Source organism: Bos javanicus, chromosome 12, assembly GCF_032452875.1.
Source record: "Bos javanicus breed banteng chromosome 12, ARS-OSU_banteng_1.0, whole genome shotgun sequence".
Lineage (NCBI taxonomy): Eukaryota > Metazoa > Chordata > Mammalia > Artiodactyla > Bovidae > Bos > Bos javanicus.
In genome coordinates this window covers 7289851-7434029 of record NC_083879.1, presented here as the reverse complement: position 1 = coordinate 7434029, position 144179 = coordinate 7289851, and positions in this window count along the sequence as shown.

Below are 144179 nucleotides of genomic sequence, written 5' to 3'. Positions count from 1 at the left end.
ACTTTACCTTTAATATAACAAGGATTTTTTATTAAACAATGACTCAAAAATGTTTGTTCCCTGACAGTTATGTCTCGGCATGCATCTTAGTATTGAAAATATGAAGATAATTAAGACAAATACTTTTTCTGAAATTCTTATCATCTAAGAAGATATAATAAAAAGGTAAATAAGAGTTCTTAGTTTTGAGATAAAGATGTGCTCAGGTTACAATGGCAACATAGCACAAGACACTAGCTCAACCAAGGATTTTAAGCAAAGCTTCTACTGGTAAAGCACATCAACATGAGATTGAGAAATTGATAATAGTCTAAGCAGAATTCTAAAACAAGTGATGATAACTTGAACACAAGCAAATCGAAAAGGAGACTATAAACAGTTTGATAATATGACAGAATTAAATACAAAGAAAAGAATGCCAGGAAATGACTGAATAAATATAGTATCAGGTCCCTGAAAATATGATGAGTTCTTAATAAGTAACTTTAGCTTTATTTAGGTGATGGTTAGAAAATGAATGAGTATTGAAAACCTTCCAAAGTAATGTCTACTTCTCCCGATTATAAAACCATCTCAATAACAGATGGCTAAGTCTTCTAGAATGCTTCAACTCTAAGTGTATAGAAGCACTTGATTGAAAAAAAAAAATTGTCTTAAGGGACATATGAGGAGGAATGAACAGCTTCATATTGCCTAAACAAGTGTGATCTCAAAGTGAACATCCCTTGAAATCTCACCAAAAGTGGGATCTGCCAGTGCCTTGACCTTGTACTCCCCAGCCTTCAGAACTGCGAAAAATCAATTTTTGTTTGTAAGTCATCTAGTCTGTGGTATTCTGCTATAGCAATTCAACTAAGGCAAAAATGAGCACTGATGAAGTGAGACACTGCTGTAGTTAATATCTAAAATTGTGGAAACAGTTTGTCTTTACATAATAGGAAGATGCTGGAAGATTTTGGAAGTGCATGCTAGAAAAAAAACCTACATTGCCTTGAACACATTAAAAGTAAACCTGATGAAAGGCTGGAATACCTGCTCAGCTGGCTGCCCCTCATCCTGTCTCACCCAGCAGCCTAGCCAATGGAGAGAGACTCTTGCTGTGCTGATTAAAAATAAAATAAAAGGAACTATTTATTGCTAAGGGCCATTCTAATGAGATCTCATATGGAAATGAGGAATATGTTATTGGAAACAAAAAGACAAGTAATTTTTGCAATAAAGTTGGCAAAGAAGTTGGCTGAATTGTGTTCATGTTCTAGTATTTCGTGGGAGATAAAACTTGCTAGTGATGAAATTGGATGTTTAGTTGAAGAGACAACTAGTCACATTGCTCAAAATGTTGCTTGGCTCATCCTGGCTGATTACTAGTAAAGTGAGAAAACAGAGAATCGTTTTCTCTTATGGTTAAACCTCTGTACATACTTGTGCTTGTGCTTAGTTGCTCAGTTGTGTCTAACTCTTTACAACTCCACAGACTGTAACCCACCAGGCTCCACTGTCCATGGGGTTTTATAGACAAGAATACTGAAATGGTTTACCATTTCCTTCTCCAGTGAATCTTCCTGACTCAGGGACAGGACCTGCATCTCCTGTGTCTCCTGTACTGGGGCTGATCTATCCAGAAGCCCTCAAATGTTACTGAACAATAATAACTCTGATCCAATTTTTAACTGTGATTCAATTTCACAGAGCCTTTAAGACCTTTAAAGAAACATTGAAGAACCCACCTGCCCTTGGGCATTGTATCATATTTCCCTTATCTTTTTTTTTGTATATAAAAAGGACAGAAATGTCATTGGGGTACTTACCTAAAAACAGGGATTGCTTTTGACCCAGGGAGTATTATAGCCAACTTCTAGACCCTGTGGAACAGGGTCACTAACCATTTGATTTAGGGCTACCAAGAACTTTATTGCAGAAGCCCCTTTAGCCACTTTTGTATCTCATGCAGGGGAAGTGCTCTTGAATTCTCATCACATTCATATCTCTCAGCCAGCTACCTCACCTCCTGTAACTCCTCATGGATCACTGATGGGTCTTACTTAAAAGGCAACAATGACAAATAGTACTGAGCATGCTACTGAAATTCCTTTTGTTGTTATCAATGCACCGTCTTTACCTACTGTTACTTCAGCTCAACAAGCTGGACAGTCTTACATGGGCCTATACTGACCAAGGACAAAACTTCCAACAATTACACTGATAGTGAATATGCTTTCTGAGTAGCTTATGAATTTGAAATTCTGTGGAAGCAACTTGACTTTCTCATTTCCGGTGGAAATACAATTTTATCTATTTTATTTTTTAATGTATTTTTAATTGGAGGATAACTGCTTTACAATATTGTTCTGACTTCTTCTCTGGGTCAGGACGATCCTCTGGAGAAGGGAATGGCAACCCACTTCAATATTCTTGCCTGGAGAATTCCATGGGCAGAGGAACCAGGAAGGTTAAAGTTCATGGGATTGCAAAGAGTCAGAAATGACTTAGCGACTAACACTTATATTTTGAATATACATTAATGAGAAATACTGTAAAAAGAAGTCATATAATCATTGGCTACATGAGTGATATACATTTTTTACTATCTGTTTAACTAGGATAGGCTTAAAAATACAATTGCTATGACAAAAATTTATGCTAGAATTTAAATATTTTAATTTAGCTTTATAGATGCTATTTTTGTGATTTAGATAGTAATAATTTCTAAATGTTTGACAAACCAAGGATGTGTTATTATATGGTCAGTTGTCAGCTAACAACTCATTTGATAAATTGCACTCCATTGAAATAAGTAATATTCCAGTGATTAGAAGTTAACCAGGGCTTAAAGTTTTACCATGCATATCATAGTTGTATTTTTTGGGGGGGGAGTTATTATTTATTTTTTTAATATAAATTTATTTATTTTAATTGTGGGCTAATTACTTTACAATATTGTTTTGGTTTTGTCATACATCACCATGAATCTGCCATGGGTGTACATCCTGAACCCCCCTCCCACTTCCCTCCCTATACCATCCCTCTGGGTCATCCCAGTGCACCAGCCCCAAGCATCCTGTATCCTGCATCGAACCTGGACTGGCAATTTGTATTTTTTTTTAATTTTTATTATTATCATTATTTTTACTTTACAATATTGTATTGGTTTTGGCACACATCAACATACATCTGCCACGGGTGAACACGTGTTCCCCATCCTGAACCCCCCCTCCCGCCTCCCTCCCCATACCATCCCTCTGGGTCATCCCAGTGCACCAGCCCCAAGCTTCCTGTATCCTGCATTGAGCCTGGACTGGTGATTCATTTCTTATATGATATTATACATGTTTCAGTGCCATTCTCCCAAATCATCCCCCCACCACAGAGTCCAAAAGACTGTTCTATACACCTGTGTCTCTTTTGCTGTCTTGCATACAGGGTTGTCGTTATTATCTTTCTAAATTCCATATATATGCATTAATATACTGTATTGGTGTTTTTCTTTCTGGCTTACTTCAGTCTGTATAATAGGCTCCAGTTTCATCCACCTCATTAGAACTGATTCAAATATATTCTTTTTAATGGCTGAGTAATACTCCATTGTGTATATGTACCACTGCTTTCTTATCCATTCATCTGCTGATGGACATCTAGGTTGCTTCCATGTCCTGGCTATTATAAACAGTGCTGTGATGAACACTGGAGTACACGTGTCTCTTTCAATTCTGGTTTCCTCAGTGTGTATGCCCAGCAGTGGTATTGCTAGGTCATAAGGCAGTTCTATTTCCAGTTTTTTAAGGAATCTTCACACTATTTTTTTTTTTTATTTTACCTTACTATTATTTAAATCACAAAGTCCAAGTAGTCTTAAATATGCTTTAAGGAAAAAGACAAAAAAGATACGTAGCATACTTCGATCACTAATATTTTACTGTTGACATTTTAAGGGTTGTATCCCATTATAAACTTAACATATACTTATGTTGTCATATAATTGTAGTGAAAATATCTTAAAGAAACAGAACTACTTTGGTGGTGGGTGAATAAAATGTTTGACACTACATCTCATAATTTCTCTTTATCACTATCACCGGAGGTTGTGAAGTTATTAGTATCATTGTTGTACATTCACTGAGTCCTGTCCAAATCTTTTTGACCCCGTGGATTGCAGCACACAGGGCTTCCATGTCCTTCAACATGTCCCAGAGCTTGCTCAAACTCAGGTACGTTTAATCAGTGACGCCATCCAACCATCTCGTCTTCTGTCATCCCCTTCTACTCTTGCCTTCAATCTTTCCCAGCATCATCATGTTTTCTAATGGGTCAGTTCTTTGCATCAGGTGGCCAAAATACTGAAGATTCAGCTTCAACATTAGTCATTCTTATGAATATTCAGGACTGATTTACTTTAGATTGACTGGTTTGATCTTGCAATCCAAGGGACTCTCAAGAGTCTTCTCCAACACCACAGTTCAAAAGCATCAATTCTTCAGTGCTCAACCTTCTTTATTGTCCACCTCTCACTTCTATACATGACTACTGGAAAAACCATAGTTTTAACTGGACAGACCTTTGTCCACAAAATAATATCTCTGCTTTTTAATATATTGTCTAAGTTTTTCATAGCTTTCCTTTCGAAGAGCAGGCGTCTTTTAATTTGGTGGCTGTAGTCATCATCCACAGTGATTTTGGAGCCCAAAAAGAAAGTCTGCCACTGCTTCCACTTTTTCCCCTTCTATTTGTCATGAAGTGATGGGAGCAGTTGCCATGATATTAGTTTTCTGAATTTAGAGTTTTAAGTCAGCTTTTTCACTCTCCTTTTTCATCTTCATCAAGAAGCTCTTAGTTCCTCATTGCTTTCTACCATAAGGAGGGTGTTGTCTGCTATATCTGAGGTTATTGATATTTCTCCCAGCAATCTTGATTCTAGTTTGTGCTTCATCCAGCCTAGCATTTCACATGATGTACTCTGCAAATTGGTTAAATAAACAGAGTGACAATATTCAGCCTTAATGTACTCCTTTCCCAATTTGGAGCTAGTCCATTGTTCCATGTTTGATTCTAACTGTTTCTTCTTGACTTGCATACAGATTACTCAGGAGGCAGGTAAGGTAATCTGGTATTCCCATCTCTTTAAGAATTTTTCACAGTTAGTTATGATCCACACAGTCAATGGTTTTAGCATAGTCAATGAAGCAGAAGTGGATGTTCTTCTGGAGTTCTTTTGCTTTTCCTATGATCTTTTGGATGTTGGCAATTTGATCTCTGGTTCCTCTGCCTTTTATAAATTCAGCTTGAACATAAGAAAGTTCTTGGTTCACCTATTGTTGAAGCCTCAAATTTGAGCATTACTTTGCTAGCGTGTGAGATGAGTGCAATTGTGTGGTAGTTTGAACATTCTTCAGCATTGCTTTTCTTTGGGATTGAAATAAAAACTGACCTTTTCCAGTCCTGTGGCATCTTTTGAACTTTCCAAATTTATTAGCGTATTGAGTGCATCACTTTAACAGCATAATATTTTAAGACTTGAAATAGCTTAGTTGGAATTCCATCATCTCCACTAGCTTTGTTTGTAGTGATGCTTCCTAAAGCCCATTTGACTTCACACTCCAAGATGTCTGGCTCTAGGTGGGTGATCACACCATCTTGGTTATCTCAGTCATTAAGATCTTTTTTTATATTATATTACAAATCATTATTAATGTTTTATTTAAAACATTAGTTAATCACTAACTGATATTCATATTATGTGTTTATTTTTTTATTTTGTTATTTTCTTTCCTTTTCTTTATTCTTTATGTTACTTTCTTTAGATTAAATTCTTTTTTTGGTTAACTGGTTGCCATATATATGTACATCATTAATGTTCATATTTTTTTTCTAATACTTGTTTTCCAGACTATAGTTTCCTATCTTAGCACTGTTTGTTTTTTGCAAACACTAGAATAATTATAGAAATAAAAAAAGACTTAAAATGATTTACGTTTCTCTATAAAATATTTACATGTGGCAGTAACCTAGGAGCAATAGTAATTATTATGTATCTAAATCCAGTGACAGAACAGATATCATCCCTAGTTGGACTTGAGCAACACTTTTGGTGTTTCTTATTTTTTTCCCTACCACTAGGGTTTGGTGGATTATGGTCCCTCTGGCAGGCTAAAGATTCTTGCAATTTTTGCCCTCATAGTTTCATGAAGTATGGACAGTCTTCCTTAATATCTCGGATCTTGGCTGACTCTTAATAAGCAAATCACTCTAAGGAAAAAGCACTCCAAACTCTAGAGTCTTTACTCTGTGTTTTCTTTTTATTCAGATGATTGACTTATAAGTGCCCTGAAAATTCTGTCTTAACCTATTGTTATAAAAAAAAAAAAAAGTCCCTTTGTGCTATTTTAACAACTTTAGCTTTAAGTAAAAGACTATGAGAGAGCAATAGATCTATATTTTATATAACATGCTTTCAGTTACATCTTGAAAAATGCATAGTAAACTCTTTGCTGTCATGGTTTGCTATAGAGTTTTCAATTATTATCTTAAAAAATGTTATTTTCTTTGTATGATTTGTTGATTTTTTGCATGTATTCATTTAAAGTTTTTAATATAAAGTATTAAAAGAGAATTGATTGGAAAACAAGGAGATCAAACCAGTCAATCCTAAGGGAAATCATTCCTGAATATTCAGTGGAAGGACTAGTTCTGAAGCTAAAGCTCCAATCATTTGGCCACCTGATGTGAAGAGCTGACTCATTGGAAAAAACTCTGATTCTGGGAAAGATTGAGGGCAGGAGGAGGAGGGGACGACAGAGGATGAGATTGTTGAATGGTATCCCTGACTCAGTGGACATGAGTCTGAGCAAACTCTGGGAGATGATGAAGGACAGGGAAGCCTGGCATGCTGCAGTCCATGGGGTCACAAAGTCATGACTGAGAAAATGAACAAAAGAACTAGTAAAGAAACATGATGCAGCACCAAGAAACTTAAACTGCTCAGTGAATCTTAAATTTCAAAGGTTTTAAAAATGTAACCCAAAATCCATAATTAATTTGCAAGATATCTCTTTACTAAAAGCAACATTTTAAAATTTACAAATTTGATTTATGGTAAAGTATTTTTAGAGCCAACTTATTCAATAACTTTTTTTTTCAAAGTCCGAGAAGAAAGTATATTCATTCATATAGGGATTTTCTTTGTGAAGAATTTTCAGCAAGCATGAATTTACTATATGCTAAATATTTCAAAATACTTTTGATAATATTTAAGCAGATAAATATTCTCCTTATGAAATGTTTTCAACTTTTTTTATTGTGATCATATGCAAGTAATTTTTTACATGTATTTTCCTTTATTAGTGCATTTGTTCATTGAGCTTTAACACATTGTGTTATTCACCACAAAGAATTTAGTTTGTCTCAGTCTTATCAAAAGTTGGAGAGTCCTAGGATACCTGCTTTATTGTGTAGCTTTTTAGATCTCATTAACTTCTTCTAATTGACACTGGTACACAATGTATACTTTTTGTGTTGCTATGGCCACAAAACAAATTATTCTACCCCTCAGGACTGCTCTGCTACTTCCCACAAACACTCAGGCTAGTTTCCTCTTTTTTAATTGATATTAATTTATCCTGAAATAGTCTTCATCTGGTGCACTAAAGCTGCAGTTTTAATTAGAGCACTGCTAAATCTCCATACTTCTATAATTTAGAATATCATCAGAGACTTTGATATGAAGAAATTACCAAGCTAAGTCAGGTCTTTAATAGCAGATGGCTATATGATTCGACACTTTTCATATTTTTTAATGTTGCAGTAGTCAGCCTTAAATAAAATCAGGATCCATACCTACTTTTGTTAATGTATTTCTCAATATGAAATTGTCCATAGAAATCTCATATGTGAAACATCATTCTGCCCCTTACTTTGTTTTGTTTTGTAACTTTTCAGTATAGTGTAATGATCATTATAAAGCAGTATGTGAAAAGGTGTTTCCCTTTTGGGAAGAGGGAGTTGCAAGTGTTATATCACTTGTTAGATCACAAGTTACGTAACTAGTTCCTATAAATTGATATCAAAATGGTTTTAATGTTTCAGAGAATATTTTGGAACTGTGCAGAATGGCCTATCTGAAATCAATTTTTGAAATTAAAGTTGTTATTTTAAAATTTTACCTTAAAATCTCCACTGTCTAGCAATTTATGCTCTCAATATTACATTTGCTCCTGTGCAATAAGTTCATTGATTTGGTTTTATACTGTTTTTCTTCCTTGTATTTTGAAAGAACTGTACACAAGATCATATCCAAAGAATATAGCAATATGAAAAATGTGTACAGTTGTAAAATATTTTTAATTGTGAGAAACTTTAAATATTCAGAAAGCTCAAAAGCAATGTAAGAAATAAGTGCTCCCCATCCCCTGCTCTCTCTCTGTCTCTCTCCTCTGTTAATGGGGACAGTTATGAACTGCTAGGCCACTTATGAATAAATCCCCCCTTCTTTCTCCTTCTCACACTTGTAACTATTGTTCTGAAGTGTGTTCTTCTTGTAATTAGTTTCTGTGATCTTTTTAATGTGAAATTTACTGCACATACTATGCATTACTATTTACGGTGTTCTAAACTTTACAAAATTTCTATTCTATTCTATCATATTGTATAGCAATTTTACAAATGTCATTCATTACTCAATATTATTATTATGAAATGTAATTCATGTTAATACTCATAAATGTGTTTCACTGTCACCACACAAAAGTGTTACATTGCTAATGCTATGCTAAGTCACTTCAGTCGTATCCGACTCTGTGCGACCTTAGACGGCAGCCCACCAGGCTCCACTGTCCCTGGGATTCTCCAGGCAAGAACACTGGAGTGGGATGCCATTTCCTTCTCCCATGCATGAAAGTGAAAAGTGAAAGTGAAGTCGCTCAATCGTGTCCAACTCTTAGCGACCCCATGGATTGCAGCCTAACAGGCTCCTCCGTCCATGGGATTTTCCAAGCAAGAGTACTAGAGTGGGGTGCCATTGCCTTATCCGAGTATTACATTAATACTGACTATATTCCCCATGCTGAACGTTTCATCCCCTTGATTTATTTATTTTGTAATTGGGAGCTAATTACACTCTTAGTTTCCCTAACCTATTACACTCAACCTTCCAACCCTTCCTCTCTGGCAACCATTTGTTTGTTGTCTGTATTTATGATCCTATTATGGTTTTGTTATGTTTGCTCATTTATTTTTTATTAAATTCCACATATAAGTGAAATCATACTTTTGTCCTTTTCTGTCTGAATAATTTCCTTAGCATAATACCTCTCAGTTCATCCATGTCACAAATGGCAAGATTTCATTATTTTCTATGCTGATTCACCTATCAACAGACACCTACATTGTTTTCATATCTTGGTTATAGTGAAAAATACTGAAATACACATAAGGGTACATACATCTTTTCAAGTTAGTGTTTTAGTTTTCTTTGGAAAAATATGCTAAAGTGAATTTGCTGCATTTTGTGGTAGTTCTGTTTTTAATTTTCCGAAGAACCTCCATACTATTTTCTATAGTGACTATACCAAAATTTACATTTCCACCAATAGAACAGGATGGCTCCCTTTTCTCCACATTCTTGCCAACACTTATTTGTTGCCTTTTTGATAATAGGTATTATGACGTTTGAGGTGATAGCTCATTGTGGTTTCCATTTTTATTTCCATGATGATTAGAGATGCTAAGCATCTTCTCTTGTCTGTGTTGATCATCTGTATGTATGTGTTCTTTGGAAAGACATCTATCCAGATGATTTGCCCACTTTTAAATCATTTTTTTAACGTTCAGTTGTATAAATTCTTTACGTATTTTAGATATTAACCCTTAATTAGATATATCATTTGTAAATCTCTTTCCCCAGTCAGTAGGTAACATTTTCCTTTAGTTGATAGTTTTCTTCTCTGTACAAAAGATTGGTAGTTTGACATAGTCCTATTAGTTTATTTTTCTTCAGTTTCCCTTGAATGAAGAGACAGATCCAAAAAAAAAAAAAAAAAGAAAAACATTGGGAAGACAGATGTCAAAGAATCAAAGAACATATATATATTTTAAGGAGTTTTATGACTTCAGGTTTTACATTTAAATCTTTAATCAATTTTGAGTTCATTTTTTGTATATATTATGAGAGAGTAGTCCAATTTGATTCATTTGCAAATAGCAGCCAGTTTTTGAAATACTATTTATAAAGAGGCTGCTTTTCCCAGCATTATATTTATGACTCATTTATCAGATTGACTATATTATTTATGGGCTTCTTATTCTGTTCATTGATCTATATGTCTGCTTTTATGCCAGTACCATATTACTTTGATTATTTTGTCATAGTTGTTTCAAATCTGGGAGTGTGATAACTCCAGCTTATTTTTTTCCCCTCAAGATTGCTATGGTGTTTGTTGGTCTGTTATGGCTCCATACAAATTTTAGAAAGATTTGTTCCAGTTCTGTGAAAAATGCTATTGGTATTTTGATAGGAATTTCATTAAACCTGTAGATTGCCTTAGGGAGTATTGTCATTTTAACAATATCCAATTCTTTCAGTTCATGAACATGATGTACCTTTCCGCATGTATGTGTCATCTTCAATTCTTCTGTATAGTATCATTCTATCTGAAAACAGTGACCTGTTTTACTTCCCTTCCAATTTGGATTCTTTCAGCTTATTTTTCTCTTCTAATTTCCATGGCTAGGACTTCAAATAGTATATTGAACAACAGTGATGTAGAGTAGGCATACCTGTCTTACTCCTGATCTTAAAGTGTTTGGAGCTTTCCACTATTGAGCATACTGTTGACTGTAGATTTGTCATATGTGCCTTTTATTATGTTGAGGTATGCTTTCTCTGCAACCACTTTGTTGAGAGTTTTTATAATAAATGGATGCTGAAATTTATCAATAGCTTTTTCTGCCTCTCCAGTGATGATCATATAATTTTTGTTCAATTTGTTAAGGTAGTGTATCACATTGATTAATTTTTGAATATTAACCCATCTTTGCATCAGTGGGTTAATCCCCATATTATCAAGGTGTATAATCCTTTCAATATATTATTGATTTGGTTTGCTAATACTTTGTTGAAGATTTTGCATCTATGTTCATTAGTGATACTGGCTTGTGTCCTTTTCTGGTTTTGGTATCAGGATGATGCTGGCCTAAGGAATGAGTTTGAAAATGTTCCCTCTCTAATTTTGGAGAACAATTTGAGAAGAATAGACATTAATATATTTTAAATATTTGGAATTCATCTGAAATTTTTGTTCTTGTACTTTTGATTTTTAATTTTTTTAAAACTGATTCAGATTTGTTCCCGGTGATTATCTGTTTGATCTGTTCACATTGTCTTAGGAAATTGTATGCTTCCAGAAGTTTATCCATTTTTTTCTAGCTTGTTCATTTTACTGGAGAATAAAAATGTTTAGTAATCTCCTATGATTCATTGTATTTCTGTGGGGTCCATTGTAACTTCTTTTCTTTCAGTTCCAGTTTTATTCATTTGAGCTGTCTCTTTTTTTCCTAATGAATCTGACTAAATGTTTATCAATTTTCTGTATCTTTCCAAATAGGCAGCTTTGAAGTTTCATTGATGATTTCTATTTTTTTTTTTTTAGTCTCTATTTAAATTGCTTTTGCTCTAATCTTTTCTTCAACTAACTTAGGCCTTTGATTTGTTCTTTTCCTAGTTCCTTACATAAAAAATGGGCTATTTACTTGAAATTTCATTAAGGATTTATTTTTGTTTACCCCATCCTGAACATGTGCAATGTTATTCATTTGAGAAACTAATCTGACAATACTAGAGAGTGCTTGGCCAATTCCTTCTTAATTGCAGGATTTCCTCACCATCTCAAGCCTTTCCTCATGATATTTGTTTTACATATATACAACTGTCTTCTCTTTCACACTGACATTTTTTCCCTTCTGTATGAAATTTTGCATACTTTTTACCTTAGATATTTTTTTTAATTTAATGATTTCTCTATAAGTATCTTACTTATCAACTCCACGTTTCTATGTCTACACAGTACATTTGAAATTATTTTATACATGGAAACAAATATAATCATCTTTCAACATTTCAGTTAAATAGATAGATACATATCAGTTCAGTTCACTTCAGTTCAGTCGCTCAGTCGTGTCCGACTCTTTGTGACCCCATGAATAGCAGCACGCCAGGCCTCCCTGTCCATCACTAACTCCCAGAGTTCACCCAAACTCATGTGCATCCAGTTACTGATGCCATCAAGCCATCTCATCCTCTGTCATCCCCTCTCCTCCTGCCCCTAGTCCCTCCCAGCATCACAGTCTTTTCCAATGAGTCAACTCTTTGCATGAGGTGGCCAAAGTATTGGAGTTTCAGCTTTAGCATTATTCCTTCCAATGAACACCCAGGACTGATCTCCTTTAGAATGGACTGGTTGGATCTCCTTGCAGTCCAGATTCTCAAGAGTCTTCTCTAACACCACAGTTCAAAAGCATGAATTCTTCGGTGCTCACCTTTCTTCACAGTCCAACTTTCACATTCATACATGACCACAGGAAAAACCATAACCTTGACTAGATGGACCTTTGTTGGAAAAGTAATGTCTCTGCTTTTGAAAATGCTATCTGGTTTGGTCATAACTTTCCTTCCAAGGAGTAAGCGTCTTTTAATTTCATGGCTGCAGTCACCATCTGCAGTGCTTTTGGAGCCCCCCAAAATAATTTTGATACTGTTTCCAGTTTCCCCATCTATTTGCCATGAAGTGATGGAACCAGATGCCACGATCTTAGTTTTCTGAATGTTGGGCTTTAAGTCAACTTTTTCACTCTCCTCTTTCACTTTCATCAAGAGGACTTTTAGTTCCTCTTCACTTTCTGCCATAAGGATGATGTCATCTGCATATCTGAGGTTATTGATATTTCTACTTTAAGTATGTAGTAAAAGGCTGAAAAAATATTTCCAGCCCATGTTGAAACATAATGTATCTAGATTAATGGAGCTACAAAGTCATATGATTTTGAATTATTTTTTTACTTGTGGTTAATTAAAATTCCATTAGAATTTTTATTTCCTTTTAAAGATCTAGTATGTGTTGGAAAGTGTTCTAAGTGTGCTTCATGAGGGGAAAAAATGTTATTCAACATCCAGAATCTAAAATGTATTTTGCCATCTATTTAAAACTGTCTTAATCAATTTAAATTTGAGTCAATACAAATTAAACATTTTCAACTCATACATGGAAACATATATAATCATCTGCCAACATCTCAGTTAAATAGATAGATACATATACTTTAAGTGCCAACTGAAGTCTTATACATAAACACATTAAAAGAGATAATTTTTTAAAAAGTATTTCACTGAGGTAAGGAGAGTATTTTTACTTTGAGTAAAAATAGATTCAAGCTTGTAGCTATTGTTTCTTAGTTTCCTGGATTTGTCTTCTCTTCATATTTATATTTACTTAATATAATATCATAAATTGTCTTTTCCTATTAATAGAGATTATTCATTGTTAATATTATATATATGATCACAAATGGAGTTAAGAAAATTATGCTTATTTTATTATGCTAAATATCTATTTATTTTGAGAATATTAGTTCACAATGAAATGTTTTTAATGAATGTTACATTAAGAAATGAAACACATGTACACCCAAGGAGGATTCATGTTGATGTATGGCAAAACCAACACAATATTGTAAAGTAATTACCATCCAATTAAAATAAATAAATTTATATTAAAAAAATAAGGAATGAAGAACCTTTACAGAGTGAAAGAAGAGATTGGAAGGTTTTGAATCCATAAGGTTGGTATATAGTAACAGATAATATATTTAAAACAAAGTCTAAAATTTATTTTCAGAATTTTGAAACAAAAGTATTCAAGAGAAAATTAGAAAAGATTAAGTTAATACTGGTGTATGCATTTGAAAATGAAATTCCCTAATACATTTGTATTAATTTAAAAACACTTGCTATACCCATATTAGAATGCTTAAAATTGCATTATGAAATACAGGTTTTTGTTAAGGAGCTTATTATTCTAGTTTTAGTTATATTTTATTTGCTGAAAAATAATGAAAAATAGTCATCTTGATTTCATAGAAATATTGATTTTTTGAATTCCCCTTTTTGTCAGTTTGTAAAAATGCTTACAAAACATTTTATTTTAATAAATATGTGAATATTATCTTAATTGTTACTGGAAGAATTAACACTGAAAATAGAATTTCTGGGAATAATGTCAAAATTTAGATTAATCACCATAAGCTGATACAATGATATCATTACTTAGAACATCACTCTTTGAAATGGGACAGTTTTAAAAGAGAATAAATTAGTAAGAGTTCAACATGTATTCATTTAATATATCTATCAAAATGTGATCAACAAAATGAACAAGGCTAAACACTGGAGTCCTTTAAAAGATACTAGAAATATTTCATATTTACTTCCTCTTAGTGTCACATTTTAATTTTTCAATCAAATGGATATTCTATTCATGACTGCATTTTATTTTTCTGTGGGTGGTTAATTGAAGTGCCTATGTGTGTGTGTGTGTGTGTATGTGCCCTCAGTTACTTCAGTTGTGTCCAAGTTGTTGTTCCTCTGTCCATGGGATTCTCCAGGCAAGAATACTAGAGTGAGTTGCCATGTGTTCCTCCAGGGCATCTTCCTGACCTAGGGATTGAACCCACATCTCATGCATCTACTGCATTGAGAGCCAGGTTCTTTACCACTAGTGCCACCTTGGAAGCTTATATATATATATGTGTGTGCATTTTATATATATAAGATATATATATATATCTTGGACAACAGTTTATTATATGAGTGTAACACAATATATTTCTGATTTAATATAGTTTCCTAGAATTTTCACCATGAACATATAAGGTTTCTTCCAAACTTTGCAAGAATAGTAAGCTTTGGTGACATCATTTTTCTGAACTCGTAGTAAAGAACATTTAATTTTTTCATTAACAAATAAATGTTGATATTGGGAATTAATATAATATTTTTATAAATGATTTTATTACAGATTTATATTGAAAAACATATTTAAAGAGCAACTCAATCATTTTGTCATGATTCTAATGCATTTCTTCCTTATGTGTCAGATATATGCAATAAAATATATACTGAATAAAATTTTATATATATACATTAACTTTTCAAGCTTTATTTAATCAATCTTTTGTTTTCATGAATGTCTGGATCCTTACCTTAATCCAAAAGAGTTTGTATTCCTGCAAGATTTACATAGATTTTCTGCCAAGAGGGACTGAACCACTGGCCACAGGAGGGAAACCTAAATGACTATGTATCCTCAAGGTAAATCTCCTACTCTTTGACTTGCCTGGAGCTAGTATAATTCTAGGGTCTCAGTGGTGAAAAATACCTGTATTTCATTTCCAGGTCTCTGAACCACTACAGGAAGGAAAAGACTTCCTTTAAGGCTGCTTACAAAAGAGGGAAGTTCATATAGAGATAACTGATTTTTTAAACAAAGAAAAAAGCAGCTCAGTACTTTGGACTGTAAATATTTGTTCTCATCTGGGAATCATATGGGGCTGGATTTCAAAAATATATATATATTTTTAAAACAATTGTAACTGCTATTCAATATATACAATTAAAGTTATCCAATAATATATATAATATAAAAGAGTCAAAAATAAAAATAAATAAAAGTTTCATTAAGATTTTAGGGACTTCTTTTATTGCCTGACTGCCAAGCTTAAACTGTCAAACAAATTTGTTCATTTCTAAATGTCTATGCTTAGGTTCTATGCATAAATTAAATTTTATGTGGAAGATATGAATTATAGAGCAAATTATTAGATGGTTTGACCATTTGTTTTCTAAACTCAAAATTCAAGGAAAAGAATGAAGCCAAATTTAGGGTTAAAGGCCAGGGATAATTTCCCTTTGTTTTACAAAATTGAAAAGTGTTCAAGAATTATTTAAGACTTTAATATGACATAATCTTTTCCATTATTTTTAGATTTAAATGAAAAGCATAAAGGTCACTCTTTTTTACTGGTCTATTCAGAATAATGAATTCTTTAGGTGTCTTATATTGAGTATGTTATGAGAGAGTTTTGCAGGTGGCTCAATGAAGGTGTAAAAATTCCTGAACATACTTGGGCAACACTAGAACGAATTCAACATCCAAAGCCCTTGCATTGGTGATGAGACTAAGCTCTTTTACTTTCACTCCAATTTCAGCCTCACCGTTCTGATATTGCCTTATAAAAGCAGTAATGATCTGGGAAGTTTTCCAGATTCATTTATAAGAAAGCAGAAAAGCTCAATTTGAGCTCCATTTTGTAGGGCTCTTCATTCTTTCATTATAACCTGAATCTCTTGTACAGGACTCTCTTTATCCTTTGTGGAGTAAAGGAACCTTCATTGTGTGCATTCTTTTTTCAGGTGAAATGCATTATTTTACACTGGGTATGCAGGAAACAATACAAGTCCTTCACTGAAGATTTACTCTGTGGAAATGCAAGATAGTAACTCAATTTGAGAACAGTATGGCTTGCCTTCTTTCAAATGGAGCCAGTGGGCTTTCAAGTTTCCAAACTTAAAAGGTTTCCCTGACATTTCTAAAATTTGCATTGTGAAGTACACAACAAACATAGTAGGGAATTGGAAATGCTTATATGTTCATTTCAGATTACAAATATCGCAACAGCTCAGTTTAATTGCAATTGTCATAGACAATTTGGGGCACTACTGTGGCCACTATGCTTTTGTAACCAGGAGTTGCATTTCAAGGTGCTTCGGGTTGTTCAAAAAAATATTTTCTTCAGTCTTTCACTGTAACTGGATCAATGTTTTGTTTGTCAACTCGGATATTAATCTTATCTAGCTTTTTTCCTGGTTTGAAGACAACATGTCCTGACACATACCCTCAACTATAGTTTTCCACTTATTTAATCTTTTATCACTGTTCTACTAACATTTCCCATGTCTAAGACCAGAGCAGAAGTGTAGTAACAGGTAAGTGTGTTTTTCAATAAGCATAATCATATCCATAAAATACTTCATAAATAATGTTTCAAATAGGTAAGAGCAAAATGACTAACGTTTGTAGGCAAACATCTTTTGCTCTTTCTACCATTTATTCATTTCTTTTTTCAAAATGAAGTTTTCATTCTGTAATATTAGGATGCTTGTGCTACATGATCTATTTTTATTTCACTGAATTTTCTCAGAAACAGTTTACAGATGACTATAAAAATTAAATACATTTTGAAAACATTTTAACCATAATGGAATTTGATTCTGTACAATACACATTTCAAAAGTTGTTATGTCTATGGTCCTATTAATAGCATTTAAAAACAACTGATATATGTAACTTTTATTATTCAATAGGTAATATCTTAAGTTATGAGGATTCTTTTCTAAATTTCCTATTTATTACACTGAAGACCTCTTCTTAAGTAAAATCTGTGCAATATTATTTAGTAACATATATTAATGATTTGAATAACAATCTAATACAAATAATTATCTAATTAATTTGTTATCCTTAGAAATCATTTAGCTATTCTGTATATGTCATGTTTATGATCCAGAATATTATTTGCAATAGTTTCACCTGAGACCCCTGTGGGAATTTTCTTCCCTGGGACTTGGAAACAGCTAACCTGAAAGAACAACGGTCGAACAGTCTCTGCAAGGACTGACAACTTTATTTCTGCAGTCAAGCCTTTTTATAGGAGCAAGGAACAAAGAGCTTAGAGCATATGGCCAGCAGAGCATATACAAGGCTAAGATACAATCAGTAAAAGATACTTCAAGGACCAGCGTGTTCTTAACGACCCATGTGTTTATCCATGACCCATTTTCTCAAGCAACGTCTTTAATGTTTAATCACTAAATTTTGGCACCAAGCATAGCCAAAGGCAGGAAATGGTTTTCAGCTATCAGTACACAATGCCTGGGTACTTTGGGCCCTTCGCCATTTTCCCAAGGACCTTCTCCTTCAAGGCTATTTTGCACAGTGCCTCCCAACATATCCTCCTTTTGTTTTTAGTTTAAGCATGGCAGCTGCTAGTTGGACTCCACTGTGGGAGGCCTGGAGTCTTGAGTAGAGACATCTGTATCCTACAAACAATGACAGAAAAAGCAGAGCAATTAATACATACATAAAAAAGTTGCCTCCTGAAAACCAAGTTCTGGGATCCAGAGAGGATAATGTTTTGGTTAAAATATCATAAAATTGGGTGATATATAATTCCTTAGGTATTTTAACTTGAAAATTAGCAATTTGTTGTTTTAGAAGGTTGATGTCCAAACTTGAGTTATCCATGAGATCCTGAAAATGCACTTTAACTTTGTCCCAAGGATACTCAGTGCCATTATAGGGCATGTTAGTCAGACAGAAAGAAGTAAAATTCCAGTGACAACATATATGTGTTAGGAAAGTAAGTTGCTGTACTTGATCTCCTTGATATTAATTACCACTGTTTGTAATTCATTAATTCGTGTTTGCAATTGCTGATCTATTTGAGCTTGTTGAGTCCAGAGATTATGGGAATCTTTGTGCCAAGCAGTTATAAAATCATGATTCTGTATAGAATTGTGTAGTGCCATACCAAATAGGGTTCCTACTGTAACAATAGATATTAGACTAAGGATGCCAGCAATAATCCATCCTATTATGCACTTTGACCTCCTTAAGCCATATTTGAGCAAAACTGAGAGAAATACAGAGTCGGTCCATGGTTGTTAGGTTAACAGGAAGCCACAATTCAGATCTTTGCTTGACTATTGCAATGTTGACATTATGATATGAAATAGTATGGTTTAAACACGTATACAAGGCACATGCTGTACTGTTAACAATTTTAGCAGAAAGATCCATATCAAAGTTACCCACAATAAACATGTATGGGAGGTGCACACAAGATTGGATATAACCTGTACTATTGTATAAAAAGGTATAGTTTTGAGGTTTTAAGGCTTTCACAGTCCCATACACACTGGCAAAGCGCTCCAGTGCAGCAGGAATCTTCCACACATGCCATTGCTCAGGTCCCACAGTAGGGACTATGATTCTGGGTCAAGGTGGAGACAATCCTCCATTATACCAATTTAACAGTATGTCTTTATCAGTCCAAAAGCTAGTATTGGTCTTATGAAATCCCCACACATTGGACTTATTATACCAGGAACAGTTATGGTTCTTTTCCTGTTCCTCAGAGCAGTTCACAATCTGTGGGGCCCCCAGTCAATGAATTTAAATATAAATTGATTCTGCTGAATGATAGAGATTTTCCCAAACTGTCCCTGACAATCTGACCAATATAGAGATTGAATTGATTGCTTCCTTATCCATGATACAACATCACATATTGGTTCTTCAGGCTGGAAGAGTGAATTAGTATAGTTAACTATTTGTCCAGGATAATGCCTCTCAGAGCCATTTAGCAGGAAGGATGTGGTTGCAAACATTCCTATACGATAGGCAGAACCATTGTGTGCTGAGTAAGCCCACCACTGGGGGAATATAGTTATGCATAAAGGGTGAAATCCGAAACATATGGGTAAGGTTTTGAATCCAATAGAAATATTTATTTTTCTTCCTTCATCTTCTTCATGAATTGGTCTTTGTGTTGACCATGAAGCTGGGAAGTGCAGGCTGTCATTGGTGAATACCACAGGAGCCTTGTTGACCCAATCCAGTATGGACAACAAGGGTGGATTAGGTAGGTATGCCCAGTAAAGATATTCCACACTTACCCCAGAGGAGCAAGAGAGAACAGCTAGCATTGCCAGAAACAGCTTATCTGGAGTCATGGGAGTTCCAGTAACCCTCAGTGTTTGTTCAGCCTGAGGGGTCGTTTTTTACCTGAGCCCATGTCAGGTAGGGGTTCAGATGTTGACGTTTTCTCTTTGGCTCCTCTATGGTCATTGACGAGACCCTTCACATCAGCTATGTCACCTGTCGGGGGAGTCCACTCTTGGGGTCCTTCTCAGTAACAGACATGGCGAAGTGGAACCCAGATTTCTTCTCCATCTGCAACTACAAGACTGTAACCTCTGCCTAGGAGTCATAAGATTCCTGGCAACCACTGATTAAACTGTTCATACCATATTGGTGTGTTGACTTCTAACAGTTTCTTACTGTTTTCCTCTGCAAAATGTCTGTCTGCACGAGTATCAGAACTATCTTTTATTACATTTAAAAAATTTAAGGAATAAAGAGTTAAAGATAATAACAATTGAGGGTTCATAGAATAAGAAGTGTATCTTCTCTTCCATATTCCCCCTTTCTGTTTTAATAAATGAGTTTTAAGAGTACGATGGGCTATTTCGATAATTGCTTGACCCTGGGGATTATAGGGTATCCCCGTGATGTGCGTTATATTCCATTGCATTGGAAATGAACGGAACGAGTGAGAGGTAAACGCAGGCCCATTATCTGTTTTTAAGACCAAAGGTATCCCCATAACAGGGAAGGTGAGTAAAAGCATGGAAATGGTGTGTTTGCTGGATTCTGAAGAGACAGGCACTGCCTATATAAAACCTGAAAATGTATCAACTGAGACAAAAAGCAAAGAGAACTTTCCTAAGGAGCAATGAGTGAAGTCAGATTGCCAAAGGGAGTTAGGTTGTTGCCCATGAGGATTAACTCCCGAAACTGTGGTACATAAGGGCAGAGGAGCGCAGACGTCACAGGATTTAATGATATGTCTTGCTTCAGTGAAGGGAATATGGTATTTAGAGTGCAATCTTTTAGCATTGGTATGAAGATTAGCGTGTTCGTCAATAGCAGACGTAAGACAGGAGCTATGAACCTATCAACAGCATCATTTCCTGCTGCCAGGGGGCCAGGTAAACCTGAATGAGCACGTATATGTGCAGTGAAGAAAGGTTCCATACGTGATCAAATTAAGGCTTGAGTCCTTGAAAAGAGAATATGTAATTCTTCATCTAGGTTGTATAAAAAGGCAGTAACAAAATCGGGGAAAAGGGAAGCAAGGTATTTGGAATCAGTATATACATTGAAAGATAATGGTTGAAGAGACAAAAGAGCATATACAGCATACAATTCAACTCTTTGTACTGAAGAATAGGTAGTGGGTAATTTCTCTTTGATATCAGGGCCGACGATCCCAGCTATGCCTTTCTTGTTGCCATCAATGAAATAGGTAGGTGCATTTGAAATAGGCTGGGAGGCAATGATATTAGTTACTACAAATTTAGTAAATTGTAGGAAGTCCCACAATTTTCCTTTCGGCAAATGGAATGAGATAACGTTCTGAAAATCACTTAACTCTATTTGCATGGTCGTGTTATACTGTAAGGCAATGTGTAATTCCTTTTTTGTCAAGGGGACATGTATTGCATATGAATCAAATCCAGTTAAGGTTTGTACACGGCTCCTTCCTGATACAATTAACTGCCCTATTTTCTCAATGTATGATAAGATTTTTTTTAACTGTTTAGTCTGTAGATATACCCATTCTATCAGGCTGTATTGAGCTATGATTGCAGTAGGTGAATGTTTGGTGGGGAATATATATATATAAACAGACCGGTTGGGTATGATCCAGCTGAGTTGTGAAAGCTTGTTGAATGCGTTTTTCAACAAATTTTAATTCTTCTTCCACTTCTTTTGTTAGCTGTCTAGGACTATTAGGGTCAGGAGGTCCCTCTAAAATTTTAAATAAATTTTGTAATGTATAGGTGGGAATGCCAATAGACGGCCAAAGCCAATTAATATCTCCTATCAACTTTTGAAAATCATTTAACGTGCGTAGAGAATGTACAGAGATTTGAGTTTTTTGAGGTTTTATCTTAGATTCTTCCATAACATGTCCTAAGTAATTAAAGGGTGCTTTCAATTGAATCTTATCTGGCGCAACAAGCAGGCCATGATTTTGAAGAGTGGTAGTGACTTCATCATATAATTGCTGTAAACAGAGTTCAGATTCCATGGAGAGGAGTATATCATCCATACAATGAATTATGAAGGCAGTAGGATATTTATTTCTACTGGGTTGTAATAAAACAGATATGAGATATTGGCAAATGGTAGGAGAGTTCATCATTCCCTGAGGTAAAACCTTCCATTGAAATCTTTTAACAGGAGCCATGTGATTTATAGAAAGAACTGAAAAAGCAAAATGTTTTCTATCTTTAGGATGCAAAGGTATAGTAAAAAAAAAAAAAAAAAAAGCAGTCTTGTAAATAAATAATAATTACAGACCATCCTTTTGGCACCATGGAAGGGGAGGGCAATCCATGTTGTAAGTGCCCCATAGGAGTTATAGTATTATTAACATTTCTTAAATCTATCAACATTTGCCATTTTCCTGATTTCTTTTTTATTACAAAAACGGGAGAGTTCCATGGGGAAAATGAAGGCTCTATATGATTTTTCTGTAGTTGTTCATTTGCTAATTGTGTGAGAGTTGCCAACTTTTCTTTAGTTAGGGGCTATTGAGGTGTCCATACTGGGGCATCAGATTCCCAATCGAGAGGCAGTAGTGTTAACAATGGCCCCCACTAAATAGGCTCATTTAGAGAGATTGCAGCTTTTGTTTGTTCAAGCAAATCCCTTCCCCACACATTAATAGGGATACTGGTAATATACGGTTTGATGTAAGCTACAATTTGATCAGGACCATAAGCTTGTAAATAGGATGCACTGACAAAAGTTTGTGTAGCATCAGCCTCACCTATCCCTAACAGTCTGGAAGGAGCCACAGTCTTACCCCATTCAAGGGGCCATTCTTCAATTCTAATAATGGAAATGTCAGCTCCTGTATCCAACATACCTGTGAAATTTTTCCCCATATCTTTAGAGTAAGCATAGGCTTTTGATGTTCCTTTAATAAGGTAGATAGTGCGGCAGTAAGATTGGTGCTACCAAAACCCCCCTGCCTAATTTTAGCAAACACCCTCAATGGTCTGACGTTTGGCAAAAGTAATAATTGTGCAAAGCGTTCCCCTTTTTGTAGATACACATTTCCTAATTTTACGACATTCACCATGACATGTATCTCTCCTTCATAATCTTCATCCACAACTCCAGTCAGCACTACTAAAACTTTCATTGTACAGCTGCTATGTCCCAAAATTAGTCCAACTGTTCCGGGTGGGATCGGACCGTAATATCCAGTAGGGATTTTATGAGGATTGTATAGTTCTATTAACTCCATGTCATAAGGACTAGGTATATCAATGCAAGCACTCTTAGATGTAGCTGCTTGTAGTGTCATGATGTGAGGTCCTCCTTTTGTAGCGGGGCTGAGGATAGCCCCTTTATTAGTTTCCCTGTTGTTTTTGTTGTGCCTCTGTAGTTAATGCATTTCCAACCTTATTGAATTTGGAACAACATTCATTCAACCAATGGAATCCCTTTTTACATTTTGGGCAAATTCCTGGGGGTCTTTTTTTATTAGAAGTAGTATTATTTTTAGCTGTTTGTACTGGCATGTGGCATTGTTTTTTCATATGGCCAGCCTTCCTGCAGTTAAAACATTTAGCACTGGCAGCCTTTTGCACATTAAAAGTTTCTAGTGCTGCTAATTTTGCTCTATGGGACATAGATCCAATATCTTTACAAGCTTTCAAATATTCCATAAGAGAACCGGTTTCTCGAATTGGTCTAAGCATGGATCGACATTCCTCATTATCATTTTCAAAGGCAAGTTGTTTTAAAATAATATTTTGTAAGGTTTCATCTTTGATAGATTTTTTGACGGCATCCTTTAATTTTCCTATAAATTGGGCATATTCCTCCTCATGTCCCTTGGTAATCTTGACAAATGAACCATCAGAGTTAACACTATCAACCTTTGCCCATGCTCTGCAAGAAATTTCTCTAACGAAATACAACATCTGAGGGGTAATATTAGCTAATTGCACAGTCATATCGGCCATGGCTTCCATTCCAGTGAGTATATCATAGGTTAAATTGGCGGGGTTACCATGAGATTGCTGGTCAATCATCAATTGTCAGGCTTCATCACCAACCCACATTTGCCACTGAAGTAATTGTTGAGGATTTAGAACCATCTTTGCTACTTGAAAAAAAATCGTATGGCATCCAATGATCAGCTCAACCTCTGAGGAATTCTACACAGTAAGGAGAAGTAGGTCCATACAGAGTGCATGCTTTCTTAAAGCTAGACAACATACCAAAATCTAAACCAGCCCAAGCATTCTGGCCTTGGGCAGGTTGATCAAACTGTATTGGGAAAGCAAAAGCGCAAGCAGGCATCTCCCGAGGAGGAGTGAAATGGTTAGTACGAGAAAAGTTAGCAACTGCTGTTACCGGCGGAGCAGAAGGGAAAACCTCAGATTTGGGCTGTCTGTTAAATGAAATGACCTCCGCTCTAAGTGGTTTCGGCTTCGACACATCCTGTATACATACGTCTCCGAGCTGTTTTTCCAGGGATTGTGTCTGATTGAGCATAACATTCTTATATTTCAAAGCACCTTGCGTATCTTGTTCCTCAAGCTCATATTCATGTAAAGATTTAACAGTCTCCACTTCCAGATCAACATTATGCCCTTCAATTTGTTCTATGACAGCCCATATGTGTGACCATGTAACCCACCATTGAGGGGGAATACGGACTCCTTGCCGATATGCTCACAAAACATTATTCTTAACCCTTTTCTTTTCCATATGTCTAGATCGAGTGTCCCCTCCTCTGGGAACCACGGATTATGTTCCAGTAAAATACAATAGCACTTGTTCAACTGATCTCTTGAAACATTAACACCATTTTGTTTCAAAAAGTGATGCATTATAGAAATGAAAGGAATCTTACTGCTATGTTGTCCCATCCTGCTTATCTCTTTCTGCAGGGCTCGCCCCTTTGTTCAGTCTTCCTTCAAGTCCCTGTTCAGGCACCACCTGTGGGAATTTTCTTCCCCGGGACTTGGAAATGGAGAACCTGAAAGAACAATGCTCGGACAGTCTCTGCAAGGACTGACAACTTTATTTCTGCAGTCAAGCCTTTTTATAGGAGCAAGGAACAAAGAGCTTAGAGCATATGGCCAGCAGAGCATGTACAAGGCTAAGATACAATCAGTAAATGATACTTCAAGGACCAGCGTGTTCTTAATGACCCATGTGTTTATCCATGACCCATTTTCTCAAGCAACGTCTTTAATGTTTAATCACTAAAATTTGGCACCAAGCATAGCCAAAGGCAGGAAATGGTTTTCAGCTATCAGTAAACAATGCCTGGGTACTTCAGGCCCTTTGCCATTTTCCCAAGGACCTTCTCCTTCAAGGCTATTTTGCACTGTGCCTCCCAACAACCCCAACTTCCAATAACAAATAAAGGGCAAAAAAAAGTCTTCATGTAATATTAATCCCTGTGTTATTTGTAATAATTTTTTCATAATTTTTAAAAATTTTTTGCTTTATTCTGAAGTCTTCTATGTCTGAAATTAATGCAGCTACTCCAGCATCTTTTGGTTAGCATTACCATGGTACATGTATTACAATAATTGCAAAAAAAAAAACAACAAAAAAAAAAACACACAAAAAAACCATGCAGATACATGTCCACAAAATATTTCCAAGATTTGTATGGGGAAGATTTAAAAGAAAGAGCTCTGATGAAAGAAATTAAAGATCATCTAAGTAAGTGGAGAGTAATTTTGTGTCCGTAAATAGACAATATATTAAAGATGACAATTACTAATAACTTTATTTATAAATCTAAGGCCATTTCATTGAAAATCCAAGCAAGTTGCTTTGCAGCTACCAACAAATAATTAAAAAATTTATATGAAAAAGCAGGAGCTCAGAAATTATCAACAAAATACTGGAAAAGAATAAAATTTGAGGACTGACACTATTCTAATTCTGGACTTATAACAACTCTTTTGTAATTAGACACAATGGTATCAGTGAAAGAATAGACAAATAGATTAATGGAACAAAAAGCAAGCCTGTAGTGTATTTTCAGTCACTCAGTTGTGTCCAACTCTTTGCAGTCATCTGGAATATAGCTCGCCAGGCTCCTCTGTGTATGGGATTTTTCAGGAAAAAATACTGGAGTGAGTTGTCACTTCCACTTCTAGGGGATCTTCCCAACCCAGGGATCAAACTTGCATCTCCAGAGTCTCTTGCATTGGCAAGAGGATTCCTTACTACTGAGCCACCTGGGAAGCCTGTCATGGAATCACATAAATATAGTAAGTTAATTTTTGACAGGAGTAAAGAAAATTTAATGTATGAATGACAGTTTTCTCAACAAATGGTTCTTAAAAATGCCAAAAATTTAACCTAGAGGCAGATGATAGATCACATATCTTTCATGAAAATTAACCCAAAGTGGATCTTAAAATTAAATTTAAAAAATAATAATACTATAACATTTACAGGAAAAAATTCTAGGCAAAAACTGATGTGATTTTTGGTTTGATTATGTGTTTTAGATACAAAATCCAAAATTACAATCTATAAAACAATTGATTTGAGTGTTTATTGAAATGAAAAACCTCTGCTCTGCTGTAGACACTGTTAAGAAAATGTAAGGAGTAGTCACTGACTGGGAGAAATAAAATTGCAAATCATATATAAAAAATCAGTAGATTAGGGACAAGGAGGTGGGGGAGGAAGGAGAGGTGGGATACATGGAGAGAGTAACATGGAAACTTACATTACTATATATAAAATGAATAGCTAATGGAAGTTTGCTGTATGACTCAGGGAACTCAACCAGGGGTCCGTAACAACTTAGAGGGGTGGGAAGGGCAGGAGAAGGGAGGGAGATTCAAGAGGGAAGGGGCGTGTGTATGCCTATGGCTGATTCACATTGATGTTTGGCAGAAACTAACACAATTCTGTACAGCAACTAGTCTTCAATTAAAAAAAAAAATAAATATAAAACCTAAAAAAAAAAAAAAAGGAAAGAAAAAAAATTAGTAGAAAAAATGTACAATATAAACTTACACTTAGGAGTGAAAGTAAATGACACAATTAAAAATGTGGAAATGATTTGGACACTTCATGAAATAGATGTACCAGCAACAGATTAGTATATGAAGAGGTAGTCAATATTATATGCTGTTATGGACACATAGAATCAATATAGTGAAAATGAGTATACTACCCAAAGCAATTTATAGATTCAATGCAATCCCTATCAAGCTACCAACAGTATTCTTTACAGAGCTAGAACAAATAATTTCACAATTTGTATGGAAATACAAAAAACCTCGAATAGCCAAAGCGATCTTGAGAAAGAAGAATGGAACTGGAGGAATCAACCTACCTGACTTCAGGCTCTACTACAAAGCCACAGTCATCAAGACAGTGTGGTACTGGCACAAAGACAGAAATATAGATCAATGGAACAAAATAGAAAGCCCAGAGATAAATCCATGCACATATGGACACCTTATCTTTGACAAAGGAGGCAAGAATATACAATAGATTAAAGACAATCTCTTTAACAAGTGGTGCTGGGAAATCTGGTCAACCACTTGTAAAAGAATGAAACTAGAACACTTTCTAACACCATACACAAAAATAAACTCAAAATGGATTAAAGATCTAAATGTAAGACCAGAAACTATAAAACTCCTAGAGGAGAACATAAGCAAAACACTCTCTGATATACATCACAGCAGGATCCTCTATGACCCACCTCCCAGAATATTGGAAATAAAAGCAAAAATAAACAAATGGGACCTAATTAACCTTAAAAGCTTCTGCACATCAAAGGAAACTATTAGCAAGGTGAAAAGACAGCCTTCAGAATGGGAGAAAATAATAGCAAATGAAGCAACTGACAAACAACTAATCTCAAAAATATACAAGCAACTCCTACAGCTCAACTCCAGAAAAATAAATGGCCCAATCAAAAAATGGGCCAAAGAACTAAATAGACATTTCTCCAACGAAGACATACAGAGGGCTAACAAACACATGAAAAGATGCTCAACATCACTCATTATCAAAGAAATGCAAATCAAAACCACTATGAGGTACCATTTCACACCAGTCAGAATGGCTGTGATCCAAAAGTCTACAAATAATAACTGCTGGAGAGGCTGTGAAATGCAAACTACACTGTTGGTGTAGTGGTGTAGTTACACTGTTGGTGTAGTTGGTGTAGTTACACTGTTGGTGGGAATGCAAACTAGTACAGCCACTATGGAGAACAGTGTGGAGATTCCTTAAAAAACTGGAAATAGAACTGCCTTATGATCCAGCAATCCCACTGCTGGGCATACACACTGAGGAAACCAGAAGGGAAAGAGACACGTGTACCCCAATGTTCATCGCAGCACTGTTTATAATAGCCAGGACATGGAAGCAACCTAGATGTCCATCAGCAGATGAATGGATAAGAAAGCAGTGGTACATATACACAATGGAGTATTACTCAGCCATTAAAAAGAATACATTTGAATCAGTTCTAATGAGGTGGATGAAACTGGAGCCTATTATACAGAGTGAAGTAAGCCAGAAGGGAAAACACCACTACAGTATACTAACGCATATATATGGAATTTAGAAAGATGGTAACAATAACCCTGTGTACGAGACAGCAAAAGAGAAGCAGATGTATAGAACAGTCTTATGGACTCTGTGGGAGAGGGAGAGGGTGGGAAGATTTGGGAGAATGGCATTGAAACATGTAAAATATCATGTATGAAACGAGATGCCAGTCCAGGATCGATGCATGATACTGGATGCTTGGGGCTAGAGCACTGGGATGACCCGGAGGGATGGTATGGGGAGGGAGGAGGGAGGAGGGTTCAGGAATGGAAACACATGTATACCTGTGGCGGATTCATTTTGATATTTGGCAAAACTAATACAATTATGTAAAGTTTAAAAATTAAAAAAAAAAAAAAAACTACAAAGAGACAGCACAACACACCAATTAAACTGGCTAAAATCCAAAAATGTGACAATACTAAATACCAGCATGAAATCAGAAATAAGACCTCTCCTTCATTCCTGCTGTGAATGAAAAATGGTACAGAGACTTTGGAATACAGCCTTCCAGCATTTTACAAAGCTAAACATAGTTTTAGCGTATGATCTTGTAATTGTTCTCCTAGATATTTGCCAAATTGATTTCAAAACTTATGACCAAACAAAAGTCGGTGCAAAAATGTTTTTTAAAACTTTATCATCACCAAAAACTGAAAACAAGATGTCCTTCAATAGACGGATAAACTATGATATTTCTCTTCAGTGGAATATCTTTCAGTTATAAAAATGAATCAGCAACCAAGCCACATTGAAAGGCAACCCACTCCAGTACTCTTGCCTGGAAAAGCCCATGGATGGAGGAGTCTGGTAGGCTGCAGTCCATGAGGCCGCTAAGAGTTGGACATGACTGAAGCGACTTAGCAACAGCAGCAGTAACCAAGCCACAAAAATATTGAGGAAACATAATAAAGGCCAAATATTACAAAACCACAGCTAACATTATGATGAAAAGCTAAACTCAATGGTGAAAAGTTAAAAGTTTTTCCTCTAATTTTAGGAAGAAAACAAGGATATGCACTCTTGGAACTTTTGTTCAACACAGTATTAGATGTTTCAGCTACAGAAATCATACATGAAAAGAAGGCAACTAAACTGAAAGAGAAGTGAAACTATCACTATTAACAGATGACATGATACTATATAGAGAAAACGCTAAAACTCCACCAGTAAAATGATTAAGATTAATAGTTTAATAAACTTACAAGATAAAACATCAATATACAGAATCTTTTTGCATTTCTATACACTACATACAAACTATGAGAAAAATTCAGAAAACAATCCCATTTAAAATTGCATCAGAAAGAATAAAATACCTAGGAATAGATCTGGTCAACCTGAGGTAAAAGACTTATACCCAGAAAACTATAAGACACTAGTGAAAGACATTGACTACATCACAAATAAATGGGGAGATAGATAAGGAAACAATGGAAACAGTGAGAAACTTTATTATCTTGGGCTCAAACTCACTGCAGAATGTGACTGCAGCCATGAAATTAAGACATTGGCTCCTTGGAAGAAAAGCTATGACCAGCCTAGACAGCATATTAAAAAGAAGAGACATTACTTTGCCAAAAAAAGGTCAAGGCTATGGTTTTTCCAGTAGTCATGTATGGGTGTAAGAGTTGGACTATAAAGAAAGCTGAATGCCAAAGAATTGATGCTTTTGAACTATGGTGTTGGAGAAGACACTTGAACTCCCTTGGACTGCAAGGAGATCCAACCAGTCCATCCTAAAGGAAATCAGTCCTGAACATTCACTGGAAGGATTGAGTCTGAGGCTGAAACTCTAATACTTTGGCAACCTGATGTGAAGAACACTCATTTGAAAAAAATCCTGATGCTGGGAAAGACTGAAGGCAGGAGGAGAAGGGGACAACAGAGGATGAGATGATTGGATGGCACTGACTTGATGGACATCAGTTTGAGTAAGCTTTGGGAGTTGGTGATGGACAGGGAAGTCTGGCATGCTGCAGTCCATGAGGTCACAAAGAGTCAGACATGACTGAGCAACTGAAATGACTGATACCGTACTAATGGACCAGAACATTAATATTATTAAAATGTCCATATTACCATAAAGCAAACTACAGATTCAATGCAACTCCTATCGAAATAGCAACAGCATTTTGTTTTCCACAGAACTACACAAAATAATTGAAAAATTCACACTGAACAAACAATAAGATACCCTGAATAATTAAATAATATTAAAAAAGAACAGTGCTGGGTATCACAGTCCATGATTTCAAACTTTGAAACAAAGTTATATTAATCAAAGTAGTATGGAACTGGCACAAAAGATAGACATATGTCTCAATGGAAAAAATAGAGAACCCAGAAATAAACCCATAATTACATGGCTACTTAATTTAGGACAATGAAGTAATAAATACAAAGTGAGGAAAATACAATTTCTTCTAAATATTGCAATATATAAAAGAAACAAAGGGGACAATTTTTTTTAACCATATACAAAAATAAAATCAAAATGATGTAAAGATTTAAATGTGAAACCTCAAATGATAAACCTCTGGCTGAAAACACAGGCAGGATACTGATTAACATTGGTCTTAGTAATATTTTTGGATCTACCCTAAGGCAAGGGCAGCAAAATAAAAAATAAACAAATTAGATTATATCAAACTAAAAATAAAACACAAGTAAGGAAACTATCAGTGAAAAAAAAAAGCAACATACTGAATGGGAGAAGGTATTGATTATATTTTTTGCAGTCAAAGATGGAGCTCTATACAGTCAGCAAAAACAAGACTGGGAGTTGACTGTGGCTCATATCATGAACTCCTTATTGCCAAATTCAGACTTAAATTGAAGAAAGTAAGGAAAACCACTAGACCATTCAGGTATGACCTAAATCAAATCCCTTATGACTATACAGTGGAAGTGACAAATAGATTCAAGGGACTAGATCTGATAGACAGAATGCCTGAAGAACTATGGACAGAGGTTTGCGGCATTGTACAGGAGACAGTGATAAAGACCATCCACAAGAAAAAGAAATGAAAAAAGGGAAAATGGTTGTCTGAGGAGGCCTTACAAATAGCTGGGAAAAGAAGAGAAGCTAAAGGCAAAGGAGAAAGGGAAAGATATACCCATTTGAATGCAGAGTTCCAAAGAATAGCAAGGAGAGATAAGAAAGCCTTCCTCAGTGATCAACGTAAAGAAATAGAAGACTAGAGATCTTTTCAAGAAAATTAGAGATACTAAGGGAACATTTCATGCAAAGATGGGCATAATGAAGAACAGAAATTATATGGAGCTAACAGAAGCAAAATATATTAAGAGGTGGTAAAAATACACAGAAGATCTATACAAAAACATCTTCATGACCCAGATAACCATGATGGTGTGTTCACTCACCTAGAGAAAGATATCTTGGAGTGTGAAGTCAAATGGGCCTTAGGAAGCATCACTATGAACAAAGCTAGTAGAGGTGATGGAATACCGGTTCAGCTACTTCAAATCTTAAAAGATGATACAGTGAAAGTGCTGCATTCAATTTGCCAGCAAATTTGGAAAGCTCAGCAGATGCCACAGGACTGGAAAAGATCAACTTCATTCCAATCCCAAAGAAAGGCAATGCCAAAGAATGTTCAAACTACTGCACAATTGCACTCATCTCACATGCTAACAAAATAATGCTCAAAATTCCCCAAGTGAGTCTTCAACAGTATGTGAACCATGAGCTTCCAGATGTTCAACCTGGATTTAGAAAAGGAAGAGGAACCAGGGATCAAATTGCGACATCCATTGGATCATAGAAAAAGCAAGAGAGTTCCAGAAAAACATCTATTTCTGCTTTCATGAATATGCCAAAGTCTTTGACTGTGTAGATCACAACAAACTGTTGAAAATTCTTCAAGATATGGGAATACCTGACCACCTTACCTGTCTCCTGAGAAATCTATATGCAGGTCAAGAAGCAACAGTCAGAACCAGACATAAAACAACAGACTGGATCCAAATTGGGACAGAACAAGGTGATATTTTGTATTAAATAAGGCCTTAAATAAGTCCTGCTTATTTAACTTATATGTAGAGTACATCATGAGAAATACCAGGCTGGATGAAGCACAAACTGGAATTAAGATTGCTGGGAGAAATATCAATAACCTCAGATACACAGATGACACCACCCTTATAGCAAAAAGTGAAGAGGAACTAAAGATCCTCTTGATTAAAGTGAAAGAGGAGTGGGGAAAAGTTGGCTTAAAACAGAGCATTCGAAAAACTAAGATCATGCCATTCAGTTCCATCACTTCATGGCAAATAAATGAGGAAACAATGGAAACAGTAGCAGACTTTATTTTGGGGGTCTCCGAAAATCACTGCAGATGGTGACTGTAACCATGAAATTAAAAGACGCTTGATCCTTGGAAGAAAAGCTATGACCAAACTAGGCAGCATATTAAAAAGCAGAGACATTACTTTGCCAACAAAAGTCCATCTAGTTAAAGCTATGGTTTTTCCAGTAGTCATGTATGGGTGTGAGAGTTGGACTATAAAGAAAGTTGAGTGCTGATGAATTGGTGATTTTGAACTGTAGTGTTGGAGAAGACTCTTGAGAATCCCTTGGACTGCAAGGAGATCAAACCACTCAATCCTAAAGGAAATCGGTACTGAATATCCTTTGGAAGGACTTATTTTGAAGCTGAAACTCCAATACTTTGGCCACCTGATGTGAAGAATTTACTCATTGGAAAAGTCCCTGATGCTGGGAAATATTGAAGGCAGAGGAGGAGAAGGGGATGACAGAGAATGAGATGTTGGATAGCATCACCGATTCAGTGTACATGAGATTGAGCAAGCTCCAGTGGTTGGTGATGTACAGGGAAGCCTGGTGTGCTGCAGCCCATGGGGTTGCAAAGAGTCGGACACGACTGAGTGACTGAACTGAACTGATGGTCACTGCAGCATTATTCATAATAGTCAAGATTTGGAAATAATCTAAGTGTCCATCAACAGATGATGGCCTCTTGATTTCAAATTCAGTTCTCCTTTCCTCCATTTGTACTCTCCTCTTATCACAGTTGCTAGTATTGATATCATATGTATGTGATTTCCTCCATTTGTACTCTCCTCTTATCACAGTTGCTAGTATTGATATCATATGTATGTGGTTGACTTCCTCTTTTTACTGTATCTTTGCCTTGACTAGTGAGCTTTCTCATTTGCGATTTTGTTGTTTCTAATCATATCCTCTTAAATATGACTGAGAGCCTTGTTGAGTAGAGTATTCTTGATTGTAGCTTTCATTCTTTCATCACTTTAAACATTTCCTGCCACTTACCTCTGGCCTGAAGAATTGCTGCTGAATACTCAGCTGGCAACATTATGGAAAATCCCTTGAATGTTGTTTGCCATTTTCCCAAATAACTTTTAATATTTTTCCATGTATTTAAATTCTGTTAGTTTGACTAATGTGTGTCTTGATGTATTTCTCCATGGGTTTATCCTATGTGGGACAGTTTTAGCTTCCTGGACTTTGGTGACTGTTTCCTTTCCCATGTTAGGGAAATTTTTTACTATATTCTCTTCAAATATCTTCTCAAGACCCCCATTTTTTTTTCTTTTTCTGTGCCGTCTATAATTCAAATGTTTGTGTATTTAATGTTATCCCAGCAGTCTCTGAGACTGTCCTGATTTGTTTCAATCATTTTTCTTTATTCTTCTCCACAGTGGTGATTTCCACCATTACATCTTCCTGTTCATTCATCCATTCTTCTTCCTTACATATTCTGCCATTGATTCCTTGTAAGTGTGATCTTCATTTCAGTTATTATATTGTTCATCTATGTTTGTTTGTTTGTTTAGTTCTTCTATGTCTTTGTTAAACATTTCTTATATTTTCCCAATCTATTTTTCCATTGTAAAGACTACAATGAGACAAGAAAGACTACTAAATAAGAATTAAGGGATCAATCCAAGAAGTGATATACTAATTGTAAATACATATGCACCCAACACAGGAGCACATCAGTATATAAGAAAACAAACAATGGAGGGATATGTCATGTTCTTAGATTGGAAAAATCAATATTATCAAAATCACTATACCACCAAATGCAATATACAAATTCAGTAAAATCCTTATCAACATACCAATGGAATTTTTCACAGAATTAGAACAAAAAAGTTTATAATTTATATAAAAACACACAAAAAAAATTATAAACAGTCAAAGCAATCTTGAGAAAGAAAAAAAAAGAGCTGGAGGAATCAGGATCCCTAACTTCAGACTATACTACAAAGCCACAGTAATCAAAATCTAAGGTATTGAGATAAGTACAGAAATATAAATCAACAGAACAGGATAGACAGTAGAGAGATAAACCCCCACACTTATGGTCATCTAATCTGTGACACAGGAGGCAAGAATATACAATGGAGAAAAGACAACTTGTGCTGGGAAAACTGGATAGCTCTATGTAAAAGAATGAAATTAGAATACTCCCTAACATCATACATATAAAAAGAAACTCTACATGGATTAAAGATCTAAATGTAACACTGGATACTACAAAAAACTCTTAAAGGAAAACATAGGCAGGACACTTTTTGACATAATTTGCAGCAAGATATGTTTCCATCCACATCCTAGAGTAATGAAAATAAAAACAAAAATAAACAAATGCGACTTGTGAAACCTACATTTTTGCACAGCAAAGGAAACCAAACACAAAACAAAAAGACAGCCCTAGGAATGGGAAAAAATATTTTCAAATGAAGCAAACTACAAGGTATTAATCTTCAAAATACGCAAACAGTATAGCACAGTATCAAACAAAACAAAGCAAAATTATCCAATCAAAAAATGAACAGATTTAAATAGACATTTCTCCAAGAATACATAAAGATGACTAAAAATTGCAAGACAAGATGCACAGCATCACTAATTATTAGAGAAACAAAATCTCATACTTGTCTGAATGACCATTATCAAAAAATCTATAAATAATAAATGCTGGAAAGGGTGTGGAAGAAAGGGAAACCTCCTACCCTATGGATGAAAATGTAAATTGGTAGAGTTAAAATCTAAAAATAGAGTTACCATATGATTCAGGCAAATATAGGCAGAAATACCACCATTGTGAGTAAAAAAAGGAGAGAGGAAGAGAGTAAAAGAGGGAGAAATGTGAGAGAAAGAGAAACAGACTGGTGGAAAGGGGGACCAGTATCAACTTCCCAGGCAAAAATTTACATTGAAGCCTTTAAAGCAATTATAGTAAATAAATACATAAGGATGTCATTCCATGTTGCTCCTATACTCTACTAGTACTATGAATTTTCTATTGCCTAGTAGTCAAATCTATTTCGATGAAGTTGTGTAAAAACATAATTTTGGCAAAATTTGAATTTATATACTGTAAGAAGTAGAACTTGAAGTGGTTCCTTTCCAGGGCAAAGTAGCTGGCCTTGAGTGGAAAATCAGTAACAACATTTTCCCACTCAGAGTTAACTAATTTTGTCTTGGAAAATTACTGGCTAGCTAGTCTTGCCTAACGTCTTACACCTGAAGAGACCCTATGCTAACAGGATGTTTGCTGCTGCTACTGCTGCTAAGTCGCTTCAGTCGTGTCTGACTCTGTGCGACCCGATAGACGGCAGCCCACCAGGTTCCCCCGTCCCTGGGATTCTCCAGGCAAGAACACTGGAGTGGGTTGCCATTTCCTTCTCCAATGCATGAAAGTCAAAAGTGAAAGTGAAGTCGCTCAGTTGTGTCCGACTCTTAGCGACCTCATGGACTGCAGCCTACCAGGCTCCTCTGTCCATGGGATTTCCCAGGCAAGAGTACTGGAGTGGGGTGCCATTGCCTTCTCTGATTGGGCTCCTAAGTTATTGCTGAGACCCAGGCATAGCTAATTACTTTTTGTTGGGCTGCTTTCAGTCCTGCCTTCACACAGATTAGAAAATGATCTCTTTCCCAGATGTGCTCAGGGTCATTATAATTTCAATTAGGATCGGAGGAGGGGACTGCAGTTTCCCCTACTGGGTATCTATCACTGGACATGTGAAGCCCTGTTGCATACCTCCGGGCTTCCTTTAAGACCCTAGTATGTTCAGGGTCAGATAAAGTTTGACTAAATATGACCATTATGTCTTTTCACATCAAGTCAAAGGCCAAGGTAATATGTTAGAATATATCTATATATTTGCCTGGGTCATCTGTATAGCTTCCCAGGTCTTGTTTGATCTGTCTTAGTTCTAAGAGGGAGAAGGGCTTATGGACCCAGGTTGGTCTGAATTCTCCTCCAGTTTCAACTAAGGGACATACTCGAGCTGGCTTTTGTGGATGTTTAGGCTTTCTCAACTAAAGCCCTTGCTGAGAAATGTGGACTTAAAGAACTCACTCCTTAAAAATGACTTTCAATTTCATCCTGAATGTGTGCATCTTTTATTTCTGGGGGAAAAAAAAGGGGTTGTATATAGAGTGAATTTTCAACAGGTGATACATTTTATATGAAATATTTTAAAATAAAAATGTAGAATGATTGGAAAAAAGTTTATCAGATACTTATTATAGCTAAAGGATTCCATTTGTAAAAAGTAAACAAGTGTAATGAGAAACACACAGTATCATTACATTAATTTAACCTAAATTATCCACAGTGGTTTTGGATCATACATTTTTATAAAAATGAAGTTAACTGAGCATATCAAAATTAAAGTATAGCAAATGATTCTTCAAATAAAGCTTTGATAAAAATAATTGTTATTTCTTTAATAGTTTTGAAAATATTAAAATTTGGGACCTAAATAAATACAAGTCATTAATTAATGACCTTAGTTACTGATAAACCAAAGAGGAGAAGTGGTCATTTTTGCTACCTCTAGGCACTTACTTCAGTGGCATCTGAATTACCAAAACTGTTAAAATTATTTGATTGAAAATGAAGTTGCAATTAAAAGGAAGACATTCAGTAGCTGGATGATAATATAGCATTCAAAATACATTTATAAATATTATATTTTATTATTATTGTTTATCTCTTAACATGCTTCTCCATGATATTAGGTATCCACTGGATTTCTTGCATTATCTTCTCCACAGATAAGGGTGGACTTTACATATATTTAAAAATGCAGAGGGAGGAGCCAAGATGGCGGAGGAGTAGGACAGGGAGAACACTTTCTCCCCCACAAATTCATCAAAAGAGCATTTAAACGTCGAGTAAATTCCACAAAACAACTTCTGAATGCCGGCAGAGGACATCAGGCACCCAGAAAAGCAACCCAACTCTTTGAAAGGAGGTAGGAAAAAATATTAAAAACAAAAAAAAGAGACAAAAGAGGGAGGGACGGAGTTCTGTCCCAGGAAGGGAATCTTAAAAAGAGAGAAGTTTCCAAACACCAGGAAACCTTCTCACTGCCGAATCTGTGCCAAGCTTTGGAAGCACAGAGGGCAACATAACAGGGAGAAAAAATAAATAAACAATTAAAACTCGCAGATTGCGAGCCCTACGGTAACTCCCCCAGCAGAGAAGCAGCGCAGACGCCTGCATCCGCCATTAGCAAGCCGTGGCTGGGCAGGGAGGCGCGGCGTGGGCTACATCGCTGAGAGTAAGAATCTGGCCTGAATACCCTGAGCGCTATCTGAGCGAAATAATTTGGGCTAGCAAACCAGACTGTGGGATATCTACCACGCGAAAAGCCAGCCCTAACCTAAGACCGCCAGGCCCGCGCACGGAACAAAGGACTGAACAGAGATAGCCGGCTGCAGATCTTCCCCCTCCAGTCACAGGCAGCCAGAGCCGGAAGGGGGCAATCGCAGCCCCAGAGAGACATTATATATAAAATTGTAAGCAGGCTTCTCTGCTACCTAAACTTCTTGGGGGTCTGGACGGTCAACATCTGCCTGAGAAGGTGCGCCGGTTTTACACCCAGATAACCGAGTGGCGGGGAGGCAATAAGTCGCAGCATTGGCGCTCGCCAAACACCTCATCACCTGAGCTGCTCGGACCTGGGAAGAGCACAAAACGCAGGCCCAACTGAGTCTGCGCCTCTGAGGACTACCCGAGTGCCTGAACCTGAGCGGCTTGGACCTGGGAGGTACATGCAACCCAGGGCCAGCCTCGGACTGTTCCCGGCGGAACAACCTAGAGCCCGAGCAGTGTGGGCAGGGAGGCTACACGCGCCGTGAGCGGGGGCAGACCCAGGGTGGCTGAGGCACTGCGAGCCCACGCCAGTGTTATTTGTTTGCAGCATCCCTCCCTCCCTCCCCACAGCACGACTGAACAAGTAAGCCTAAAAAAAAAAAAAAAGTGTCCTCCACCGTGCCCTTTGTGTCAGGGTGGAAACCAGATACTGAAGAGACTAGCAAACAGAAGAAGATATAACAGAGGGAAACGCCTTGGAAGCTACAGGCAATAGATCAAAACCCTGTGGTTACTACGGACTACATAGGAAGGGGCCTATAGATCTTGAGAAATATAAATCTGACCAAGGAACTAGCCAAAAATGAACTGAACCCACAACACCCACAAAAAACAAACAAAAAAGTCCTAGATATATTTTTATTATTTTTACGATCATTCTTTCTTACTTTTTTTAATTAAAAAAATTTTTTTAAGTCCTCCATTGTTCCTTTAATTTTCACTTTTATAACCTATTACTTTGCAAAAAAAAGACCCTATTTTTTTCTTCTTTAGCAAACTTCATATATATATATATTTTATAATTTTTTGACCTTGTTTTTTTTTGTTTGTTTTTATTTTTGTTTTTTTCTTCTTTTCTTTAACATTGTATTTTTGAAATTCCAAACTCTACTCTAGATTTTTAATTTTTGCTTTTTGGTATATGTTATCAATTTTGTACCTATAGTTTTTTTTTTATATATAATTTCTGTGACTTTTTTTTTTTTCTTCTTCTCTGTTTCTTTCTCTTCTTTTATATAACATTGTATATCTGAAATTCCAAACTTTACTCTAGATTTTTAATTTATGCTTTTTGGTATTTGATATCAATTTTGTACCTGTATTTTCTTTATAATTTTTGTGACATGTTCGTATTTGTTTGTTTGTTTTCTCTCTTTATTTTTCTTCTTCTTCTTTTTTTTTTTTTAACATTGTATTTTTGAAATTCCAAACTCTACTCTAGATTTTTAATTTTTGCTTTCTGGTATTAGTTATCAATTTTGTACCTGTACTTTCTTTATAATTTTCGCGACCTTGTTTGTTTTTGTTTGTTCGTTTTTTCTCTCTTTCTTTTCCTTGTTCTTTTCTTTAACATCGTATTTTTGAAATTCCAAACTCTACTCTAGATTTTTAATTTTTGCTTATATGTATTTGTTACCAATTTTGTACCTTTAAGGACCCAATCTTCAGGACCCATTTTTCACTAGGGAGTGAGATTACTGGCTTGACTGCTCTCTCTCCCTTTGAACTCTCCTTTTTCTCCACCAGGTCGCCTGTGTCTCCTCCCTAACCCCTCTCTACTCTACCCAACTCTGTGAATTTCTGTGTGTTCCAGACGGTGGAGAACACTTAGGGAACTGATTACTGGCTGGATCTGTCTCCCTCCTTTTCATTCCCCCTTTTATCCTTCTGGCCACCTCTGTTACCTCCCTCCTTCTTCTCTTCTCTGTATAACCCCGTGAACATCTCTGAGTGGTCCAGTTGTGGAGTGCACATAAGGAAGTGACTACTGGCTAGCCCACTCTCTCCACTATTGATTCACCTCATCTCATTTGGGTCACCTCTAACACCCTCCTCCCTCTTCTCTTCTCCATGTAACCCTGTGAACCTCTCTGAGTGACCCTCACTGTAGAGAAACTTTTCATCTTTAATGTAGATATTTTAGCAATGGTGCTGTATAGAAGGAGAAGTTTTGAAACTACTGTAAAAATAAGACCGATAACCGGAAGCAGGAGACTTAAGTCCAAACCGTGACTCCAGGGAACTCCTGACTCCAAGGAACATTCATTCACAGGAGCTCATCAAATGCCTCCATACTGACACTGAAACCAAGCACCACACAAGGGCCAATAAGTTCCAGGGCAAGACATACCAAGCAAATTCTCCAGCAACAAAGGAACACAGCCCTGAGCTTCAAGATACAGGCTGCCCAAAGTCACCCCAAAACTATAGACATCTCATAACTCATTACTGGACATTTCATTGCACTCCAGAGAGAAGAAATACAGCTCCACCCACCAGAACACCGACACAAGCTTCCCTAACCAGGAAACCTTGACAAGCCACCTGTACAAACCCACACACAGTGAGGAAACGCCACAATAAAGAGAACTCCACAAACTGCCAGAATACAGAAAGGACACCCCAAACTCAGCAATTTAAACAAGATGAAGAGACAGAGGAATACTCAGCAGATAAAGGAACAGGATAAATACCCACCAAACCAAACAAAAGAGGAAGAGATAGGGAATCTACCTGATAAAGAATTCCGAATAATGATAGTGAAATTGATCCAAAATCTTGAAACTAAAATGGAATCACAGATAAATAGCCTGGAGACAAGGATTGAGAAGATGCAAGAAAGGTTTAACAAGGACCTAGAAGAAATAAAAAAGAGTCAATATATAATGAATAATGCAATAAGTGAAATTAAAAACACTCTGGAGGCAACAAATAGTAGAATAACAGAGGCGGAAGACAGAATTAGTGAATTAGAAGATAGAATGGTAGAAATAAATGAATCAGAGAGGATAAAAGAAAAACGAATTAAAAGAAATGAGGACAATCTCAGAGACCTCCAGGACAATATTAAACGCTACAACATTCGAATCATAGGGGTTCCAGAAGAAGAAGACAAAAAGAAAGACCATGAGAAAATACTTGAGATAATAGTGGAAAACTTCCCTAAAATGGGGAAGGAAATAATCACCCAAGTACAAGAAACCCAGAGAGTCCCAAACAGGATAAACCCAAGGAGAAACACCCCAAGACACATATTAATCAAATTAACAAAGATCAAACACAAAGAACAAATATTAAAAGCAGCAAGGGAAAAACAACAAATAACACACAAGGGAATTCCCATAAGGATAACAGCTGATCTTTCAATAGAAACTCTTCAAGCCAGGAGGGAATGGCAAGACATACTTAAAATGATGAAAGAAAATAACCTACAGCCCAGATTATTGTACCCAGCAAGGATCTCATTCAAGTATGAAGGAGAAATCAAAAGCTTTTCAGACAAGCAAAAGCTGAGAGAATTCTGCACCACCAAACCAGCTCTCCAACAAATACTAAAGGATATTCTCTAGACAGGAAACACAAAAACGGTGTATAAACTCGAATCCAAAACAATAAAGTAAATGGCAACGGGATCATACTTATCAGTAATTACCTTAAATGTAAATGGGTTGAATGCCCCAACCAAAAGACAAAGACTGGCTGAATGGATACAAAAACAAGACCCCTACATATGTTGTCTACAAGAGACCCACCTCAAAACAGGGGACACATACGGACTGAAAGTGAAGGGCTGGAAAAAGATTTTTCATGCAGATAGGGACCAAAAGAAAGCAGGAGTAGCAATACTCATATCAGATAAAATAGACTTTAAAACAAAGGCTGTGAAAAGAGACAAAGAAGGTCACTACATAATGATCAAAGGATCAATCCAAGAAGAAGATATAACAATTATAAATATATATGCACCCAACACGGTAGCACCACAGTACGTAAGACAAATGCTAACAAGTATGAAAGGAGAAATTAACAATAACACAATAATAGTGGGAGACTTTAATACCCCACTCACACCTATGGATAGATCAACTAAACAGAAAATTAACAAGGAAACACAAACTTTAAACGATACAATAGACCAGTTAGACCTAATTGATATCTATAGGACCTTCCATCCCAAAAAATGAATTTCACCTTTTTCTCAAGCGCACATGGAACCTTCTCCAGGATAGATCACATCCTGGGCCATAAAGCTAGCTTTGGTAAATTCAAAAAAATAGAAGTCATTCCAAGCATTTTTTCTGACCACAATGCAGTAAGATTAGATCTCAATTACAGGAGAAAAACTATTAAAAATTCCAACATATGGAGGCTGAACAACACACTGCTGAATAACCAACAAATCACAGAAGAAATCAAAAAAGAAATCAAAATTTGCATAGAAACGAATGAAAATGAAAACACAACAACCCAAAACCTGTGGGACACGGTAAAAGCAGTCCTAAGGGGAAAGTTCATAGCAATACAGGCACACCTCAAGAAACAAGAAAAAAGTCAAATAAATAACCTAACTCTACACCTAAAGCAACTAGAAAAGGAAGAAATGAAGAACCCCAGGGTTAGTAGAAGGAAAGAAATCTTAAAAATTAGAGCAGAAATAAATGCAAAAGAAACAAAAGAGACCATAGCAAAAATCAACAAAACCAAAAGTTGGTTCTTTGAAAGGATAAATAAAATTGACAAACCATTAGTCAGACTCATCAAGAAACAAAGGGAGAAAAATCAAATCAACAAAATTAGAAACGAAAATGGAGAGATCACAAGAGACAACACAGAAATACAAAGGATCATAAGAGACTACTATCAACAATTATATGCCAATAAAATGGACAACGTGGAAGAAATGGACAAATTCTTAGAAAAGTACAACTTTCCAAAACTGGACCAGGAAGAAATAGAAAATCTTAACAGACCCATCACAAGCACGGAAATTGAAACTGTAATCAAAAATCTTCCAACAAACAAAAGCCCCGGTCCAGACGGCTTCACAGCTGAATTCTACCAAAAATTTAGAGAAGAGCTAACACCTATCCTGCTCAAACTCTTCCAGAAAATTGCAGAGGAAGGTAAACTTCCAAACTCATTCTATGAGGCCACCATCACCCTAATACCAAAACCTGACAAAGATGCCACAAAAAAATAAAACTACAGGCCAATATCACTGATGAACATAGATGCAAAAACCCTTAACAAAATTCTAGCAATCAGAATCCAACAACACATTAAAAAGATCATACACCATGACCAAGTGGGCTTTATCCCAGGGATGCAAGGATTCTTCAATATCCACAAATCAATCAATGTAATACACCACATTAACAAATTGAAAAATAAAAACCATATGATTATCTCAATAGATGCAGAGAAAGCCTTTGACAAAATTCAACATCCATTTATGATAAGAACTCTCCAGAAAGCAGGAATAGAAGGAATATACCTCAACATAATAAAAGCTATATATGACAAACCCACAGCAAACATTATCCTCAATGGTGAAAAATTGAAAGCATTTCCCCTAAAGTCAGGAACAAGACAAGGGTGCCCACTTTCACCATTACTATTCAACATAGTTTTGGAAATTTTGGCCACAGCAATCAGAGCAGAAAAAGAAATAAAAAGGAATCCAAATTGGAAAAGAAGAAGTAAAACTCGCACTATTTGCAGATGACATGATCCTCTACATAGAAAACCCTAAAGATTCCACCAGAAAATTACTAGAAATAATCAATGACTATAGTAAAGTTGCAGGATATAAAATCAACACACAGAAATCCCTTGCATTCCTATACACTAATAATGAGAAAACAGAAAGAGAAATTAAGGAAACAATTCCATTCACCATTGCAACGGAAAGAATAAAATACTTAGGAATATATCTACCTAAAGAAACTAAAGACCTATATATAGAAAACTATAAAACACTGGTGAAAGAAATCAAAGAGGACACTAATAGATGGAGAAATATACCATGTTCATGGATTGGAAGAATCAATATAGTGAAAATGAGTATACTACCCAAAGCAATTTATAGATTCAACGCAATCCCTATCAAGCTACCAACAGTATTCTTCACAGAGCTAGAACAAATAATTTCACAATTTGTATGGAAATACAAAAAACCTCGAATAGCCAAAGCTATCTTGAGAAAGAAGAATGGAACTGGAGGAATCAGCCTACCTGACTTCAGGCTCTACTACAAAGCCACAGTTATCAAGACAGTATGGTACTGGCACAAAGACAGAAATATTGATCAATGGAATAAAATAGAAAGCCTAGAGATAAATCCACTCACATATGGACACCTTATCTTTGACAAAGGAGGCAAGAATATACAATGGATTAAAGACAATCTCTTTAACAAGTGGTGCTGGGAAATCTGGTCAACCACTTGTAAAAGAATGAAACTGGACCACTTTCTAACACCATACACAAAAATAAACTCAAAATGGATTAAAGATCTAAACGTAAGACCAGAAACTATAAAACTCCTAGAGGAGAACATAAGCAAAACACTCTCTGACATACATCACAGCAGGATCCTCTATGACCCACCTCCCAGAATATTGGAAATAAAAGCAAAAATAAACAAATGGGACCTAATTAACCTTAAAAGCTTCTGCACATCAAAGGAAACTATTAGCAAGGTGAAAAGACAGCCTTCAGAATAGGAGAAAATAATAGCAAATGAAGCAACCGACAAACAACTAATCTCAAAAATATACAAGCAACTCCTACAGCTCAACTCCAGAAAAATAAACGACCCAATCAAAAAATGGGCCAAAGAACTAAATAGACCTTTCTCCGAAGAAGACATACAGATGGCTAACAAACACATGAAAAGATGCTCAACATCACTCATTATCAGAGAAATGCAAATGAAAACCACTATGAGGTACCATTTCACACCAGTCAGAATGGCTGCGATCCAAAAGTCTACAAATAATAACTGCTGGAGAGGGTGTGGAGAAAAGGGAACTCTCTTACACTGTTGGTGGGAATGCAAACTAGTACAGCCACTATGGAGAACAGTGTGGAGATTCCTTAAAAAACTGGAAATAGAACTGCCTTATGATCCAGCAATCCCACTGCTGGGCATACACACTGAGGAAACCAGAAGGGAAAGAGACACGTGTACCCCAATGTTCATCGCAGCACTGTTTATAATAGCCAGGACATGGAAGCAACCTAGATGTCCATCAGCAGATGAATGGATAAGAAAGCAGTGGTACATATACACAATGGAGTATTACTCAGCCATTAAAAAGAATACCTTTGAATCAGTTCTAATGAGGTGGATGAAACTGGAGCCTATTATACAGAGTGAAGTAAGCCAGAAGGAAAAACATAAATACAGTATACTAACGCATATATATGGAATTTAGAAAGATGGTAACAATAACCCGGCGTACGAGACAGCAAAAGAGACACTGATGTATAGAACAGTCTTATGGACTCTGTGAGAGAGGGAGAGGGTGGGAAGATTTGGGAGAATGTCAATGAAACATGTAAAATATCATGTAGGAAACGAGTTGCCAGTCCAGGTTCGATGCATGATGCTGGATGCTTGGGGCTGGTGCACTGGGACGGCCCAGAGGGATGGTATGGGTAGGGAGGAGGGAGGAGGGTTCGGGATGGGGAACACATGTATACCTGTGGCGGATTCATTTTGATATGTGGCAAAACTAATACAAGTATGTAAAGTTTAAAAATAAAATAAAATTAGAAAAAAAATAAATATAAAATAAAAATAAAAATGCATGTGAAAGAATATTACTTTGTGTTAAAAACATTTCATAGCAAAAAAAGTATTGTGCATATGATTTATAATTAAATAACAAACTGTACAAAAAATTTTTGAACCATCTTTCCATTCAAATGTGAAGCTACTTTGATTTGAAAAAAATTAAGACACACGAAAAGTTAGCCAATTTATGGGTGTACTCTTTCCACATCAAAATCTGGTTCAAAGCTTCTCAAAAGATGGTTTTTAGAAATTTGCTTATCCATAAGACCATTCTTGGAGGTGTGTGGTGCCCAATATTTTTATTCTAATAATAAAATGCCTTTTTCAGTGTGTTGTAAACTATAGGCAAAATTGCAGGTGACTTAGCACAAATAAAATCTGTGGAAATAAACTACAATAAGTCTCACTTGTAGTATTCTGTATTAGTATGCACTCATTATAAGAAAAATGTGTTTTACATAAGGTGTCTTCGAGGTGAAATAAAAATTATTAATTTTATTAATACTGACCCTTTCATATTCATCTTGTTAATAGTCTATGAAATAAACTGAAAAGTGTACACATCATTTATACTAAATTATTTAAATGGAATTGTTCTGTTGAGGAAAAGTATTTGTGAGCTTAATTAAACACTAAACTAAGTGATTTTTTTTTCAAATATGATTTTTATGTGAAAATTTTAACTGTCTTAAACATTTCTTAAGAAAATTAATGCTTTCAAAGGTAAGCTTTCCAGATTACTATTACTTGAATTTTCTACTGGGATTGGTGATGATATTAATCTTTCATTTTTTAATATTATATGATAAAATGTGTCAAAATTTGAAGAATTTGTGTCACTCTGTAAGTCAACATTTCCCAAATAAGCAATATATATTTGACAAAACCATAATAGCTAAAACTAGAAATTCAGGCTATTCTAATTTTTTTTTCCTTATTTTAGCATTGGTAATTTGTCAGTTTAAAGCAATTTGTTTATTTAATCTGTGGTGTCAAGCTTACTAGCATAAATTTATTAACAACATTTCATGATTATCTGTTTAATATCTATAGAATTCAGTGATTCGCCCAATTCCTGATATTGATAATTTATGTTTTTTCCCTACATCAAACTAGATAGGTTTTATCAATGTTACTGATCTTAGAAACAAATTTTTTTTCTTGTTTTCTATGTTGATATTTACTGCTATAAGTTTTCTTCTGTGTACTGCACTAGCTGTATTGGCCAAGGTTTTAGTGTGCTATGTTTTCATTTTCTTTTTCAGAATACTTCTAATTTCCCTTTTGACTTCTTTTTTGAGTCATGCGTGTGTTTTTGTATGTGGTGTTTTGGGGTCTCTTTCTATAGACTGATTTTTTCCTCATTAAGACACATATTTTCTGTTTATTTGCGTATCTTCTGAGCTTTAATAAAATGCCAGGTGTTATAATTTATTACTTTTTGGGTATTGGTTACTTTTATATTCCTTTACATTTTCTTGAGATTGTGTGGGATGCAATTTAGTAAATTAGTAACTGTTTAATCTTTTCAAGATTTGCCTTTACTTTTTCTTAGCTTGGACCAGATCATCTTTTACTGTAGGGCCAATTTTCTTTCATTCCTAAAGCAATAGCATGCTGAATAGTTTAACCAGTGACCCCTGTATTATGATATGTTCCACTTTGACTGCTGGCGGAGAGACAATTCTGTACCTTGTGTGGCTTCATGAGATTGTTCTGCAAGCAGGCTCAAGGATTATCCTCACATTGATTATCTGATCTGTGCTCTGTAAGGATTTCCGAGAACCCTCAGCAGATGTCCGGTACTCTTTCCCTGTGTAGCTTTCTCTTCTTCGGTACTCTATTTTGTTAATTCTGGCCACCTTGGCCTTTGGCAGTTCTGAAACTTCTTTCCTTAACTGAAGACAACCAGCAGGCTCCCCTTTCCTTGGCTGGGATCTGACAAGTCTCCTCAGAGAGTGAACTTATGCAGGTATTGTCGAGTCCTGCTCCAAGGCCACAGGGTCAAGACCTTGTACCAAGAAGACAGAAGCAGAGCCCAGAACCAAGGTCACCTCCAAAGCTGAGGCCCTTTGTATCTATTGCCAAAAGCCCCCTTTATCAGCACCAGCAGGCTTCCTGAACCCAAATTAGGACAGAACGTCCACACTGATATTCACCCTATATTAGCACCCTAACCATTATTTAAATTGTCTTTGTCTTAAGGCTATAAAAATTGGCTACTCAACCACAAAAACTATTGATTCTCCCTGGTTGTCAGGAGGTAGTCCCAGTGTGCTTGTCGTGCCCACATTATTGCTGCTCTTTGTTCTTAATAAACTCACTCCTTTCTGAAATGTTTTGGGTCTGGAACATCTTCCAATCCACCATCAGACTGCCCCAACAGATATTGGGTTGCCTTATTTGTGTCCATTCATTCAAAGGTTGCTCTCTTCTGCTGTCTCTTTTCAAATGTGCATAAACTGGTTTCATACTGAAAAAGATTTTAGTAATACAGAGTGATACATTGTATTTTGCAACCAATCTTAAAATAAATAAATAAAAACAAAAGTTGCTTGTCTATTTTCAGTGTGTTAGCGAGGAAAAATATCACCCCACTTCTCCACCTGGATGTACTAACAAAGAATATTCACAATTGCTAAAAAGTCTATTGATATACTGCTGCCCTTTCTGTAAAAGACTACAAGTCCCCCCCATACTTCAACCAAAACAACAAACTTCAACAGATTGACTCCAAAGGCAGGAAGAAAAATTCAGATATCTCCCATCAAGCCAGATATCATTTAAAAGGGAAGAATGTAAAACAATTTCACTCTTATAACTATTTTTTTGGGGAGTACATTTCAATATACCAATTTTGTCAATCTAGTGGGCTTCATATTTTTTAATAAGTTCAAAATCATAAGATTTTATATATATATAAATTTTAAAAAGTTACATATTCCTAGAGTCAATATTTTGAGAATAACTGATCTATTTTATTTTCTTAGACATAATTATCATTTTTACCTACTGGAAGCAAACTCATTACAGTAATTTTCTGTATTTTTTTTTTGTCCTCAATGTAAATGTGTTAAACATTTGTTGTTATTCAGTTGTTAAGTTGTGTTCAATTTTTGCAACCCCATGGACTGCAGCATGTCAGGCTTTCCTGTCCTTCACTGTTTCCAAGTTTGCTCAAACTAATGTCCCTTGAGTTGGTGATGTCATCCAACCATCTCATCCTCTGTCATCCCTTTCTCTTTCTGCCTTCAGTCTTTCCCAGAATCATGGTATTTTCCAATGAGCTGGCTCTTCACATCAGGTTGGCAAAGTATTGGAGCTTCTGCATCAGTCCTTCCAATAAATAATCACGGTTGATTTCCTTTAGGATGGACTGGTTGGATCTCCTTGCAGTCCAAGGGACTTTCAAGAGTCTTCTCCAACACCACAGTTGGAAAGCTTCAATTCTTCAGCCCCCAGTCTTTTTTTATGGTCCAACTCCCACATATGTACATGACTACTGAAAAAAAAACATAGCTTTGCCTACATGGACATTTTTTTGGTCTTAAGCATTAGGTTAAGCAGAAAAAAAAATTATATGGAATTGTGTTAACCCCAACATTTGAAGATATCTGTCCATTCTTTAAGTGATTGAGCAAAAGGCTAAAAATTATGTGAAACAGAAACATGTGTGCAATTCCTTTCTTGGGCTACTGAAATGGGTTCTTGCCAGTTAGATTGTTTGTGGGAGGTATGAGTGTGAAGGCAATCCCACTCATTCATACCTGTCCTGAAAAACTCAAGATTCTGCTTCGGTTTGAGCTGCCAGATAGAGGCATCTATACATGACACGCACTTATAACTCTGTCTCTTTCTGAGATTTATATGCAAGCATCATAAAGGGGAAATCCATTCACAGACAAATGCTCAGGGGCTTGCACAAATCCTTATACCTCTTAAAAGACCTGGTGATAGAATACAGAACAAGGACTCTATTCTTATTCCCAAGAGCACTGCAATTTATCACTCCCCTATCTGTACTTCTTCAGGGAAGAAATATAGAAATTTCACCTTGGAGGAATTAGCTGAGCTGCTTTTTGTGCATCTGAATATGTGTATGCATTCTGACTCTACAATTTTATTAGTGTGATTCATGAGCAGTCAGTTCTTTACTTTATTTCTTAGTCTTCTGTATCTTCCACTCAAAAAAAGACCTTTAAAAGTCACCTAAAACACCCTGTGGGTCCCTTGAGATCAGTAAATCTCTACTTTTTATCTGATTTGTTACAAAGTTAAAATCTTTCCCTGACAAGTCTAATGCTCTATATAAGAAAATTTTGTCCTTTTTTAAAGGTCTTCCATCAGGATGAGGATCTTGGTTGTATTAATTTAAAATATATCAACATTTGATGCCATCAAAAAGAAAAATTGATTAGCTTTATAGAATTTCTATAATGTAATTGTATATAATAAAACATTTATACCTCTGTATCTTTGGTAAAAATTGTCCTAATTTATTAGTTTTACAAAACAAATCTAGCTACTCTATTGTTGCTTAATTTCCTGGTATCACAATCTTAGAAATTCACACAAAAATGCCATTTTCTAAATGTAAAATGAATGAAAAATATTCTTGTAATGAGAAATGTAAATCAACTTAAGCAGTATTTTTAATCAGTATTTTTAATTTTTACATATAAATTGGGCTTCCTTGGTGGCCCAGACAGTAAAGAATCTGCCTGCAATGAGGTATACCTGGGTTCAATCCTTGGGTTGGAAAGATCCCCTGGAGGAAGGTATGGCAACCCACTCCAGTATTCTTGCCTGGAGAATCCCCATGGACAGAGAAGCCTGGCAGGCAACAGTATTTGGGTTTGCAAAGAGTTGGACATGACTGAGTGACTAAGCACACAAGTATAAATTAATATATCTACAGTAAGTAGCATAGAAGACAAGTTTAAAATATATTACTAGCACATTTTATCTTTAGTTTTATGGAGGCAACATATACAAATTTCTTTGTGTGTTTGTATGTGCATGTGTGTGTGTGTGTGTGTGTGTGTGTGTGTTTAGATAGATAGTTTGGTATATATTCAGTCAACTCAATTCACCTAATCATAACTTCATGAGAAAAGAGAGATTAAGTATTACAACACTGTATCCTTTATATCACCAAGAAAAGTACACTGTAAATAGTAGATAGATGACTTTTGATTAATTATAAGACAAATAAACCCATTAAACCTATTAATATATCTTAATTTTATTCCAACTTTCTAACTATATGATTGAAAATTTCATACATGGATAAAGCAGAACAATTTTCACTTCCAGAATTTTAGAATTTTTATACATTTAGAATGCTTAAGTTTATTTTACCAGGAAAAAAAGCAAGAAATATAAAACTATTAAACATAGCAAAATACTTGTCTGAGAAAAAATACTTTCCCATCTAATAATTTATCTAAACATAATAAAATTTTGCACAGAGTCTGCAAAAGTGACAGCCTAGATGACATAAAACTTCTCCTAAGACATGTGTCTAAAAAGATACAATAAACATCTGTTTCAATGCACAGATGTGAATAGATACATTTCCAAGAACCATTAACAAAGAAAGTAGTGAAAACTAGAGCAGGAACATATGTGCAATCACATCTAATATGATTTCCATAAAACAAAGATGAAAAAGGCAATGTGCAAATGATAATGTCTATAAATTTTTCAGAATTGATGAAAAAAAAAGAATCCTTAGATATTGAAATACAATGCACCTAAGCAGGGTAAATATAACTCACATGCAAACATTATAATACACATGCTAAAAAGAGGACTTATAAAGAGACACCAATTAAACTGATATATATATATATATATATTTCACATTGATCAAATTTTCAACAAAAAATTAGACTTGCAGATGATTACATGTTAGCAAAAAAGACATCACAAAATAATTGGGTATCATTTAATGCTGAGAAAAAATTGTGTGTGTACCTGAATGAAATATTACATTTATAACTAAATCCAGATAAACTTACTTCCTCCTCCTTTCTTATCCAGAAGAAATTATTCTAACGTTAATTACCATGTTTGCAAAGTGTATATATGTGCTGTATTTTGTATGCATTTACCCATGAAATGTCCATTGCTTCATCCATATATCCTTTTGCATTATTCATTACTTACTTTTAAAATCTATCCCACGTACATATACAGGATGTAATATTTATTTAATGTTTATATTTTTATATAGTATTGATACAGGGCAAACAATCAGAGGAAGCATCTTTTAATGCCAGTCATGGCTGGTTTTATCAGTTCAAGGCTAGAATCAAACTTCACAATGTAAAAGTGGAGAGGTAGGGAGTGTAGTGTAGTAACTGCCCAGGAATTTCTTCAAATACTTCGAGAAATTAATGATGAATGTGTGTATTTAGTCAAACAGGTTTTTAATGTGGGATGAGGCAGGACTGTACTGGAAGGGGATGCCAGACTGAAGTTCCAGCAATAAGGAGGGAAAACCGATGCCAGGCTACAGGCAGCAACTGACAGATTGCTCTGTGGTTTGGTGGCAGTGCTTTCAGTGATATGAAGCTGAAATTTCTCTTAGTTTACTATTCAGAAAATCCAAAATCCCTTAAAAAGATAGCCAACGGCTCTCTTCCTCTTGTATGGAAGAGTAACTCCAAAGCCTGGGTTACACAGGCCATCTTTCAGGACTATATTTTTCTTTCTTTCTTTCTTTTTTTTTTTTTTTTCACCACTTTATTCCAGAGGCAGAGAAATATTGCTTGGGGAAAGAAGTCCTATTAAACACTCTTGCTGCAGAGCAACGTTCTGTGTCACCCCTATTCTTGGATGACTTTCATCCCAATGTCAAATTAGTGCAGTTCAGTTCAATTGCTCAGTTGAGTGCTGACTCTTTGCCACCCCATAGACTGCAGCACACCAAACCTCCCTGTCCATCACCAACTCCCAGAGCTTACTCAAACTCATGTCCATTGAGTTGGTGATGTCATCCTACCATCTCAGCCTCTGTTCCCCCTTCTCCTCCTGCCTTTAATCTTTCCCATCATCAGGATCGCTTGCAATGAGTCAGTTCTTTGCATCAGGTGGCCAAATATTGGAGTTTCAGCTTCAGCATCAGTCCTTCCAATGAATATTCAGGACTGATTTTCTTTAAGATTGACTCGGATTTCCTTGCAGTCCAAGGGACTCTCAAGAGTTTTCTCCAACACCACAGTTCAAAAGCATCAGTTCTTCAGTGCTCAGCTCTCTTTATGGTGAAACTGTAACATCCATACATGACTGCTGGAAAAACCATAGCTTTGACTAGACAGACCTTTGTCGGCAAAGTAATGTCTCTGCTTTTTAATATGTTGTCTAGGTCAGTCATAGCTTTTCTTCCAAGGAGCAGGTGTCTTTTAATTTCATGGCTGCAGTCACCTTCTACAGCGATTTTGGAGCCCAAGAAAATAAAGTCTGTCACTATTTCCATTGTTTCCCCATCATCTGCCACTCATCATCTGTTACTCATCCAATCTATGAACCAGGAATTATAAAGATTTTCAATAAGTATGATTTATGTCACACTTTCATCAGACAGTAAAGACAAGTGATGAATCAGGAAAAACATTGCAACCATTTTAGAAGGGCCAGACCATCTACAAGGCCATAGAAAACAGTGACTTTGCTTGGCTTCAAGTTACAGTCATCACCAAAATTGGGGTTCAGAAGATACTTTGCCCATGGCTTGTTTACAACAGTTTTAGATTTGAGAAGCTATATAAGGAGTCCAGAGAGGTCTTCAACAACTTAATGACTCTCAGTGAGAAGCTGGACTTAGGTCTACAAGACAATAACTTCACTGAACTCCTTGCTGTGCAACCCAAGGAACTTACCTGATGGAACTGGCAGTTCAGAGAAAGGACAATGAGGGCCAAGAGGAAGAATTATCTGAAGAACTGAAGAGATTCATGATTCAGGAAATAGTGAGGAGATGCTCTTCATTTGAGGAGGCACTGTTAGTTTTTGAGCCAGATGACCTGGACTTAGAAAGGCACATGGAGTTTTCAGTAGATGTTCAGAATGCCATCCAGTGCTACTGTGTCATCTACAATGAGAGAAAAAGAGCAACTACCAGACATCACCAGATCATTTTTTCAAGAGGGTCGGATTTTTGATTTCATCAAGGAACCAAAACCTGTGCCGTCAATGTCAAGCATGAGTGAAATTGCAGCTTGCCCTCTGACCCTTGTTGCTGACAGTTCTTCAGTTCTACCATCCCCCACGTCCTCTCCCTCCTCTATTCAGTTGCCTGTTCACTCACTGCTATTGCCTGTATGCCAGCTGTTGAACTGTACTACTGTACTTTTCAGGTTAATACTGTAAGTTTAAAAATGCTATATTTTTAATGGTTATTTTTAACGTATCATTTGTGTGAATATTATAAAACTTACAGTCAAGCACTATATAGCCAATTGTGTTAGTTGGATACCTAGGCTAACTTTTTTGGACTTATGAACAGATTATACTTATGAACACTCTGAGAATGGAATTTATTCATGTGTAGGAGTCTTACTACAGCGTTCATTTCTTCCTTTTTTTTTTTAATCCTGATACAGTTTATTATTTTCTTTCTAATTTGCCTCATTAGAATTTTCCCAATTAAATTAAAATGAAAAGCATGTTTCATTTTTCTTATTTCAAATAAGATGATTCTACATTCCTTAACTAATATTTACAGAATATTTTTGGTAGACGTACTTTCAGGTTGAAGGAGATCTCCTCTATTACTGGGCTGGTAAGAAATGTTATTATGAATAGACAAATTTTATAAAATTCACTTTTAGCATTAGTTGAAATAATTTTAAGCTCTTCCTATTTTAATCTTTGAATGTTATAAACTACTTTGATAAATACTTTTATTGATAAATCTTATGCTTCTGGGATAAACATAGTTTGTTCATGAAATAGAATTTTAGATTTTATTGCTTAAAATTTTACTTTAATAGCCACCCACTTTTTTTGTTTTAACCTGTGCTATTCTCATTTAATTTGTGAAAAAGTAATTCTAATTTCATAAGCTAATTTAGAAAATCTTTATCCTTTCTAAAATGATGGAAATTATCTTTCTGGAGTTTTCTTAGAATCCTCATTTAAAACAATCTGAATTGTCTGTGTGCGTACTATTTGCACAATTTTTTTGTTTTGGAGTTGAAAGATATATTTTTCTCTTTAAATAGCAAAAAAAAAAAAAAAAACCCTGTAAATAATTAATGTACACAACATGACCAGTTTAGAAATAAGTATACACTTATGAAGGTATCATAACAAATTATGCCATAGACCTATCCATCACTTCCAAAAGATTCTTCTGTTCACCTTACACCTAACACCTAAGTTCTAATGTCACTTTAAGTACATTATATCTTCTTGAAATGCTTCTTCTATTACATATATTTTTTCTATAAAAATTATCCATTACCTTTTTTCACATTTGTCATGTCACATAACTGTCAGTAATAGTCTTCATTTATATTTTTATTGTTTTTGTTTTTAAAATATTATTTTGAAATTTACATCTGGTATCTGAACAAGATCATTGTGGTGCATTGGCAATGGTTTCTCTTGTTGTGGAGCACAGGCTCTAGGCACATGAGCTTCAGTGGCATGTGGACTCAGTAGTGTGACACAGGCCTTAGAGCTCAGGCTCAGTAGCTGTGGCTCACTGACTTAGTTGCCCTGCCACAGGTGTAATCTTCCCAGACAAGGGATTGAACCCATGTCCCCTGCATTGTCAGAAGGATTCTTATTCCCTGTGCTACCTAGGAAGTGCTTCATGCATATTTTTAAACTGCATTTTTTTCTCTGTAATTCTAATTTTACTTGGATATTCTCCTTTTGAGGAGGAGGGGGAGGATATTTCCAATTTTATTTTAAACATTCTTGCTTTAGGTTATGCAAATTTATTGAATTGCTGGTTTAACATTTAGTTCACTAATTTATTAATCAGTAATTTGGGGAGATACTTTTTGCAACTATTTCCAGGTACAGGCACTTAGTTAATGTTTTTCAAGACCAGTGGTAATAAATTAAAAATCAGTTATATAAATAACTCTGAAAAACCCTGAAATATTTGGAAACGGAATAAGTCAGTGCATGATTGAGGCCACTTCTTATCCGGCTACCCTCCTTCACTTGCTCTCCTGACCTGAGCTTCATTGTCCAGAATAAGGCATTCTTGGGCTGCTCCTTGAAAAGAGTAGCAACTGGTGACTATCGTTTTTTTCTTCCCTCCATTAACTAGATTTAGAGAAAGAACACTCTCTCATTATATTATGTTCTTCCTGAAAGGACCCTATAAAGAGCTTCTGTGGTAACTTAGTTAGATGTGTCCTGCTTTTCCCTTTTCCATTTAATAATACCCATCTCTACTATTTTTGGCTTGGTATCATTATAACATTAATATCAAGTGATATATGCTCCTCTTTGGTGCTTAAATATTTAGAATTTTGCATTTTAATCAACTTTCCTCAACATTTGCATACATATTTAAGTGCTGTTATACAGATGGTAACAGTCTGGTGCACATGAAATGGTAAACTATGGATGACTTTTAGATGAGAGATTCAAAGACTTAATAACACTACACTTTACCTTTCTGCACCTGACTTCTTTCATTCACATATATTTTTGCATCTCTTTGTGGTAAGCCATTTACTATTTTCAGTCTTTCATTCTGAATAAGTCTCTGGCACTTCCTGAAATTGTCTCTAGCAATTCTTTTGGGTATAGGTTCTACTATGCTAAAATACCCCAACATATGAGATCTCACCTTTTCTGAATGAGTCTTACTCAAAACAAGATTGTGACCTCTGATATAGGCAGGCATATCCATGGAGTCACAGAGTTGGACATGACTGAGTGACTGAACTGAACTGAACTGCATAGTAATTCATAAACCATTCTCTTGCCTGCAAGATAAAAATAAATAGAAATCTTGGGACATATGCATTTCTAAGAGTTTATAGAATATTGATGATACTTTCTGTATGAAAGGTAAAGGTTTAAAATGCAGTCTCAATCAGAAAATGATTTCCAATATTTACCTCTGAATATGAGGTAATGTTGAAAAAATGATATCAAGTATCAATACCCTTTACTATTTCTTTAAAAATAGACATGGTGAAGATTCACACATGACTGTCTCAATTATTTAGATAATCATGGAAGATTCATACATGACTGCCTTAATTACTTAGATAATAATTGGTTCAAGATACACACTGCTGCCTGTAAACTCAGAATCATTTCAAATCTACCCCTCAAAAGTAATTCAGAATGGTATTTCTGATTACTCTTATCTTTTTTATTTTTTATTTTTTTTAGTCTTGTTTAGAATTTTTTTTAATTTTATTTTTAAACTTTACAATATTGTATTGGTTTTGCCAAATATCGAAATGAATGCGCCACAGGTATACATGTGTTCCCCATCCTGAACCCTCCTCCCTCCTCACTCCCCATTCCATCCCTCTGGGTCGTCCCAGTGCACCAGCCCCAAGCATCCAGTATCCTGCGTCGAACCTGGACTGGCGACTCGTTTCATACATGATATTATACATGTTTCAATGCCATTCTCCCAAATCTTCCCACCCTCTCCCTCTCCCACAGAGTCCATAAGACTGTTCTATACATCAGCGTTTCTTTTGCTGTCTCGTACACAGGGTTATTGTTACCATCTTTCTAAATTCCATATATATGCGTTAGTATAATATATTGGTGTTTTTCTTTCTGGCTTACTTCACTCTGTATAATAGGCTCCAGTTTCATCTAACTCATTAGAACTGATTCAAATTTATTCTTTTTAATGGTTGAGTAATACTCCATTGTGTATATGTATCACAGCTTTCTTATCCCTTCATCTGCTGATGGACATCTAGGTTGCTTCCATGTCCTGGCTATTATAAACAGCCGCGATGTTCAGCTGCAATGAACACTGGGGTACACGTGTCTCTTTCCCATCTGGTTTCCTCAGTGTGTATGCCCAGCAGTGGGATTGCTGGATCATAAGGCAGTTCTATTTCCAGTTTTTTAAGGAATCTCCACACTGTTCTCCATAGTGGCTGTACTAGTTTGCATTCCCACCAACAGTGTAAGAGGGTTCCCTTTTCTCCACACCCTCTCCAGCATTTATTGCTTGTAGACTTTTGGATTGCAGCCATTCTGACTGGCGTGAAATGGTACCTCATAGTTGGAAATACAAAAAACCTCGAATAGCCAAAGCTATCTTGAGAAAGAAGAATCAAACTTGAGGAATCAACCTACCTGACTTCAGGCTCTACTACAAAGCCACAGTTATCAAGACAGTATGGTACTGGCACAAAGACAGAAATATAGATCAATGGAACAAAATAGAAAGCCCAGAGATAAATCCACGCACATATGGACACCTTATCTTTGACAAAGGGGGCAAGAATATACAATGCAGAAAAGACAATCTCTTTAACAAGTGGTGCTGGGAAAACTGGTCAACCACTTATAAAAGAATAAAACTAGAACACTTTCTAACACCATACACAAAAATAAGCTCAAAATGGATTAAAGATCTAAACGTAAGACCAGTAACTATAAAACTCATAGAGGAGAACATAGGCAAAATACTCTTATCTTTGATGAGAAAAATGTCTCGACTCCCTTATTATACAATGCGCTGAAGCTTGGTGCTTTTCCCACGATCACTGCACATTCTAGGGTAGACAAGGGAGAATATTTGAAACAAAGTTTAATATATTTCATTCCAGGAGAGGGACAAGAGAGATGAATATAGAACAGTTTATATGTAATCTTTTTCTCCAATGTCCCTTTCTCTATGAGTTTCAACATATGATTTTGTAGTGTTTCTTAGAATGAAGGAGTTATTTCCCCCACCATTTGCATCTGGAATTAACACCTGAATTTGCTTTCACCAGTAAAGTAATGAAGAGATGGAAGTAATTATATGTCAGTTTCATAACTGTGCCTCAAGAATTATTGCATGCTTCGTCTTCCTCTCTTGCATTTTTGCCATCCTGAAGAATATGTTCAAAAGTGCTCACTGATTCAGGAGAAGGATGAAAAATACCTGCTGCACTCAATATGCCAGCAAATTTGGAAAACTCAGCAATGGCCACAGGACTGGAAAAGGTCAGTTTTCATTCCAATCCCAAAGAAAGGCAATGCCAAAGAATGCTCAAACTACCACAGAATTACACTCATCTCACACGCTAGTAAAGTAATGCTTAAAATTTTCCAAGCCAGGCTTCAGCAATATGTGAACTGTGAACTTCCAGATGTTCAAGCTGGTTTTAGAAAAAGAAGAGGAGCCAGAGACCAAATTGCCAACATCTGCTGGCTCATGGAAAAAGCAAGAGAGTTCCAGAAAAACATCTATTTCTGCTTTACTGACTATGCCAAAGCCTTTGACTGTGTGGATCACAATAAACTGTGGAAAATTCTGAAAGAGATGGGAATACCAGACCACCTGACCTGCCTCTTGACAAACCTATATGCAGGTCAGGAAGTAACAGTTAGAACTGTACATGAAACAACAGACTGGTTCCAAACAGGCAAAGAAGTACGTCAAGGCTGTATATTGTCACCCTCCTTATTTTACTATGCAGAGCACATCATGAGAAACTGTGGGCTGGAAGAAGCACAAGCTGAAGTCAAGATTGCAGGGAGAAATATCAATAACCTCAGATATGCAGATGACACCACCCTTATGACAGAAAGTGAAGAGGAACTAAAAAGCCTCTTGATGACAGTGAAAGAGGAGAGTGAAAAAGTTGGCTTAAAGCTCAACATTCAGACAACGAAGATCATGGCATTTGGTTCCATCACTTCATGGGAAATAGATGGGGAAACAGTGGAAACAGTGTCAGACTTTATTTTTTTGGGCTCCAAAATCACTGCAGATGGTGATTGCAGCCATGAAATTAAAAGACGCTTACTCTATGGAAGGAAAGTTATGACCGATCTTGTGAGCATATTAAAAAGCAGAGACATCACTTTGCCAACAAAGGTCCATCTAGTTAAGGCTATGGTTTTTCCAGTGGTCAAGTATGGGTGTGAGAGTTGGACTGTGAAGAAAGCTGAGTGCAAAGAATTGATGCTTTTGAACTGTGGTGTTGGAGAAGACTGTTGAGAGTCCCTTGGACTGCAAGGAGATCCAACCAGTCCATTCTAAAGGAGATCAGTCCTGTGTGTTCATTGTAAGGACTGATACTAAAGCTGAAACTCCAATACTTTGGCCACCTCATGAGAAGAGTTGACCCATTGGAAAAGACCGTGATTTTGGGAAAGATTGAGGGCAGGAGAAGAAGGGGACAACAGAGGATGAGATGGCTGGATTGCATCATCTACTCAATGGACATGAGTTTTAGTAAACTCCGGGAGTTGGTGACGGACAGGAGGCCTGGTTTACTGCGATCCATGGGCTCTCAAAGAGTCGGACACGACTGAGCAACTGAATTGAACTGAATTGAAGATTCTACTGCTGCTTTTAATTGAAAATTTTTGGCAACACTTACTTGAATTAATTAAACTAACTACTCAAGACTAGTGAAGAAATACAGCCGCTTTTCATTGACTTTTCTGACACAACACTCATAAAAAGCATTTATGTGTACATATTACATTTTAGTAAAGGTTTTAGGGCAATATGCTTCATGTATACATGGTCTTCAGCATCAAAATCCTTAAAGCTGGAACTATTTTGTAGTCTTTCACTCATTTTGAAAATGGAAAATTTTCATAACCAGTTTACCTAGAGTTTCACCTTCTTATGTGACTTTGCCATTTAATAAAAGATTAATTTGCCTCGACATTCTCCGACCTCAGTGATACCAGTTCCTCTCTTTATTTCATCACATAGATGGATTAAAACCCCCTCCTACTCCTCAGCTCTAGGTTTATTTTTGTATATAGAAAAAGATGTTTAATGGGATTTTCTGAGCAGGAACATTTAATCAGTATTGCATCAGTTCATATGTAAAAGAACTAGCTAAGTTTGGAAACACAATTTTTTCTTTCTCCCGTCCCAGTTTCTTATAGAAGAAAGTGAGCAAAAAACTATTTATCTTCCCTCTGATATAAAGCTATGTATCATTTTTAGAAGGTAGAAGTGTCTTTAATAATTTTTATTGTAATGTAATAATAATTTTCACCCTGTTGTATTAATTTGTATAACTCTTATGGTTATATGAATATTATACATACACACACACCTTCAAAGAAGTAATGTGCATTTGCCAATTTATTATTGAAAAGCTATTGAGATAAAATGAATATTGTGTCAAAACTTAAAGGAAAATCTGCTAAAAAATATTTTATTTTAAATTCACATTAAGTTTGAAATGCCAAATTGATATTTAAAAGTTGAAAAATATTAGATATAGAGTGTATGCCACTGGTACTTGAAAAGCAACTATGCTAAAGTATTAATGTGATCATAATTAGTATATGATGTAATTTAAAGAAGGTAGAATGATGTGTTATCTGATCAAAAAATTTATTTATTTGGCAGCATGGAGTCTTAGTAGCAACATGCAGAATCTTTCATTGCAGTATACAGACTCTAGTAGAGGTGCTGGGGCTCAGTAGGTGCATCGCACACCTTAGGTTTTCTGTGCTATGTGGGATGTTAGCTCCCTGACCAGGGAGCAAACCCACATCCCCGGCATTGCAAGGCACATTCTTAGCCACTAGATTAACAGTGATCCCAGTCAAATTTTATTTAAAAAAAAATTTGTTTTAGTAGCAACATGAAGACTAATTTGGTGGGAATAAGAATACTCAAGCTTCCTACGTGGAGCTAATGGTAAAGAAGCCGCTTGTCAATTCAGTCTAGGCAAGAGATGGGGTTCCAATCCCTGGGTCAGGAGGATCCACTGGAGGAGGGAATGGCAACCCACTCCAGTATTCTTGCCTGGAGAATCCCATTGACTTAGGAGCCTGGCGAATTACAGTCCATAGGGTCACAAAGAGTCAGAAATGACTGAAGCAACTCAGCATGCACCCATAGGAAGCCTCATTGGATGTCTACTATATTTACCTAAAAAATAGGATGGCTGATGCAGTGAATATAGATGAGTTACATTTCCCCCTTATCCCTCACCTCTGGGATTAATTGAAACTATATTATATTAGGTTTATATAATATATATATATAGGTTTATATTATAACATATTATATAAGCTATACTATAAGTTTATAATATATTATATAAGCTATAATATATTATATTATATATATTATTATATATAATATTGTGTATAATATATTATATTATTATACATTATTATATATAATATATTATATATATAGGTTTATATTATATATATTATATATATAGGTTTATATTATATATATATATAGCTTATATAATATAAGCTAATTAGGAAGAATTTTAGAAAGCAAAATTAATTGATCTTAGATATGGTTTTGATGTTACTTGTGAGGAAGAAATACTAGAAGATTGCTCATGGTTCACACTTAAATATGAACCAATTGGTAGATTGTGATAATTTCTATGTTTCCCATAGATTGAAAACACAATCAATGCTTTTTCACTCAATTGTTTCTGATGGAAATATCAGACACTACAACCCACCTGTATTCATTTTAAGGAAGTATTTCTAACTACCAAATAGAATCCTGGAGACATTGTTTTCTTCTTTTTTTCTGATGTTTTTTATAATGATTTCTGAAACTACAGATTCATGTGTGTAAGTGGGTAGTGTGGTTAGCATATTAGGTCACTTATTCCTGAGAGGGAAAATATAGTAGTTCCACTTCAGATGGGTAATATTCTCGACAAAAAGTGGGACATCCTGGAAGTACTAAATTTCATGCCCTGAAGCATTACCAAATAAGATGAGCAAATCAATGGTGTGCTAACATAAATTTCATCTTCCAGATGATGATTCATATCAGTTATCTGAGTGCCTTTCTTACGGAAATTTTATTTTAAATTAAACTACAGCTGAGACCAAAAGGTATTTTATCCATCTCTGCTAAACTGAAATTTACACCTCAAGAGTTTTCAGTAAAATCCTGTTGATATTAAAACCAACATCCAGCCAGACTCCAGGCAAGAACACTGGAGTGAGTTGCCATTTCCTTCTCCAGTGCATGAAAGTGAAAAGTGAAAGGGAAGTCCCTGAGTCGTGTCCGACTCCTAGTGACCCCATGGACTGCAGCCTACCAGGCTCCTCCGTCCATGGGATTTTCCAGGCAAGAGTACTGGAGTGGGGTGCCATTGCCTTCTCCAAATATCTTCTAGTATGTCTCAAATATATAAACCTTTGTCAAATTAATGTATGCTGATATCTCAAGTATTTAAAACTGCTTTAAGGTTCTTCTGTAATATCGTTACCCTGCATTCACAGCTCCATATGTCTACAACACTTGAGTGTAGAATTTTAAGTGCCACTAGTTATGCCTAGTTATAACTATATATATAGTTATATAGCTATATTTTAGAGAATTTGATAAAAAATACAATAAAATATAGAATTCATAGCTACTCTATACAGCAAAATCCCAAGCAATATAATCACATCTCACTATAAGCCTGTGAATAAAGACAAGATTTGTAGTGAACAATAAATTTAGAATCAAGCTACTGAATCAATAGAAAAAAATTCAAAGTATTTCACTTGTGTGACCTAAAAGTACTTTTAGATTTATAAGGTAATATATAAAATATTATCACTCCTTTATAACCTCAGTCTAAATGTCATACTTTGTTGAATGGAGCTTAAACACTGGCTACATCAAAACTGCTCATTGAGGGTTGAAGCAAGAAAGTGTGAATATAAAAAGAATGTTTTTACATTTTGTAGACTAAGATCAAACTTTTAGTTTTGTGACTACTAAAGCTAACAGTATTCTTTCAGTAATATTTCCATCACTTTCATAGAATGAACTTAACTAAATACACAGTGAAGGAAGGACAGGGAAGCCTGGTGTGTTGTAGTCATAGGGTCACAAAGAGTTGGACATGACTGAAAGAAAGAACAACAGCAAACACACAGAGACACACACCACTCCATAAATTCAGAGCAACAACAAAAAGTTATGTGGGCTGTTTCTAATATTAAGAAAAGTCATACACTCTTAAGTTCATAATTTTAAAAAAATCATTCAATTATAAATTCAAAAATATTATTCAGCTTGAATTTTTCATTTTAAAATACTAGGCATTTTTAAAATTTCAGACCCTTCAAAATAGAGGTTATCACTTGAAAACACTTAAAGATTACTTTTGATGGAATCCATAGTCAAACCTTGTGACTTTATCCATCAGATCAGATCAGATCAGTCGCTCAGTCGTGTCCAACTCTTTGCGACCCCATCAATTGCAGCAACCAGGCCTCCCTGTCCATCACCAACTCCCGGAGTTCACTGAGACTCACGTCCATCGAGTCAGTGATGCCATCCAGCCATCTCATCCTCTGTCGTCCCCTTCTCCTCCTGCCCCCAATCTCTCCCAGCATCAGAGTCTTTTCCAATGAGTCAACTCTTCGCATGAGGTGGCCAAAATACTGGAGTTTCAGCTTTAGCATCATTCCTTCCAAAGAAATCCCAAGGCTGATCTCCTTCAGAATGGACTGGTTGGATCTCCTTGCAGTCCAAGGGACTCTCAAGAGTCTTCTCCAACACCACAGTTCAAAACCATCAATTCTTCAGCACTCAGCCTTCTTCACAGTCCAACTCTCACATCCATACATGACCACTGGGAAAACCATAGCCTTGATTAGATGAGCCTTTGTTGGCAAAGTAATGTCTCTGCTTTTGAATATGCTATCTAGGTTGGTCATAACCTTCCTTCCAAGGAGCAAGCATCTTTTAATTTCATGGCTGCAGTCACCATTTGCAGTGATTTTGGAGCCCAGAAAAATAAAGCCTGCCACTGTTTCCAATGTTTTCCCATCCATTTCCCACACCATAATTAAATATCCACCATTATACTGTGAGATCCTTAACAGGAGTATCCTATCTTAATGAGATAACATTGCAGTAATGTTTAAAATTATTATATAATGTTCTTACCACTTGGCAGATGGTTGTAATGTCTGTAGCAAACTTTTAGTAATGACATAAAGTAGAATAAGCATCCTCATTTGTTCTCTAGCAGTTTGCAAGTTGTGAAACAGTTTGCTGTGTATAAAATCAGATTGACAATCTCCTTGTAATCTATTTGGCATTCAGTCTTTTTAAAATGTAAATTAATTAACAACACTAAAAATCAAGCTATTTTACATAAAAAACATGTATTTTTGTTGCTCTTCAGAAGTCAGAATATTTGGCAAACATGGCCTCACATTCTTGGAGAGTAACAATTCTCTTGAGCAGAGTAGCAGAGCTGCCTATTTATACAAGATGCCACAATTTCCTATTTTACTTCTTATACCTTTTCCTTTACTAATTTATATAATAGAATGGCCCTTGTAGTTCTTTAAGTATGATCTCTATTTCGTAATAACTCATATAAGTCATAATACTCTCTTAGATACAATAATAAAATTGCAATATAATATGGAAACAACACACTAGCTTTTATGAATGATGAGAGTGGAGTTGACATCTTAATGTTGTAATGACTGCTGAAATTATAAGTTTCCAATAAGAGAAATAAATTTGGAGCACAAGGTATTTTCAGGGGAACACAAGAGTCTCATAAAATAAACAATATTCATAAACTTAAATGACTGAAAGTGAAGAGTCAGCCCTATTTTTTTGAAAAGACAGAATCTTAGTTTTCCTTTCTAACACAGGATATTATATTATAAATATTAAGTATTGGTCCCAGATACGAAATGCTTTTAGAGCTCTTATTAGTGAAACTCAAAGAATACTTGAATTACAATCAAACTATATGTACATAGCAGTAAAATGACAATACATTTTGAACAAATTTTACTTATCACCTTAGAATTTTATTTTGGTAACTTCAAGAAAGATTATATAATCCAAGAAGGAAATGGCAACCCACTCTAGTGTTCTTGCCTGGAGAATCCCAAGGATGGGGGAGCCTGGTGGGCTGCCATCTATGGGGTCACACAGAGTCAGACACGACTGAAGCGACTTAGCAGTAGCAGCATTGTACTGTTTATCATAAGAAAGCTAAGCGCCAAAGAATTGATACTTTTGAACTGTGGTGTTAGAGAAGACTCTTGAGAGTCCCTTGGACTGCAAGAAGACCAAACCAGTCCATCCTAAAGGATATCAGTCCTGGGTGTTCATTGGAAGGACTGATGTTGAAGCTGAAACTCCAATACTTTGGCCACCTCATGTGAAAAGCTGACTCATTTGAAAAGACCCTGATGCTGGGAAAGATTGAGGGAAGGAGGAGAAGGGGATGACCGAGGATGAGATGGTTGGATGGCATCGCGGACTCAATGGACATGAGTTTGGGTGAACTCCTGAAGTTGGTGATGGACAGGGAGGCCTGGCTTGCTGCAGTCCATGGGGTCGCAAAGAGTCGAACATGACTGAACAACTGAACTGAACTGAATCTCATGATGAATTGATTTTGAAAGGCTTTTGTAAATGGTGGGGCTTCCCAGATACCTCAGTTGGTAAAGAATCCACTTGAAATGCAGGAGACCCTGGTTCGATTCCTGAGTTGGGAAGATCTGCTGGAGAAGGGTTAGGCTACCCACTCCAGTATTCTTGGGCTTCCCTTCTGGCTCAGCTGGTAAAGAATCCACCGGCAATGAGGGAGACCTGGGTTCAAAATCCCTGGGTTGTGAAGATCCCCTGGAGAAGGGAAAGGCTACACACTCCAGTATTCTGGCCTGGAGAATTCCAATAGGGGTCACAAAGTGTTGATGACTGAGTGACTTTCATTTTCACTTTTTAAATGGCAAAATATGTGGAAAATAATATATTTTAAAAATTGTCTTTAATTTTTTGTACTCAAAGACTTTGATGTATGTATGAAATGAAAACATTATATTTGAAAAAAACAATGAGTGCTCTGTCAATTATAAGGACAAATAAATGCTATCTTAAAGCACCTCAATATTATTTTATACTTCTGCAATTCTTGTTAGATCATATTAGTGAAGATTAATTTTAAAATATTTTTCAATTGAATAGTTTTTAGTTGCATATTCTGTTTGCAGTTCAAAGTTTTTCAGACTTATTTAAACTTAACAATAATCCCAATGATTATGTAGAAAACACAGAATATGCATGGAATCTTAAAGAGGTCAAACATAGATACACTCATGAGATTGCTTCTGAGGATAAATCAATTCAAATTTTCTGGAAAGTAAGATATTAGAATTAAATACCTTAAATATGTCCAGATTTGAATACAGCAATTTCACTTTCAGGCAATTATTCTATGGATTTTTTTGACCATAAGCTAAACAAATCTAACATTAATAGAGTAAAAGGGAAAAATTAATTGTGAACAATTGCTAAATAATCTAATAACTAGTGATATATATAGACAGTATATCATAAAACAATTAAAATTGGTTTTCAACTATCTTTTGAAATTTTCTCAAAATATAATATTAATGAAATGTCATTATTATAACTATACACTTTTAAATTTGATTTACACATATTTGCTGAAATTTCTCATATGGCAGTTACATAATAGGGATATATAAAAAACTAAGAGTTTTAAAAGGTTATTTTGAATGTCAGTCAGTTAAACTGAGATGGATGACCCTGGAGCCTGTTATACAGACTGAAGTGAGTCAGAAAGATAAAAAAAAAAAATCATATATTAACTCATTATATGTGGAATCTAGAAAAATGATACCGACGAGCCTATTTGCTGGACAGGAATAGGGAAGCACATGTGGAGAAAGCACTTGTGGACACAGATGGAGAAGGAAGAAGTGGGGTGAACTGAGACAGTAGCATTGAAATGTGTACATTACTGGGGTGAAATAGACAGCTAGTAGGAAGCTGCTGTGTAACACCGGTGCCTCTGCCTGCTGCTCTGAGAGAGCTTAGAGAGGTGAGCTGGGGAGTGGAGGGCGGGAAGGCAGCTAAAGAGGGAAGGGATTATATATATGCTTTTGGCTGATTCACATTGTTGCATGGCAGAAACCATGAAACACAACATTGTAAAATAATTAGACTCCAATTAAACATTTAAAAAAAATAATGTGATAAAGCCCTTTTTTTTAACAGAGCTTTCTAACAAACATATACATATAGTATAAAAATTAAGGAAGTATATGGCAGTTTGGAAGAAAGAATGTTCTGTTAATACCTAAATAGGATGACCAGAAAAGATTTCAATGAAAATATAACAAACACACAAAAGAGATGAGGCGTAAATAATAAATATAATCAACAAACTTGGTTATGGTAAGAAGAGTACGATCTTGACTGGAATAAGCTGGGAATTGGTGACAGAGGAAGAAATAATCTTTTTGAGGAGTTTTGGATAAGTGGCAGAGAGAATTTCAAGGGAGATGTAGATTCACAGTTTTTTTTTTTTTTTTTGCTTTTGTTTTTTATAAAAATTAAGAGCAATTAAAAAAAAAAAAAGACAGCAAAAAGGAAAAAGAAAAAAGATGAAGAGAGAAAGGAATTTTGCTTGAGAGATATTTTTATGTGTCCATATGTTTGCCCAGATATGGGGAAAAAAAGTTTTTACCTAGGATACAAGGCTCAGATGGTAAATGTGGGAATAGTGAATTTGATCCCTGGGTCTGGAAGATCCCCTGGAGAAGACAATGGACACTCCACTCCACTCCACTCCACTCCACTCCCCACTCCACTCTTCTTGCCTGGAGAATCCCACGGACAGAGGAGCCTTGTGGGCTACAGTCCATGGTATCACAAAGAGTCAATCATGACTGAGTGGCTAACACTTTTACAGAAATGTCCATGTACATAAATATGGACAAACTAAAACTGGAAGATCTGGGAAGAATTGACATACTGTTTTACTCATTTTATCCCATTTGTGATGCAAAAACATAAAAATATATAAAAATAGAAAATTGGCTTTTGACTTATCTACTCCCAGAAATAATTTTTATCCTTCCACTAATTAAGTCCACATTTATTGATGGAAGGCATTTATCCTTGATTTATGATTAATGGCTTGTGTAGCTTAAAATGGATTTGATTGTTTTCTTGGCCAGGACTAGAAACAGTAGTAACTTATTAATGAGGCATGCATTCTAGAAATTTCCTGAGGAAATTCAAAGATTTATGATAAGATTAATGGAACAGATTTGTTAAACACAAACTATACCAGATCCCTGCAAACTATAGCCCTGAAGGGCCAGGAAAGACATTTAGCAAGGCAGTGAAAAATGTAATGGGATTGCAAACATCCTTGGGAATCTCAGTGGTGCATGTTTTTGAATGCTAGAGATAATGATAATGAAGTGGATAGTACATCTTCTATGTAAATTTTTTAGATACAAGATTGATAGAATTCAGTTTGCAACATTTACCATTAGAGGCAAAATGCATAAGATGACCATTACAAGGATCAGGAACAGAGTGGAAACCAGAATATTTTGAGCCAGATTCTGTGATCAGATCATATCAGATCAGTCTCTCAGTAGTGTCCAACTTTTTGCGACCCCATGAATCGCAGCACGTCAGGCTTCCCTGTCCATCACCAACTCCTGGAGGTCACTCAGACTCACGTCCATCGAGTCAGTGATGCCATCCAGCCATCTCATTCTTTGTCGTCCCCTTCTCCTCCTGCCCCCAATCCCTCCCAGCATCAGAGTCTTTCCCAATGAGTCAACTCTTCGCATGAGGTGGCCAAAGTACTGGAGTTTCAGCTTTAGCATCATTCCTTCCAAAGAAATCCCAGGGCTGATCTCCTTCAGAATGGACTGGGTGGATCTCCTTCCACTCCAAGGGACTCTCAACAGTCTTCTCCAACACCACAGTTCAAAAGCATCAATTCTTTGGCGCTCAGCCTTCTTCACAGTCCAATTCTCACATCCATACATGACCACAGGAAAAACCATAGCCTTGACTAGACAAACCTTTGTTGGCAAAGTAATGTCTCTGGTTTTGAATATGCTATCTAGGTAAGTCATAACTTTCCTTCCAAAGAGTAAGCATCTTTTAATTTCATGGCTGCAATCACCATCTGCAGTGATTTTGGAGCCCAGAAAAATAAAGTCTGACACTGTTTCCACTGTTTCCCCATCTATTTCCCATGAAGTGATGGGAGTAGATGCCATGATCTTCATTTTCTGAATGTTGAGCTTTAAGCCAACTTTTTCACTCTCCACTTTCACTTTCATGAAGAGGCTTTTTAGTTCCTCTTCACTTTCTGTCATAAAGGTGGTGTCATCTGTTTATCTGGGGTTATTGATATTTCTCCTGGCAATCTTGATTCCAGCTTGTGTTTCTTCCAGTCTAGCATTTCTCATGATAGTGACTAATTAATCAGGAGGACACGAGGAATTAAACATTTCAATTCTCCACTATTTCTTAATCTGTCTATTAATAAGAGTAAAGGATTTTGGTGAACAGAATTTTGACATTAGACAACACAACAAACATTGCTAGGCTCTCAATCAGTTCTGAAACCTAAGCTAAGTCCATGCACCAAGATCCCCTGATTGAAGTGTCTTTCTTGAGAAAACACTGCCTCAGCAAAGTGTTAATACTGTAAATATTTCTCCAAGTATTTTCCAAGGGATCCATGAGCAGCTTCAAAGATGAATGTGTACTGTAAAAGTGAATATACCTAGAATGTTTTAGGGATTATGTGACACAGGTTGTAAATCGACACCAGAACCTGGAGAACCTAAATACTACTATTGTCCTCTGGTCTGAAAGGAGATTTAGGGAGGTCAGGTGGGAAGTTAACTTTTAGCTCCAGTTAATGTCACAATATTCCCCATGGGTGTGCTGAACTACCAGTCGGTAATTTATCCAGCTCTTGACAACATTGAACTAGATAATTATTTTCTGCCAACTGAAAATATTACCATACTAGTATCTTCATCTGTATAGTAAAAGTCATTATATTTGTAAGTATCAGATGGAAACTCTTTTACCTGCTTCACACAACCAAAATACAGAACTTAAAGCAAAAGCACATCCATTGAGTAATTGCAAATTTTAGGATAGTCATCAATATTTAAGTGATGCAAGGTTATAATTTGTATCATTAAAAAAAAAAAAATCTCACCTCTAGGAGTAGTATAAAAACCGTATAGTTCTTGGTAAATTATTGCATACATAATCAGGTGATGCCTCAAACTGCAGTTGCCATTTTCATGCATGGAACTTCCAATTATTATTGGAACAAATAGTCATATTCTCTGGCACTGTCATTCAACTTTTGATCTGGAAAGTGCTCTTCCAGAACAATTAATGAAAATGATTGCTAACAGTTTCCCTTTATAGAACAAAGACACTGTCTTAACCCCAAAGTATATTAGTTTTCTTTCTCTGTATCACAATATAATCCAGAGATGGTCTGTTATATTGATGACAGGATATGCTGAGGTATATAATTGACTGAGGAATGATATAAGGCTTTTGAAAATGAAAGGTCTTATAATAGTAGAAAATTTCTAAACGTCAGTTGTCTGAAACTTGCCAAAGGTGCAAAGCAAGTCACTATATCTTAAGCTAAAATCACTACGAAGAAGCACAATAATTGTTAGCCTCTTCTGATTTTAATGGTAATATATTAGATATGAATTATTCCAATTTAATAAATGGGGGAAAAATTACAGCTGGTAGTTGTGAATAGGGCCCAGAACAAAAGAAAGTATAGTCTCAGGCCCAGCTATGTGGACAGGTATTCCTGCAACTTAGGTGTTTTTTGTTTTTGTTTTTTTTAACAAGTATAACTCTTTCCTTCTTTCTCTGTCTCTCTCTCTCATTATAGAAAAAGCATTTTACATACGATCTACTTTCTCAAAAATATTTTAAGTATACAATATCATCTTGTTAAAAAATGGGCAGGCTAATGCATTCTGTTTGCTTGGAAACGAACAAAAATCATTCTGTTGTTTTTGACATTGCATCCAAGTACTGCATTTTGGACTCTTTTGTTGACTATGATGGCTACTCCATTTCTTCTAAGGGATTCCTGCCCATAGTAGTAGATATAATGGTCATCTGGGTTAAAATCACCCATTCCAGTCCATCTTAGTTTGCTGATTCCTAGAATGTTGATGTGCACTCTTGCCATCTCCTGTTTGACAACTTCCAATTCTCCTTGATACATGGACTAACATTCCAGGTTCCTATGTAATATTGCTCTTTACAGCATCAAATCTTGCTTCTATCACCAGTCCCATCTGCAACTGGGTGTTGTTATTGCTTTGGCTCTATCCTTTCATTCTTTCTGGAGTTATTTCTCCACTGATCTCCAGTAACATATAGGGCACCTACTGACGTCAGGGGTTCATCTATCAATATCCTATCTTTTTGCCTTTTCATATTGTTCATGGGGTTTTCGAGGCAAGAATACTGAAGTGGTTTCCCATTCCCTTCTCCAATGGACCACATTCTGTCACACCCTCTCCACCATGACCCGTCTGTCTTGGGTGGCCCCATACATAGTCTGTTTTATTGTCTATGCCAAAACCTTTGACTGTGCAGATCACAATAAACTGTGGAAAATTCTTAAAGAGATGGGAATACCAGACCACCTGGCATGTCTCTTGAGAAACCTGTATGCAGTTCAGGAAGTAATAGTTAGAACTGGACATGGAACAACAGACTGGTTCCAAATAGGAAAAGGAGTACATCAAGGCTGTATATTGTCACCCTGCTTATTTAACTTCTATGCAGAGTACATCATGAGAAATGCGGGACCGGAGAAAGTGCAAGGTGGAATCAAGAATTCCGGGAGAAATATCAACAACCTCAGACATGCAGATGACAAAACCCTTATGGCAGAAAGTGAAGAACTAAAGAGCCACTTGATGAAAGTGAAAGAAGAGAGTGAAAAAGCTGGCTTAAAGCTCAACATTCAGAACACCAAGATTATGGCATCTGGTCCTATCACTTCATGGCAAATATATGGGGAAACAGTGGAAACAGTAGCTGATTTTATTTTTCTGGGCTCCAAAATAATTGTAGATGGTGATTGCAGCCATGAAATTAAAAAACGTTTGCTCCTTGAAACATCAGAAAGAAAGTTATGGCCAATCTTGTGAGCATATTAAAAAGCGGAGACATTGCTTTGCCAACAAAGGTCTGTCTAATCAAGGCTATGGTTTTCCCGGTGGTCATGTATGGATGTGAGAGTTGGACTGCAAAGAAAGCTGAGCGCCGAAGAATTGATGCTTTTGAACTGTGGTGTTGGAGAAGACTCTTGAGAGTCCCTTGGACTGTAAGGAGATACAACCAGTCCATCCTAAAGGAGATCAGTCCTGGGTATTCATTGGAGGGACTGATGCTGAAGCTGAAACTCCAATACTTTGGCCACCTCATGCAAAGAGTTGAATCATTGGAAATGACCCTGATGCTGGGAGGGATTGGGGGCAGGAGGAGAAGGGGACGACAGAGGATGAGATGGCTGGATGGCATCACTAACTCAATGGACATGGGTCTGAGTGGTCTCTGGGTGTTGGTAATGGACAGGGAGGCCTGGCGTGCTGTGATTCATGGAGTTGCATAGAGTCAGACATGACTGAGTGACTGAACTGAACTGAACTGAATACATTCTGCATTATTGGAACTTTATACACACTGAATAGCAGTACTACAATGCCCCTTTTCCTAGCCCCTGGAAGCTATTATTCATCTCCCCAGTTTTAAGAGTTTGAATAGTTCCTATCTAATTTATATAAGTGCAACTAGGCAGTATTTGTCTTTCTGTGACTGTGTCACTTAGCACAGTGCCCTACAGATTCATCCATGATATTACATATTGTAGGCTTTCCTTCTTTTTGAAGGGTGAATAAAATCCATTGCAGGTATATAGTACCACATTTTATCTATTCATCTGTGGATGGACTTTTACTGTGAATAATGCTGCAGTGAATATGGGTGTACAAATATCTCCTCAAGACCCTGATTTCAAATATTTGGATGAAAACCCAGAAATGGAATAACTGGATAATATGGTAGTTCCAGTTTTAATTTTTTGAGTTATCTCCCTATTATTTTTCATAGGAACTGCACCATTACGCTCCCTCCAAGGATATGTAAGGATTATCATTATTTGTGGTAATAGCCATCCTTCAAGCAAAACTTCCCTGGTGGTTCAGATGGTAAAGCATCTGCCTACAATGTGGGAGACCCGGATTTGATCCCTGGATCCAGATGATCCCCTGGAGAAGGAAATGTCAACCCACTCCAATACTCTTACCTGGAAAAATCCCATGGATGGTGGATCCTGGTAGGCTACAGTCCATGGGGTCACAAAGAGTCAGACATGAGTGACTTCACTTTCACTTTCTTTCATCCTTTGAGCATGAAGTGATATGTCATTGCTTTTTAGATTTGCATTTCCTTGGTGATTAGTGAGGCTGAGTATATTTTCATACACCTGTTTGCCATTTCTATCTTTATCTTAATAGAGTTACTTATTTTACTTTTTTTATTGTTTTGGTATCTGCCTCTTGAGAAACCTATATGCAGATGAGGAAGCAACAGTTAGAAATGTACATGGAACAACAGACTGGTTCCAAATAGGAAAAGGAGTACGTAAAGGCTGTATATTGTCACCCTGCTTATTGCACTCATCTCACACGCTAGTAAAGTAATGCTCAAAATTTTCCAAGCCAGGCTTCAGCAATACGTCAACCATGAACTTCCAGATGTTCAAGCTGGTTTAGAAAAGGCAGAGGAACCAGAGACCAAATTGCCAACACCCGCTGGATCATTGAAAAAGCAAGGGAGTTCCAGAAAAAAACATCTATTTCTGCTTTATTGACTATGCCAAAGCCTTTGACTGTGTGGATCACAATAAACTGTGGAAAATTCTGAAAGAGATGGGAATACCAGACCACCTGACCTGCCTCTTGAGAAATCTGTATGCAGGTCAGGAAGCAACAGGAAGCAACAGTTAGAACTGGACATGGAACAACAGACTGGTTCCAAATAGGAAAAGGAGTACGTCGAGGTTATATATTGTCACCCTGCTTATTTAACATATATGCAGAGTACATCACGTGAAATGCCGGGCTGGAAGAAGCACAAGCGGGAATCAAGATTGCCGGGAGAAATATCAATAACCTCAGATATGCAGATGACAGCACCCTTATGGCAGAAAGTGAAGAAGAACTAATAAGCCTCTTGATGAAATGAAAGAGGAGAGTGAAAAAGTTGGCTTAAAACTCAACATTCAGAAAACGGAGATCATGGCATCTGGTCCCATCTCTTCATGGCAGATAGACGGGGAAACAGTGGAAACAGTGTCAGACTGAATCTTTTTGGGCTCCAAAATCACTGCAGATGGTGACTGCAGCCATGAAATTAAAAGACGCTTACTCCTTGGAAGGAAAGTTATGACCAATCTAGATAGCACATTGAAAAGCAGAGATATTACTTTGCCAATTAAGTCTAGTCAAGTCAAGGCTATGGTTTTTCCAGTGGCCATGTATGGATGTGAGAGCAAGACTGTGAAGAAAGATGAGCGCTGAAGAATTGATGCTTTTGAACTGTGGTGTTGGAGAAGACTCTTGAGAGTCCCTTGGACTGCAAGGAGATCCAACCAGTTCATCCTAAAGGAGATCAGTCCTGGGTGTTCATTGGAGGGACTGATGCTGAAGCTGAAACCCCAGTACTTTGGCCACCTCATGAGAAGAGTTGACTCATTGGAAAAGACTCTGATGCTGGGAGGGACTGGGGGCTGGAGGAAAAGGGGACGACAGGGGATGAGATGGCTGGATGGCATCACCAACTCAATGGACATGAGTTTGAGTGAACTCCAGGCGTTGGTGATGGACAGGGAGGCCTGGTGTGCTGTGATTCATGGGGTTGCAAAGAGTCGGACATGACTCTGCGACTGAACTGAGCTGATTGATTGAGTTTTAAGAGTTCTTTATATATTGTAGATATTAACCCCTTATCATATAGATGATTTGCAAATATTTTCTCCCACTTTGTAAATTGCCTTTTGCTTCTACTGCTTGTTTTCTTTTCTGTGCAAAAGTTTTTATTTGATACCATCTCAATTATCTATTTTTGCTTTTGTTCATTGTGCTTCTGGTGTCATATCCAAAAAAATAGTTTTGGTCAAGACAAATGTTATGAAACTTTTCCCTTATGATTTGCTCAAGGAGTTTTTCAGTTCCATGTCTTAGCATTTGATTTTTTTAATCCATTTTGGGTTGATTTTTTTGTATATAGAGTAAGAAAAGGGATCAATTTCATTCTTTTATATTTGGATATCCAACTATCCCAATACCATTTAATGAAGAGACTATCTTAACTCCATTGTTTATTCTTAGCATCTTTTCCATTAATTGGATATCTTCATGGTTCTAAATGAATTTTTAGAATTGTTAATGCTATTTTTGCAAAAAAAAAAAAAAAAAAAGAACAAGTCTTTGGGGTTTCAGTAGGAATTGCATTGAATCTGTAGTATGGACATTTTAACAATATTAAACCTTTCAATCCATGAACATGAATGTTTTTCCATTTATTTGTTTCTTCTGTAATTTCTTTCACCAATGCATGGGTCTTATATGCATCAGTTTCAAAACTATTTGTTAGGTGATCATATTTAAAAAGCAAATAATCAAATACTATTCAGTGGGTATCTTTATGTATTGAGTCAGGCCATGAAACTTGTTCATGTTGTTTTTCTAACCAATATTCTTTGGAAAACATGCAGCTTTCATGTACTGAGTAATGGGAAAAAAAAACAAACAAACCAAGAATCTTTAGTATAGCACAGCAAAAAATATGTAATCCGAGCTGTACATGATAAACAGAGTATTATCTGTTCCAATAAGCCATAGGATTTAGTAAGCTATTATTAGCTTATTATCAGTTGTGGTATTATGTATAAGATCAAACATAAACAATTCCAAAAAGCGTGAGCATATTCTGTCAGCAAGATGCTCAGATTTCCAATGTACCTACTCCTCCTCTCAATCCACAAATATGACCATGTATACAATTACTTATAACTAGTTGATGTTAAAATAATAAAACTTGAGAACAGTTTACAAATGCACTGTATGAAATGTTAGCCCTAGCTAAAAGTAAAGCACTAAAGAATTAGAGCTTCAGTTATGGATAGCTATGAAAGAAAATAAAAAAGGTGAACTATTTCAGTGGCAATAATTTCAGGAAATACTTCTGGTCACCATTCTGTGTGTATGGCCAATGGTATAAATAGGTACTGATTCTTAATAATGAGACACGATTTGGGTAGCAATATGGAATTTAGATGTAAAGTTTTACACTCAGTTTGGAAGAAGACGATGGCACCCTACTCCAATACTCTTGCCTGGAAAATCCCATGGACGGAGGAGCCTGGTAGGCTGCAGTCCATGGGGTCGCTGAGGGTCGGACACAACTGAGCGACTTCACTTTCACTTTTCACTTTCATGCATTGGAGAAGGAAATGGCAACCCACTCCAGTGTTCTTGCCTGGAGAATCCCAGGGATTGGGGAGCCTGGTAGGCTGCCGTCTATGGGGTCACACAGAGTCAGACATGACTGAAATGACTAGCAGCAGCAGCAGCACACTCAATTCTAATGTGTATGTGGGTTTTTCTCCACACCACCAAGCAATCCTTTGGCATATCAGCTGGGTGTCTTATAATTTAACTCAATCGTACCTTAATCCTGTAGGTAAATGATTAGTCCTATAAGACTGCCTCCCACTTCAGTTACCAATACAGGCTTACACTTCTGCTTCTGACCAACTGACTATAGATTGGAAGTTCCAGTGACCTTTCTCTTTGGATTTAATTAACTTGCTAGAGAAGCTCACAGAACTCAGAAATATTTTACTTATTGGAGTACTAGTTTATTACACAAGGATATAACCTAGATGCAAGTGATGAATAGGAAGGAGGGAGGTTGTATAACATCTCTGAACATATTACTCTTCTTAAATCTCCATGTGTTCACCAATATGGAAGCTGTACAAACCCTGTTCTTTTGGGTTTTTATAGAGAAAAAACATCTACTTCTGCTTCATTGACTATGCAAAAGCTGTGTGGATCACAACAAACTGTAGAAAATTCTTAAGGAGATGGGAATACTAGACTACCTTACCTGCCTCCTGAGAAACCTGTGTGCAGGTCAAAAAGCAACAGTTAGAACTGGACGTGGGGCAACAGACTGGTTCCAAATTGGGAAAGGAGTATGTCAAGGCTGTATACTGTCACCCTGTTTATTTAACTTAAATACAGAGTACATCATGTGAAATGCCAGGCTGGGTGAATCACAAGTTGGAATCAAGATTTCTGGACAAATATCAAAAACCTCAGATATGCAGAAGATATCATTCTAATGGCAGAAATTGAAGAGGAATTAAAGAGCCTTTTGATCAAAGTCAAAGAGGAGAGTTAAAAAGCTGGCTTAAAACTCAACCGTCACAAAAACTAAGATGGTGGCATCCAGTCCCTTGCTGCTGCTGCTGCTGCTGAGTCGCTTTAGTCGTGTCCGACTCTGTGCGATGCCATAGACGGCAGCCCACCAGGCTCCCCCATCCCTGGGATTCTCCAGGAAAGAACACTGGAGTGGGTTTCCATTTTCTTCTCCAATGCATGAAAGTGAAACGTGAAAGTGAAGTCGCTCAGTTGTGTCCGACCCTCAGTGACCCCATGGACTGCAGCCTTCCAGGCTCCTCCGTCCATGGGATTTTCCAGGCAATAGTACTGGAGTGGGGTGCCATTGCCTTCTCCGATCCAGTCCCTTACTTCATGGCAAATAGATGGGGAAGCAATGGGAAGAATCACAGACTTTATTTTCTTGGGCTCCAGAATCACTGTGGACAGTGACTGCAGGCATGAAATTTAGACATTTGCTCCTTTTGAAGAAAAGCTATGACAAATCTACACAGTGTATTAAAAAGGAGAGACATCACTTTGCTGACAAAGGTCCATATAGTCAAAGCTATGGTTTTTATAGTAGTCATGTATGGACTTGAGAGCTGGACCATAAAGAAGGTTGCACACTGAAGAACTGATGCTTCAGTGCTTAGCCACCTGATGCTAAGAGCTGACTCATTTGAAAAGACCCTGATATTGGGAAAGATTGAAGGCAGGAGGAGAAGGGGATCACAGAGGATGAGATGGTTAGAAGGCATCACTGACTCAATGGACATGAGTATGGGTAAACTCCAGGAGTTGGTGATGGACAGGGAGGCCTGGAGTGCTGCAGTTCATGGGGTCGCAAAGAGTCAGACACAACTGAGCGACTGAACTGAACTGAAAAATTATATATAATTATAAATATCAAGATAAAAGGCACAAAACAAAAATCATGTGGGAAAGATGTTATCCATGCATTATTTTTCTCATGTACTATTAAACATGGAAGCAGAAAAAAATATTAAAATGTTTTCTAAATAAGAAGTAGTAATCCTAAATTCCTTTCTTTGTCACTCTTTTGGTTTTATTAGCCATAAAATATTGCTTGTTTCAGAGTTTACTAATAAATATAGACTGGAGACAAAGGCTGTGTATCTCTAATTAACAGTCATCCCAGAAAACATTTCTTTACTAAGATAATTTTATTTACTCAGATGTTTTATGTAGTGTAGCAATTAAAATCTTTTATGATAAAACTGAAGGCAGTTTCATTTCCTTAAATCATAAGACTGAAAGCAAACATAAAGGCAAATTTATGAAGGGGCCACATTGTCAGATTTACATTTGTACTATACCTTATAAAACATTATCTTCTTTTTTTGTGTGAGAAAAATAAATTGCCTCAATGTTATTGTAGAAAAATTTTATGGATGCTCAAACTCTAAAAGTTTAATGCTGTCTCCTATGCAATGCAGCCATCAATTTTTTCAGTATTTCTAATTAATTGTCATATAAAACTTTTTTCAGTCTTCTGTCTATAAGCTGTTTATATACATCTAGTGTTTTTTTTTTCTTTTGCTAAAATATTGTCTCACTTTTCTATCTGCCTTCTCTTTTAGGTAGAGTATTAATAACTAAATCACTGACTCTAGCTGAATATATTCTTAGATTAGCATTAGTCAGATATTTTTTCTATATCAAATGGTGGCAAAATCATCCTAAACTAATGACTGCACACCATGTTGACACATATTTAATTTATCCAACTCTGCACAAACTGACTGAGTATTCCTGACAGGAACTATCAAATTTAGAGAAAGGGAGAGGTGAAGAGTGGTAGAAGAACTTGACTCAGTTTTGATATTTACTGTTACTTTGTCACTTGACTTTGAAGTTTCTTTTTTTCTCTGCAATATAAGGTTTTAGACTTCAAAGTCAATTTATAAACCCTATTTCTAGCAATGAATTTATGAAAAACTTTAGATGTAGTTGAGAGCAAGAAAGAAATTTGTGAATTTCATAGAAGATACTTTCTTTTTTTATTTTAAAAAATTTATTTATTTTTAATTGGAGAATAATTGTTTTACAATATTGTGTTGATTTCCACCATAGATTAACATAAATCAGCCATCAATGTGTCCCAGCCCTCCTGAACCTCCCTCCTCCCACCTTCCACCCTATCCCGGCCTTTCGTGCATTTTTTTAAAATTTATTTTATTTTATTTTTTAACTTCACAATATTGTATTGGTTTTGCCATATATCAACATGAATCTGCCACAGGTATACACGTGTACCCCATCCTGAACCCTCCTCCCTCCCCATACTATCCCTCTGGGTCGTCCGAGTGTACCAGCCCCAGTATCGTGCATCAAACCTGGACTGGTGACTTGTTTCATATATGATATTATACATGTTTCAATGTCATTCTCCCAAATCATCCCACCCTCTCTCTCTCCCACAGAGTCCAAAAGACTGTTCTATACATCAGTGTCTCTTTTGCTGTCTCGCATACAGGGTTCTTGTTACCATCTTTCTAAATTCCATACATATGCGTTAGTACACTGTATTTGTGTTTTTCTTTCTGGCTTACTTCACTTTGTATAATAGACTCCAGTTTCATCTACCTCATTAGAACTGATTCAAATGTAAATTTAATGGCTGAGTAATACTCCACTGTGTATATGTACCACTGCTTTCTTATCCGTTCATCTGCTGATGGACATCTAGGTTGCTTCCATGTCCTGGCTATTATAAACAGTGATGCAATGAATATTGGAGTACACGTGTCTCTTTCAATTCTGGTTTCCTCAGTGTGTATGCCCAGCAGTGGGATTGCTGGGTCATAAGGCAGTTTTATTTCCAGTTTTTTAAGGAATCTCCACACTGTTCTCCATAGTGGCTGTACTAGTTTGCATTCCCACCAACAGTGTAAGAGGGTTCCCTTTTCTCCACAGCCTCTCCAGCATTTATTATTGGTAGACTTTTGGATCACAGCCATTCTGACTGGTGTGAAATGGTACCTCATAGTGGTTTTGATTTGCATTTCTCTGATAATAAGTGATTTTGAGCATCTTTTCATGTGTTTGTTAGCCATTTGTAGGTTTTCTTTGGAGAAATGTCTATTTAGTTCTTGGGCCCATTTTTTAATTGGGTCATTTATTTTTCTGGAATTGAGCTGTAAGAGTTTCTTGTATATTTTTGAGATTAATTCTTTGTCAGTTGCTTCATTTGCTATTATTTTCTCCCATTCTGAAGGCTGTCTTTTCACCTTGCTTATAGTTTCCTTTGTTGTGCAGAAGCTTTTAAGTTTAATTAGGTCCCATTCGTTTATTTTTGCTTTTATTTCCAATATTCTGGGAGGTGGATCATAGAGGATCCTGCTGTGATGTGTGTTGGAGAGTGTTTTGCCTATGCTCTCCTCTGGGAGTTTTATAGTTTCTGATCTTATGGTTTTTTTTTTTTTCTAATTTTATTTTATTTTTAAACTTTACATAATTGTATTAGTTTTGCCATATATCAAAATGAATCTGCCACAGGTATACATGTGTTCCCCATCCTGAACCCTCCACCCCCCTCCCTCCCCATACCATCCCTCTGAGTCGTCCCAGTGCACTAGCCCCAAGCATCCAGTATCGTGCATCGAACCTGAACTGGCAACTCGTTTCTTACATGATATTTTACATGTTTCAATGCCTCTTTAATCCATTTTGAGTTTATTTTTGTTCATGGTGTTAGAAAATGTTCTAGTTTCATTCTTTTGCAAGTGGTTGACCAGTTTTCCCAGAACCACTTGTTAAAGAGATTGTCTTTAATCCATTGTATATTGTTGCCTCCTTTGTCAAAGATACTTTCAAAATATGTTTCTTAGGAGCTTAATGGAAAGCATTGACTTGAAGAGCTTGTAATCTTATTTTTAATTGAATTATTTAAATTTTACTTAAATCCTGAGACCATTAATTATTTAGAAGTTGAGTTGTAAAACCTATATGATTATGGACATGTTTTAAATGTTTCAGCACTATCAAAAGTCCTAAAAAAGGAAAAAATCAACATAGTATTTACTTTGTTGTTATTTTTTCATAAATAAGATACGTATCTATGAAAAGACAAAAGAATCAGTTTTACCTAGCAATAGTAAATTTATTTTTGTGTTTATGTATGCATGTATGTATTATAGTTTCACAATCTGGTGAAGGCCCAGTTGGTTATACATTTGGGAAGACCACATAAATTTGACTCTGAAGTCTTCTCTAGCAGTGGCCAACTCTCAGCTATCTACTTTTTTGTAATCCAAGCATTAGCTTGGAAAGGGGCTGAAATTCCAACTTTCAGTTGTAGAGTCACCACCTCAGTGCAGGCTGGGATCCAGAGACAACTGAGCTGAGATGAATCAGGTCTTTATAGCCTAGGCTAGAGCATTTCCTGGTTCTCCAGGCTCACTCTCCTCTCACCAAGCTTTGCCTAGGCCTGTGTCACAGAATCTTGGTGGGTGTAAGTGGCAATTGAGGGCTTCTTGGTGAAGGCCTGGATATTTCCTGGTGGCTCATAAGGTTAATAGTCTGCCTTCAATCCAGGAGGCCTGGGTTCACTCCCTGGGTGGCGAAGATGCCCTGAAAAGGGAGATTCCTTGGTGGGGTCTTTGGATATCCTTGGTGGGGTCTTTGGATATCCTTGGTGGCTCAGAGGGTAAAGAGTCTGCCTGCAATGTGGGAGACCCTGGGTCAGGAAGATCCCCGGGAGAAGGAAATGGCTACCCTCTCCAGTATTCTTGCCTGGAGAATTCTATGGAGGGAGGAGCCTTGCAGGCTACAGTCCATAGCATCGCAAAGAGTCCAACATGACTGAACAACTTCATTTTCACTTTCTGGTGGAGTCCTGAGACAGTCGGAGATTGTATCATTTTAAGCTTTTTGCAACTATGTGTGTGTAGCCATGCTGAGAATGTAAAAGAGGGTTTCTGCAAGGGACAAGGAAATGGCAACCCACCCCAGTATTCTTGCCTGGAGAATCCCAGGGACAGAGGAGCGTGGTAGGCTGCCATCTATGGGGTCACACAGAGTTCGACACGACTGAAGCGACCTAGCAGCAGCAGCAGCTAGGGTCACAGGGGTCTCTGGACTTCCTGTGTAAGGCTAGTGTTGGCTTGTGCATGAAGAGGCTTCCTCCTCAGAACTGGGTCCAGTCTTGTTTTAGCTGGGAGACATTAGAGTAGATAGCCCCCAGAGACTGAGATCAATGCTGTGGCCATGGTGACTTTGTGGTTGGGATAGTCATACTGCATTGACTTTATCTTTGCCATAATACTATGCATGGTTCATCTCCTTCTACCAATACCTCCCTCTCTCCTTCAGCATTTTTAACTGAATTAATGAAACCATGACTACTCAGTGAATACTTTTAGATGATCTGTCCTTCTGGTCAATATAATCAGTCACATTCCATTTTACTTATACAAATAAAAGCAATATGAATTTTGCAATCATTTTGCTATTTAATTCTTTTGGAAGGAAAGATAAAGAGAGAAAATAAAGTACATGGAAGGAATGAATCATATGCATTGTTAAATTGAATCCACTATATGTTTATACTAGAAATACTCTTTTTCCTTGGCATCCTAAGATAAATTATATCTGTATATCATTAATAAGAGCTTCCCAAATGGTTCAGTGGGTTATTTGCCTGCTATGCAGGAGACTCAGGAGACACGGATTGGATCCCTGAGTTTGGAAGATTCCCTGGATGAGGACATATCAACCCACTCCAATATTCTTGCCTGGAGAATCCCATAGACAGAGTAGCCTGGTGCACTGCAGTCCATAGCATCAAAAAGAGTTGGACACAGCTGAAGTGATTGAGAACACATGCATCATTAATAAAGCTAAATAAAATTTCTTCCCATTAATAAACCTAGGTATTTCTTCTCTGAGTTTTGAAAACTCTATATACTTTCTGAGCATGAAAAAGTAAACCATTGTTGTTATTGATGCCATGTTTTTCAAAGCTTCCAACAGAAAAACACAAACATTGTTAATCTAAATAATGTAATGATACCAATTCTGACTATGGTTTTAAAAAAACAATTTCAAAGATAGAAAGGGCAAAGTGATTTTGTGTAAAAATGTATATAAAGAATATTGGGAGGTATTCAAATGTTTTTAGTATGAAAATAATATTCAAAGAACTCTTCCTTATATCTCTAAGATTTGAGTAAGTAACTAGGCATACTCTTCAAAAATAAGAAATTATTTAAGAATAAGGTTAGTCAAAGAAGTGTAATATCTGTAAACAGAAAACAATAAAAAATTGATGAAAGATGTTGAAGACAACACATAAATGGAAATGTATCCAATGGTCATATATTGGAAGAACTAACACCATTAAAATGGTCATACTAGCCAAAGCAATCTGCAGATTCAGTGAAATCTGTATCAAAAAAACAATAGCATTTTTCACAGAATTCGAAAAAAAATCTAAGATTTATATAGAACTACAAAAAAACAGGAATAGGAAAGCAATCTTGAAGACAAAATTAAAAAGTTGTAACCATCCCACTTCCTGATTTCAAACTATACTACAAAGTTCTAGTAATCAAAACAGTATGATATTGGCAAAAGGATAGATACATATACCAATAAAACAGAATTGAAAACCCAGAAATAAACCTATCAATTAATTTATGACACAAAGTCCATCATATTTTCAAAAATGGACAGCCACATGGTAAAGAACGAAACTGGACTCCTTTCTTACACAACACAGAAAAGAAAAAAAAAAAAAAAGAGTTGATATTGTAAAACTCCTAGAACAGAGTTCCTTAGCATCAATTTTGCTAAGTCTTGACAGTTTTGTTTTTTAGGTTTGACACCAAAAATTCAAGCAACAACAGTGATATAAACAAGTGGAACTACATTTGATTAAAATGATTTTGAATAGGAAAGAAAATCATCAATAAAATGAAAAGGCAACCTAGAAAATATGATAAAATATTTGGAAACAATGTTTTTTATAAGAGGTTAATATTTGAAATATATCAGAAAGTCATGAAGGTCAATAACACAGTAATAATAATAACCCAATTTCAAAATGGACTAAATACTTAATAGGCATTTTCTGAAAGAAGACATAAAAGTGGTCAACAAAAATATAAACAGGTGCTCAAAACCACTTATTGTGGAAATCAAAATTACAATGAGCTCTCATCTCACACCTATTAAGATGACTATGAACAAAAAGCAAAAGTAACAAAAGTTAGAAAGGATGTTGCTGTTGTTGTTTAGTCACTAAGGCATGACCAACTCTTATGATCCATTGACTGTAGCCTGTCAAGTGTCTCTGTCCATGGGATAAGGACACTGAAGTGGGTTGCCATTTCCTTCTCCAAGGAAAGTATGTGGAAAAATGCAGCTGTGTTTTATACAGAAAAACAAGTTTTATGTTTTGTTTTGTTTTCAGAGATAAACTGTAATTTTAATGAAATGAAAAATGATTTAATAAATACCAGGAATACAAAAACTAGTTACATGTATTTTGATTCATATTATGGCAAAAAAAAAAAAAAGTTTCACTTTGTTTTCAAGAAACTATTTGCATTCTTCTAAAAATTCTGTCAAAGTACCTTGACATATCTCTTCTCATTAATATAATTGGTATTTATTTATTTGAAAGTTGGCATGTCTTATCTAAGTATAACCCAGGTCATTTTTAAAGTACAGTGTATTCTTCAGAAGCTTTTAAATGTGATTTCCTACTAAAAAAATTGAATAATTTTATATAAACTTCATAATTTTAAGTTTTAAATTAATAATTTAAAAAATAATCCAAAATATTAAATCAACCAGAACAGATATGTTTGAATCTTTATACTAACTTGCTAAATTATTCAACATTATCCACCTTATTACTTCTGCAGGAATGACCAGCTACCTGGTCAAAGATCAATACATCTAATGAACTATTGATTATTTTCAAAGTCTATCTAAAGACACTTCATTCAAGTGCCTCAGATTCAGTCAAAGTTTAGAATCATTGAAGAAAATTTTCAAAAAGTCTCAAAATTTAGGAGAGTAGGTATAAAATAAATTAGTGATCTATAGAACATTTACTGTGCTCACAGTCTGCAATGACATTATTTCTAAAAAAAAAAAAAATTCTAAATGGTTACCACAATAAAATTTCTTGTCTTAGGAACCCTGCCTTTAACAATAAATGCAATTTCGAAAAATAAAGTAGAGCTATATTGTCTTTTATAATTTGAAGAAATTTTATTTCCAGTGTTATCCTCACACTTCTAAAAGTAAAAGTGGGTGTTTATAACTTTTCTCATCACTAGATAAGTTTTTTTTGAGCTCTTTGAGAAGCAGGTGGTGTTATCTTCTCAGCATAAAATGTTGAGGTGTGAATTAGTTATTATTATTGTTTTAACTTACCATCAGATATCCACTATAAATAATCAGTCATTGCTGCAATGTAGATTTATTCCCATGAAGAAGCAAGATGTAGAGCTCTGATGACACTGTGGAAGTCAAAATGTCACTTACAAGAAGAATTTTGTGCTCTTAGGAAAACAAATAAATAAATAAAATCATGCCTCCTATCATGTGTACGTGTTATCAACAATTTGTATTGTCATATTGGCCCTGAATGACAATTTTAACAATTAAGACTGTCCTGTGAGAAATTTAAATTTATCAGTCATGCCCTTAAACCTCTCTTCTGTGTAATGTTTCAGTTACCTTAGGAAAAATAAAATCTATTCTATTTAGGATTTTTTATTTGATTCGATTATTCTGCAAATATGTTAAGCTAGATGTAAGCTTATTTAATAATAGGCTAGCTTTTGTGTAATCAATAATAATGATGATACATTTCCTGTATCATCCAGGGTGATCTTTGATTCAGTTTCAATTATCTCATAAGTGACTAATATTATAGTGACCATGCATGGTGCAAACAAAATAAGTCAGAATGTATATGTGGTTTCCTTTTTTTTCTTTTTCTAACCAATAACCAACCTTTGCAGTGGACTTATTCCATTGCCAATACATATAAATAAGAAATCCATTCCCCATTTACCAAGATATTAACTCATAATGGAATTAGAGGAAACTTGTCTAATCCACATCCTTTAATAAGAATGGAGAATTAAGCTAAGCCTCCAAATACATAATCAGAAATCAACATTCTGTAAAACAGATGTGACTATATCTCTTTTTGCACAATGATGTGCAAACATAAAACCTACAGGATCACTCTTGATACACAGACGTATTATTTAACAGATAAAGCATCTAGAATCTGAAAATTTATTACTAAATATATGGCTTCCTGTTGTATCTTCTTTTAATGTATATATTGCTGAATGGATTATACTGTGAGGGTATAATCAGAAACAGCTTTGTACTTTCTCAAATGACCTCCAACTGGCTCTGAGACATCTTTTTTTCCACCACTGATGGGACAGTTTTCTGGAGTTAAGAAGACAGCCTACACCGATCATGCCTATCACCTCCTTTAACTGTTTTTCTGGTAACAATCTCATCTAGTTTAAGTGGGAGAGGAAACATACTCATCTTCACAGGGAGTTATGTATTTGTATAAGTTTCCTTTAAAAAAATCTCCTCTTAAGGAACCACTTGGCTTCCCTTATGTAAGTATAATGTAGGAGAGGAAGAGAGGCAATGGGGTAAGTGGGTAAAAGTCCAGAGGGGTGATCTCTGAACAAGTCCTGCAGAGATTGTTTAGCCCCTCTTTGCAGAAAGTACAGGCACGTGGCACTCATATTCTCATCCAAAGATGAGTTATGAGTTTCCATAACTTTGAAAAAGAAGAGAAAATATTGTTTATCATTTTTTACATTAGTATTCTAGGATCAGTCAGAAGTTTGAATCCAGGTGCAATATTAAGGAGGATAAAAAAGGGAAAATATTTTGCTTTCTCAAAGAATCAGGGTGTGATATTCCTTTAGGTGATCACAATATTCCAGCTCTAAATATTGCTATTTTGTTACCACTTCTGCCCTCAATTACCAGAAAAAAAATTTTTTAACTTAAACTGCAATGCATATTGTTGACCACAGTTTTAATTTTCTTTCATCCTAAGCGTCTGCCTATGATGCAGAGCACTCGGGCTAGATCCCTGGATTGGGAAGATCCCCTGGAGAAGGAAATGGGAACCCACTCCAGTATTCTTGCCTGGAAAACCCCATGGACTGAGGAGCCTGGTAGGTCGCAAAGAGTCGGACACAACTGAGCGACTTCATTTTTAACTTTCCAATACCTCACTTACAAAAAGGTGTAATGCCTCACTTACAAAAGATTCCATTCCTTTATAGCACAAGCAAACTACAACTGAAGTATGAGCTAAGTCACTTCAGTCATATCCAACTCTTTGCAACCTTATGGATCAGAGCCCGCCAGGACTATGGTCTATGGAATTCTCTGCCTTTGGAATTCTCCAGGCAAGAATACTGGAGTGGATTGCCATTTCCTCCTCCAGGAGTTCTTCCTGACATGGAAATCTAGCCCTCATCTCTTATGTCTCCTGCATTGGCAAGTGGATTCTTTACCACTCATCTGAAGTGTACAGAGGATAATGTTTAAAATGTAACTTGACAGACAAACTCTGTTTAGCCAAGAACCTTTTTTAAAAGAATCTTTTTAAAGATTGTATAGGACAATAAGGGCTACTTACATAAAATAGAAAGGCCTTTCATTCAGGAGGAAAATATGTTTTATCTTTTACTTCTCCAATAAACAGAAAGAACAAAAATGAGCTCAGATATTGCATTATTACTTCCCTCATCAAAGTATTCAAACAAAAAAGATTTGATGAAAATTAAAAAACAATTTTAGTAACTAAATTGACTTTTTTATTATTCCCTGTCCTATGAACTGCTAGACACTGTGGTTGTCCAAACAACTGTGGGTATAAATGTTAAGATATGAAAATAATAATATTAAAAATCAAATAAGTGTCAAATGGTGGTTATATCTTGCAATCACAAAAGGATAAGATGTTCAGGAAAGATATATGGTGATGGTAGAACTGAATTTGAGTGAAAGGGTCAGTTCAGTTGCTCAGTCATGTCTGACTGCTTGCAACCCTATGGACTACAGCATGCCAGGCTTCCCTGTCCATTACCAACTCCTGGAACTTGCTGAAACTCATGCCCATAGAGTTGGTGATGCCATCCGACCATCTGATCCTCTGTTGTCCCCTTCTCCTCCTGCCTTCAGTTTTTCCCAGGATCACGATCTTTCCTAATGAGTCAGCTGTTGGCATAGATGTCAAAGTATTGGGGATTCAGCTTTGTCGTCAGTCCTTCCAATGCATATTAAAGACTGATTTCCTTTATGATTTACTGATTTGATCTCCTTGAAGTCCAAGCGACTCTCGAGTCTTCTCCAATACCACAGTGAAAATGTGCTGCTGCTGCTGCTGCTGCTAAGTCGCTTCAGTTGTGTCTGACTCTGTGCGACCCCATAGACGGCAGCCCACCAGACTGTGCCATCCCTGGGATTCTCCAGGCAAGAACACTGGAGTGGGTTGCCATTGCCTTCTCTGACAGTGAAAGTGTGGGTAAAACTTAAAAAGAGTTCTGAATTTAAAAAGTAATGACTATTTGCAGATGCAGTCCCTGGGGTCGCAAAGACTCTGACAAGAATTAGCAACTGAACAACAAATAGTGATTCACTATTTTTACAGGTTATATTCTATTATACTCCATTAAAAGTTATTACAAGATAATGGATATAACTCACTGTGCTATATGATACATCCTTGTTGTTTACCTAATTTATGCATATAATTTGTATCTCTTAAATCCAAATTCTTACTTTTCCCCTTCCCCTTTCCTTCTCCCTTTTGGTAACCACTGGTTGGTTTTGTATAACTATAGCTGTTTCTGTTTTGAATATACATTCATTTGTTTTTGTTTTGTTTTTATTTTATATGTACAAATAGATTGGGAAATATTGGAAACAATGACAGACTTTATTTTCTTGGGCTCCAAAATCACTGCAGATGGTGACTGCAGCCACAAAATTAAAAAAAAAAAAAAAATCTTGCTCCTTGGAAGAAAAACTATGGCAAACTTAAACAGCATATTAAAAAACAGAGACATTACTTTACCGACAAAGGTCTGCATAATCAAAGCTATGGTTTTTCCAGTAGTCATTTATGCATGGGAGAGTTGAACCATAAAGAAAGCTGAGAGCTGAAGAATTGATGCTTTTGAACTGTAATGTTGGAGAAGACTCTTGAGAGTCCCTTGGACTGCAAGGAGATCAAACCAGTCAATCCTAAAGGAAATCAATCCTGAATATTCATTAGAAGGGCTGATCAGATCAGATCAGATCAGTCGCTCAGTCGTGTCTGACTCTTTGCGAACCCATGAATCGCAGCACACCAGGCTTCCCTGTCCATCACCAACTCCCGGAGTTCACTCAGACTCATGTCCATCGAGTCAGTGATGCCATCCAGCCATCTCATCCTCTGTCATCCCCTTCTCCTTCTGCCCCCAATCCCTCCCAGCATCAGAGTCTTTTCCAATGAGTCAACTCTTCGCATGAGGTGGCCAAAGGACTGGAGTTTCAGCTTTAGCATCATTCCTTCCAAAGAAATCCCAGGGCTGATCTCCTTCAGAATGGACTGGTTGGATCTCCTTGCAGTCCAAGGGACTCTCAAGTGTCTTCTCCAACACCACAGTTCAAAAGCATCAATTCTTTGGTGCTCAGCCTTCTTCACAGTCCAACTCTCACATCCATACATGACCACTGGAAAAACCATAGCCTTGACTAACAAGCCTTTGTTGACAAAGTAATGTCTCTGCTTTTGAATATGCTATTTAGGTTGGTCATAACTTTCTTTCCAAGGAGTAAGCGTCTTTTAATTTCATGGCTGCAGTCACCATCTGCAGTGATTTTGGAGCCCAGAAAAATAAAGTCTGACACTGTTTCCACTGTTTCCCCATCTATTTCCCATGAAGTGATGGGACCAGATGCCATGATCTTCGTTTTCTGAATGTTGAGCTTTAAGCCAACTTTTTCACTCTCCACTTTCATTTTCATCAAAAGGTTTTTTAGTTCCTCTTCACTTTCTGCCATAAGGGTGGTGTCATCTGCATATCTGAGGTTATTGATATTTCTCCCAGCAATCTTGATTCCAGCTTGTGTTTCTTCCAGTCCAGCATTTCTCATGATGTACTCTGAATATAAGTTAAATAAACAGGGTGACAATATACAGCCTTGACGTACTCCTTTTCCTATTTGGAACCAGTCTGTTGTTCCATGTCCAGTTCTAACTGTTGTTTCCTGACCTGCATACAAATTTCTCAAGAGGCAGATCAACTGATCTGGTATTCCCATCTATTTCAGAATTTTCCACAGTTCATTTCATACGAACAGTATGAAAAGAAGGGCCGATACCAAAGCTCTAATACCTTCCTTGGCCACAGGATTGTAGGAGTCAACTCATTAGAAAAGACTCTGATGCTGGGAAAGATTAAAGTCAGCAAGAGAAGGGGATGACAGAGGATGAGATGGTTGGATGGTATCACTGACTCAATGGACGTGAGTTTGAGTAAACTCCGAAAGATGGTGAAGGACAGGGATGTCTGGCGTGCTGCAGTCCATGAGATCACAAAGAGTCTGATATGACTGAGTGACTGAATAATATGTGAGTGAACCATACAGTCTCTTGTCTTTCTCTATCTGACTGATTTCAGAAAGCATAATACTTCCTATATCCATCCACATTCCCTTTTATATCTACCTGAGAAGTCATATTGCATTGTTCCTGCTACAATTGAAAATGAGTTGCCTGTTCAGTACAAGGGAAGGCAATTGTATGTATTTTTTGAAAGGTGAGTGGCAAAGTCAGGGAAGAGCATGAAGAACCAGGTATATTGCAGTGGCCATTTTGGAAAATAAAATCCACTGTACTCCTTTGCTGGGGACCAGCCCCAGCTGATCCAGGGTATTCGAAGGAGAGACGGCCTAGGCGACTATTTATATGCTAATTAGAGATATAGAGAATAATAGAATGAGGATAGCTCAGTAGGAAAATTCAGTGGAGAAAAGAGGCTGAGTAGCTTGGTTTACGCGGGAGACCAATAAAACTTCAAGACAAGAAGTTTGCACCACTTACCTAGGCCGCAGGCGCCCTCTCGAATAGCGGAAGGTGCCTCACCCTAGACACCTTCTCGAGTGGGTCTTAGAAGCCCAGGCATAATTAGTAAGCGTGGTGGGTTCCGCGCTCCAGATGGAGACTCAGCTGGAAGTTAAAGGGAAGAATGACATGGGGAGACCGAGTGTTGGTGAACAAGGCCCGTAGCTTTATTTTTAACAGGGGCTTTTATACCCTAAGTTACACATAGAGGATAATAGGGGATGCAAAGTCAGCAGTCTTTGATTCTTATCAAAAACCAAGGTTTCTTTCCTGCACATTTATCATATACAAATGGTTTAGGTGATTTACCTCATCTTCTGGCCAGAAGGCCTACTAACATTTTATGACTCTTGACAAGGACTTATCAACAAAGACTTATTTTCTCTAAGAGTAATTATTTTAAGGTTTGGCGCCATCTTCCAAAGATAAAATTGCATTCCTATAGGGCGGATGTGTAATGGGTTTACAACAAAGAAAATAATTTATTACCTTAAGGATCTAAAGTTACTAACACCAAGGCCACTACTTATTTTTTCTATATACCAACTATATTAATAAATACATATTCAAGGATATAATTCAGGGGATGTGAAAACTTGGCAGCAAGCATTGGCTCATCAATGAAATTCTTTACTAGTCTTATTCTGACAGTTTCTAACTCTCTGAGAGGCTCTAAGCTATTTGAATATCTTAAGCTTCCCGTGCCTCTGGAGGCTGGGAGACAGTAAACAATCATATGCATAGCTGCAGGAGTCCGGGTAAACTTGTCAGGCGAGTTAGAGAGCCATCTGAGGGGTTTGGATTTAAACACTCCTAATTGCCCAGGAACTTTATTAATTGGAGCTGTAAGTTAACTCTTTGACAGAGAGAGAGCGAGATGGTGGTAGGGGACAGCCCCCAGTAAAGTCAGAGGTGAGACCACAAAGCAATAAAGTAGGCAGACTCTGGTTTTTTGGGGGAAAATGCTCAAGAATATCCGGGCGGACTCCTGAGGCTCGATCCCGCCTTTGCGTATGCCGAGCCTCCTTCCTCATGACCTTTGTCACGAGCGGAATGCCTCACCGGCTCCCGGCACTCCTTGCTTAGGAAGAAGTAACTTTCTGTTATATTATTATAATTGAAATATGATAAGTCTAATAAGAACATAAACATGACTAAAAATGACAACAGAAGCGAATGGTTAATATAGTCTAAGTTTTTTAAATTGTGTACCTACACCAGGGAATTTTGTACAGCTCAGAGTCCTCCACACTGAGCCTCTAGCTATTTTTCAATTATAGTTCAGGCTTTCCTTCTCTAACTTGTTCTTTTGGTGGTTTCAGTTCATGGGTTTCTGCTCCAGTAAGCCATGACTTGTGTGTTTACCTGTTTCTTCAGTTTGGGGGACAGCAATTCACCCAATTTTCTACTCCTCTGTTATACATCCAGGAAAGGTTATTGACTTTTCAGTCTTTTTACTTATAAGGACATAAAAGCAGCTTTCAGGCTTCTTATATGCAGACCCAGAAATCAGAGTCTTCATCATTTAAAAAAATATTTCCATTTATTAATTTTCCTTCATAGCCTTTATCAACACTGGACAAAGTGTTGACATATATATATATATAATATAAAATGTTTATTTTATATAATATATTTTATGTTGTATTATATGTTATAAAATATATTATATTATATATATATTAGACATATAACCTTTTGAAATGTTTTTCCTTTACTGTATAAATGTGAAAGTTCAGTGAAAGCAGATATTTTGACATTTATAATTACTACTAATCCTCCAGTACCTATACCAGTGGCTAGCAATTAATACAAGTTCAATAAACATTTGAAGAAGGAAAGTAGAAAAAAAAATCTATTCCCCAATGTCATGGGAAATATCAAACAACAAATAAGCATCATATTTTAAAATAAATGCTGTCATATATAATATATATAATATAAACATATAGTAAGTATACACCTATGTTTGCAAAGTATATGAAGAGTTGGAATTCTTTAAAATATTAAGTGCAGACTAAATATTATTGCCCTTTATATTACATAGACATGCAATCAGTCTGGAACAAGAAATGGAAACCTATTCAAACCAGAGCAACATTGGTAGAAAGATGAACAGGATTCTACTGGAAAGATATGGATGTTTCACAACAACTCAAACCAATGAAAAAGAGCAGTCAGTTTTGCAGGATGCTGAAACAGAACTAAAAAGTAAAAAAAGAAGATAGTAGAAAGAACTGCTGCATAAAAGAACACTTGTTTGTTTTTATATTTATGTTTTCTTACTTAGTGTGGAGTTTGACTTGTTTCAACATAACTTTTTTTCTTTTTGTGTGTGTGTAATTATAGTTTCATCTATCTGGGGCAATAGCACCTAGGTTTATTTTCCTATTTCTCTATTTGAACAAATTTGTTATATCTCAATGAGCAGATGAGATAAAATTGTCCCAGAGAATGGCCCTGATGGGCTAAACCCAAGTTATATACACATGGTCACCTAGTAAGATGGAACAGAGAATTGGGCTATGGCACAGGTTGTATTTATGCTGAGGCAAGCTCCAAAATCACTGAAGATAGCGACTAAAGCCATTAAAAGACACTTGTTCCTTGGAAGAACAGCTATAACAAAGCCAGACAGTATATTAAAAAGAAGAGACATCACTTCGCCAAAAAAGGTCCATGTAGTCATGTACGGATGTAAGTATTGTACCATAAATGCCAACAGTAGTCATGTATGGATGTGAGTGTAGGACCATAAATGCCCACAAAATGATGCTTTTCAATTGTGGTGCTGGAGAAGACTCTTGAGAGTTCCTTGGATTCCAAAGATATCAAACCAGTCAATACTAAAGGACATCAACCCTGAATATTCACTGTAAGGATTGATGCTGAAGCTGAAGCTTCAATTTTTTTTTTTTTTTTTTGGCCACTTAATGCTAAGAGCTGGTTCATTGGAAAAGACCTTGATGCTGGGAAAGATTGAAGGCAGGAGGAGAAGCTGGCAGCAGAGACTGAGTTAATTAGATGGCATAACTGACTAAATGAACATGAATTCAAGTAAACTTTGGGAGATAGTGAAGGACAGAGGTTTCTGATGTACTGAAGTCTGATGTACTGGGGTTGCAGAGTCAGACAGGACTTAGCAACTGAACAATAACAATAACATTGACAAAGTTTACTTATTTTTATGTGTTTTATTATATTATGGTGAATGGTAAAGATTAGTTAACTTCACTCTTCTCTAAATTCTCTTGTCTGAAGAAAATAGTGCCTTGCATATGACTGCATTATTGGATCTTATCTATTTAATACTCACGAAAGATAGTTTTCTATACTTTCCAGCTTAGTAAAACAAAATACTTTAACTTCTCAAAAAACCTTCAAATACCCATTTTGATCTATCCACAGGTTAAACAAAGTGATTTTTACCTACCACATCTCTCCCAGAAACCAAAATGATGAAATCACTAACAACTTCTCCTTGAAATTTCTTGCCAATTAGTCAGAGCAGCCGGAGAAGGAAATGGCAACCCACTCCAGTGTTCTTGCCTGGAGAATCCCATGGATGGAGAAGCCTGGTAGGCTGCAGTCCATGGGGTCTCACAGAGTCGGAGACGACTGAATCGACTTAGCAACAGCAGCAGCAGTAGCAGTCAGAGCAGCAATATAGGAGAGAAGATAAGCCAATTAACAAAATTCAATTAAAAAAAAAAAGGTTGATTTATTTTCTTAGAAAATTTGAATAAAATTCTCTAAGACTCATCTTCTTATATATAAAGTGATGATAATCATATTAATTATACCTGCTTGAAGTATGGAAACTGGTATGTTAAATAAATGTAGGATATAGTTACTACTATGCATTTTGTTAATAACAAAACATTGTTGCTATGTAATTTAATGTCTTTATTTTCATAAATAAAATATGACAGAGGTAAAGCTTTATATATATATATATATATATATATATATATATATTTTTTTTTTTAAGGAAAATGACAACACATCCAAAATGGTTATGATTTTACCTAACCACATCTGCAGTTTGGCCTTTGTTCAATAATACATTATGTGTAATATGTTTTAGTTACAAAAGCTATTTCTTTCATTAGTAAAAAAGTGACAAGAATAATCAGAATAATTGGTGACTTTTAAGTACTAACTAGGAGCTAGTACTGCTTTCCTTAGCATATTCAAAGTACCTATTTGCTTTTAATTATTAGAACCATGCAAGTAACTATTAAAGCTTTATATCAGTCTCCTATCAAACAGATAGTCCTAGTGACATTATTGCCAGAAAGGGGAATTCAAATTCCATTATCTCCCATTATCTTTCAAGGCATTTTACCTCCTCTACCTTTAATTAAGTTAAAATCTGTTTCACTTTCATTAATGATTAAAACTAACTGAGTTTGTTGTTTAATCCTATCTAAAAAGTTTTCTATTGGTTAAATAGGTTGACTTACAAATAGAGTTGCTCTATACACTCTAGTCTGTCATATCAGGACTAGAGTTCATCAATTGTATTATTCTATTTTCTGAATTTATCTCATTGGGAAAATTTCTCACATTTAACTTCTGGAGAATGTAGTTGTTGCATTTTCAGGCAGTGAGAGTTGTTTAACAGTGACAAAACTTAATCTTTGCATTTTGATGAAAAAATTGGCAAAACTTATATAAAAAATGAAAAAAAAAAGCAGTTTCCATTTCTCCAAAGAATAAGGTTTATTGTATGAACAAAGAAAGAGATAAACTATTTTTACTTATTTTGAGCTATAAAAAAGAAGACCTCAAAACCAACAAATGCTGTTCCAAATTCACAAGTGATGCTGTTTTACAAATTTTTCAGCTCATGTAGTTCAACCATTGTACTGCAGCCAAGTCTCACTGGAGCTCTTTTAATCTTCTGCAGCCACTGAGAAGATGGCAAGAATATAATCCTCAAAGCAGAGAAGAACTAGGATAAAACACAAGTACCAAACTCACTGGCCTATGGTTCACAGTAGGCTGACAACAACAAACACACTTTTGGGCTTTTTTGCCTTAAGCTCCTTACAAGGTCTGTTATATCTCTGGCAGAAAATATAATTTAGGAACAGTCTAAGGGGGATAAGATATAATTGAGATCTTCGTAAACTTAAATACTGATTTAATTTACTTTCCATGTCTATGGTAGTGTGAATACTATCATAAGATATAGATATAATGTGCTGTCAGTTTGCAATTGAATACTCAGTTTCATACCCAGTTTTCCTGCCCTGAATGATCATATAGCTTACAGTCATTTGAGATGGATGTGAAGCTTGTGCAGTCTTACTACTATGACCATGACTGTAACTATGACTATGTCCTACTCTTTGCAACCCCATGGACTGTAGCCCACCAGGATCCTCTGTCCATGGGCCTTTCCCAGCAGGAATACTGGAGTGGGTTGCCATCTCCCCCTCAAGGGGACTACTTAAGTACATGTAACTAATTAAATAGCTTACACAATGCAATGAAGTGTTAGTGGACTGCATCCATTTCTGCATTCACCTTGATCATTTTAATGTGAGAAAAACTTAATTTCTTTAATTTTAATGTATTTTCCCAAAGAAAGATCACTAAAAATCTTTGTCATGAACATGAATATGCAATAGAAAAAAATAAAGAATGGCATTTTCAGTTTGCTAGAAGTATAGCATGTATGATTATGCCTATACTTTATAGGGGAACAAGAGAAAGTGGCTTATAAAAATGTTTTAGAGAATGTTATATAGAAATATACCCTAGTGTAGCTGTTTGTAAAAATGTCAAATTTTATCTATTGAAAATGTAAAGGATTTCCTTTAATACTTGTACATGGGAAGGCAGTGCACTAAATGTAATGGTGAGTTTCTACATTGCTCTTCTCTACATCAGTACTATATGATATAAATGAATATTCTATATTATATATTACAATCTGTTATTATAAATATCAAAGATATATCAAGTCTGATAATAGTGATATTATCAGGAAAAAGCTAATATTAAAATTTTGAAAATGTCATGTAAGGATAGATGCAGCAATAACAGTGACTTTCCAGTTATCATTGTCATTTTAATTTTTGATGAGAGAAATTCAGTGCACTAAATGGATAAATCATTTTTGATGGGAGACAATATTTACCATCCCAAGAAGCCAAGAAAAGCAATGATAGAAGAGCAGAACAAGTGGTGTATATACATTTTCATCAAGTGGCAAAATCTTGAGCTTGGTTTTTAGAGTTTATTATTTTTTATATAAATTTATTTATATTAATTGGAGGTTAATTACTTTACAATAATATTGTAGAGTTTATTATTTTTTAAAGATTTTTTGACATGGGCCATTTTTAAAGTTGTTATTGAATGTGTTACAACAGTCTTCTGTTTTATATTTTGGATTTTTCACTGCAAGGCATGGGGATCTTAGCTCCTCGACCAGGGATCAAACACCTACAGCCCTGAATTGGAAGGCCAAGTCTTAACCACTGGACCATCCAACAAGTTCCAAGAGTTTATTTTGAAAAAGTACTGCTTCTCATATAATTATTTTAAAGGTACATTTACATATAATGATTGTTAGTGATTAAAAATTTAAATACTTTATTGTGATTTAAGCATAAAACACTGTGTGAATAATCATAGCCTTTAAGCAAAACCATTGTTTTTAGAATGTTTAAGGCTCCCCTTTTGAATATTTAAAAAAATGTATATTATCAAACTTTTAATACATACAGAAAATTAAAGTTGGACAATTAAAAGACAATTTTTAGCAAGTCAACAATGTAAATTAATTTTTGCAAACAATTATTCAAATGTTACTTCCTGTATTAAACCTATATTCTGATTTGTCATTTTTCTTTCTATTGCAGTTTGATTTAAAATATTTAATTTATGTTTAAGTAGCTTGGCATTATATGTATAAGGGCATATCTAAAATCAGTTTAAGAAATCATTATTAATAAGTAAGTGTTGAAAAATGTAGTCTCTATTATCTGTAGAACCTCATTTTCTGCATTTCTTATGAAATTCTTTGTTAGGTCAGGTAGTGCTCTGGCGTTCACTTTATATTTCTTAGAGCCCATCACAGCTAGATAATTCCCTATGCACCAGTGAATGATGAAAATCCAGAGTTGAATTTTAATATTTCCAGTTCTAAGTAATTCAGTGGAGAGTAAAGATCTACCCTAGATGTACGTTCCTTCAAGCAATGCCACACACTACAGTCATTCAGAAACCTCAGAGGCCAATGGCTCAGCAGTACAAGGCTCAAACTGGCAACATGCCTGCAGCAGCATTAACTTTTGATTTTTGCTGGTGCTTGTTTTCTATTTTTAATATTGCACATAAGTGTCAGAATTCAGATTGTCATATAATGGCAAAACACAAATGCAGTGAGATCCACAGCTCTCCTGCAACCTTTCTTAATTTCCCTTGACCCTCCTTAAGCATGCAACTTATCTCTAAGAACTATGATCAGCACTTAATGATGCCTACACATTTGGAAAGAATGATAAAGTGAAGAGTGAAAAACACTTTGAAAGGATGATCTAACACCATACACAAAAATAAACCCAAAATGGATTAAAGATCCATTTGATACTGGCACAAAGATAGAAAAATAGATCAATGGAACAAAATAGAAAGCCCAGAGATAAATCCATGCACCTATGGACACCTTATCTTTGACAAAGGAGGCAAGAATATACAATAGAGAAAAGACAATCTCTTTAACAAGTGGTGCTGGGAAAACTGGTCAACCACTTTTAAAAGAATGAAACTAGAACACTTTCTAACATCATACACAAAGATATACTAAAAACAGATTAAATATCTAAATGTAAGACCAGAAACTATAAAACTACTAGAGGAGAACATAGGCAAAACACTCTCCAAAATAAATCACAGCAGGATCCTCTATGACCCACCTTCCAGAATATTGGAAATAAAAGCAAAAATAAACAAATGGGACCTAATTAAAATTAAAAGCTTCTGCACAACGAAGGAAACTATAAGCAAGGTGAAAAGACAGCCTTCAGAATGGGAGAAAATAATAGCAAATGAAGCAACTGACAAAGAATTAATCTCAAAAATACACAAGCAACTCATTCAGCTCAATATAAGAAAAAATAAATGACTCAATCAAAAAATGGGGCAAAGAACTAAACAGACATTCCTCCAAATAAGACATACAGATGGCTAACAAACAAGTGAAAAGATGCTCAACATCATTCACTGTCAGAGAATGTAAATCAAAATCACAATGAGGTACCATCTCACGCAGGTCAGAATGATTGCTTTCAAAAAGTCTACAAACAATAAATGCTGGAGAGGGTGTGGAAAAAAGGGAACCTTCTTACACTGTTGGTGGGAATGCAAACTAGTACAGCCACTATGGAAAACAGTGTAGAGATTCTTTAAAAAACTGGAAATAGAACTGCCATATGACCCAACACCCCACTGCTGGGCATACACAATGGAGAAACCAGAATTGAAAGAGACATATGTACCCCAGTGTTCGTCACAGCACTGTTTACAATACCCAGGACATGGAAGCAACTTAGATGTCCATCAGCAGATGAATGGATAAGAAAGCTGTGGCAAATATACACAATGGAATATTACTCAGCTATTAAAAAGAATGCATTTGAATCAGTTTTAATGAGGTGAATCAAACTGGAGCCTATTATACACAATGAAGTCAGAAAGAAAAACACCAATACAGTATATTAATGCGTGTATGTGGAATTTAGAAAGACAGTAATGACGACCCTATACATGAGACAGCAAAAGAAACACAGATATAAAGAACAGACTTTTGAACTCTGTGGGAGAAAGCAAGGGTGGGAGGACTTCAGAGAATAGTGTTGAAACTTTTGTATTACCATATGTGAAACAGGTGACCAGTCCAGTTCAATGCATGAAACAGGGTACTCAAAGCCAGTGCACTGGAACAACCGAGAGGGGTGGGATGGGGAGGGAGGTGGGAGGGGTTGTGGGATGGGGGACACATGTATACCCGTGGCTGATTCATGTCAACATATGGCAAAAAACACAACACTATTGTAAAGTAATTAGCCTCCAATTAAAATAAATAAATCAATTTTAAAAAAAGGATGATCTGTAGCAAACAAAGGAGTTATGTAGTTTTCATTCTGTGGCTCTTGTCTACTTGTGCTAGTTGACTGAAGTCCATTTCTAATACTCCTGAAGATTTTGCTGTGAAATCCAAAAGTAAATCAAAATATGGATCCTCAATCATCTCAGTAATGAAAGGATGAACAAAAGTAAACATTCCTGCAACAATTATTTGTTTTTTATTAGGCACATTAGACAAAACCAACCAATAATTTATAATTCTATAATATATAATTCAAAATATAATACTCTCTAGCATTGAGAGAAATAGTTCCGGAATGGTAAGCAGAGAGCTATATCTTTAGATGTACTTAAATATGCATAGTTATGAGACATGAAATGTATCAACTTGTCACCCCCATGAACTCAGCTTAAAACAAAACTCTGAAAGATCAAAATAATTGTCTTAATACCTATTTACTAAAATATAAACAATTTTATCATACCAATATTCCTCAGTTTCATGCTTAAGGTTATTTACTTTTAATTTAAGATAGTTCTAATTAGCTTAGTATTTCAGTTTCAAATCACATAAACATGACACTCAGGAAAATAACAAGGGAAAGGAAGAAATTCTGAGAGAAAACAAACTGTACTATTAGGAAATGATTGTGGACCGAAAGAAAAAAAAGGGGGGGGTACAAAAAATGCAAAAAGCAACAATCTGAGATGATGTTGTGCAGGACTATGTGGCCCCACATTGCAGAGTCAACCTCAAGGCTATATCTGCAGAAATTTAAGCACAATTATATAATTACTTCTTAGAACAGCAACTTTGAATATTAAGTGGAGACCTCAATACTTTCCCTGAAAAATTTAGAGGACTTTAGTCATATATGGATGTGAGACCTGGACTGTGAAGAAAGCTGAGTGCCAAAGAACTGATGCTTTTGAACTGTGGTGTTGGAGAAGACTCTTGAGAGTCCCTTGGACTTCAAGGAGATCCAACCAGTCCATTCTAAAGGAAATCAATCCTGGGTGTTCTTTGGAAGGAATGATGCTAAAGCTGAAACTCCAGTACTTTGGCCACCTCATGCGAAGAGCTGACTCATTGGAAAAGACTCTGATGCTAGGAGGGATTGGGGGCAGGAGGAGAAGAGAACGACAGAGGATGAGATGGCTGGATGGCATCACCGACTCGATGGACGTGAGTTTGAGTGAATTCCGGGAGTTGGTGATGGACAGGGAGGCCTGGCTTGTTGCAGTTCATGGGGTCGCAAAGAGTCGTACACGACTGAGTGACTGAACTGAACTGAAGGCTCTCTCTACATATGCACATATGTGTATAATTTATAAAATTTAAATAGGTTTTTTGGTGAATATCATTTAAATTTAAATCAGTATATTGAAGTGCCTAGCTAATATTAAACATTAAATATAAAGTTCTCCAAAGGAAAAAGACAAGAGAGGTCTGCCCCAAATTCACTTAGAATGCACTTGTAGAAAAATGGTAGATTTCAAGATGATCTTTTTTGATTTATACATAATAATTTATAAATAAATCCCACTTTTTTATAATTAAAATAATGCATAAAAATACATATGTTGTTTTAAAGCTCATTAGTAGTTGGGACAAACGTAGTAAAAATTTATTGTGCACCTATGCCTTGGCTATTTACTATTGTTCAGTCGCTCAGTCCTGTCTGACTGTTTCACTGCCATGAACTGCATCATGCCAGGCTTCCCTGCCCTTCACCATCTCCTGAAGTTTATTCAAACTCAGGTCTATTGAGTTGGTGATGCCATCCAGCCATCTTGTTCTCCATTGTCCCATTCTCCTCCTACTTTCAGTCTTTCCTAGAATCAAGGTCTTTCCCAGTGACACGTCTCTTCATACAATGTGGCCAAAGTATTGGAGCGTCAGCTTCAACATCGGTTCTTCCAATGAATATTCAGGGTTGATTTCCTTTAGCATTGACTGGTTGGATCTCCTTGCAGTCCAAGGGACTCTCAAGAGTCTTCTCCAACACCACAGTTCAAAAGCATCAATCCTTCAGTGCTCAGCCTTCATTATGGTCCAGCTCTAACATCCATACATGGCTACTGGAAAAACCATAGCTTTGACTAGATGGACATTTGTTGGCAAAGTGGTATCTCTGTTTTTTAATATGCTATCTAGGTTTGTCATAGCTTTTCTTCCAAGGAGCAAGTGTCTTTTAATTTCAAGGCTGCAGTCACCATCTACAGTGATTTTGAAGCCCAAGAAAATAGTCTGTCACTGTTTCCATTGTTTTCCCACCTACTTGCCATGTGATGGGACTGGATGCTATGATGTTAGTTTTTTGAATATTGAGTTTTAAACCAGCTGTTTCACTCTCTTCTTTTACTTTCATCAGAGGCTCTTTAGTTCCTCTTAGTTTTCTGCCATAAAGATGGTGTCATCTGCATATCTAAGGTTATTGATACTTCTTCCGGCAATCTTGATCTGTTTGTGCTTCATCCAAGACTATATATTGCATATTTGAACAGAATATATTATAAGAGATTGTTGTGTGGATGTTTCTGTAGGCAGAAGGATTTCTAAAGGCCTAGAGGCCTAAATTTCTAGTGGCTTAAAATATTCTTTGAAAAAAAAATATTCTTCTTTGACATATTAATCATTATAAATTGGTTATTTTCAGAGAACCAGCACATGGGGAATGACTCTGAAAACCAAGTAGAAGCTGATTTTTTGTAAGAAAAGGCAACAAGTTTAACTTTTACTTTGATTGGGTTCTATCCCTGGATAGAGAAGATCCCCCAGAGAAGGGAAAGGCTACCCACTTCAGTATTCTGCCCTGGAGAATTCCATGGACTGTATAGTCCATGGGTCACAAAGAGTCAGGCAGGACTGAGAGACTTTCACTTTCACTTTATAATTGTAACAGAAATCTTCGTGTACTTGAGTGTCTCACTTCTGTACCTGAAGCAGGAGGATGACCAAATACCTGGAAACTCATCAATGGAGAAGACAATGACTTAATCCTACAATACAATCCTCCTTGTTTACTGTGTGTTTTCTTGTAACACCCATGACTAACTGTCTTCTCACTCAACAGCCTATTCTATCTTTTGCAGAGGATGGTATTTAAGATACAGGTTTTGGACATTTTGATGAGTTATTCAGTTTTTTTGAATCTCTCCCATATATATGCATTATCAAAATTTGCTTGACTTTCTCCTGTTCATCTGTTTAATGTCAATGTAATTATTAGGCAAGCCAAAGAACATAGAAGTGTAGAGGAAAATTTATTTCTCCCGAACATCTCCATAATGTAACCCTCTGAGGAAAGGGCATCTCCAAATTAGAGTATTTTCAGGGGACCTGTGTTCTGTTTTGATATTAAAGTAGAAGAGAAGAAGAATTGACACAGATGGAGTTATTAAGTACAGGGCAAGATCCTGGGGAAAAAGTGATTGCTTGGGAAATTCCAGTGTTGTGATTAAAATCTCTGTAGCAGAAATTCACCTCATGATTATCTGTTACATATAGGATGCCTGAGGCTGACTTCAGGCATTGTTCAACTAAAGAGAACAAACAATATGATCAAGACTTGTTTGCCAGCTCTTGGTTTTGCTTTACTCTATACACGTATTTCATGTTTTTGTGCTGTAAATAAATGTCTTCTCTGTGGTTAAGGAAGAGAGTCACTAGAAACAGCTTCAAGTGAAGTTACTTCACATTTATAATAATGGATCCTTAAAGGCAAAGGGTAAATTTTTGTGGAAACAGTGACTGATTTTATTTTCTGGGGCTCCAAAATCACTGCAGGTGGTGACTGCAGCCATGAAATTAAAAGACACTTACTCCTTGGAAAAAAGTTATGACCAACATAGACAGCATATTAAAAAGCAGAGGCATTACTTTGCCAACAAAGATCCATCTAGTCAAAGGTATGGATTTTTCCAATAGTCATGTATGGTTGTAAGAGTTGGATTATAAAAGAAAGCTGAGCACCAAAGAATTGATGCTAATGAACTGTAGTGCTGGAGAAGACTCGAGAGTTCCTTGGACTGCAAAGAGATCCAACCAGTCCATCCTAAAGAAAGTCAGTCCTGAATATTCATTGGAAGGACTGATGCTGAAGCTGAAACTCCAATACTTTGGCACCTGATGTGAAGAGCTGACTCATTTGAAAAAACCCTGATGCTGGGAAAGATTCAAGCCAGGAAGAGAAGGGGATGACAGAGGATGAGATGGTCTCATGGCATCACCAACTCAACGGACAGGAGTTTGAGTAAACTCTGGGAGTTGGCGATGGACAGGGAGGCCTGGCATGCTGCCATCCGTGAGGTTGCAAAGAGTCAGACATGACTGAGCAGCTGAACTCAGCTGAACTGAAGTTTTCTTAATTAGCTCTTGCAGAGAAGACTTGGAAAGGGCTTTTGTTAGCCTGACTCAAGTCATATGTCTCTATCTGAATAAATTGTGGTCTTGGGAATATGACACTAAAACAGAACAGGATGCTCTGAGGCTCTCCAGGTACAAATCCTCTCAGAATACCACATTTCTTGTTTGTAAAAAATAGGCTTCATTTAGTCTCCTGGGTCTTGCCTGAGTCAAATAATTGCATATCAGAGAAGGGATGGAATGCAGAAACAAAGGAGAAGCAATATAATAATAAAAGTGCAGTCATGGAGAAGGTCCTGGTCCTTCTTCAAGGACCATACACAGCAATATATTTGAGTTTTTCTATAGGAACTAACAAAACTCAACATTCAAAAAAAAAAAAAAAAAACTAACATCATGTATCTGTCCCATTTCATTTCATGGTAATGGAAGGGGAAAAAGTGGAAAGGGTGACAGATTTTATTTTCTTGGGCTCCAAAATCAGTGTGCACAGTGACGGCAGCCACAAAATTTAAAGATACTTGCTCCTTGGAAGGAAAGCTATGAAAAACCTAGGCAGAGTTGTTAAAAAACAGAGTTGAAAAACAGACATCACTCTGCCAACAAATGTCCATATATTCAAAGTTTTGGTTTTCCAGTAGCCAGGTACAGATATGAGAGTTGGACCATAAGGAAGGCTGAGTGTCAAAGAAGTGATGTTTTTGAACTGTTCAGTTCAATTCAGTCGCTCAGTCATGTCTGAGTCTTTGCGACCCCATGAATCGCAGCACACCAGGCCTTCCTGTCCATCACCAACTCCTGGAAGTCACTCAGACTCATGCCTATCGAGTCAGTGATGCCATCCAGCCATCTCATCCTCTGTCATCCCCTTCTCCTCCTGCTCCCAATCCCTCCCAGCATCAGAGTCTTTTCCAATGAGTCAACTCTTCTCATGAGGTGGCCAAAGTATTGGAGTTTCAGCTTTAGCATCATTTCTTCCAAAGAAATCCCAGGGCTGATCTACTTCCGAATGGACTGGTTGGATCTCCTTGCAGTCCAAGGGACTCTCAAGAGTCTTCTCCAACACCACAGTTCAAAAGCATCAATTCTTCAGCACTCAGCTTTCTTCATAGTCCAACTCTCACATCCATACATGACCACAGGAAAAACCATAGCCTTGACTAGATGGACCTTTGTTGGCAAAGTAATGTCTCTGCTTTTGAATATGCTATCTAGTTTGGTCATAACTTTCCTTCCAAGGGGTAAGCATCTTTTAATTTCATGGCTGCAGTCACCATCTGCAGTGATTTTGGAGCCCAGAAAAATAAAGGCTGACTCTGTTTCCACTGTTTCCCCATCTATTTCCCATGAAGTGATGGGACCGGATGCCATGATCTTCGTTTTCTAAATGTTGAGCTTTCAGCCAACTTTTTCACTCTCCACTTTCACTTTCATCAAGAGGCTTTTTAGTTCCTCTTCGGTACTGGATAAATCTCTCTCTTGAGAGTCCCTTGGACTGCAAAATCAAACCAATCAGTCCTAAATGAAATCAACCTTGAATATTCATTGGAAGGGCTAATGCTGAAGCTGAAACTCCAATACTTTGGCCACCTGGTGCAAAATGCCAACTCATTGGAAAAAACCCTGATGCTGGGAAAGATCAGATGCAAAAGGAGAAGAGGGCAGAAAAGGAAATGTTTGGTTAGCATCACTGACTCAATGGATATGAATTTGAGAAAACTCCAAGAGACAGTGAAGGACAGAGAAGTGCTGCAGTCTGTGGGGTGGCAAAGAGTCAGACACTACTTAACAACTGAACAACAACAACAAGAACCAAGGTCACCAGTCAGATGGAGGATGATAACTTCAAGCTGAGCACAAGATTTCTGTAGCACCGCCCTGTTACCTCACCAAAAATCAGATGAAAGTCTGCACACAGTGGAAGATAAAAGACTCTGATCCCTTGCCTCAAACAGTTCTCCCTTTAAAAACATTAATAAAAATTAAAAAAAAAATAGCAAATGCTGATTGAAAAAAAAAAAAAAAACTTTAATAGTTTAGTGGAATCTTCAGAGCTGTTTTTTGGACACAAGTCCTCGTCTCCCCAGGTTGCTGGCCTAATGAATAAAGCAGTCTTTCCTTTTCCAAGCAATATTTGCTGCTTGGGTATTGACTTTCAGCTATGAGCAGCTGAAACTGAGTATGGTAAACAACATCATTGCTGCTGCTGCTAAGTCACTTTAGTCGTGTATGACTCTGTGCGATCCCATAGACGGCAGCCCACCAGGCTCCACCGTCCCTGGGATTCTGCAGGCAAGAATGCTGGAGTGGGTTGCCATTTCCTTCTCCAATAAACAACATCATTAGACAGTCTTAAATTAAATGCTCGCTCCTGGAATATGTTTAGGAACAGAGTAGCATGACGACGACTGCACCAGGTCTGTATATGAGAGGAGTAATTCTCTGGAAGAAGAAATGCCAGGCATGTTGTACACAGTTGTATGCAGTTTATGCTCTCTTGGAACAGGGGTCCCCAAGGAAGAAATAAATATTTCAAATATAAGAAAGGATTTGACACTTTACAATAAACCACAAACCCTGGTCCTATGAAAAGTACTAAGAGATGAATCGTGTAAGCCTCAAAATGTATGAAAAAAAAAAAAAGATTTAAAAACAAATAAAACTGATTTTTATAACAATGAAATCTCTAATTATCAAATTTTACTATGATTGAAACTGAGCAGGACCCTCTGATTCTGTCCAAAAGCTTTTTATTGTTACCTGTGTCTAGTTTGTAGGGAAGGACTTCAACATTCTAGACCTTCCCTGAGTTCCACAGGATAGATTCAAAAGGTTACTAAAAGGAAAAAACGATGAACAGCCAGGAAATAATATGCAGTGATAAAATAGGGTCCTGGGTCTTTCTCCAGAGATATACAAAACAATATATCTTTGAGTCCTTCTGCGGGAACTAAGGCTGCCTCTTGGGTGGAGGATGGTAATTTCAGGCTGAGCACAAAATTTCTGAAAAATCCCCCTGTTACCTAACCACCAATCAATCAGAAGAAAATCACATACCCTGCAACCCTCACTCCACATTTTGCTTATAAAAGCTCTTCCCCCAAAACCATTGGATCTTTTGAGTATCAGCTACCCATTCTCTTTGCTTTACCCTGCAATAAGTGCTTCTTTGTTCCAAACTCTGACATTTTGGTTTGGCTTCACTGTGTTTTTTTGGGTACGTGAACTTGTATTTGGCAACGTGATGACAACCACGTTACTTCTGACTGATATTTATTAAGCACCTGTGCTCTGCCTAGCATACTATATAGTTTGTCTCATTCAATTTTTAACAGAAGCTCAATGAGATATATTTATTATTATCTCTATACAGCAAATGGATAAATTGAAACATTTCTAGTTTAATTAACTTGGGTTCACAGCCAGTTTAAAAAAAAAATGAGAGAGAGAGAGTCAAGATTCACAGTCAGATTTTATTTCAAATGTCGTGTTCTTAACTAAATAGCCTGTTACATTTTTAGTTCCTCAAAGCAGGAATTGTGCTTTTTAAAATCTGTATGTTCAGTGCCTATAATTTCATCTGGCACACTGTATGTGAATATGTGCTTGTTTAATGACTACATAAATGCGGATGCATCTTCCAACTTGGAAGTCTCAGACTTCCCCTTTTGAACTATTCTCAGCATGAAATTTCATAAGAAGTAAAGAATACTTCCTTCTTACTTATAAGCCCATAGAAAGATTGCACAGCAGGTATTTCCCCTGTAAATAATGCTAGATTTATTTGTCCATTTTTTCCCAAAATTATGGATTGAGGGATTTCTATAAGTGCCTAGTACTCCTTTGGCCCTTTTGACCAAAGAAAAATCTGAGTCAGGAATTTATATTCTAGTGGAAAAAAGAAGATGGATAATAAACAGTGAACATAATATAGAAATAAATTACCTACTATAGTAGGAAACAAATGCTATGGGAAAAATATGACATCAGTTCAGTCATCCAGTCATGTCCGATTCTTTTGAGACCCCATGGACTGCAGCACACCAGGTTTCCCTGTACATCACCAACTCCCGGAGCTTGCTCAAATTCATGTCCATCATGTCAGTAATGCCATCCAACCATCTCATCCTCAGTCCCCTTATCTTCCTGCCTTCAATCTTCCCAGCATCAGAGGCTTTTCAAATGAGTCAGTTCTTCACATCAAGTGGCCAAAGTATTGGAGCTTCAGCTACAGCATCAGTCCTTCCAATGAATATTCAGGACTGATTTCTTTTATGATGGACTAGTTTGATCTCCTTTCTGTCCAAGGGACTCTCAAAACATAGTATAAGACATAATGTAAAGAAAATCTGGCAAGCAGGGGGTTAGAGAAAAGAAGGGAAGTAGTGATACAAAAATAAGTTCTACCACATGAACATGTTTCAGTAATTACCATGAAAAAGCAAATTGACTTTTAATTTAAATTTATTTTTATTTATTTATTCGACTGCTCCAGGTCTCAATTACGGCACATGATATCTTCCATCTTCCTTGCAGCATGCACGATTTCTAGTTCAGTTGTGCAAAATCTTAATTACGGCAAGTAAGATCTAGTTCCCCCACCAGGTGACCAGGTATCAAACCCAGGGCCTCTGCATTAACAGCCTGAAGTCTCAGCCAAAGGACCAGCAGGGAACTCTGAAAGAGTCAATTCTTATAAAATGTGTGTATTTTCTTAACGTTTATTTTAAAATGTTCTTTTAATAATCCCATTTTACTTTAGATTTGAATTTTAACTCATTTTATTATATCAGTGCAAGCATAATAACATATCATGAAAATCTTACGAACTAGAAAATAATTATTATGAACCTAGACTGTAGTACATATGAAAAAACAAGAATTCCACCTAACATTTACATACTAGTGGCTGAGATTTGAACTGTTTAAATAAAGTCAGTTTAAATGTCATTGCACTGGATTGAAAAAAATAAAAAAAGGAACATGTGAATTTTAGCCATTGTTTAAATGTTGGATTCTGATTGATCAAACAGAAAGAAAAAGCATCATTTTTGTTTCCATAAAAAAAGTAAAGTATGTATTTTATTTTCTCATTCTACAGGACTATATACAGAATTAAGAAAAGGATTAATATTTTCACTTCTTGGGGGAATATAGAAACATCACATCATTCATTTACTAAAAAAAATTGACTCAGGAAAACACAAGTTGATTTAATTTAAAAATCTAGTTATAGGCATGTTCTTTTGTTAATTTTCTCAAAGGATGGTAACTGCCAGAGCCCCTTAGTGGTCTGTGCTGTAGGGGCTTCAAAGTACAAATTTGTAATTAACACATAGTTGTTGATCAGGTTCTAAATTGTGTCGGACTCTTTGTGACCCCATCGGCTGCAGCATGCTAGGCTTCTCTGTCCTGCACTATCTCTTGGAGTTTGCTTAAGTTCATGTCCACTGAGGTAGTGATGCTGTCTAACATATAATGATTTTATAAATACAGATATAAACACAACGTTGGAGATCTGATTTAGTTCATTAGTTAAATCACACAAACAAACAAACAAACAAAAAAAACATTAAGGAAACTTTAGCCAGATTCTCTGTGATTTCTGAGTTAGTGAAATTTAAATAATTTCTTTTGTGACTTATTTTTATGATAATCATTTTAAACTTAAACCAAGCTTCTTTAAGTGACTTTTTGTATTTTAATATGTGCTCAGTGTCTAGCCTACCACCATGTAACAAAATTCATGTTAGAATTGCAGTTCATATAATTTGATATCTCTTCACAATCTTAACAATGTCCTTGTTCTAAAGAGCTTTTGATTAAATTTGTGAGGAATATCTGAATGAGTAAATCATTAAAATCTCTATATTCTCAAAAAAAATAAAAGTATGAGTAAGAATATCATTAAATTTTAGAACTCTGAATTCAAAGATCATCCCCATCACTTACTAATGACTTTTCACCTCATTGAGTTTCATTTTCTTGACCTAGAAAAGAGCAAAATAATACCTAACTCACAAGGGTGTCCTGAGAATTAAATAGGTAATGTAGCTGAAATTGCTTTGTAAATTTCTAGGTATGTCATGACTGAATGGAACTGTTATTTTGCCAACCACGAAGCAAAGTTTTGTCTTTTTTCTTCAAAACCTAGTTCTGGGCATATAGATGTCCTGAAATAAAATTCTATTGAATGCTGAATAAAGGTCCTCTGGCAGGTTAAATTTTATACAAAGTTTTCTGGTAAATGTTTAGCACACACACACACACACACATTGTTTTTCAACAATCCACGCATGACATTTCTCTCAGTATAGGATCTATATGGCAAACCAGCAGTTAACCTTAGAGATTAAAGAGGAAAAAAAAAAGGAAAAAAATAAAAATAAAAGGTTACTGCAGAGCAGTTGATCCGTTCTGTCAAAATGCCAGCTGTCTCTTGCTCTTTGCTTCTCGGTAATATTAAAGCTTGCTCTTAGGCATCTCTGTATGTCTCTTCCTCATCTTCCTTCTCTCTCTTTGTCCCAGTCAACATCCTGGCTGCATTGCTCAATTACTGAACAAATGTAACTTCCCGTCCTCCTCTGTTCAGCCACTTTTTAGCATCATTAACAGATGCTATCATTAAGACCCTTCATGGAAGTCATGAACTAAATATATTATTTGCCCCCTTACTTTTCATTCTTTTTCAAAAAGATAAGCCATCTGCTTTACACCCCTTCAAATTGCAAGTTTCTTTATAACATCAATATTGCATTTATCTAAATAGCAAATAGATATTTAAGTTCAGAAGTTTAATTTGTATAGAGCTACTTGTTGGTACCGAAATAAATTTGAACATCATAAGCTAGAAGTCAATTTCTGGTCCTAATATGTTTTAATCAATATAAATATAAACAATAAGGCTCATGCTTGCCAAATTTTACCATATGTAATTTTAGTAAAAATGTCCTCTGAAAATATATTGTGGAATGATTATGAAAACACTAAATAAATATTGTATTATGAAAATTCAGGCATACTAATGTTGCAGGAAGGGGGTCCCCTTCCTGGACCTGAAAGTGGATTCTTGTCTAACAAACAGAAATAAATTGTCCAAAGAGACATACATGCTGACAAAGCAAGAGATTTTCTTGGGAAGGCACACTCACCCAAGATGGATGCCAGTGAGAAGGCTTCTGGGAAGTGGTGTTTCTTTTTGACCTTTCCTGAACTCTTTTGGTTAGTGGTGGCTTATCAGTTCTGTGTTCCTTACTAGGACTTCCTGTCACAAAATAACTCATGAAAATGGTTACTATGGTGCCCGGCCAGGGATGGCAGTTTCAGTTAGTGTGCTTCCCCTAACAATAACACTTTGTGGACAATTGGAAATAGTAGTTATCTTTATATTCACATACAAAAAAATATCAATGCTACTCAGTAAGAGAGAAAATATCAAGCTGAACTAAAATATAGGAACACAGAATGTAAATATATATTAGATTATTAAATTAAACAAAAAAAACTCACTATTTCAGAATTTTTATTTAGATGGCACTAGTCTTTTATATTCCTTTAGTGTAATTGATATACAAAAAAAATATTTTAAAAATTATTATTCTTTCACATTAATGCAGTGGGTCCTGAAAACCCACCTTTTTCTACAAAACTGAGCTAAGAGGTTTGAGGGCTGGGTATAGAAAGAAGAGATTTACCAATTGTTCTTACACTTTTTATTATCATAACCAACCATGCAATAGCTCCACAAAATGAGAAACTTGAATCTATTCCTCTCAGTGGTAATAAAAAGATAATTTTACTTATATTATCCGCTTAGCCCCTGAGTCATGTCCTACTCTTTGTGACCTTATAGACTGTAGTCCACAAAGCTCGCCTGGCCCTAGCATTTTCCTGACAGGAATACTCCAGTGAGTTGCCATTTCCTCCTGCAGGATATTTTCCCAACCCAGGGGTCAAACCCTCATCTCCTGTGTCTCCTGAACTGCAGAATGATTCTTTAAGATCTGCCACCTAGGGAAGCCCATTATCTATTTTTCAGATCAGATCAGATCAGATCAGTCACTCAGTCATGTCCGACTCTTTTCGACACCATCAATTGCAGCATGCCAGGTCTCCCTGTCCATCACTAACTCCCGGAGTTCACTGAAATTCATGTCCATTGAGTCAGTGATGCCATCCAGCCATCTCATCCTCTGTCATCCCCTTCTCCTCCTGCCCCCAATCCCTTCCAGCATCAGAGTCTTTTCCAATGAGTCAACTCTTCGCATGAGGTGGCCAAAGGACTGGAGTTTCAGCTTTATCATCATTCCTTCCAAAGAAATCCCAGGGCTGATCTCCTTCACAATGGACTGGTTGGATCTCCTTGCAGTCCAAGGGACTCTCAAGAGTCTTCTCCAAAATCACACTTCAAAAGCATCAATTCTTCGGCACTCAGCCTTCTTCACAGTCCAACTCTCACATCCATACATGACCACAGGAAAAATCAAAGCCTTGACTAGATGAACCTTTATTGGCAAAGTCATGTCTCTGCTTTTGAATATGCTATCTAGGTTGGTCATAACTTTCTTTCCAAGGATTAAGGGTCTTTTAATTTCATGGCTGCAGTCACCATCTGTAGTGATTCTGGAGCCCAGAAAAATTAAGTCTGACACTGTTTTCATTGTTTCCCCATCTATTTCCCATGAAATGATGGGACCGGATGCCACGATCTTCGTTTTCTGAATGTTGAGCTTTCAGCCAACTTTTTCACTCTCCTGTTTCACTTTCATCATGAGCCTTTTTAGTTCCTCTTCACTTTCGGCCATAAAGGTGGTGTCATCTGCATATCTGAGGTTATTTAGATTTCTCCCAGCAATCTTGATTCCAGCTTGTGTTTCTTCCAGTCCAGCATTTCTTATGATGTACTCTGCATATAAGTTAAATAAACAGGGTGACAATATACAGCCTTGACGTACTCCTTTTCCTATTTGGAACCAGTCTGTTGTTCTGTGTCCAGTTCTAACTGTTGCTTCCTGACCTGCATACACATATCTCAAGAGGCAGATCAGGTGGTCTGGTATTCCCATCTCTTGAAGAATTTTCCACAGTTTATTGTGATCCACACAGTCAAAGGCTTTGGCATAGTCAATAAAGCAGAAAAATAGCAATTCCCCTTTGTCTCTCCTTTCAATGCATTCTCTTTGTTGGTTCTTCCTTTTCTTTTGAAACTATATCTGAGAGGGCCCCAGGGTTTCTTTACACCCTAGGAGTGACCCAGGGCTATGACAGTTCCTAGACTTTGGACTTTAAGCACACTAACAATTCAAAAATATTATCTCCAGGCAAGGCTTCTTTTCTAAACAGTGCACATTGACATTTTAATGTCTCCAACAGAAATACTGATTCCCAGCCCTCAGATGCATTATGTTTGCTATTACATATCTTAATGAAATATAATTTTACTTTCATGCTATTTTGTTTTAATCTTTGGAGCTTTTATCACGTCATATGTTATACATGTGCATGTTCATTTGTCCATCTCCACTATAGCCCCTAATCTAAAAGGGAGCTTAATGCACATTTCTTGAATGAATAGGAATGAGAATAAGAATGAATTGGAGTTCTGATTACATAGAAGTCAATAAATACAGTACTATATTATTTTTTTATGCTTGTGTTAAAAACTACCACAAACTGAGTAGCTTAAAGATGACTTAAAAAAAAAAAATTGCTTTGGGTAGTATACTCATTTTCACTATATTGATTCTTCCAATCCATGAACATGGTATATTTCTCCATCTATTAGTGTCCTCTTTGATTTCTTTCACCAGTGTTTTATAGTTTTCTATATATAGGTCTTTAGTTTCTTTAGGTAGATATATTCCTAAGTATTTTATTCTTTTCATTGCAATGGTGAATGGAATTGTTTCCTTAATTTCTCTTTCTGTTTTCTCATTATTAGTGTATAGGAATGCAAGGGATTTCTGTGTGTTGATTTTATATCCTGCAACTTTACTATAATCATTGATTAGTTCTAGTAATTTTCTGGTGGAGTCTTTAGGATTTTCTATGTAGAGGATCATGTCATCTGCAAATAGTGAGAGTTTTACTTCTTCTTTTCCAATTTGGATTCCTTTTATTTCTCTTTCTGCTCTGATTGCTGTAGCCAAAACTTCCAAAACTATGTTGAATAGTAATGGTGAAAGTGGGCACCCTTGTCTTGTTCCTGAATTTAGAGGAAATGCTTTCAATTTTTCACCATTGAGGATAATGTTTGCTGTGGGTTTGTCATATATAGCTTTTATTATGTTGAGGTATGTTCCTTCTATTCCTGCTTTCTGGAGAGTTTTTATCATAAATGGGTGTTGAATAGATGGAGAAATATACCATGTTCATGGATTGGAAGAATCAATATAGTGAAAATGAGTATACTACCCAAAGCAATTTATACATTCAATGCAATCCCTATCAAGCTACCAACAGTATTCTTCACAGAGCTAGAACAAATAATTTCACAATTTGTATGGAAATACAAAAAACCTCGAATAGCCAAAGCGATCTTGAGAAAGAAAAATGGAACTGGAGGAATCAACCTGCCTGACTTCAGGCTCTACTACAAAGCCACAGTTATCAAGACAGTATGGTACTGGCACAAAGACAGAAATATAGATCAATGGAACAAAATAGAAAGCCCAGAGATAAATCCACGCACATATGGACACCTTATCTTTGACAAAGGAGGCAAGAATATACAGTGGATTAAAGACAATCTCTTTAACAAGTGGTGCTGGGAAATCTGGTCAACCACTTGTAAAAGAATGAAACTAGAACACTTTCTAACACCATATACAAAAATAAACTCAAAATGGATTAAAGATCTCAACATAAGACCAGAAACTATAAAACTCCTAGAGGAGAACATAGGCAAAACAGTCTCTGACATACATCACAGCAGGATCCTCTATGACCCACCTCCCAGAATATTGGAAATAAAAGCAAAAATAAACAAATGGGACCTAATTAACCTTAAAAGCTTCTGCACATCAAAGGAAACTATTAGCAAGGTGAAAAGACAGCCTTCAGAATGGGAGAAAATAATAGCAAATGAAGCAACCGACAAACAACTAATCTCAAAAATATACAAGCAACTCCTACAGCTCAACTCCAGAAAAATAAACGACCCAATCAAAAAATGGGCCAAAGATCTAAATAGACATTTCTCCAAAGAAGACATACAGATGGCTAACAAACACTTGAAAAGATGCTCAACATCACTCTTTATCAGAGAAATGCAAATCAAAACCACTATGAGGTACCATTTCACCCCAGTCAGAATGGCTGCGATCCAAAAGTCTACAAATAATAAATGCTGGAGAGGGTGTGGAGAAAAGGGAACCCTTTTACACTGTTGGTGGGAATGCAAACTAGTACAGCCACTATGGAGAACAGTGTGGAGATTCCTTAAAAAACTGGAAATAGAACTGCCTTATGATCCAGCAATCCCACTGCTGGGCATACACACTGAGGAAACCAGAAGGGAAAGAGACACGTGTACCCCAATGTTCATCGCAGCACTGTTTATAATAGCCAGGACATGGAAGCAACCTAGATGTCCATCAGCAGATGAATGGATAAGAAAGCAGTGGTACATATACACGATGGAGTATTACTCAGCCATTAAAAAGAATACATTTGAATCAGTTCTAATGAGGTGGATGAAACTGGAGCCTATTATACAGAGTGAAGTAAGCCAGAAGGAAAAACATCAATACAGTATACTAACGCATATATATGGAATTTAGAAAGATGGTAACGATAACCCTGTATACGAGACAGCAAAAGAGACACTGATGTATAGAACAGTCTTATGGACTCTGTGGGAGAGGGTGGGAAGATTTGGGAGAATGGCATTGAAACATGTGAAATGTCATGTATGAAACGAGATGCCAGTCCAGGTTCAGTGCACGATGCTGGATGCTTGGGGCTGGTGCGCTGGGAAGGCCCAGGGGGATGGTATGGGGAGGGGGAGGGAGGAGGGTTCAGGATGGGGAGCATGTGTATATCTGAAATTAAATAAAATTAAAAAAAAAAAAAAGAAAAAAGAAAAATCATAATGCAAAAAAAAAAAAAAACCTATAGTTGTGTTAGGTAGTTAGAATAGAAAATAGGAGTCCAAAATGGCGGTGGCTAAATGACAAGGAAGGGAAAAGCCCACAAAAATAGAACAAAGGAAGCTCAAAGGAAGGTCTGAGGTCCGGAGTGAGGAGTCCAGGTAGAACAGCACTCCTGGCTAAGCCCAATTTGCACAGGGCAGGCCCAGGAGGAAGAAAAAAAACATATAAAAAGAGGAGCCAAAGGGCTCTCTCTCTCGCTTTCTCTCTCCCACTTGCTGGGGCGCTCTTCTCTTCACATCTTTGGGTTGACATGCCCTCACACCTTTAAGATGGATTTTCCTGCTATTATCTAAATAAAATAGAGCTGTAACATGGACCTGTAACACTGACTTGTCTAAGAGCTACAACATGGTCCATTCAAGACCTGAGAGGTATAACATGGTCTGCCCAAGACCTGAGAGCTGTGACACGCAGAGGGGAGCTTTAATGTCTGTCTCTCCAAATCTTTGTTGTGATGAGACAGAACTGAGGAGCATACACTTGCCTGACAGTTCTATAGTATAGAACTGATTCTCATCTTCCAATTTTTGCTCCAATTTTAAGGACTCTTGTGATCACATTGGACACATTTGACTCCTAAAACTTGACATCTATGAACTAGTGTTGAAACAAATCTTGCAGACAGGGTTTGGGGTGAAGTAGAAAAGAATAGCTTTATAGCTTTACCAGGCAAAGAGGGAGAATTTGATGAAGAGTTCTAAAACAAGAGTTTAAGGGTGGGGTAGCTGATAAATAGGTCTGTATAGGGCCTGCACTCCTTTAGCCTGGTCTTGGATAATCTTTTGATGAACATCTTTGTTTTCTTTAATATGGCCTCAGGTAGTGTTCTCTTCCTCTTCCAACAACACAAAAGACAACTCTACACATGGACATCACCAGATGGTCAATATCAAAATCAGATAGATTATATCCTTTGCAATTGAATGTGGAGAAGCTCTATACAGTCAGGAAAAACAAGACTGGGATTTGACTATGGATCAGATCATGAACTCCTTAATGCAAAATTCAGACTTAAGTGAAAGAAAGTAGGGAAAACCACCAGGCCATTCAGGTATGATATAAGTCAAATCCCTTGTGATTAAACAGTGAAAGTGACAAATAGATTCAAGGAATTAGATCTGATAGACTTAATGTCTGAAGAACTATGAATGGAGGTTCATAATCACAATACAGGAGACATGATCAAAACCATCCCCAAGAAAAAAAAATGCCAGAATGAAAACTGGTTTTCTGAAGAAGCTTTACAAATAGCTGGGCAAAGAGGAGATGCAAAAGACAAAGGAGAAAAGGAAAGATGCACCTATATGAATACAGATCTCCAAAGAAGAGCAAGGAGAGGAAAGAAAGACTTCATAAATGAACAGTGCAAAGAAATAGAGGAAAACAATAGAATGGGAAAAACTAGAGATCTCTTCAAGAAAATTAGAGATACCAAGGGAACATTTCATGCAAAGATGCACACAATAAAGGATATAAACAGCATGGACCTAACCAAAGCAGAGGAAATCAAGAAGAGCTGGCAAGAATGCACACAAGAACTGTACGATAAAGGTCTTTAAGCCCAGGTAACCATGATGGTGTAGTCACTCACCTAGAACCAGACATCCTGGAGTGGGACTTCAAGAGGGCTTTAAGAAGCATTACTACAAACAAAGCTAATGGGGGTGATGAAATTCTAGCTGAGCTATGTCAAATCCTTAAAGATGATGTTGTTAAAGTGCTGCACTCAGTATGCCAGCAAATTTGGAAAACTCAGCAGTGGCCACAGGACTCCTTCTTGTTCCTTCATAGTGTCGTGTCTGACTCTTTGTAACCCCATAGCCGGCAGCATGCCAGACTTCCCTGTACTTCACCATCTCCCAGAGTTTCCTCAAACTCAACTCTTTCATCCTCTGTCACCCCTTCTTCCGTATTCAATCTTTCCCAACATCAGGGTCTTTTCCAATCAGTTCTCTTGGCATCAGGCGCCCAAAGTATTAGGGTTTCAGCTTTAGCATAAGTCCTTTCAATGAATGTTGAGGGTTGATTTCCTTTAGAATTGAGTGATTTGATCTCCTTTCTCTCCAAGAGACTCTCAAGAGTCTTCTCCAGCACCACAGTTTGAAAGCATCAATTTTTCCGTCTTTTTTATTGTTCAAATATCACATCCATACATGACTACTGGAAAAATCATAGCTTTGACGATACAGAACTTTGTAGGGAAAATAATGTCTCTGCTTTTTAATACATTGTCAATGTTTGTCATAGCTTTTCTTCCAAGGAGTAAGCGTGTTTTAATTTCATGGCTGCAGTCATCATACACAGTGACTCTGGAGCCCAAGAATCTAAAGTCTGTCACTATTTCCATTGCTTCCTCATCTATTTGCCATGAAGTGATGGGAACAGATACCATGATCTTCATTTTTTGAATGTTGAGTCTTCATTTCAAACCTAAATAAGGGCAATGCCAAAGAATGTTCAAACTATTGCACAAATTAATCATTTCACGTTAGCAGGTAATGCTCCAAATCCTTCAAGCTAGGTTTCAGATAGTACTTGAAGATTTAGAAAAGGAAGAGGAGCCAGAGATCTAACGGCCAATATCTGTTAGATCTTGGAAAAAGCAAAAGAATTTCAGGAAAACATCTCCTTCTGCTTCATTTTATATGCTAACACCTTTGACTCTGGATCACAAAAAGCTGTGGAAAATTATTAAAGAGATGGGAATACTAGACCACCTTATCTACCTCCTGAGAAACATATATACAGGTCAAGAAGTAATAGTTAGAATCAGACATGGGACAAGGGACTGGTTCAAAATTAGGAAAGGAGTACATCAAGGTTGTAAACTGTCACCCTGCTTATTTAACTTGTATGCAGAGTATTTCATGTGAATCGCCAGATTGGATGAATCACAAGCTGGAATCAAGATTGCTGGGAGGAATAAAAATAACCTAAGATATGTAGATGACACCACCTTTACAGCAGAAAGTTAAAGAGCCTCTTAATGAATGTGAAAGAGAAGAATGAAAAGCTGGCTTAAAACTCAACATTCGTATTTCCATACAAATTGTGAAATTATTTGTTCTAGCTCTGTGAAGAATACCATTGGTAGCTTGATAGGGATTGCATTGAATCTATAAATTGCTTTGGGTAGTATACTCATTTTCACTATATTGATTCTTCCAATCCATGAACATGGTATATTTCTCCATCTATTAGTGTCCTCTTTGATTTCTTTCACCGGTGTTTTATAGTTTTCTATATATAGGTCTTTAGTTTCTTTAGGTAGATATATTCCTAAGTATTTTATTCTTTCTGTTGCAATGGTGAATGGAATTGTCTCCTTAATTTCTCTTTCAGTTTTCTCATTATTAGTGTATAGGAATGCAAGGGATTTTTGTGTGTTGATTTTATATCCTGCAACTTTACTATAATCATTGATTAGTTCTAGTAATTTTCTGGTGGAGTCTTTAGGGTTTTCTATGTAAAGAATCATGTCATCTGCAAACAGTGAGAGTTTTACTTCTTCTTTTCCAATTTGGATTCCTTTTATTTCTCTTTCTGCTCTGATTGCTGTGGCCAAAACTTCCAAAACTATGTTAAATAGTAGTGGTGAAAGTGGGCACCCTTGTCTTGTTCCTGACTTTAGAGGAAATGCTTTCAATTTTTCACCATTGAGGATAATGTTTGCTGTGGGTTTGTCATATATAGCTTTTATTATGTTGAGGTATGTTCCTTCTATTCCTGCTTTCTGGAGAGTTCTTATCATAAATGGATGTTGAATTTTGTCAAAGGCTTTCTCTGCATCTATTGAGATAATCATATGGTTTTTGTTTTTCAATTTGTTAATGTGGTGTATAACATTGATTGATTTGCGGATATTGAAGACTCCTTTCATCCCTGGGATAAAGCCCACTTGGTCATGGTGTATGATCTTTTTAATGTGTTGTTGGATTCTGATTGCTAGGATTTTGTTAAGGGTTTTTGCATCTATGTTCATCAGTGATATTGGCCTGTAGTTTTCTTTTTTTGTGGGATCTTTGCATCAGGTTTTGGTGTTAGGGTGATGGTGGCCTCATAGAATGAGTTTGGAAGTTTACCTTCCTCTACAATTTTCTGGAAGAGTTTGAGCAGGATAGGTGTTAGCTCTTCTCTAAATTTTTGGTAGAATTCAGCTGTGAAGCCGTCTGGACATGGGCTTTTGTTTGCTGGAAGATTTTTGATTACAGTTTCAATTTCCGTGCTTGTGATGGGTCTGTTAAGATTTTGTATTTCTTCCTGGTCCAGTTTTGGAAAGTTGTACTTTTCTAAGAATTTGTCCATTTCTTCCACATTGTCCATTTTATTGGCACATAATTGTTGATAGTAGTCTCTTATGATCCTTAGTATTTCTGTGTTGTCTCTTGTGATCTCTCCATTTTCATTTCTAATTTTATTGATTTGATTTTTCTCCCTTTGTTTCTTGATAAGTCTGGCTAATGGTTTGTCAATTTTATTTATCCTTTCAAAGAACCAGCTTTTGGCTTTGTTGATTTTTGCTATGGTCTCTTTTGTTTCTTTTGCATTTATTTCTGCCCTAATTTTTAAGATTTCTTTCCTTCTACTAACCCTGGGGTTCTTCATTTCTTCCTTTTCTAGTTGCTTTAGGTGTAGGGTTAGGTTATTTATTTGACTTTTTTCTTGTTTCTTGAGGTATGCCTGTATTGCTATGAACTTTCCCCTTAGGACTGCTTTTAAAGTGTCCCACAGGTTTTGAGTTGTTGTGTTTTTATTTTCATTAGTTTCTATGCAAATTTTGATTTCTTTTTTGATTTCTTCTGTGATTTGTTGGTTATTCAGCAGGGTGTTTTTCAGCCTCCGTATGTTGGAATTTTCAATAGTTTTTCTCCTGTAATTGAGATCTAATCTTACTGCATTGTGGTCAGAAAAGATGCTTGGAATGATTTCTATTTTTTTGAATTTACCAAGGCTAGATTTATGGCCCAGGATGTGATCTATCCTGGAGAAGCTTCCATGTGCGCTTGAGAAAAAGGTGTAATTCATTGTTTTGGGATGAAATGTCCTATAGATATCAATTAGGTCTAACTGGAAGAATGGAACTGGAGGAATCAACCTACCTGACTTCAGGCTCTATTACAAAGCCACAGTTATCAAGACAGTATGGTACTGGCATAAAGACAGAAATATTGATCAATGGAACAAAATAGAAAGCCCAGAGATAAATCCACACACCTATGGACACCTTATCTTTGACAAAGGAGGCAAGAATATACAATGGATTAAAGACAATCTCTTTAACAAGTCGTGCTGGGAAAATTGGTCAACCACTTGTAAAAGAATGAAACTAGAACACTTTCTAACACCATACACAAAAATAAACTCAAAATGGATTAAAGATCTAAACGTAAGACCAGAAACTATAAAACTCCTAGAAGAGGACATAGGCAAAATACTCTCCGACATACATCACAGCAGGATCCTCTATGACCCACCTCCCAGAATATTGGAAATAAAAGCAAAAATAAACAAATGAGACCTAATTAACCTTAAAAGCTTCTGCACATCAAAGGAAACTATTAGCAAGGTTAAAAGACAGCCTTCAGAATGGGAGAAAATAATAGCAAATGAAGCAACTGACAAACAACTAATCTCAAAAATATACAAGCAACCCCTACAGCTCAACTCCAGAAAAATAAATGACCCAATCAAAAAATGGGCCAAAGAACTAAATAGACATTTCTCCAAAGAAGACATACAGATGGCTTACAAACACATGAAAAGATGCTCAACATCACTCATTATCAGAGAAATGCAAATCAAAACCACTATGAGGTACCATTTCACACCAGTCAGAATGGCTGCAATCCAAAAGTCTACAAGCAATAAATGCTGGAGAGGGTGTGGAGAAAAGGGAACCCTCTTACACTGTTGGTGGGAATGCAAACTAGTACAGCCACTATGGAGAATAGTGTGGAGATTCCTTAAAAAATTGGAAATAGAACTGCCTTATGATCCAGCAATCCCACTGCTGGGCATACACACTGAGGAAACCAGAAGGGAAAGACACACGTGTACCCCAATGTTCATCGCAGCACTGTTTATAATAGCCAGGACATGGAAGCAACCTAGATGCCCATCAGCAGATGAATGGATAAAGAAAGCAGTGGTACATATACACAATGGAGTATTACTCAGCCATTAAAAAGAATACGTTTGAATCAGTTCTAATGAGATGGATGAAACTGGAACCTATTATACAGAGTGAAGTAAGCCAGAAAGAAAAACATCAATACAGTATACTAACGCATATACATGGAATTTAGAAGGATGGTAACAATAACCCTGTGTACGAGACTGCAAAAGAGACACCGACGTATAGATCAGTCTTATGGACTCTGTGGGAGAGGGAGAGGGTGGGGAGATTTGGGAGAATAGCATTGAAACATGTATAATATCATGTATGAAACGAGTCGCTAGTCCAGGTTCGATGCACGGTACTGGATGCTTGGGGCTGGTGCACTGGGACGACCCAGAGGGAGGGTAGGGGAGGGAGGAGGAAGGAGGGTTCAGGATGGGGAACGTGGGTATATCTGTGGCAGATTCATTTTGATATTTGGCAAAACTAATACAATATTGTAAAGTTTAAAAATAAAATAAAATTAAAAAAAACAAAAAACAAAAACCTCAACATTCGAAAAATGAAGATCAAGGCATCTGGTCTCATCACTTCATGGTGAATAGATAGGGAAACAATGGAAACAGTGAGAGACTTTATTTTCTTGGGCTCCAAAATCACTGCAGATTGTGGTTGCAGCCATTAAATTAAAAGACACTTGCTCCTTGGAAGAAAAGCTATGACAAACCTAGACAGCATGTTAAAAAACTGAGACATCACTTTGCCAACAAAGGTCCATCTTGTCAAATCTATGGTTTTTCCAGTAGTCAATATGAATGTGAGAGTTGGACTACAAGAAAGTTGAGCACTGAAGAACTGATGCTTTTGAACTGTGGTGCTGGAGAAGACTCTTGAGAGTCCCTTGGCCTGCAAGGAGATCCAACCAGCCCATCCTAAAGGAGATCAGTTGTGAGTGTTCAGTGAAAGTACTGATGTTGAAGCTGAAACTCCAGGGCTTTGGCCACCTGATGCAAAGAGTCGACTCATTTGAACAGACCCTGATGCTGGGAAAGATTTTGGACAGGAGGAGAATGGGGTGACAGAAGATGGGATAGTTGGATGGCATCACTGACTCAATGGATGTGAGTTCAAGCAAACTCTGGGAGATAGTGAAGGACAGAGAAACCCAGAGTGCTGCAGTGTATGGGGTTACAAAGATTTGGACAGGACTTAGTGACTAAACAACAACAAAGTCTTCTATCGAATGAAGAATGTTAACTCCTTCTGTTGGGGGTTCTGGTTCTATAAAAAGCTCAAAGATATTGTTATGTGTACCCCTTGAGATAGATCAAGGACTCAGCCGAAGACTGTAGTATTGTTCTTGGTTGTTCCTCTCTTGTCTCTGAATCCCTTTACTTCGTTAATTAACAACTGTTTGAATCTGCCTTTTGGAACTCAAGGAAGTTCACATAGTTGAACAGAAATTCTTCCATGCCCAGGAGCCCCACTAGTTTCACCCCTGGATAATAAACAAACAATCACCATATCTACAAACTTCCACCTATAACTTTAATTCTTTTTTACTGTGAAACCTAGTATTTTCACATATTCAAGGATTAAAACATAAACATTTTTCAGAGAGACATTTCTGCTTACCACAAATATCTAAGGATTTGATTGTAGTATGGCATATTAAATTTAGCAAATGAGAGGACTGGATTTTAAAAATCACTGAGAAAATACTGGGTTCAAAGAAAACTTGAGTAAAAACAAAATTTGCTCTTCCTAAGGAAAATAGAATAAGTCATACTATTCATTAATGCAAAACCTCAGAAGAAGTAGCAGACTAGAATCATGTGGGAAAATGTAGAAAAATGGAAAACTCATTCAAGAGTATATTTATAATACTTGGAGTTTGACAAGCTAAATAAAGCATACATATTAGTGGATGAATAATAAAAAGAAACTTACAGAATGCATAAGATGAAATTTTTTTAAATTTTTATTTTATTTTATTTTTAAACTTTACATAATTGTATTAGTTTTGCCAAATATCAAAATGAATCTGCCACAGGTATACATGTGTTCCCCATCCTGGACCCTACTCCCTCCTCCCTCCCCATACCATCCTTCTGGGTCGTCCCAGTGCACTAGCCCCAAGCATCCAGTATGGTGCATCGAACCTGGACTGGCATCTCTTTTCATACATGATATTTTACAGGTTTCAATAACATTCTCCCAAATCTTCCCACCCTCTCCCTCCCCATAGAGTCCATAAGACTGTTCTATACATCAGTGTCTCTTTTGCTGTCTCGGACACAGGGTTATTGTTACCATCTTTCTAAATTCCATATATATGTGTTATTATACTGTATTGGTGTTTTTCCTTCTGGCTTACTTCACTGTGTATAATAGGCTCCAGTCTCATCCATCTCATTAGAACTGATTCAAATGTTTTCTTTTTAATGGCTGAGTAATACTCCATTCTGTATATGTACCACAGCTTTCTTATCCATTCATCTGCTGATGGGCATCTAGGTTGCTTCCATGTCCTGGCTATTATAAACAGTGCTGCGATGAACATTGGGGTACACGTGTGTCTTTCCCTTCTGGTTTCCTCAGTGTGTATGCCCAGCAGTGGGACTGCTGGATCATAAGGCAGTTCTATTTCCAGTTTTTTAAGGAATCTCCACACTATTCTCCATAGTGGCTGTACTAGTCTGCATTCCCACCAACAGTGTAAGAGGATTCCCTTTTCTCCACACCCTCTCCAGCATTTATTATTCGTAGACTTTTGGATCACAGCCATTCTGACTGGTGTGAAAAACAAAATAGAAAGCCCAGAGATAAATCGACGCACATATGGACACCTTATCTTTGACAAAGGAGGCAAGAATATACAATGGATTAAAGACAATCTCTTTAACAAGTGGTGCTGGGAAATCTGGTCAACCACTTGTAAAAGAATGAAACTAGAACACTTTCTAACACCATACACAAAAATAAACTCAAAATGGATTAAAGATATCAACGTAAGACCAGAAACTATAAAACTCCTAGAGGAGAACATAGGCAAAACAGTCTCTGACATACATCACAGCAGGATCCTCTATGACCCACCTCCCAGAATATTGGAAATAAAAGCAAAAATAAACAAATGGGACCTAATTAACCTTAAAAGCTTCTGCATATCAAAGGAAACTATTAGCAAGGTTAAAAGACAGCCTTCAGAATGGGAGAAAATAATAGCAAATGAAGCAATTGACAAACAACTAATCTCAAAGATATACAAGCAACTCTTACAGCTCAACTCCAGAAAAATAAATGACCCAATCAAAAAATGGGCCAAAGAACTAAATAGACATTTCTCCAAAGAAGACATACAGAGGGCTAACAAACACATAAAAAGATGCTCAACATCACTCATTATCAGAGAAATGCAAATCAAAACCACTATGAGGTACCATAAGATGAAATTTTAAACAATCACAAGTATCAGATCAGATCAGTCATTCAGTCGTGTCCGACTCTTTGCGACCCCATGAATCACAGCACGCCAGGCCTCCCTGTCCATCACCAACTCCCGGAGTTCACTGGGACTCACGTCCATCAAGTCAGTGATGCCATCCAGCCATCTCATCCTCTGTTGTTCCCTTCTCCTCTTCCCCCTATCCCTCCCAGCATCAGAGTCTTTTTCAATGAGTCAACTCTTCTCATGAGGTGGTCAAAGTACTGGAATTTCAGCTTTAGCATCATTCCTTCCAAAGAAATCCCAGGGCTGATCTCCTTCAGAATGGACTGGTTGGATCTCCTTGCAGTCCAAGGGACTCTCAAGTGTCTTCTCCAACACCATTGTTCAAAAGCATTAATTCTTCGGTGCTCAGCCTTCTTCACAGTCCAACTCTCACATCTATACATGACCACAGGAAAAACCATAGCCTTGACTAGACAGAACTTTGTTGGCAAAGTAATGTCTCTGCTTTTGAATATGCTATCTAGGTTGGTCATAACTTTCCTTCCAAGGAGTAAGCATCTTTTAATTTCATGGCTGCAGTCACCATCTGCAGTGATTTTGGAGCCCCCAAAATAAAGGCTGACACTGTTTCACCATCTATTTCCCATGAAGTGGTGGGACTGGATGCCAGGATCTTCCTTTTTCTGAATGTTGAGCTTTAAGCCAACTTTTTCACTCTCCACTTTCACTTTCATCAAGAAGCTTTTGAATTCCTCTTCACTTTCGGCCATAAGGGTGGTGTCATCTGCATTTCTGAGGTTATTGATATTTCTCCCGGCAATCTTGATTCCAGTTTGTGTTTCTTCCAGTCCAGCATTTCTCATGATGTACTCTGCATATAAGTTAAATAAACAGGGTGGCAAAATACAGTTTTGATGAGCTCCTTTTCCTATTTGGAACCAGTCTGTTGTTCCATGTCCACTTGTAACTGTTGCTTCCTGACCTGTGTACAAATTTCTCAAGAGGCAGATCAGGTGGTCTGGTATTCCCATCTCTTGAAGAATTTTCCACAGTTTATTGTGATCCACACAGTCAAAGGCTTTGGCATAGTCAATAAAGCAGACATAGATGTTTTTCTGGAACTCTTTTGCTTTTTCCATGATCCAGCAGATGTTGGAAATTTGATCTCTGGTTCCTCTGCCTTTTCTAAAACCAGCTTGAACATCAGGAAGTTCACGGTTCACATTTTGCTGAAGCCTGGCTTGGAGAATTTTGAGCATTACTTTACTAGTGTGTGCGAGGAGTGCAATTGTGCGGTAGTTTGAGCATTCTTTGGCATTGCCTTTCTTTGAGATTGGAATGAAAACTGACCTTTTCCAGTCCTGTGGCCACTGCTGAGTTTTCCAAATTTGCTGGCATATTGAGTGCAGCACTTTCACAGCATCATCTTTCAGGATTTGAAATAGCTTCACTGGAATTCCATCACCTCCACTAGCTTTGTTCGTAGTGATGCTTTCTAAGGCCCACTTGACTTCACATTCCGGGATGTCTGGCTCTAAGTCAGTGATCACCCCATCGTGATTATCTGGGTCGTGAAAATCTTTTTTGTACAGTTCTTCTGTGTATTCTTGCCACCTCTTCTTAATATCTTCTGCTTCTCTTAGGTCCATACCATTTCTGTCCTTTATAGAGCTCATCTTTGCATGAAATGTTCCTTTGGTATCTCTGATTTTCTTGAAGAGATCCCTAGTCTTTCCCATTCTGTTGTTTTCCTCTATTTCTTTGCATTGATCACTGAAGAAGGCTTTCTTATCTCTTCTTGCTATTCTTTGAAACTCTGCATTCAGATGTTTATATCTTGCCTTTTCTCCTTTGCTTTTTGCTTCTCTTCTTTTTACAGCTATTTGTAAGGCCTCCCCAGACAGCCGTTTTGCTTTTTTGCATTTCTTTTCCATGGGAATGGTCTTGATCCCTGTCTCCTGTACAATGTCACAAACCTCATTCCATAGTTCATCATACACATAATTAAAAGGCACTATCACAAATGGAAGTATAGCTTTAAACAAGACATTGACACCTTTAATTTATAAAGAATACTGACATTTACAGGAAAAATTTGATTATGTACCAAAAGGAATATTACATGAAAATCTAAGCTATAGAAAAGTAAAATCAAACTAATGGAGAATTTTACTTTTTTGGCAGTCAGTTTAATGATTTAAAAAAAAAAAATCTGTCTTCTTTTTGGTCTTTAAATTCTTAACAATTTAAACATGTTAGGACTCATTAGTAAAACAAAAGCTAGGAACATAAAGTGTAATTTTTGTAAAATTTCAGAAAATATGAAAGCATTGTAAAGCAAAGTTTTTTCAAACCAGCTGCATTTTTTTATACCTCTTGGTAAATGGTTATTTTTATTGTAATTATTGTTGCCATAAATTTCTACCCAACATTTCAGACGGTACAGGGGTGGGGAGGATTCTGCATTAGAATTTATGGCTTTCTCTATTTTGGAAATTGCCTTCAGAGAAAATTATAAAATTTATTATTATGAATGCAAGACCAAGAAGTAACTGAAAGGAATATGGAGACAGAAGGAGTGTGGAGATTAAGGGTTAAAAACAGGCACCCCCGGCTCTGGGACTACTTTGGGAGGCTTCCTCCAACTGCAGCATCAAAGCAAGGAGCTGGAGGGAAATGATGGGCTTATGTTGCTTCCTGCTAAGCACCAAAATAAGTAAATTTATATAATTAATTTTTAATAATCTAAAGATCTAAAATGTATGTAAATATCATCATTGAATTCACAACAATGTCTCCTAAATTTTTAAGAAGATTCTTTTGTACATAAAAATAAACTGAGCTGACTTTGCTCACTTTCATCAAACATGTTTCTGAGTTTACATATCCTGCTATTTGGGGTTTTATTGGCAAAAAACCTGATAAAACATTTTAATTCAATTTTATCTCTATAAAAATGATAGGCTGTTGACCAAAATAAATAATTAATCTTAAATTCATTCTAGAGACTTCATAAAATGTAAACGATTATAGAAAATAATGGCTATTTTATTCAAGTCAAACATGACCTGAAAAAAATTGTTGATAAATGTCAATTATCAACATATATCCAGTGCCTTTCTCTTGCTTTCTTCCTCCTCTGTCTAGTACACTTTATTCTAATTATGAAATCTACCCTTTCAAGATCACATTTTTCCCTTGACATCTGTGAAAAATTGGAATTCATTTTGAGAGCTAAGAATGCCTATAAGTCATAGGCAGGTTTAGATAACAAGTTGGGTATTTTGTCATTTTCCCTGTTATTTATTATTTTGCCCTTATCTCCCTGAGTAAAATAAAGAGCATTGCTTCCAGCTTTTCAACCACAATAAGAATGGATAAGGGTTTTTAAATAGTATGTTCCCTAAAATTATTTTAGAATAGACGGCAAGAAACCAGAAATAAATTTAATTTTTGGGCTTTAAGATATGAATTTAGTCAAAATAATTACAGTTAGAAACATCTGAATTCATTCAGGCATCATCAGTTATCTATAATATGCCCATATGTGATACATAGTCTGTTCATATATTTTATACATATATTACTTTGTAACTTCTTAGTAATTAGGTAGATGAATACTTATATTGCAAGAAGGGGAATTTTGCTATCCCCCTTCCCTTTTTTGTTCTTTTGACTGATTGAAATATTAATATGATATAAAACGGGTTAATAGAGGAAAAACTATTTAGCTCTTTACATACAGGAAACCAACATACTTAAGAGGTTCGAGACAGAATTGTAAAATGAAGTATATATGCCATTCTCATATAAGAAATGGAATAGGTGTCTGGGATTTCTAGGCACAGGAGGGTCATTCATAGAATCATAAAAAACAAAGTGTAGATATTAACATTTTGATAGTTATATGTTTGCCCTGCCATACAGATGGGGCAAATTAGATAAAATTTATCTCTGGCAGTAACTCTCTTTCTGGGAAAAATGCCTGATTTAAATTCTTCCAGGTAGTTAAGGGAGTGCAGTAGTTTCTCTTGAACCCTTGGAGTATTCACTATCTATAACTCAAAATAATTTACCTGCCAAAGTGGTACATCTTGGGGAGGCCTATACTGAACCTCTGCAGTATTTGCTACTAACTTACATTCGTTCTCTTTTTACACTAGAATGTGTGGCTTAATTCTAAACCAACTGAACACTTCAATCTTTCATTTTTCTGAGCCTTTCTAATATACAAATTGCAAATGAGACCAGAGAAATCAGAGAGTACTAGGTTTATGATAGAAACACATGTCCTTACAGTGGAATGTCCCATAGTCCAGGGCAGTTCTGTCTGTACCTCTCACACACGGGACTTTCTTTTGTATTTATAACTGAGAAAGAGGTGAATTAATTTCTATTTTTTCTTACAAATACAGAAAATGATTTCAGTTTTATGTCCTTTTTATCCCAAAAGGAAACTTGGATTTTTTTTTTTTTCATATTACATATACCTACAAAAGCACAACTTTTAAAGTAAAGCTACTGACAAGTGTTTTCATACACTATTTTTTTTCCCTTTTTTTTGAAAGTCCTTTATAGGTAGTAGAGAGAACGATCAGATAGGTGCATTTTTGCACACTCCTGTGTGACTGTTCCTTGATGTTCAAAGGGTTGTGTCACTCCTAACCAATTGATCCCAAAGTATGTGACTTATGAACCAGCATCTCTCCCCTCATTAGCCTTCTACCCTGCAGGCATATCACCCTCATCCAAAAGGGCTAAAATAATCACTATTTACACATCACATTGACTATGTCACACATGCCTTTAAACTGGTTTGTATTCTTCTTTTAAATCGGATTTGAATTGGTCACCTGGAAGGCAAGGACCTCCTGCATGATTGTTTCTGATTATCTCATCTCTTTCCCCATGAGATTCTGTTCCATCTTCCAATTTTAAATGATATAATGACTTTATGATATCTAGACTTCTCTATTATTTTCCTGTCCTCTCTACAGTCATTCTAATGGATTGGGTTTTTATCTTGTTTTATACAAAAGAATGAAATAATGCCTTATGGCAACTAGCAGCTTTGTTCTCCAAATTATTTTATAGTCTTTCTTATTTTAAGGGAATTGCATTCACTTTTCAGAGAAGAAATGAAAGACTCTTCATTCTTTTTCTTAATATAACATTTATTAAAACATTTTTCCCCAAATGGTTAGTATTGTAGGCTTTTTTATGTGATGCACATGGTTTAACATATTGTTCCCAGTGGGTACACACAGGTACCCTACCCATAGGCCAAGAGATGCCTTTTTTTGTCAAAAGCCAAAATCACTTTGTGCTACTACAAAGAATCTTTTTGGGTCATTTAGAAGCAGTTAAAATGTCAGCATTCTTTAAAAAAAAAAAAAGGAAAGAAAGCTTCAGTTATGCAAAGGTCAAGTTACCTCCACATTTAGACAGAATAAATAAAACATTATGCCCATTAAGTTTATACTGATGAAACATCCAGACTCTGAAAACATTCACTTAAGGAAAGGAAAATTTAGAGAAGACCCTGATAAAACAATAACTATTAAGAGTTTCTTTTACCAAAGAACAAAATATATAAAAGTGAATACTATAGATACAGATGAGATAAATATTGTGGGTTATTTACAATGATAGAAATATAGCTATACAAATGTAAGAGAACAGTGGCATACATTGCATACAGGCATAGATGTAAATTGAAAGGGTGATAAGTTACAATTAGACAGGGATATTAGAGAAACAAAGAAAAAGAGGAATAAGAAAGAACAAAAAGGTAATAAAAAGGACAAAAAATCTGTATGTTATACTATATCTGGTAGAAGAGGAATTTTTTTCTATATTTTCTTAAGTTCTCGGCTGGAAAATCATTACTCCTACACTCCATATTCAAAGATTAATGAAAACAACAAGCACATATTGATTATTAAGTGTATCTCTTATGTGGATGGGGAGATACACGGGAAAACTGAATAAAATTCCCTGAAATGGTGCAAACCACCACCTTAAATGGGCTTCCCTTGTGGCTCAACTGGTAAAGAATCCACCTGAAGTGTGGGAGACCTGGGTTAAATCCCTGGGTTCAGTCCCTGGAGAAGGGAAAGGATACACACTCCAGTATTCTGGCCTGGAGAATTCCATGGACTATACAGTCCAGAACACGACTCAGTGACTCACCACCTTAAATGGGATTCTCAGGTGGTGCTAGTGGTAAAGAAACCCCTTGCCAATGAAGTAGACACAAGAGACACAGGTTCACCCCCTGGGTAGGGAATATATACCCTGGAGGAAGGCATGACAATCCTCTCAAGTATTCTTGCTTGGAGAAACATGGACAGAGGAGACTGGCAGGCTATGGTCTTCAAAGCTGCAATGAGTCAGACCCAAATGATGCAACTTAGCAAACATGCATGTGCCACCTTAAATACCATTTTCAGCTAAAGACTTCAAAGAAAAATGTTGCGGACCAGTTTAAGGTACTAGGAAAAGGACAGTAAACAAAAGTAAGACATTTACACAGTTTTAAGACTGAGCCATCTACATTGATGAGTTTCTTATGATTCAGAAGCATTTTGTTACTGAATTTGTCAACCAGAACCATGCTCGAGTCCTAGCCTTAGCAGAGATCTTCTGTATCATCCAGAGAGTTTCTTTTTACAATTGGATTCACATAGTCAATAATGGAACTAGTGTTGAGACTGAACCACACAAGTTTTATTCAATGGCCAAAGAATAGAGAAGTTGGAACCTTGTTGACAAACTTCTGAACCCAGTTTTGATGAAGATGCCAAATACACAAGAGGGTGGATAAAAAGAGTGGGAAGAAGGATGTTGTTCTTCAGTAGCTAAATCGTGTGTCTCTGCAGCTCCATGGATTGCACCATCTCCTTCACTTTCTCCCTGAGTTTGCTCAGACCCATGTCCATTGAGCTGGGATGCCATCCAACCACCTCATCCTCAGTTGCTCACTTCTCCTCCTGCCTTCAGTCTTTCCCATCATCAGGGTCTTTTCCAATGAGTCAGTTTTTCGCATCAGGTGGGCAAAGTATTGCAGCTTCGATTTCAGCATCAGTCCTTCCAATGAATATTCAGGGTTGATTTCCTTTAGGATTGACTGATTTGATCTCCTTGCAGTTCAAGGGGCTCTCAAGAGTTGTTTTTTTTTTTTTTTTTCCACCACAGTGCAAAGGCAGCAATTCCTTGGTGCTAAGTCTTCTTTATGGTTCAGCTCTCACATCGTTACATGACTACTGGAAAAAGTATAACTTTGACTATACAAACCTTTGTCAGCAAAGTGATGTCTTTGATTTTTAATACACTGCCTATATTTGTCACAGCTTTCTTTCTAGGGAGCAAGCACCTTTTGATTTTCCTGATTGAATTTACCATCCTCAGTGATTTTGAAGCCCAAGAAAATAAAATCTGTCATCATTTCCATTGTTTCCCCATCTATTTGCCATGAAGTGATGTGACCAGATGCTATGATCTTAGTTTTTTGAATGTTGATATTTAAGCCAATGTTTTCACTCTCTTTTCTTTCACACTTATCAAGAGACTCTTTACTTCTTCTTCACTTTCTGCCATTAGAGTGGTATTATCTACATTTCTACATATCTGAAATTGTTGATATTTCTTCTGGCAATTTTGAGTCCAGCTTGTGATGTATCCAGCCCATCATTTTGCATGATTACTCTGCATATAAGTTAAATAAGCAGGGTGACAATATAGAGCCTTGAAGTACTCCATTCCCAATTTGGAACCACTTCTTTGTTTCATATCCATTTCTAATGGTTGCTTCTTGATGTGCGTGCAGGTTTCTGAGGAGAAAGATAACATGATCTTGTATTCCTATCTCTTTAAGAATTTTCCACAGCTGTGATCCACACAGTCAAAGCCTTTATATTAGTCAATGAGGCAGAAGTAGACGATTTTCTTGAATTCCCTTGCTTTCTCTCTGATCCACCAGATGTTGGCAATTTAATGTCTGGTTCCTCTGACTTTACTAAATCCAGCTGCACATCCGGAATTTCCAGTTCAGGTACTGCGGAAGCCTAACTTGAAGGAATTTGAGCATTGCCTTGCTAGAATGCAAAATTAACCCAATTGTATGGTAATTTGAACATTCTTTAACATTGTCTTTCTTTGGTGTTGGAATGAAAACTGATCTTTTCAAGTGCTTTGTCCAGTGCTGAGCTTTCCAAATTTGCTAATGTATTGAGTGTAGCACTTTAACAACATCATCTTTTAGGATTTTAAGTGGCTTAGCTGGAATTTCATCACCTCTACTCCCTCGTACAAGGTAAAGAGCAATGGCTGCGCTTTGCTGGAGCAGCCGTGAAGAGATACCCCAGTGCCCAAGGTAAGAGAAACCCAAGTAAGACGGTAGGTGTTGCAAGAGGGCATCAGAGGGCAAACACACTGAAACCATACTCACAGAAAACTAGTCAATCTAATCACACTAGGACCACAGCATTGTCTAACTCAATGAAACTAAGCCATGCCCGTGGGGCAACCTAAGATGGGCCGGTCATGGTGGAGAGATCTGACAGAATGTGGTCCACTGGAGAAGGGAATGGCAAACCACTTCAGTATTCTTGCCTTGAGAACCCCATGAACAGTATGAAAAGGCAAAATGATAGGATACTGAAAGAGCAACTCCCCAGGTCAGTAGGTGCCCAATATACTACTGAAGATCAGTGGAGAAATAACTCCAGAAAGAATGAAGGGATGGAGCCAAAGCAAAAAGAATACACAGCTGTGGATGCGACTGGTGATAGAAGCAAGGTCTGATGCTGTAAAGAGCAATATTGCATAGGAACCTGGAATGTCAGGTCCATGAATCAAGGCAAATTGGAAGTGGTCAAAGAAGAGATGGCAAGAGTGAATGTCGACATTCTAGGAATCAGCGAACTGAAATGGACTGGAATGGGTGAATTTAACTCAATGACCATTATATCTACTACTGTGGGCAGGAATGGCTCAGAAGAAATGGAGTAGCGATCATGGTCAAAAAAAGAGTCTGAAATGCAGTACTTGGATGCAATCTCAAAAATGACAGAATGATCTCTGTTCATTTCCAAGGCAAACCATTCAATATCACAGTAATCCAAGTCTATGCCTCAACCAGTAACGCTGAAGAAGCTGAAGTTGAATGGTTCTATGAAGACCTATAAGACCTTTTAGAACTAACACCCAAAAAAGATGTCCTTTTCATTATTGGGGACGGTAACGCAAAAGTAGGAAGTCAAGAAACACCTGGAGTAACAGGCAAATTTGGCCTTGGAATATGGAATGAAGCAGGGCAAAGACTAATAGAGTTTTGCCAAGAAAATGCACTGGTCATAACAAACACCCTCTTCCAAAAACACAAGAGAAGACTCTACACATGGACATCACCAGATGGTTCAACACCAAACTCAGATGGATTATATTCTTTGCAGCCAAAGATGGAGAAGCTCTATACAGTCAGCAAAAACAAGACAAGGAGCTGAAAGTGGTTCAGACCATGAACTCCTTATTGCCAAATTCAGACTGAAATTGAACAAGGTAGGGAAAACCAATAGACCATTCAGGTGTGACCAAAATCAAATCCCTTATGATTATACAGTGGAAGTGAGAAATAGATTTAAGGGCCTGGATCTGATAGATAGAGTGCCTGATGAACTATGGACTGAGGTTCGTGACATTGTACAGGAGACAGGGATCAAGACCATCCCCATGGAAGAGAAATGCAAAAAAGCAAAATGGCTGTCTGAGGAGGCCTTACAAATAGCTCTGAAAAGAAGAGAAACGAAAAGCAAAGGAGAAAAAGAACGATATAAACATCTGAATGCAGAGTTTCAAAGAATAGCAAGGAGGTATAAGAAAGCCTTCTTCAGAGATCAATACAAAGAAATAGAGGAAAGCAACAGAATGGGAAAGACTAGAGATCTCCTCAAGAAAATCAGAGATACCAAAGGAACATTTCATGCAAAGATGGGCTTGATAAAGGACAGAAATGGTATGGACCTAACAAAAGCAGGAGATATTAAGAAGAGATGGCAAGAATACACAGAAGAACTGTACAAAAAAGATCTTCATGACCCAGATAATCAGGATGGTGTGATCACTGACCTAGAGCCAGACATCCTGGAATGTGAAGTCAAGTGGGCCTTAGAAAGCATCACTATGACCAAAGCTAGTGTAAGTGGTGGGATTCTGGTTGATCTATTCCAAATCCTGAAAGATGATGCTGTGAAAGTGCTGCACTCAATATGCCAGCAAATTTGGAAAACTCAGCAGTGGCCACAGGACTGGAAAAGGTCAGTTTTCATTCCAATCCCAAAGAAAGGCAATGCCAAAGAATGCTCAAACTACTGCACAATTGCACTCATCTCACACGCTAGTAAAATAATTCTCAAAATTCTCCAAGCCAGGCTTCAGCAATATGTGAACTGTGAACTTCCTGATGTTCAAGCTGGTTTTAGCAAAGGCAGAGGAACCAGAGATCAAATTGCCAACATCGGATGGATCATGGAAAAAGCAAGAGAATTCCAGAAAAACATCTATTTCTGCTTTATTGACTATGCCAAAGCCTTTGACTGTGTGGATCACAGTAAACTGTGGAAAATTCTTCAAGAGATGGGAATTCCAGACCACCTGATCTGCCTCTTGAGAAATTTGTATGCAGGTCAGGAAGCAACAGTTAGAACTGGACATGGAACAACAGACTGGTTCCAAATAGGATAAGGAGTACATCAAGGCTGTATATTGTCACCCTGCTTATTTAACTTCTGTGCAGAGTACATCATGAGAAACACTGGACTGGAAGAAGCACAAACTGGAATCAAGATTGCTGGGAGAAATATCAATAACCTCAGATATGCAGATGACACCACCCTTATGGCAGAAAGTGAAGAGGAACTCAAAAGCCTCTTGATGAAAGTGAAAGTGGAGAGTGAAAAAGTTGGCTGAAAGCTCAACATTTAAAAAATGAAGATCATGGCATCCGGTCCCATCACTTCATGGGATATAGATGGGGAAACAGTGGAAACAGTGTCAGACTTTATTTGTTTGGGCTCCAAAATCACTGCAGATGGTGACTGCAGCCATGAAATTAAAAGACGCTTTCTCCTTGGAAGAAAAGTTATGAACAACCTAGATAGCATATTCAAAAGCAGAGACATTATTTTGCCAACAAAGGTCCGTCTAGTCAAGGCTGTGGTTCTTCCTGTGGTCATGTATGGATGTGAGAGTTGGACTGTGAAGAAGGCTGAGCGCCAAAGAATTGATGCTTTTAAACTGTGGTGTTGGAGAAGACTCTTGAGAGTCCCTTGGACTGCAAGGAGATCCAACCAGTCCATTCTGAAGGAGATGAGCCCTGGGATTTCTTTGGAAGGAATGATGATAAAGCTGAAACTCCAGTCCTTTGGCCACCTCATGTGAAGAGTTGACTCTTTGGAAAAGACTCTGATGCTGGGAGGGATTAGGGGCAAGAGGAAAAGGGGACGACAGAGGATGAGATGGCTGTATGGCATCACTGACTCGATGGACGTGAGTCTGAGTGAACTCCGGGAGTTGGTGATGGACAGGGAGGCCTGGTGTGCTGCGATTCATGGGGTCATGAAGAGTCATACATGACTGAGCAACTTATCTGATCTGATCTGAATGCTACCTAAGGCCCACTTGACTTCACACTTCATGATGTCTGGGTGTAGGTGAGTGATTGCACCATCATGGTTATCTGGGTCATTGATGCATTTTTTGCATAGTTCTTCTGTGTATTCTTACCACCTTGTTTTAATCTCTTCTGCTTCGGTTAGGTCTTTGCCATTTCTGTCCTTTACTGTGCTCATCTTTGCATAAAATGTTCCTTTGGTATCTCTAATTTTCTTGAGGATAGCTCTAGCCTTTCCCATTCTATTGTTTTCCTCTGTTTCTTTGCATTGTTCACTTAAGAAAGCTTTCTTATCTCTCCTTGCTATTCTCAGGACCTCAGCATACAGACAGTTTGTCTCTCCCTTTCTCATTTTCCTTTTGCTTCTGTTCTTTTTTCAGCTATTCATAAATTCTCTTCAGACAACCACTTAGTCTTCTTAGTATCTTTTTCTTTGGGGTGGTTTTGGTCATTTCTTCTTATACAATGTTATATCCTGCATCCATAGTTCCTCAGGCACTCTTTCTATCAGATCTAATCCCTTCAATCTATTCTTCACTATTCATGAGTTATCCGGAAACAAAAGTATGGTTTGGACCTGGAACTAATGAGATCTCCTTTTCAGTCCTTGTGTGGGTTTTTTTGATTGTTGTCATGGTAATCATCAACTGCCATGGTGCTGGTGGTTGTGTCATTTAGGTAATGTATTACAATGTTTATATCAGGTTCAAGGTCTACTGAAGTCAAATCTTCTGCTATCTTGGGCCTAGTTGTTTCTAAGCAATTATTATTATTATTCCTCTTTACAGCTTCCTCCTGAAACTTAGATAATTGTAATTGGTTTCTATCCCAGAGAGGGACAGGAGTGTGATTGTGGAGCAACAGCCATTGTAACATCCCTTCTCTTTCTGGTACAGTGAGCAAGAAACCCTTACAAGTGGAGGTTTTGCTTACCAAAGAGTAACTTCTACTTTTTTTTTTTTTTCTCCCCAGATTTTCCTGTGTCTAGACTTTTACAAAAATATCAACTCAAAATAACCCTTATGCCAATACATGTCAATCCATATTTTGGGGTTGCATATTCTATCTTTCAACCAGAAAATTTTAGACATGAGGAAATAAGAACAAAAGTGATGATACTTGATACAAGCATGGGTAGGTAAAGGCCAGAAGGAGTGTATTTCTGCAGCACTCTGAGCATGTTGACAACAAAAATGATCAAAATGGACTCATTTATACTAAACGCCATGTCATCAGACCAAGATTTGACTATAGTTTCAACCTCTCCCAGTAATGCATCTTAAACCTCTCAATCAGAAATCACCTGATCGGTGCTAGTGAGGTCATCTGCCTGATAGACCACTGCCGTCCTTTCAAGGACAGTCACCATGCCACAACCAATCTGCTCTTTGCTAGTATACCTTTCTTTTCTCACACCCTTGTCCCTGGAGAAGTCCTTCATTGTATGCAGCTCCTTGGTGCTCCCTTCTGTCTGCTGTGTGGGATGTTGCCTGATTCAGGAAATGTTGAGTAGAGCTAGTGAGATCTTTGAATGTTACTCAATCGAATTTTGTTTTTTAACAAGTATAAAAGCCGCAATTCTGGAAGCCAGCTGCTAGAGCTGGAATCATGACTAACTCCACTTAAAGCATACTATATTTTTCTAAAATAATTTTCAGTCAGTTACTTAACCTCTTTATGTTTCACTTTCCTCATAAAATGGACATTAGAGCAATTCACTTCTTAAACGGGTGTGTCAGGAGAATTAAAGGTATGAAAAGCTGAGTCTGCACTGGGTCTTCGGTGCACACCGTCAGTCTTGTCTGCGTTATTTCTCTGGACACCTGAGTCTCAATCTGCTGTTTATACCCTTTTAAGGGATATAGCTTCTCTACGAAGTTATAATACTTGCTATCCTTCCCTGAGGGCTCAGATGGTAAAAGAATCTGCTGGCAATGCAGAAGATCCAGAGTTGAATCCTGGGACCCAGAATTCAATCCCTGGCTACACATTCTAGTATTTTTCCTGGAAAATTCCATGGACAGGGGAGCCTGGTGGGCTACAGTCCAAATGGTCACCAAGAGTTGGACAATTAGCTCACAAAGAGCAACTAACAATTTTAACAAACATAGTTATATACTTGCAAACTTTTTTTTAATACAGAACCCTGCAGAGGATCAAAGGACTTAACTGATCAGTTCAGTTCAGTTCAGTTCAGTCGCTCAGTCCTGTCCGACTCTTTGCGACCCCATGAATTGCAGAACACCAGGCCTCCCTGTCCATCACCAACTCCCAGAGTTCACCCAGACTCACATCGATTGAGTCAGTGATGCCACCAGCCATCTCAGCCTCTGTCGTCCCCTTCTCCTCCTGCCCCCAATCCCTCCCAGCATCAGAGTCTTTTCCAATGAGTCAACACTTCGCATGAGGTGGCCAAACTACCGGAGTTTCAGCTTCAGCATCATTACTCCCAAAGAAATCCTGGGGCTGATCTCCTTGACAATGGACTGGTTGGATCTCCTTGCAGTCCAAGGGACTCTCAAGAGTCTTCTCCAACACCATAGTTCAAAAGCATCAATTCTTTGGTGCTCAGCCTTCTTCACAGTCCAACTCTCACATCCATACATGACCACAGGAAAAGCCATAGCCTTGACTAGACAAGCCTTTGTTGACAAAGTAATGTCTCTGCTTTTCCATATTCTATTTAGGTTGGTCATAACTTTCCTTCCAAGGAGTAAGCGTCTTTTAATTACATGGCTGCAGTTACCATCTGCAGTGATTTTGGAGCCCCAAAAAATAAAGTCTGACACTGTTTCCACTGTTTCCCCATCTATATCCCATGAAATGATAGGACCAGATGCCATGATCTCCATTTTCTGAATGTTGAGCTTTCAGCCAACTTTTTCACTCTCCACTTTCACTTTCATCAAGAGACTTTTGAGTTCCTCTTCACTTTCTGCCATAAGGGTGGTGTCATCTGCATATCTGAGGTTATTGATATTTCTCCTGGCAATCTTGATTCCAGCTTGTGTTTCTTCCAGTCCAGCGTTTCTCATGATGTACTCTGCATAGAAGTTAAATAAGCAGGGTGACAATACACAGCCTTAATGTACTCCTTATCCTATTTGGAACCAGTCTGTTGTTCCATGTCCAGTTCTAACTGTTTCTTCCTGACCTGCATACAAGTTTCTTAAGAGGCAGATCAGGTGGTCTGGAATTCCCATCTCTTTCAGAATTTTCCACAGTTTATTGTTATCCACACAGTCAAAGGTTTTGGCATAGTCAATAAAGCAGAAATAGATGTTTTTCTGGAACTCTCTTCCTTTTTCCATGATCCAGCCGATGTTGGCAATTTGATCTCTGGTTCTTCTGCCTTTTCTAAAACCAGCTTGAACATCAGGAAGTTCATGGTTCACATATTGCTGAAGCCTGGCTTGGAGAATTTTGAGCATTACTTTACTAGCGTGTGAGATGAGTGCAATTGTGTGGTAGTTTGAGCATTCTTTGGCATTGTCTTTCTTTGGGATTGGAGTGAAAACTGACCTTTTCCAGTCCTGTGGCCACTGCTGAGTTTTCCAAATTTGCTGGCATATTGAGTGCAGCACTTTCACAGCATCATCTTTCAGGATTTGGAATAGATCAACTGGAATCCCATCACTTCCACTAGCTTTGTAGTGATGCTTTCTAAGGCCCACTTGACTTCACATTCCAGGATATCTAGCTCTAGGTCAGTGATCACACCATCCTGATTATCTGGGTCATGAAGATCTTTTTGTACAGTTCTTCTGTGTATTCTTGCCATCTCTTCTTAATATCTTCTGCTTATGTTATGTCCATACCATTTCTGTCCTTTATCGAGCCCATCTTTGCATGAAATGTTCCTTTGATATCTCTGATTTTCTTGGGGAGATCTCTAGTCTTTCTCATTCTGTTGCTTTCCTCTCTTTCTTTGCATTGATCACTGAAGAAGGCTTTCTTATATCTCCTTGCTATTCTTTGAAACTCTGCATTCAGATGCTTATAGCTTTCCTTTTCTCCTTTGCTTTTTGCTTCTCTTCTTTTCACAGCTATTTGTAAGGCCCCTCAGACAGGATTTTGCTTTTTTGCATTTCTCTTCCATGGGGATGGTCTTGATCCCTGTCTCCTGTACAATGTCATGAACCTCAGTCCATAGTTCATCAGGCACTCTATCTATCAGATCCAGGCCCTTAAATCTATTTCTCACTTCCACTGTATAATCATAAGGGATTTGATTTAGGTCATACCTGAATGGTCTAGTGGTTTTCCCTACCTTGTTCAATTTAAGTCTGCATTTGGCAATAAGGAACTCATGATCTGAGCCACAGTCAGCTCCTTGTATTGTTTTTGCTGACTGTATAGAGCTTCTCCATCTTTGGCTGCAAAGAATACAATCCATCTGATTTTGGTGTTGAACCATTTGGTGATTTCCATGTGTAGAGTCTTCTCTTGTGTTTTTGGAAGAGGGTGTTTGTTATGACCAGTGCATTTTCTTGGCAAAACTCTATTAGCCTTTGCTCTGATTCATTCCATATTCCAAGGCCAAATTTGCCTGTTACTCCAGGTGTTTCTTGACTTCCTACTTTTGCGTTACCGTCCCCAATAATGAAAAGGACATCTTTTTTGGGTGTTAGTTCTAAAAGGTCTTGTAGGTCTTCATAGAACCATTCAACTTCAGCTTCTTCAGCCTT